The sequence below is a fragment of the Labrus bergylta genome, chromosome 10, assembly GCF_963930695.1.
Source record: "Labrus bergylta chromosome 10, fLabBer1.1, whole genome shotgun sequence".
Taxonomy (NCBI): domain Eukaryota; kingdom Metazoa; phylum Chordata; class Actinopteri; order Labriformes; family Labridae; genus Labrus; species Labrus bergylta.
In genome coordinates, this window is record NC_089204.1 from 10,857,282 (window position 1) to 10,995,690 (window position 138,409).

At 39.4% G+C, this 138,409-nt stretch overlaps 2 protein-coding genes across 8 annotated transcripts in view; both read right to left on the reverse strand.

Moving 5' to 3' along the window:
* Nucleotides 1-343: 343 nt before the first annotated feature.
* On the reverse strand, nt 344-75,536 carry eml6 (EMAP like 6). Of its 4 annotated transcripts, XM_065959596.1 has the most exons (45): nt 73,386-75,536; nt 48,371-48,530; nt 45,108-45,206; nt 44,867-44,935; nt 42,882-43,067; nt 42,365-42,500; nt 38,913-38,986; nt 38,404-38,531; nt 37,201-37,338; nt 36,904-37,045; nt 36,573-36,687; nt 34,292-34,504; nt 34,040-34,207; nt 32,438-32,544; nt 30,011-30,129; nt 28,539-28,725; nt 28,214-28,319; nt 27,864-27,957; nt 27,086-27,186; nt 25,770-25,972; nt 23,495-23,606; nt 22,148-22,275; nt 21,322-21,463; nt 19,959-20,111; nt 19,707-19,838; nt 18,061-18,149; nt 17,298-17,474; nt 16,865-17,099; nt 15,681-15,807; nt 14,764-14,778; nt 11,153-11,231; nt 10,945-11,074; nt 10,558-10,656; nt 8,604-8,624; nt 7,904-8,077; nt 6,405-6,613; nt 6,065-6,222; nt 5,503-5,617; nt 5,223-5,411; nt 4,944-5,116; nt 4,340-4,502; nt 3,849-3,952; nt 3,532-3,685; nt 3,247-3,347; nt 344-2,477 (listed from the first exon to the last, which is right to left on the reverse strand). In XM_065959596.1, the coding sequence occupies exons 1-45, from the start codon at nt 73,580-73,582 to the stop codon at nt 2,453-2,455; spliced, it is 5,946 nt and encodes a 1,981-aa protein (XP_065815668.1). In that variant the 5' UTR covers nt 73,583-75,536; the 3' UTR covers nt 344-2,452. The 4 variants fall into 4 exon arrangements, with proteins under 4 accessions (XP_065815668.1, XP_065815669.1, XP_065815670.1 ...); XM_065959597.1 differs by lacking the exon at nt 14,764-14,778; XM_065959598.1 differs by lacking the exon at nt 8,604-8,624.
* Nucleotides 75,537-80,381: 4,845 nt separating this feature from the next.
* The window catches only part of LOC109976267 (spectrin beta chain, non-erythrocytic 1), a 112,836-nt gene continuing 54,808 nt past the window's right edge, over nt 80,382-138,409 (reverse strand). For 2 of the 4 annotated variants that reach the window (XM_065959416.1, XM_065959414.1), the window contains 43 exons: nt 127,518-127,669; nt 121,914-122,087; nt 119,341-119,432; nt 119,046-119,126; nt 117,566-117,681; nt 117,266-117,378; nt 116,992-117,179; nt 116,018-116,135; nt 115,544-115,702; nt 115,150-115,245; nt 114,661-114,867; nt 113,425-113,578; nt 113,166-113,317; nt 112,667-112,885; nt 111,983-112,063; nt 111,596-111,802; nt 111,278-111,489; nt 109,568-109,705; nt 108,834-108,954; nt 108,288-108,503; nt 107,474-107,893; nt 105,739-105,941; nt 105,005-105,095; nt 104,726-104,872; nt 104,094-104,357; nt 101,477-101,701; nt 100,518-100,607; nt 100,149-100,427; nt 98,453-98,583; nt 97,909-98,113; nt 97,364-97,738; nt 97,156-97,242; nt 96,021-96,035; nt 93,588-93,745; nt 93,021-93,159; nt 92,436-92,520; nt 92,158-92,354; nt 91,217-91,317; nt 90,157-90,214; nt 85,202-85,404; nt 84,697-84,870; nt 84,179-84,221; nt 80,382-83,481 (listed from right to left, as the gene is read on the reverse strand). In XM_065959416.1, coding sequence (XP_065815488.1) covers nt 83,263-83,481; nt 84,179-84,221; nt 84,697-84,870; nt 85,202-85,404; nt 90,157-90,214; nt 91,217-91,317; nt 92,158-92,354; nt 92,436-92,520; nt 93,021-93,159; nt 93,588-93,745; nt 96,021-96,035; nt 97,156-97,242; nt 97,364-97,738; nt 97,909-98,113; nt 98,453-98,583; nt 100,149-100,427; nt 100,518-100,607; nt 101,477-101,701; nt 104,094-104,357; nt 104,726-104,872; nt 105,005-105,095; nt 105,739-105,941; nt 107,474-107,893; nt 108,288-108,503; nt 108,834-108,954; nt 109,568-109,705; nt 111,278-111,489; nt 111,596-111,802; nt 111,983-112,063; nt 112,667-112,885; nt 113,166-113,317; nt 113,425-113,578; nt 114,661-114,867; nt 115,150-115,245; nt 115,544-115,702; nt 116,018-116,135; nt 116,992-117,179; nt 117,266-117,378; nt 117,566-117,681; nt 119,046-119,126; nt 119,341-119,432; nt 121,914-122,087; nt 127,518-127,669 — 6,905 coding nt within the window. In that variant the 3' untranslated portion in view covers nt 80,382-83,262. The remainder of the gene's footprint in view (nt 83,482-84,178; nt 84,222-84,696; nt 84,871-85,201; nt 85,405-90,156; nt 90,215-91,216; nt 91,318-92,157; nt 92,355-92,435; nt 92,521-93,020; nt 93,160-93,587; nt 93,746-96,020; nt 96,036-97,155; nt 97,243-97,363; nt 97,739-97,908; nt 98,114-98,452; nt 98,584-100,148; nt 100,428-100,517; nt 100,608-101,476; nt 101,702-104,093; nt 104,358-104,725; nt 104,873-105,004; nt 105,096-105,738; nt 105,942-107,473; nt 107,894-108,287; nt 108,504-108,833; nt 108,955-109,567; nt 109,706-111,277; nt 111,490-111,595; nt 111,803-111,982; nt 112,064-112,666; nt 112,886-113,165; nt 113,318-113,424; nt 113,579-114,660; nt 114,868-115,149; nt 115,246-115,543; nt 115,703-116,017; nt 116,136-116,991; nt 117,180-117,265; nt 117,379-117,565; nt 117,682-119,045; nt 119,127-119,340; nt 119,433-121,913; nt 122,088-127,517; nt 127,670-138,409) is intronic. The other 2 variants (XM_020626425.3, XM_065959415.1) reach the window with 1 other exon arrangement.

A 138,409-nucleotide genomic window follows, 5' to 3' on the forward strand; every position in this document is an offset into this window, starting at 1 on the left:
TCAGCTTGTTAACTGTCACAAGCAGGAGACAGCTTTACTAAGAGAAAAAAAACTAAACAATTTACTCCTTCCTTTTGTTCTCATTGTTTTTAGTCAGTGATGATTTTACTCTCATGCTCACACTAAAATACCTGAGCGCAATATTATAACATTTCAGCGTGTGTTTAGATAGTCATGTGTGACAATTTAACTTCTGTGTGCACATGTTAAATATTTACATACAACTATTTGCATGTAATGTTTCCACATCATCAACCCCTCATAGTGAGCAAGAAATGTTTTAGTTAAGATTGTCAAGAATGGTGATAAAAACAAAACAACAGAAGACAGAAAAAAAGCCATCTTATTTCCACAAGTCTCATTTAATCTGATAATACACTTTGCTACACACACACATACACACACACACGTGCGCACACATACATACAAACTTTGATCACAATCACCTTGGTATAAAAATCAACTGGTGAATTAACTTGCACCATAAAATCTCATCAACAAAGATATTTTGGTTTAAAAATAAAGTCATGCATCTGAGCATCATATATATTTCCATGTACAGTATGATACAGACGATTAGAAAGGAAAGAAGTTCACAAACTGACAACCTGCTTTAAGAAAAAAACAAACAAACCAAAACTTCAACTTTCAATGCAGCATTTTTCATCTTCAGCAATTGCAAATTGCATTTCTTTATTTGTAGATGCTCCTTGGCTTCTTCTGTTACGTTATAAATCCTTCTGTTGTATTAGATTCTGTTGTGTTTTTATTTTATAGAGAAATAGCCATGTTTGAGAAACACACCGTACATGCACTCTGCACGAACACCCTGCACATCACACTTTAAGCTAGCACAGTCAACACCATGTTTTCTACATCTTTTGGTATCAATACGATGTGTGTTATTGAAAGTGTGTTTTTTCTGTCTAAATTACAAGAACTCAGTCTTTGACACTGATTATGACACAGACCTTATCACATTGACTTTCTTTTTAAACTATGGTGGTCCAGAGGGATCTTTCCTGTCCATAACAAAGACATTTTATTTTTCTGTTAAAGAAATTCTATCATTGGGCTGAAAAACAAGCTGTACCCTTATTAGAATTCACAAAGCTCCAATATTTTGTCAAATATTTTTTCTCATATTAATTTTCCTGATGCAAAAATGTAATTTTACCATTCGACTTCTTTCAGCTGACTCTGTTTTTCTCCTCTCCCACTGTTGCCACTTTCACCCATGGCTTCAACTCTTTCCCCGTTCTCCTCTTCTGTGAATTATTAATGATCTGTTTTTGAATTAAACCTTATTTTCAAGCGAGAGAAAACCAACCTCAGCCTCTGTGATGACTTCAAGGACGTGAAGGATGAGATGGAGACTGAGTGAACTAACAAGGTGCGTGACCTCTGAACTTCTTTTTCTTTTTTTTAATCATCACACGAACAGACTCTTTTGACACTTTTCACAACAGTTAATATTCAACAGTTCAGACACAGAAAACTCATCCACACCGTAGATTAGGCATAAATAACATTTAGATATTTCCATAAATAATTCTAGTAAGTTTCGCTTTTCTTCACATGTCCTGTGTCGTGTAACGATCATGATGCTTTGGATGATTAACGTCTTTGAACAAAAAGCAGCAGCGGAGAAGATGTTTGTGTTTTGAGATGAATGAAAGTTTGAACATTCTCAGTGTAGCACCAGACAGAGTACAAAATAAGTTCAAAGATGCATTAACACAAAGAAATACTTTGTATGAAGTACCCCTCCCGATAAATAAATAAATGAACACAGGTAGAAAGATCCAGAAAGGCACTTAAGTGTGATGAAATCCAACGGCAGATACAGTAAAGGCTCTTTGAAATGAGGAATGGTTTTAAATCAAAAGTCAAGTTTCTGTTCTCGGTAACAGACAAACTTCAGGACATCAGGGTTAAAATGAAACTGCATATGATATTTTCAATGAAGCAACGTTTAGTTTTTTTATCAACCAGTGCAGTGTCATCTCCCTGTCATCCCCGAGACATGATCTGTGTGACTCTGACAGCAGACTGAGCGGTTATAATCACATTATACCTTTAAATGGTCCCATCAGTGTGGTTTCCTCTTGAGGTGTCTTAGAGTTTACCATTTGTTTATCAAAATGAGCCAAAAACAAAAAAAGTCTGCTTCTCTGCTTCATCTCAGCTGAACACCCCCCCCCTCCCCTCCCAGTCTGTTTTTTATGTTGTGATCAGTCACAAAGTGTCTCATGTGTTGGTCTTTAAGCTTTCTGCCTCTTCTGCAAAAAGACAGACTGTAAACATCTGGATTTATCAGTGAAGTCGGTTCCAGCTGAACTCCTACAAAGTGGTGTGAAGTCTTTCAGGTCATTGGTTCGATTCCCCCCCCCTGGATCCACTTGTGGTGCTGTTAAGGCGCTTTGGATGAAAAGCGTCACCGGGCGGTGTTTTACATGCATTTCCACACAAACACACTGCAACACAAAAAACAGATGTTAAACATGGAAGAATGCAAAGGAGAAAGATCTGTCTGGGAAAATATTTAAAAAAGGAAATATTATACACCTTTTCCACATTTTCAAACAGTCCCCTGTGGTCTAAATGAAACATCTGTGCTGTGCTTTGGTTCAAATATAACATGAATCAAGCACCAGAGGAGGTTTGTGACCCTGTTTAAAGCAGATCTCTCAAAACGCTCCATTTTGGTGTGTGTGTCTCTTTAAATGCAATGAGGCCCCCCCCCCCTGAGTTTTTCCAGGTAGACATCACTCCTCTGTGGCGAGAATACATTTTGTTCTAGGCTTGGGATGGAGTCTCTGTGTTGTAAGACTTATGCAAACCACAAACAAAGCACTGGATGGATTTATTTCACATGTTGTGTGTCAGTAGACACTCAGGTTACCCAAATATATGTTCAATAACACGGTCAAAGTGGATTTTTCACACTATATTGCCTTTAAATTATTATTTTTTGTCACACTAGAAATGACACTATAATACTCGTGGCTTTTATCACTTTAAGTGTCCATTTTGGTGCCAGTGTCATTTCTGGCCTAATAAGGGGAAACCATGCATGTAGAGTACATTGATGCAATAATTTACATTTTATAATCACACATTATGTGAAGAAAATAAGGTGGATGAAGGAATCTCTCTCTAAATAAAACTCTAGTTTTTTAAACTGCCATAAAGTTGCTCCTGTGTCGAAGCCAATGGCATGTTATTGATCAGTGTTCAGTTCACCTGCAGTCGTCTCCTCCTGTGCTGATCACGTATTTGTCTTCGAGGGAGAAGCGGATGTTTGTCACGTGAGCTGAGTGGCCGAGGTAGCGCTTGTGTTTGGCCTGGAAAAAAGAGAAAGAAAACTTGTATTCCTTCTCAATAAAACAAAACAATAAAAGCTCTTTTTACAATTGATTCTTCATTCAACAGATCAAACTTTATCACTAACATGAAATTAAAACAAAGGAGTAGTGGTTTTGGTGTTTTATGTCTTCAGTTTAGAGATGAAATGTGATCCGAACTCACAAACTTCTCTGTGCAGGGGAAGTCAAAAAGTTTGATCAATCCAAAGTCGTCACCGGTCACGATGTTCATGCCGGCATGGGACACACACGCACAGTTGACTTCTGCTTTGTCAGCATTTCGTGGCCAAATCCCCAAAACTTCATCTCCCAAAATGCTGAGGTACAAGACGTTGTAATAAGGAACGGGTTAAAAAAAACAGACAGTCACTTGAAAATGTTTTACTTTTACAAAGACATCAGATCAGACATTATAAATCAAGACCCAGAGGGGTGTGAACAATCTTAAGTGTGTGTGCTTGGTGTGTGTTTGTGTGTTACCTTGTCCAGGTTGCCCAGGTGATTCTGTCAATGGTAGTCTGGTCACTCACTAACTTCCCTGAAGGAACCTCAAACACCTGCCGCTTATAAGTTCCTGTGGACACCTGCAAACACACGTAGAAAAAGGTGTGTTTACTGTTTATAAATATGTAAATACACTTGCTTAAACTTGGTGTCAGTGGTATGTGTACAATATGTGTATACTAATCAATATACGAGAGCTAGTGTATATGCAAAAACATGTGTGTTTACCTCTACATAACTGATGTAAGTGGTTTATTGATTTATGTGTGGATACATTAAACTGTAACACCAGCCAGCAGCATTTATGCATGTGTCTACTGTTTGCCTGCATTTAACACCAGTGTGCTATATTTATATACGTGTGTGTTTATGTGTTGGTATATATGAATATATCATAAGTCAGCAGTTTGAGTATGTTTGTACCTGTACATAACAAAGGTCTGCAGTATGTATGCACGAGTATATACCTGTATAAAAGAGCTGTCAGCAGAGAAGTCCAGCTGCAGGATGAAAGCAGGGATGTCGCTGCAGTAAACCAACCGGTTGAGACCCGGCCCTCCGCTGACATCATAAACATCCACTATGTTCTCTGCAGAACCGACTGCCAGCAGCCGCCGGTCTGGACTGAACCTGCGCAGAAACAAACAAACAATATATACACATGTAAAGGTACAAAAAAAGGTACACAAATCCTCCTCATCTGAGTTATTCTATCGCTCTTTTAACCATTCCTCTTCTCTTGTCACTTTATGCTTTTTGACATGTACTCTCCTGTTTCTCTCTTACTTTCTTCACCGCCCTAAAAAGTTTTTCAAAGTCAGGAGTATGAAAAAGATGTTAAGTTATTAAATTACCATTTACTTATATTTCCTCGTTACATCTGTCAGATTGATGGCTTTCTTTTCAAATATTATAAAAACAATATGCTTGTCTTTTGTCAATGGGATTTATCATTGTTTTAATTTGTGTTTATTTTCATATCATTTAATTATTTTGAATCACAAAGCTGCTGTTGTAGTTTCTAAATGGTTGTTTCTTGCTCTTTCTGTCATCTCATCTCCTCTCTCCTACCTGATGTCTTGGATGGCGGCACTGCGGTCTCGTTTCTTCGCCCACATCTTCAGCGAGTTGGCGAGGAGGAGGAGGAACTCTCCGTTCTTCATCCCCACCGCCAGCATCTCTCCGTCTGCACTGTAGCTCACACACCGGGCTGCATGTCCCACACACACTTTGTTTAACAGTTTCTAAAGTAAGAGTGAGAGAGAGAGAGAGAACAGGACAGTTTTACAAATTATTACATTTTTCAGAGGATCATTGAACTCACCAACACATCTTTTTATGTGTGTGTACCTTGTCGGTGAGGTCCCACAGTCGGATGGTTGAGTCGTCGCTGGCAGTGATGCAGAGTTCTTTAGCAGGATGAGCAGCCAGACCCCAGATTCCTCCTCTAGCGTGACTGTCGAGCAGCAGGTTGGAAGCTGCGTTCTTCTCCCCGACCTCGATGATCTCCCCGTCCTTGGTCCCCACCAGAATCTTACCCTGAGGAAGAGAGAGGTTGGGGCTGATGAGACGATCAGAGAGAAGGAGGATACTGACTGAAGGATGAAAATCAGAAGTCTGAAGTTCTTACCTTGCCTCTGCAGACAGATCGGACGCACTCCACCTGCTGACCTGTCTCCAGCTGAAACGCTCGACAGCGTTTCATCTCCTGATCCCAGAGCTTCACCGCACCACCTTCTTTAGTCCTGACACACACACAGCATGCACATCCTCAATCTCTAAGGCTTTTCACAATATATTGAAAGTGATATGTTTGGTCACTAACTTGAAATGCAAATGAAATAAATGAAGTTATAAATGAAAATGTATAACTTTCATAGCAAAAGGATCATTTTGTTTTCAAATTTACATTTAGATTCACTAAACCTGCACATTTACAGGAGCAATATGAAACTCTGACGCATAACGTTTAAAACTGGTACTGCAGTCAAAATTCATTCACTCAAACATTAGATTTTGAAATCCTGTCTTTGTGAATTTACCGCTCAGTGTCTATGCAGGTGAGAGCTAAAATGATGACATTTTTTCAACCAATGTAATGAAAGTTATTCAAGTTTTGTTGAGGCTTTAAAGATTTCTTTGAGGTCAAATGTTGTTGTTTTTTCTTCATTAACAATAGGTGTGTTACTCACGGCCTCTCCTTGCCACCGGTGACGATGAGACCATCTCTCAGCGTGGTGTACATGGTGAACACCGGCCCTGTGTGAGCCTTCGCCACCACCCTCAGAAGGTAGTGATCCCGCCACACGTACACATCCCCGTTAATGGCTCCGGTGAACGTCAAGTTATTCTGCAAGGACACAGGTTTAGGAAGAACAGGTTGCTGGATGCAGCGATTGACTCATCTGAAACCTATAAGTAAAATTTGATGTAGAATTTTCTTTGATTGCCTAAGCGATTGCGAGCAGGGAACTCCAGATGTCAGATTTTTTAGAAAACAATGAAAAAACAGAAAGTGATCAGTGAACTCACAGCACCGAAGGCGACAGACAGCATCGTCTGCATCCTGCCGTCCTCCACTGTACCGACCACACCCTTCTTGTACATCAGAGCGCCGCCGGCCAGCGTCCAGAATTTCACATGTTTGATTCCAACAGACACAAACAGGGAGTCTGAGTCTGGGCGAAACTCCACCACAAAGATCCGGTCTGGATGTCCAGCTCTACTGCACACCTTTGATCCTGTGTTGGCAAAACCGCTGATAATTTAATTCACTATTCTCTCTTACTTTGATGTAAGATGCAGTTCTTTCATTGTTACACACTCAATGTTTGTCTCACGTTCATGTTTTCTGTACTCTCTTTTTCCTTGTGTTTTCATGTGTTTCAGGTGAACCTTCAGCATTAAGTAAGCCTTACACAGACATTTCTGCAGTTATATCTCTGTACCACAAATTTCCCGAGTCTGAAAGAGAGTTTTCCTGGAGCCTCGTCTCTCTGCCAAATTTGTTTTGAGTAAGGTTGTCATAAATCTCAGTAAAAGCTGTCTTAGTTCATTTTTTTTATCATTAGTTTTGATAAAAGCAAAAATCTTACAGAACTTTAGGTGTAGGTATGGAGGTAAGGTCAAGATAGTGATCATTGCCAACAAATAATAGCAGCGCTCTCTACAGCACAAAACAGAAGACAGCAAATGTGCTGTATAGAAACGTGAAGAGGCCTAACTGAATGTGAGTTGGACACACTTTGCTGGTTGGATACTGTGTAGGCTTGGAGGGGCTTAGCTCTGGTTAACAGATGAAAGTCTGAAGTACAGAGGTGAGAATAGGCTTGCTATAGCCGCCTGCTAGCTTGTAATGCTAACCCAGGAATATGTTGAGACACTGTTGGATTAAAGTCATAAACTCAAACAATCTTCTAGTTTGGCAGCTGGCTGTTCAACATGAGTCTGGTTCTGCTTGCGGATTCTGCCTGTTAAGAGTACATTTTTCCTTGACACTGTACCTTTGCTAACATGTTGCTAAGTGCTCATGATGTATTAATGTCAATTCTTTCTGTAACATAATATAACAAAGAGTAAGGTAATTTGACCTGCTCTTTTGTAAAGAGATTGTGTCGTGCTTTTCTAGTTTTCTGATTACTCAAAGTGCTTTTACAACGCAGGTCACACATCGATGGTAGAGGCTGCTATGTAAAGTCTCCATCATCAACTAATCCCATTCATACACATTTACGAAGCAGCATGAGCAACTCTGGGTTAAGTGTCTTGCCCAAGTACACATTGGACATGTGGCTTCAGGAGCTGGTGACCGAACCCCTCGCAGTCCAATTGAGAGACCGACTCTACCTCTGAGTTTGAGATAGCACTTGTTTTGTATTGTTGCTCTACAAATACAGATTGAGTTTGTGGTAGGCATTAGTGAGTTCATCCAGTAATTTACACTTTGTTTGAATGTGACCTTTCACTAAGAATAATCAATGATTGTATCAGTTGCTCATTGTTAGTGGTTATTGATCAGATTTCTGTCTGACCTTCCTGCCAGCGCCACACAGTGATGGTGTGTTCAGGTTCCACTCCGACAGACAGCAGCAGCTTCCCTGTGGCACTGAAGTTAACGTAACCGACGCCTTTAGAGTGAGGACAGCGAAGGATGGACAGAGTCTGTTTACTCATCGCATCCCACACGTGAATGGAAGGCGTGGTCCCTACAGAGAGATCACGAGACAAAGAGGAGAGAAGAAATCAATCACGTTTATTTTGTCCCAGGGGTGAGGAATAAAGGTCTAGTGCCAACAAAACAGAGCAGTCGGAGGGATCAGTGCAGCAAACAGACACCCTGAAAACCAGAAGAATAAGACACTAAAGAGCTCCACTGCATGTTTTAAGAGCATACTAGAGGTTGAATCATCAAATCAGTTTATTTTTATGTTTTCTTTCAACATTAAATCTGCTGGGTTTTTTTTAAGAAAACACAATATGTGGTGTCTGAATTAGTAGCAATGGGATGCTATTTTTATTCAGTACATTTTTTTTCTGATTTATACAGATAACAAATCTACATTTTTCAGTATGACAGGATAAAATCCAAATGTTTTTTCCTGCGTTTGAGAATCCTCTTTAGGGAGGTGTAAAAGTCCAGATGGAATACTTTGTCTTCATCACTACATCTCTGGGTTTCAGGGTGTTTGTCTCGGTGGGATGGGTACGGCGGTGCAGTCTGTTTTTTTTTACCTGGGAGTTCACTGACGTCACCTGAGGTGTTGTGAGAGCGATGGTGACAAATGAGGCCAGCCACAACACACATATAAAAAACACAACAAAACAGATTAAAACTTTGAGTGAGTTGTTACAGACAGGCTAACTTCAGCCATGACAGCATAGAGAGATACTTATGGCTGATTCTTGCTGACTGAAGGAAGAAATAGGCGTAATGTGGTTGACCATAGACTTAAGGGACTGTCTGAACATGATAAGGTTTGGGAAACTGACTGAATTCGAAAATAGATGTAGCCAGCGAGGAATCAGCCATTGGGTTTTGAAGGACATTGTGCAGTCTCAACTTTTCTATCTTGTTAGGGTTTTTTTGCCAGAAGTGACAATATTTGGATAAGAGTGTTGGCTAAGGGGTTAGTCAACGCTAAGCTATCAGCTTAAGCAAGAGCTAGGTTGTTTGTTGAGGTACGTTCAGCTTGCTGCGGTATCAACAATGCTCATTTTTGGAAGCATGTTTTTGCAATAAGTGAAGATGAGCTAAAGGTCACATATCATGCATAATACACTTTACTATGTTTAAGATCAATAATATGTGTTCTATTAGTCTACAAATCCCCCAATTAGGAGAAAGTCAATCCTTTTTATCTTTTCCTTGTGTCACTTTTGAGAAAATTTGTGCTCAAACAGGCCGTTTGGTGATTTTCCATTTGTGACATCACAAAGGGCAGTAACCCCTCCCCCAGGTGGGTGACACTTTGACTGCTAGGTGTTTGTTCTGTCCTCTGAGTCTGCCTTCTTAGTGTAAACAATTTAGCATTGTGCATTAATGCCGCAGCTCACTTGTATTTAAAGGTGCACTATGGAGATTTGGTAGTGCAATTTGAGTGAAACAATTCTATGCTGTATTTTCTGAACTGAATACACAAACTTTATTCAAAGGAAAAAATGGGTCCCCGGAACACTGTTTAGAGCTTAAAAGCAGCAGAGTTACGGTTTCACTGTTACGGGTCCCCCACCATAACTTCTTGCACAGCATTTTATCTTCAAACAGTGTTTCAGGGACAAAATTTCCCCTGAGGACAGTTTGGTATGGAGTTGTGAACTTACACCACATAATCTATACACTTCTCCAACTTTCACATTTCTCTAACAAAACTCCATAGTGCAACTTTAAAGCTAAAGACACAGAAACAGCCTGTTCTGAGCGGAATGAATAGAGGGGTTTATAGGCTTGCTTAAATACATGATCAGAGTGGATTTTTGGCACTAATCTTCACAGACATGTTTTGGGGAGCTCTGAGAACTACAGTATGTGGTACCTTTAAGTTTATAAAGAAAAATGCCATGTAGCACTGGCTTCTCTATTAAGACCTGGAAGCTATGTACTCCTCTTAAATACGGTCTGTGGATTGGATGGGCAGGGGGTCTTAATCTCATATTTAATAAAAAAAAAAAGCTATACCCTTCCCAGAGTTATCTATTTAGTCATCAATAATGGCTTGATGTACCTTAAAGCAAATATCTCATCATCAATATATTGTTCCTAAACATAAAAAATGGTTAAATCACAGCCAACACTTGGCAATAAAAAGGATCTTAATTTAATGAGATAAAGAAGGCCATTAGCACCTTTATTACCTTTAGTGCACATAAAAGTCAAGCCTGTTGATGTTACTTTTTTTTTTAATCCTATATATCTTGTTCTTAAGCAATTCTTAAATTGTTCATACATCTCGTCCTCCAGGTTCCTGTCATCAATCTTATTTTGTTTTCAGAAGAAAAAAGCAAGCAGGTTAAACATGAAGCGGAGGAGAGAAAAGCAGGACTCGTTTGGGCTAGTACACAAGTTAGTAGAAAACACACTGCCATGCAAACACAAACACACACACACACACACACACACACACACACACACACACACACACACTTACACACACACACACACACACACACACACACACACACAGTGTACCGATCTGTCCAGTGGCGATGATATTCTTGTATTTGGGATGCTGGTTAACCGTTAGAGACAGGATGTCATCAGTGTGTTCCAGGTAGAAACTTTGAGTTCCTGCAGAGAAAGAGGACACATAAACACATGACAAAGATCGGAAAAATGTAAATATAGATTTAAGAGACTCCAGTGGAAAAAGTTTTACGTCTTATTTACTTTATTATCTTGCCCTGTACATGTGTGTAAAGCTTATCCTTTTTGATATTGGTGTTGGATGTTGCCATATGACCCCAGCATAAGTGTGGAGTTGTGCTCCCACTATATGAGTTATGTTTTTGTGTTATGTACTTTTTCAATCTATTTTGCTATTTTACAGCCTGTGCTTGGTTTCGTTGCTGTGGTTACCATTGCTGAGACTGTGGACGATGGCGGTGGCAGCAGTGTGGAACACGATGTCGGTGCCGTCGTTGAGGTAGTGCAGGTTGTTTCGACAATCGTAACCCCGAAATCCAAACACATGTTCCAAAACCATGTCCTACAGGGCGAGGAGACAGGAGAGACATAAACAGAAGGACAGACAGGTAGACAGAGACAGACAGGTAGAGGGACATACCTCCACCAGTTTCTTCTTCTTGGAGACGTTATTCTTCTGGAGTTTCTCAGGTTGTGGTGTTGCTCGACTCACTGGAGGTCTGGAGAATCAGTCAGTCTATTAATCATTCAATTAATTAATGTTTTATATACAGACAGACAGGTGGAGGAAGAGTCAGTGAGACAGGAAGGTCAGACACAGACAGCACTGGGATTCAGACGGACAGATAGGACAGACATGAGACAGCAGAAGATAAATTAGAAACAGCAGGGCAGAAGAGGTAACAGTCCTTGTTATTGGAAGTATTTGCACTCATAAAACTGCTGTTTGGATGTTTAAAGTCATTATATACCATATAAGGTAACAGACCTATGTGATGTAAAGTATGGACACAGAAAAATTGAATAAACACCATCCCAGCTAAACAAATTACAAACAACTTTGACCATTAATTATCAAACCCTCTCATTAAACAGTATATGATTAACCTGAGATGAAATGTAATTCTACTTTTGCGCCACTCTGAAAGAGGAATCAATTATTGCTTAACTAATTTTTGTATTGATGTCCATTATAAAATGGACATTAACTCCTGTTTGAAAATTAAAGCCAATGCCAAATGTGTTTTAAAGCTTGATCCTTACTCATGGTCAGCAGAGGTCGACCCCACTGATTGAAAAAAGAATAACAAATGAGCTCATACTTCTCATTTGATTCATTACCTCAGTAAACATATTCATATTAACCTTATATTCTCAATCTTTATTTGAATTCTTCTCCAAAAGAGAAAGATTTTTAATCCATATTTAAGGATCACATTAAGACTAAAATAGACCATAACGCTGGGAATCTGCAAGAGCAGTGGTTCCCAAACTTTTTCCTTGGAGCCCCCCTACTTGTATCTAAGAAAAGCTGAGCCCCCCCCCTGAGGACCCACAAAACAGTAATCCATTGATGTAAAAAATTAACATAAATGTTGAATTGTTCTCATTGATACATCCCTAGAACAGGCCAACAAACACCCCATCAGAGCAGACAAAGCCTGCCCCCCCCCCCCCCCCCCCCCCCCCCGGGATTTGGCACTTTGTTTTTTGTTTGTTTTTCAGTTCAAATTAAAACAATATTAACAAACCCACAAACCAATGTGTGACTGCACTTTATGTAGATATATACAATATATGATATGGAGCGTTCTACGGTTATGTGATGGGGAGGGTTCATAAGAGCTTCTTTAAAAATGGGAAAAGACTGAGAATGAGCACTTTACTAAAACGCTAATGTCACATCTCTGACAAAGCAGGCGTCATGGATGACTTGGAGAATGACCTGGAGGCTTTGAACGGTGTGACGTAATGCCAACAGGTGTGTGATACAAACACACACATAATGCACAATGAAGAGGCTTTGCATATAGACAGGTGGACAGGTGTTACCTGGATCCCCTTGAGAGCAGAGGGACAGAACCAAGGTAAAGAGCTTTAGAAAACCCACAAACACACATACATACACACACACACACTCACAAACACACATACATACACACACACACTCAAACACACACACACACACACACACACACACACACACACACACACACACACACACACACACACACACACACACACACACACACACACACACAAATACATTTGCATCCATCCACTCACGCAAAGATAACAACTTACACACGACATTTTACACACATACAGACCGCATGCCTCAGAATAACTATAATATGACTAGATGTGCTAACAAAATGCTAGCATACTACTGGGATGCACGTATGGGCTGTCAGGCTGACATGCGAGTGTAGCTGACATGTTAGCCGTTTAAAAAAAAAAGAGTAAATTGTATGCCTGCAGATCCCATGATGCATTGAGGCATGTACAGAGGGAAGTGTTACCACAGAGTCAGTGAGTTAGCTGTGGGCTAGCTGGATTCATTTGATCTTGGACTAAAATTAAAAACATGATGATTCACAGGCAAGCTTTGCAGTTTAAATGGGATTTTTTTAATTGATCTTTTCCAGGGATATCAATGGACGTTTATTTGGAATAAGATAAGATACAACTTTATTGATCCCCCCCATTGGGGGAAATTTTGATGTTATAACAGCTCAAAAAACAGGGATACTTCACCTGCATCCTCGTGTTTCCTTGTAATAGCGAAACACTGTTGCTAACTAGCCTCTACCCATCTTTATAAGATCTCCATAAAAATGTATTCATTGTATTCTCTTACTGAAGCTGAATGGAGCCAACCAGCAACAACAGATTTTTTGATGTCTATTAGCAGTAGTGTTTTTACACAGAACCGTTACTCTTCAGATTAAAAACTACGTTTAAGATTTGAAAATGTTCATTGACTGTTTTTGACACGAGCAGAACCAGACTTATAATGAACAACCATCTACCAAAACTGTCTATGCACATTCTCAAGCCCCATTATCCCTAATGTGAGGTGGGGAGGAACTTTACTTTTGCTAGTAATTGATTTTAATCCTGTTGGCAGAATAAGTTGGCCATTTCTCACCCCCAGCAGATAATGGATTTCTGAGTTGTTTTTTTGTGTGATAAGCTCCTCCTTGTCTTAGTTTTGGTTGTTTGGTTTTAGCTTAGTATACATTTTTGGCAGTCTGATGATGGAGAATCAAAATATGTTTGGTCATGATGGAGAACATGTGCAGGACAGAAACCAGGCTGAGGAAGGAGGAGAAATCCAACCAGGAGATCATTTATAACAGAAAACAGCAGAGGAGGAGGAACAAGATAGAAGATGAAGAAGGGTATAAAGGAAGGAAAAGTAGAGAAGAATAAGTAATGATCTGGATTTGTAGAGGGGAAGAAAAAGAAAGGTAGAAGAACATGGGATGAGACATTATTAGAAGCAGTGTATTCAAATGACAGGCAATGATCAAATGGAAAAATACATTATAATCAATGCAAGCTGTTGAAGTTGTTTGAAACATCAGAGTATTCACTGATAAACTACTTATACTACTTAAACTAATACAAGCATATCAAATATACAGATAAAACATCAAATCATGGAAACTTTATATACAAATAAAGCAATAAACATAATAAACTGTTCCAGCCAGACAATCTGCTTTACTTAATAAATCATTCCTTATGTTTTAATGCTGGAACCCAAAAAGCAAAACTGCCAGTTTAGTACAAGCTGTTGTGACTGAGAGATGATAAAGGTATTTGAACATAAATGTAGAAATGGAAAACATGCATAGCTGGTTCATGAGCTGTGTAATTGTAGATTTCAGGGTGACTATAAAGACGTTTTCTATCTTTTGTTAAAAGTTCTTGTAGCTCCAGTTTTAATTTGCGATGCTGAACCCGGTCGTTAAAGAGGCGTAAGTGTTGTTTTGTCTTGCCCCAAAACATCCACCAAACGTTCTCTACAAACACAACTCAGAGAGCGGCTCACAAGTTGTTCTTATAAGGAACCACATTTATTTAATTATTGTCTCATGTTGTAGGAAACTTTCATTGAATTGAATTGCCTAACCAGGCACATTTTTAAAGTCTGATTATATACAGCTCATATAGAATATTTATATCATGTGATGTTTTTACATTTTGTAAATCATTTACAGATAGATATTAGCTCATACTTACTTGACAATGCCCTGCCTCCAAGGGAATGCAAGTTAAAACACAACACAAATATTAAAAGAGTTTCTACAGGCAAAGCCAGAGAGCAGCAGCAGTACTCAGGAACTAAGGATACCACAAAGGGACAAAAACAAGAATCTTAAAGTCAACGCTACAAGACACCTTTAGGCCCTTAAAAAGACATGTGGAGCTTTATACACATAATTATCTGTGGTAATTATCTTAGCTTCAATGTCACTATACTGCAGCATCGAAGGAGTTTATTCAGTCTTGTTTTGTACATTTTAGTATTACTGTCACTAAGACATCATGTTTGACAAAATGGCACTCAGCATAATTACTTCCTAGGTTAGGTTCCTTTAGTTGTTGCACGTTTTGAACACAGAAACTCACTGACACTGAGGCAACAAGTGGGTTAGCATGTGTAATGACTACACACAGCAAACTGAGACAATGAGTTATGAGTTATAGCTAGTCTGATTTTAACATACAAGAGTGAAAACTCTGTCACTGGACTAGTTACACACACACACACACACACACACACACACACACACACACACACACACACACACACACACACACACACATACACACACACACACACACACACACACACACACACTGACAAAACAGTGATCATAAAAAGAGCTCAGTTTTTCGTGCAACAGTCTGCGTCATAAAGTAAACAACTCAAATCTTACAAATCTTAAAGGGATATAACACTCTGTTTCTAAAGCTGTGAATTATTAATGCTCAAGGTTGACAAACTTTAAAGCTGCACCAGAAGCTCAAATGACAAGTTGGGAAAACAAAAACAAACAAATAAACAAACTGTCTGACAAAAACAGAAAAAAGCCTGACAATAGTGTGTGTGTCTATGTGTTTGTGTGTTTGTGTGTGTGTGTGTTTATGCATACCTCTCCTCCACTGACAGCTCCTTCACCTGTTGGTGAGGTTTGGTTCCTCTCATCTCTCTGAGGCTCACAGTGTACATCTTGGTGGTGTACTCCACGGCCTTCTCCCGAGCAACGTCGCTGTCGTAGCCTTTGGACATAAAAACACAAAATAAGTAACAAAATAAAAATACAAAAAGTTACAAAATTACTACTAGAAAATTTCTTCTTTTCTGGGTTTGGGTTTAAATTGGCATGAAGCCCCTTAAGGTTGAAATATTATGTTTGTCCATTCAGTATAATTGGGCTGCTAGCTACCCTGTAATCCTGCTAACAAATTCAACATCAACACCCGTAAAAAGAAGCCTTGGCAAAGGTAATGAAGTAAGTAGGTGTTAGTACGTATTTTCATGGATTTATTCATCTTGATAATTTTGTGGACATATCTTTAAAATGTGTCAACCATCTCAGTAACCCTACTTTTGGGTCTGTGAAGCGTTAACCTTATATGGTGAAACATGTAAATTGTAGCAGATCTATGTTTGGATAGGAGCCAACTATATGTTGTCAACAACTGTTTGCTAGACAGAGAGTCTACATCTGATACGTATACAAATCAGTGTCATGTCATCTTTATTGTTTTATAGGGATGTACCCAAATGGAAAGGAATTTGTGGGCTGTACCTTCTAGCAGAATATAAGCAACACTGTGTGATGAAGACTTTGCCATTTTGCCATTTTGCCATTTTGCCCATGATGGCCACTTTGCCAGTGATTGTCAATGATTGTGTGATCTTGGTCAGCATGGGTCAGCGATGGTCTGCACTTTGTCAGCCATGTGTGTTGTGTTTCTGTGTTGTCTGACCATGGTTGAATAAATCTAAGATGATCCACAGTCTGTTTCACGTTTTATAATTGTCCATCTACTACAGAAATAACCCCCACCTAACAGTAGGTTTTAAAGGTTGAAAGTAGTTTGTGAAGCTCAGATCAGAACATTAACAGCTGAGGGTCTAAGTATGGTGATCATGATAAATGAGAAAAACTGTATTGAGTGGAAGTCAAGAGCAGAAATCATTTCCCTGCTTTAGTAATTCTGATGTAGAGGGCACAAAAACACATCACATTTAAGGGCACTTTCTTAAAGACTTTAACATCAAACGGTTTCTATTACAATCAGGTTCTAATTCAATGTTAGAAAAATTGACCTCCGTCCTCCTCGATGTCGTCGTCTGACTCTTCGCTGTCCACAGGTGGTCTGTTGTCACGAAACAAAGGCCCCTCCCCCTCTCCACAAACCCCGCCTCCTCTCTCCCTTGCCCAGATCATCAGTGCAGTGTCGGCCCCGCCCACCGTCAGCAGGGTGGAGTCGTCATGAGCCCAGCGGACATTGGTCACCTGTGCGCTGTGGCCCACATAACGTTTAAAACGAGCATACTGACCCTGCAGGGAGAAGGACAAGAAGAAATACACCTAAATATACATTTTCACATTGAAGAGAGATTTTATAGCAAGTCATATAGCAATAATACAAATACTGCAGTACAGGGATTGCTTATATGTTAATCATGTGCTTATAATTTAGAAGTGAAACTGAGGTTGAGTCCACACAGTAACCATTGAGTGGTGGTTGTGTCGTACTCTAACAGGGTAGCTGAACAGTTTCAGGAATCCGAAGTCGTCTCCGGTGGCGAGCAGTGTTCTGTCTCTGGTGAGCGACGCAGAGTTGATGTCGGTGATGTCGCTGTACGTCGGCCAGATTCCCTCACAGCTGGAACCCAGGACACACGTCCAGCTCGACCAACTGATCCGCTCCAGCTACACATGTGTACAATAACATAATAAACATTCAACATCTTAAACAGATTTAACACTTTAACCACTGTAGTGTTGAACGATAACACATGCACTGTGTTGTGTTTCAGATACTGTAGAAGCCCCTTATTTTTCTTTGAAAGTTTCACCTTAAACTGCATGAACACCTATCCATATAGGTCTAAAGAAGGAAAGAGTAAAATCTTAACTAATGCAGCAGGCAATGTTTATATAACCTGTAACACTGATGTCTCTCTGAGTAGCTGTGTCCATTTTTTTTATAGAGTCTGTAATGAAGTTTAAATAAGAACTTAATATGAAGAAACATGTTGTTCATGTTATATTCTGCTACCATCACTTTGCTGTTTTTCCTTAATCTTTTAGTTCCGAAGAATACTTGGTACTTGGAGATACTTGAAGATTATTTTCATTTTTGAACCGCAACCAATAACTTAACTCAAAGCACCCGATTAAAAAGTCAAAATTTGTTGTCAATGTTCTTTCCTGGTCAAACGTAACAGTCAAATAGTGACATTACTAGTTGAGGGTTCAGTTTTCCACAAACTTAGCTGTGTTAAATGTATCTCACCTCAGAGTTCCTAATGGTTTGTCTTTTTCCTCTCGGGGCTTCAAAGAACAGTTGCTCTTTCGCTCCTGTATTCACCTGCAGCAGTTTTCCTGCAGCACAGACACAAACAGACTTTAGGAGGAAGAAATCACATAATCATCTTTTTATAAATACATGTCACAAACTTCAAACAGGTAACAAGTTCAGTTTAACACAATCTGCTGCTGAAATGTTATTTCTTCTGACACGAACGTGTCAGTTTATTGTTTAAATTACCTTAAGTAGATTTGTCAGGTTCATAATCACAACTTCATATAAACTATAAGCATCATACTGTGCCCTGATTGGCTCTTGACTTCTGTTTATAAATCTAACCATTGATTGACATGTGCAATCTCAAAACTATTTACACTGTTTAAAGAGTTTGATACTTTGGACATGAAAAGTGCCAGGACTGACAAATCTGGATGCAAGTGTGGACCTGCATAGCATGGTGGGTTAGCTTGAGCTAGCATGGTTAGCAAGGTGCAGCTTTAATCCATGTTATATGGAATAATAATGTGGAAGCAAATTTTGGTTGGCAAAAAACAGGTTTAAGTAATTGAAAAAAGGCACAGGCTCCTGCTCAGATAATCGTTTTAAGGTCATTTTCAGGTTGCTGTGGTAGAGACTTGACAGTCACATGGTAGCCATGCCCAAAAGTGTAAGCTACTTCTTCTTTTTTATTCTTCATTGGACCATAGTTACAAAAGTAAATTAATTATATATCTCAGACGTGATATGCACTGGCATCTTTTTATTTATAAAGCTCTCACAGAAAAATGACCCTCATACCTGACAGAACTCGTACATCTCTCGACTGGGCATTACCAGACACGTTCCTCAAGGCGTTTACTGTTGAATGTTCCTCGAGTCAGATTGGAACTGGGAAAATCTGCTTTCTCTTATTCTGCACCAAACTCTTGGAACAACATACAGCGTCTTCTTGAGGGAAATTAACTTTTACCTTTTGGGCATTTTAGAAACCTGATTTTAAGCCTCCCAACCTCTGTTTGTAACTGTTTTACATAAGCGTATTTATTTATTGCAGTTTTGTACTCGCTTAGTTATCTTAGTACATTTACATTTCATTTTTAGCAGTCTTGTATTATCTGTCTCCTGTTTTTCTTTTTGATTTAATGTCTGTTTTCTAAATTATTTCTGTAATGACTCGATGTCATTGTAAATGAGGGTTGCCCCTCAATGATCTTTCGAGTATAAATAAAGGTTGAATGAATGAGTGAATGAAAGAGTAGACTTGAAACAAGGGAACAAGTCCTTAAACACATAACTAAGATAATGTTTGCAGAGACAGGTAAGCTCTTCTTCTCTTTGACTTCTTTACAATCAGACTTCTTTTTGCAACAACTGGAGCTGCAGCCCAGCTAGCCGTTAAAAAGAACACTTTTGCTCTGGCTCTGCTTTTTAAGAATGGGAGAATAAGTCTGCTCCTCATGTACATTTAACCTGTTGGTGATGTCATAGATCCTGCAAACATGTCCCCAGTGTTACACTGAGATATAAAGTGAGCTCTGAGAAGCTTTAGTTATTCTGCAGATTAAGATGAAAAAAATAAAATAAAAGTGAAGCTCAGAGATGTAATAAAGGAAGAGAGCAGCATTTGTTACCTCGTGCGTCCCAGTCGATATGGGTGATGTAACTGGAAGCGTCTTTACAGATGCCCACTCTCTTACTGCTCAGCACATTGTAGAGGTCCACAAAGCTGTCATGTGACGCCACCGCCAGGAATTTACCTGAGTCTGAGAACAAGTGTGTACAAGAAAATGTGAGATACAAGAGAGGATGAGTGGACTTGTCTTTAGCAGTAATATTTGTATTGATGGGTGCGTGAGAGTGTGTTTTGTTGTTTTTGTTTTCACCAGGGGTGAAGCGAACATCAGAGATGGCGTCACGGCGATGGTGGAAGCTCAAGAGATCTTCCAGCGTGTCAGCATTCACCACCAGCACGCCGCCATCGCTCAGACCGACTGCCAATGCCTTCCCATCAGGAGAGAAGGCACAGCAGCGACCTCCTGGTAAAAGACACTCTTAGTTTAATCTACATGTTTATGAATAATTATTTATAATATTAGTTTATTCAGGAGTCTAAATGATATTACTTGATCTGTCATTAGACATCTCATCGTTTCGTCCTCATATCCTCTCTGTTGTTTACTGTCTAAAGGTGTGTTCAGAACACATGTTTTGGGTGGAACAACAACAAACAAACTCGATGTGGCGACGCAGATAGAGGCAATTATTCTGTTGGGGGGGACATATATGCAAATACATGATTGCAAAATTTAGGTACACATTTAAAAATGTATGTGATTCTGCGTATTTAAAGTGATGAGATTATCCTGAAATTGCGTCAAATGGTAAATTTTATCCAGAGAACGAGTATTTTAAAAGGTTGGAGCTAAAATGAATTTTTATTGGTCGTTATTTCATCTCTGCGTGAAACTGTTGTTAACACTGTGTGATTTTGAGTGTAACTCCGATACTGAACTGTAGGTGGAGTCTTGTGCCAGACATAAAGCCAAGGCTGCATGTGATTAGAGCCAGGTGTGTGAATTGAAGGCATACTGGTACACATTTTGACTGTGTCATAGTCAGAGTTTTGTGTGCTGTAGTTTGATTGTATTCGGTTTGTTGTACATTTTTGTCTATTTATAATATCCTATTATGACGGAACTGTAAATAAATGGATTTCTGCATCCAAACCAGCAAAAAGTGGCTTTGTTTCCCCACCAAGACCACGCATACAAAACCAGCTCCTTATTCACCCTTAAGTAGCTTTTTTTGATAATATTTGGGTTCGTTTAAAACGGTCCCATAAAAAGTTGTCTGCTTGTTATCTTGCATAGAGACCTGATAAACTATTGCAATAATGCAAATCAAAACATTTCTCTTCAAAAAGACAAAATACGCAGCTACCTATGTAAACAACTGCAAAGTCCAAAAATAAATTAAAATCAAAACACTGTGCGGGGGTGGAATGTAACTGAAAACATTTACTCAAATACTGCACAAGTACAAATTTGAGTCACTTTGTGCCTGTCTTCCTAAACTCAACATTAACTCAGGGGGGACAATTTACTTTACTACATTTATAATGTATTGAAGCTAATTAAGAAGCTATGAGGGAAACTGCTATTTAAAAAAATAATCACCAGAGATTTTACATGAACATCATTTCAAGTTAACAGACAGAACCATGTTTAGTCGGATCCTTTATCTGACCTCTCTTCAGCTTGCGGACTGCCACCATGCGGTGATTGGCTGATGTCTCCCACAGTCGCAGGGTTTTATCGTCACTGACAGTGGCACAGACGGGAAGGAGGGGGTGAGGGGCCAGACCCCAAACCTCACCCTCCATGTGACCCTGCAAACACACACACGCACGCACACACACACACACAAACACACACACACACACACACACACACACACACACACACACACACACACACACACAAATTTCAAAACTTCACATTGTCTTTAAATAATAGGTTAAGTCAAGAGATGTTCATCTATGTTAAATAGTTGTGGTGCTTCTGCTGAGGTTGCTAGGTAACAGGGGTGATGCTTGAAGCCAGTAAGCACCACCCTGACCCAAACAGTGAATCCTCCATAGATCACTAGATGGTCTCGTCTCAGTTCAACCTGACTGAACAATTAGACATCTTAAAGCACTCAGACCGTCACACAAAAAACCTCACACACTTCATAAACACACCCACAGGTGTGTACAGACACTGTACACACACACGCACACACACATGCACACAAACACACACACATTTCTGTGTCTTTCTATTATTATCAGACAAACTTCTTGTACCTATCATTCATTTAAACCCCAAAATAAGTAAAAAGGCCAATGATTCAACATACACTTTTAACCCTTAAACACTGAATGAAAGCGCTCCACCTTACCTCACTTGGGTTACATGTAAGTTTATATGCCTGGAGTTTACATGCAAATCAGGTTAAGAGTTCAATTAACTGAACAATGTATGAGGTATCCACAAATACAATTTAAGTTGAAAACTGCAAGCCAACACACCTGCACCAGCAGGGTCATGGGCCCAGTCTTGTCGATCTCCAGGACTTCCCCGTTTTTGGTTCCCACAAGGATATGACCGTGACCCAGAGTGATGGCTCTGATGGACGGGTTGTCCTCCAGAAGCAGGCCTGCACACATGAAGTCATCTGAGTGGTTACTGGGAAGAAAATCCATTCTGTGTAACTTTCCAAAACTGATAAGTTTAGTTTAAAAAATTGAGGTGTATTTCACTATGTGTCCACCAGATGGCAGTGTTGACTTCAGAGTAGTTTCTACAGTATGTGAAAACAGCTTTACTTAAAACTCTAATTTAATATAATTGTGGCTTATAGTCAGGGAAAATCTTATACAATAATTTCTCAATGTATTTTTAATGTGGTAGCATCATAAATAGTATATGAACATTTTGAAAATGCTAAGGGATAAATGCCTAAACTTCTTAATTAAAATTGAATTAAATATTAGTCTTTATTATTTGTATTGATGGATAAATTGATTAATTATTAGATGAATGAATGAATGAATGAAGGAAGGAAGGAAGGAATAGATGGATGAATGAATGGATGGATGGATGGATGGATGGATGGATGGATGAATGAATGGATGGATGGATGGATGGAGGAATGAATGAATAAATGAATGGAAGGATGGATGGATGCTTAGAAGTAGAGCTTGTGTATAAACAGATAATGAAAGACAGTAATGCAATGTACTTCCCTGTTTCCATCATTTAAATGAATCAATATTGTTTTGTAAATAGTTTTTTGTTGTTCTTTCTTTCCCTTGGATTTGTTGTTCTAACAGCTTTCACTTTTTATTGTACAAATATTTTGTCTTGGTGAAGCACATTGGGGTTACCTTTGGGTATAAAATGTGCTTTTAAAATTAATTGGACATTTTCTGATCAGGGACAGCTTTTATGAAAACATGTTTAACATGATTTAATCAACAAAGCAGATATGGATGACTGAAATGGAAAATAATCACCCACAGTTATGCGGGCATGTCTTGTCTATTGAAGTAGAATGAAAACAGAAACCGCAAATAAAAAAAGCACTGTTTTTGTGGTTGCAAAATCATTCAGAGAGGTTTATATCTGAACTCACTCATTCATGAAATAATGATTCCATGCCAGAGAGGCTGAACTTGTAAGCAGGAGATAGACAGGAGATGCAGTACGGTGAGGGGCTGCTGCAATAAGTAATCTGTCTTATCTCAACAGGCAGAGCGTTCCAGAGCTATGTTATAAAGAAGCACTTTAGTTTCAAAGTGTTGATTGATGTTTGATGTTTCAGACGTGGTGGTCTGCAGCTGAGTTTTTCAATTGGTGGATGGGGCTGTGTGTACCTTTGGAGCCCGGGGACAGCGCTGCTCTCTTGATGGCGTACGTCTTCAGACATCGGTCGAACATGTCGTCCCACAGCTCCACCACGCCGTCCTTCCCGCCTGTCACAAAGCCCTGAAAACAAATGGTTTTAACTGAGTTACTGATATTTCAATAAGAGGCAAACGCAGACCCATGCTGTGCTGAAACAAAGCAGAAACATGTCAGATCTACCAGAGACATCTACCTCCCCCTCCTTCAGCTCTGTGGGCTGTCAGCCATCAGTCTTGTCTGCCTCTACTGACAGGTTTCTCTCTCTCCTTCTCCAACTCTGCCTGAGATCTTCAGGCAACTTGTTTAATCTCAAGTCTCTCACTCAGTTGATGTGGTATGAAAGAGTGTGCTTTCTTGTGTTTTAACTCTGCGAGTCATAAAACATTCAGCAACTCCCTGAACGCTGACAATGATAAAGATATCCAAGTTTTTTACAACGCCACATGAGGGCAAAAAGCAGAGGAGGAATATAAAAGTATATCATCATGTTTTTCTTTTATTATTTAAACAATATTTCTTATCAAAAATCATGCATACCTGAACAAAAGTCTGTCCATGATGACAGGAAAACTGAAGGGAAGAGAAACAGCACATGGCCTGCATATGTGTAGCACTTTTTTAGTCTTCTGACCACTCAAGTGCTTCTAGACTACGTGTCACATTCACCCATTTAACAACCATACATTGATGGCAAAGTGTGCTGTATGTTAAGTGCCCATCATCAACATATCCCATTACACACTGCTGGCTATGATTGATTTTTATACTATTATAATGAATGTGGCAACGTTGAAGAGTATCCTGATAATTACAGAAATCTGCAGCAATCAGATGCTTTAGTTAAACATTATAACATTTATTCACACCTGATAAAGTTGTCTTTCAGACATTTTTAAGGCTGTCTGTGAATGAAGATCATTTTAAACCAGAAAATAGTGAATGAAACAGTCATGTAATGTGTAATAATGAAAGCTTTTTCTCAGCTTCTCAGTTGACAGCACATCAGGAGAAGCTTATGCTGAGCGCTAACTCAGTTTTTACTAAGAGACTACTGGACCCCCAGAGCCATATTATCTGCAACATTTCCTCCTCTCAACATCAATGGATTTCATGATTGGATATTTTGGCTTCACTTTTGTTTCCAATGGTCGAGGGCTGAGAGGCACTGTCCATATTGATATACAGTCAATAGGCATGGAATGCACAAAAACTGAGGTGCAAACTAAATTTGGTGCACATGCCTGTGAGAACATTTATATATATATTTTAAAAAAAGTGATTAAAAAAGATGAAAAAAACAACGATTGCCTTCTTTGTCTTATTTCAATGAGATGGGAATTGAGCCAAAAGGCATTAAAAGAAATTAGACATTTACGCTGCTGACCACCAATTTCAAAGCTACTTAAGAAAATATGATGTTGAATAATTTATCTTTTCACTTTGTTTTTATAACTTTATCTACTCTGTAACATTAAAGTGAGCTGCAAGCTTAGATCATCTTCACATTCAGGCACAGTGTAGATACTGATGCTGAGAGGTGGATCGAGTCATTCTGAACATAAAATCCAAAACAAACAGAAATGTGATAACATGAACCAAGAAAGGAATGAGATTTTGTGGATTTAAATTAGTTTCTGGTTAAATAGAGTCTCTCCTGTGAGCCTGTCTATTGGCTTGTCTGTCTTCAAATCCTGTTACATAAAGAGAGCCGTGGAGTGAATGTGAGAGAGGGAGATAAAACAATGAACAGAGAGAAAAATGGAGAAGTGGAAGGGAGGGAGGGAGGAAGGGAGGGAGGGAAAACAGATGGATGCCAGCAAAAAAACATGTAAATAAAGTACACGTCTGCTCACTCCTACATTGAGATATTTGGGTATTTAGCTGACAATCCTGTTCAGCATGACTAACACTGAGTGCAAGTGGGTTCACACACACACACACACACACACACACACACACACACACACACACACACACACACACACACACACACACACACACACACACACACTCACACACACACACACACACACACACACACACACACACAGAATGTAAACAGATCATTAGTAGGAGGATGATCGTCTGGAGAACTGTTCACAGTGTTTAATTGAAACCTCGACCTGGAGGCATTTTCATCGTTCATCTTTCTTGATGTATAAAGCAGATTATGGGGAGCTCCCTCTGTTTCAGTCACTCTCTCTCTTTTTCACACACACACTAACACACTTGTGTCCTCCTCACCTTGTCGAGGGAGAACATTGCGAACACAGGTCCATCATGAGCTTTGATGGTTTTCAGCAGCAGCGGTTCCTTCCAGATGTAAACGTCTCCTGTAGTGGCCCCTGTGAACACCAGCGCCTCGCTGCGTCCGTAACACACAGACATCATTGTTTCCGGCCGGCTGATGCTCCTGAACGCACCACGCCTAAAAGTCAGACCCCCACCTGGAGACAAATGGAGACCATTTCAGAACTTTATCGGTCATCTTGATCACTTGATCATGATCTTGTTTAAGAACAAGTGATCTTTTTTTCTGATCATGATAACTTTCAACAAAAGAATAAACATTTTCAACAGTGTTTAACATAAATGTTGCATTACTGCAAAAAAAGACTCAAACTTGGCTTGACTCGTCTGTTTGTAAAAAATTTGGCTTCCATATTAACAATATGCTAAGGAAGTGATTAACAGTTCTGATTTGAAACATATCCACACTCCAGTTTTAATGGATTATTTACAACCTGAAGAAAACCTTTCATTTTCATAATGCTCTATCACCAGAAGAAGCCATGTTTCTATGATACATAAGCGGATTTATGGATGTTCATGCATGATGAACATAAAATGATGACCCCACATAGTTAGTGCCTTTTTGTGTCTGTTCAAATGGGACTCAGTTTTGACACCTAATATAAGTGCACATTTTATGTGAAATGCAGAAATCAGAAGCTATGATGTTTGAACTTCGGCTGCTTTAAATGCTGACTGTGTTGATAAAGTGCCAAACCAGCAGCCAGACTAAACCTCACTCGGTCTCTGAGGCTCACATGTCTCTTTTCTTGTCACCCCCCTAAACACCCAGCAATAAACCCCCCCTTACAGAGGCACAGCCCAGCCTGAGAAAGTCTAGCATAAAGGTCACAAACTCTCACACAGGAGAGTCTACGTTTGATTCATGAAAGGATTTAATTGTCTCTTTTGGGACTCTGGATGCTGCAGCAGTAAAAGGTCAGGAATGGACTGTAGAGTAGGAACACCATTACAGAGTCATGGTGGGAATAAGACAAAACACACAAGGTTACTACAGCAACAGACAACATTGAGTCAACAAATTAGATATCGGGAAAGAAAAACAACAAATCTGTACTGAAAAAAATCCCCCAAAAAGTGTCAATATAAAACAACTTAAAACTAAAACAAACTACTGAAGACAAACATTACCTCATTATAAAAACACATAAGTACTAGTGTTGTTACAATTGATGTTCTAACCCCTTACACACTCATGTGGATCAACATTGTGTTAGATAATAAAACACCCTATCTGTAGCTTTTACCTGCATGTTGCCAGAAAAGAATGTGTTTGATTCCCACTGTGACAAGTTTGTCCATCAGCATGGGATTACACTTCACCACGAATATCTTCTCCTTGTGACCCCTGCAAAATAAAACAACAACGAAATGCTTTTCAAAGACATACAACTGCCACTCAGACTATACTCTAAGTACCCTAACCCTAAGCTGGCCACACACTGGATCATTTACACCACAGACATAAAGACAGTTTCAACTGATTTTGAATATTATAATCCTCTGAATGCACACACTAGACGACCCGGCTAGACTTGGAGACCACACACCTTAAAAATTGTAGTAACAATTTCACAGACACAGCATGTAAAATTTGGTTGGTGATGCTTCCAAGTCTGCATGCTCTCATTGGCTGCTTCTGGTATTCCCTCGGAGGCAGTACGACCAGGAATTTTAAATATCAAACATTTTGGATTTACAATTCCAGATCTGGGTTTCTCCAACTCGATCTGGAGCAGTAAAATAATTGTAGTGACATCACAGAACTCTTTGGACAAAATATCGGATACGACAAGCCTCTAATCGGGCCACGGCCCCCAGATTGCTGTGGGGGGAAAATCGGGCCTTAAAATCATCTAGTGTGCGTCCAGCTTTAGTAAATTCTACTTATAGTAAGTTTACTGTAGTAAAAGTGATATAAGTAAAACTAGAAACACATTTTGGTTAGTAAATTATGTATGATTGTATTTATTTTTACAGTGTGCCTGCCTTTTTGTGGTAACAGTTGTATTTTTTGTACAGTACCTGGCAGTAGCGAGTTTCTCTCCTCTCTTCCAGTCCCAGACAACAATTGTATGTCCGTCATCGACTCCCACGGACACCAGACTTTTTCCATCAGCTGCATCAGGAAAACACAAACAGCAAAAAAATAAATAAATAAATTTCACCTCTACAGTATAAACAAACAGGAGAGGACATTTCCAGCTGGATGAGAGAAACTTCATTGGTGCAAACACGAGCAGGTCAATGGATGTAAACTCTTCAGTATGGAATTCTGTCCCATTCCAAGCTTCAAGAACTCTCCACAAAATAAGACCTTTTATCTAGATTAGCACATCAGTGTTATTCCAACTGGCTAATTCAAACAAGTTTACCTGAGAAGTCCAGAGCACACACTCCTTTCTGGTGGAATCCTTTGAGTAAAGAGAGACACTTTAGAGTCTGGATGTCCCACACATGGATGGCCGGGTCCCTCCCCACCTGTGAAAACACATTAACATATGTACTTACAGACTAATCAAGTTATCAGGCTCCTCTAAATCTAGACATGCTGGACCTAAAACTCTTAAACCCTACTGATGTTCAGTTTTTCAGACATTGGAAAAGTCTAATTTGCTTTGAAGTTCTTCTCAACAGCTCTTGTCAAAAAGCTTAGGGCAGTGTGTGTGTGTTTGTGTGTGTGTGTGTGTGTCTGTGCACCTGTCCCGTAGCAGCGTAGTCCTTCAGCGGGTGGATGCTGAGACTCAGGATGTCGTCGTCGTGGCCAAGGTAGAAGCGCTGACTGTGCAGCTGCCGGTTGTAGACCACGCCCACCGCCGCCACGTGGTACAACACCTCTCCCCCCTGAGTGTAGAACAAGTTGTTCCTGCAGTCATAACCACGGTATCTGCAAAGAACACAAACACACACACAAAAAAAACATGCGCACAAACAAACACAAATTACCAACCAGCTGGATCTTTACTGGTCTTGTTTGGAGAGCTCACTGGGAGGTATCACAGCATTCATGGCATTCATTTTTTGTCAAAGGTCTTTTGGTTTTTGTGAACACTAATCTAAAGGCAAAGGTGGAACGCCGTCTTACTCTCATCTCTACATGGACACATTATTATTTATAGATTTCATAATAATTCCAATCTATTTGGCCAATAAAATCAAAGAGAATTTGTCACCCTGAAGTTCACTTTGTTTAAACACACTATAGCTAAACATCCTGAGACAGAATGAACATTATAGGTTGCTTCAGGTTTATTACCAAGATGAGAAATTACCAGAAAAGTTATTTTGTGGCATCAGTTTGACTTAATTTCAACATGGCCGACAAAACGTTAAGCAGACAAAGTCTAATTTCATCACAGGGGCACATTTAGTGAGAACTTTGCTGAATGTGACTAACTGACAAGCGATGAAGCACGAGTGGAAGGCCAGCCCTGTGGTAAACATAAAGTATGTATCATTGTTGGCTCAATCAATCTGTCATGTCTCGTTGTTTTTCAGACTAACAATCTACTATGAAGATGTTACTCAGGGCTTAATTCAGACATCAGAGTCTCTCAAGACAAAATGCTTCTCTGCATGTACTGACATGAACAAGAAAAACATAATTCGTCCCAAATTGTCTTCTGTGTTTTGGCCCCTATAAAATCTAAATAACCTTTGAAATCTTTCTCCTAAAGCTCTTAATGGTCACACCATCGTATCTTCAGGAGCTCATAGTGACCTATGAACCCTTCAGAATTTACGCTTTCATACCACACACCTACTTGTGGTGCCTACAGTTTTTAAAAGTTGCATGAAGGAAAAGCCTTTTTTTTATCAGGCCTCTTGTGCACTCATCTACAGGATTTGGGTCAAAATACATTTTTGATAAAACTTAGTACTGGCTTAGTAGTAGCATCCAGAGGCATTTGGTCTGCACCAAATTAAAAATAAACTCGAGACAACTTCAAATTGGATTTGGGGTTCACAGAAAGGTTACTATGTCTGATCCAGTGAGATTACCTTTGGGAATTTTACATTAAAGTCCTTGGCCAGTGTCTAGACGTGAGACCAACATTTACACCTACCTTCATTTGAACATAAAGCACACACACACACACACACACACACACACACACACACACACACACACACACACACACACACACACACACACACACACACACACATACCCGTGCACAAACTGCAGTCGGAGTCCTTGGTTTGGTCCTCTCTGTCTCTTCAGAGATCCGACCTGCTGCTTCTTTTCTCTGCTCTGCTGTCGCAACTGTGGCAGATCTTCTTTATATACCTGCATAAACACACTAAGACATTTTCATTTCCCAAACACACACAAAACACAAGGTCCATTTATCACCTGACAACTTCTTTAAAAGTCATGTTTAAAACTAAAAAAAGTTGAGGAGGTAAAAAATGAAAGGTCTGTTGTGCATGGGTGCATGATTTGACAAACTTGACAGACTTGACCATTTTCTTTTTAATGTTGAAGAATTCTATGTAGTTTCATTAATTCATTAATCATTTCCCGACAATTAACATAAGAAAAATGAACACATTCCTCTGCCGGGTGAGAGAACTCAACTGAACACTGTCTGCTGAGTTTTCACCCTCGGCAGAATATAAACCTGCTCATTTTTCATGCAAATTATTCATGTTGAGGTCGAGATGGTGTGTTTCAGTCGCCTGAGTTTCACAGGGAGAGACTTTGCTCCCTGGAGGTTTGGCACTGGCACGGCTCCATTTTCACAAACTGCATATTACAGAATTGTCATGGTGGATCAGCACTGAGAGTTACAAACCCTTTCACTGTGACAGGGATGTATATTCCATGTTTGTCTGCTCATCTTTTTTTTTAGCAAATCATGAGCAATTATGAAATGTCGTGTGAAAATGATTCTGGGTGACTTTAAGGCAAACATTAATGACTCAAGATTTAGTCTTACTAAACACTTCCTCCGTTTGAAACTTTACTCAATTACATATCGTCATGCGATAAATATGCTTGATTCTTTAGAGTCGGTCTTTGAACACTATAAATTTCCCACATGCCATATTCCCATGAGATTAAGAACTTGGAAGACTTTTGCAATGATTTCAAATAACTAGAGGTCCAAAGGTAATCCTGTTTTTAGAACTTTTTCAAGATGACGTAGATTGTAGATCTACAGTTCATCCTAACAAAAGAACCAAAGGTAAACATAGTCCTGTAAACATGAATGACGCTATGACATTATGGCAAAACAACCAGTGGATGTAATATCAACTCAGTGACAGATGACCATTTGAACTTTGAACAGCAGTTCAGCTTTTAGACATTAAAACATGTCTGTATGTGCCACAAGAGACCAGTGGCCTGTTGCTCCAGCTGTGTGTAAGATCTGTCTGAAGTCATTTTCAATTCCTACCACCAAAGCAGGTTAAGTGCCTTGCCCAAGGACACGTTACCCAGCTGGGGATCGAACCCTTGAACTTCAGGTAGAGAGGTAACAACTCTACCAACTGAGCCGCTGCCGCCTCTCACTGAACAACATTTTTTAACGTAGTGTTTGTCTCTGAACAGGCTAACAGCTGAAAATAACTTCTGTTATCTGCCGTTTATCTAGAAACAGCTACAGAAATATATGTAAAACATGACAAAGCATCATGAATAGGTGATAACAACAGCTACAACCTTAATCTATAGCTAGTGTAAAATAACAACGCTGACAATGATCGTTGAAATCTTCAACATTAGGTAATTTAACAGTACTCTGTTTTTGGACAGATTAAATTATTTCCGCTCATGGACACAACAACATTTACAAGGGATGTAATCTATCTCGAAGAACGCACTGACGACATCAAACAGTCTGCAAAACATGCTGCTCCTCTTCATCCTCCAAGTTCAACCCTTTTAAAACGATACACAGTGACAAGTGCATTCTGTGGAAGACTTTACACCTACTAGGAGCTTTCAAAGTTTTGCTGTATCTGTCAAATTGAATCTTATGGCATGGCTCAAAAAGAAATCCACACAGTGAAGGAGGAGAGAAGTTAGGGAAGAAGGGAAATGCAAGGACAAAATGAGGGGAGGAGGAAACAGAAGAAGAGAAAGTAGGGAGGAATGATGGTAAGAAAGTAGAAGGAAAGAGAGACATAAGAAAGACAGACCAAGCATAAGGAAATATCATTATTATATCCATGTGTCCAATTAAACTTTAGAGCTTCTGATGAAATAAACACACATGCCCGCTCTGATTTAGTTTGTCAAACACACACTCTGACTTCTATCTCCACACAGCACATTGTTGCAGAAACTGGTGGCAAACTGCAAACGGAAGTCACAGGGAAGTCTGCCAGGCAGCGGCTGGCAATGGAGATAAGGCGTTTTTAATGATTTCCATGGCAACCACACAGAACCCTGCTGCGGCTGTGGCTGATGGGAATAAGAATGAGGAGCTGTGACAGTGGCGCCTCTATTAAAACACTCATCAGGAAAAACATTCTTACAGGCACAGATCTGCATAATTTAAACACTTTATAGAAGCTAAGTGTTCAATGCCTTGCTCAGGGGATAAGGGTCACCATGGAAACACCAAAGATTGACATCAGAACTGTACCTGTCTCTCGTAGTTGATCTGAGTTTCCTGCTCAATGTCCGAGTCAAGCTCTGGGACATCTGAGACGTCACTGTCCGACTCCTCACTGTTGGAGTCTCCATGGCTGTCTACAAAGTGGACAGAGACAGACATGTTCTGTTTAGTCCAATTATCTAAAACAATACTTTAGAGGAAAAGCATTTGTGACCAATCAAATTGACTGACTTTGTGGTTTACTTTGAGTCATTTTAGTTGGTTACATCTATAACACTCGGATTTCACCTGGATTTCTGGATAATGGAGGCAGGGATTGATTATACTTCATGTCCACGTTGTGTCCCAGTGCGTGTGCATGAGCACACCTCTTCAAGTCATGCCAGGGCAAAGGAGGTGTACTGTGTTTGATCATGGATCAGAGCACTCACTCCATCAAACCAACTGGATTGCCTAGTGTGAGTGCGGTGCGCCCTTAGAAACTTTCTAAAGAGGACTCGAAACCATCTGCATGACCTTTGAAATACTTTAATGGGGACCCTTAATCCTCTCAATATAACCCCATACACATGAACATCCCATAAGGGTTTTTACACCCAACTCAAGACAAACAGGACCCTGCAGGATTGTTGGAGTTCTCATACTGACTCACAAATACTCCCCTAGTAGACATGGAGCATGTTTGCATGCTCCTAAAGCCCCGGGTAAGCTTTCCACCAGTAATGGAAACATTACATGAAGATCTCTATCCATACCCACTAGAACCAGAAAAACAAACAAGGAAACTCTCACAATTACCTCCAAAGTCAACTCAAGAAATCTATTCAGGGTCCTTTAAACTAGAACCTAGTTTGATGGACAAATCCTACTGAATAGACCATATACACTTGGAAATCTCACAAGGTCTTCTAGAGTCTCTTTGAGAACATCTTAATCTACTTATACCCTCTGAATTGTCAAAGCTGAATTGTCCTTTAAAGCTTATAATATAGACCATTAATCCCTTGATGAGAGCCTTTAAGTATCAAGAAACCCTGAAAAAGTCTTACAGAGTTTTAGTGGTCTCTAAGATCAGAAGATCTAAGATCTAAGATTAAGATTAGAAAAGACCTTGAAAGCCTAAATTAGATTTAAAAGCCTTTAAAAGCCTTGACTCTTTCACAAGGACTTCCAAATATTATCAAATATCATATCCCCACATTATGAACATACAAAGATTCCCCAAGAAAGCCTAAAACTACTAAGCAGGAACCATTTCCAGTACTCTTTGAACTTAAATTAAGATTTCTCAATGCTTTCTAGGAAAGTCAAAACCACTTGAGTGACCCGCACAACTCTGGGAAAGCATCAAAAGCCCGATACCATACTTTAGGGATATCTGCAAATCTCATGAGGACATGTTCATCTATTTAAACAAAGCTTGAATGGAGTTCAAGAAAAATCACAGATTCACAGCCCAGATACTGAACACTAGGACTCTCAAGGACCTCCAGAGCCCTCTGAGGAAACATTTTACCAATTGTAGAGGCATTGTTTCCATCTACTTGTGTTTTCTGAACTCTACTCTTACTTGCAGGCTCTATCTCGTTCTTCATACGATGATATGAGATATCCTCGACTGCACTCTACCTTGTATGTTGATATCCGGTCCTCCGTTCATGACCGACTCTGGTAGAAACCTCCACTGGAAAAGGGCGTGGTCAGCTCCACCCGTGGTCAGCACCCACTGCAGGTCATGTGACCAGCGGACATTGGTCACATGGGCTGAGTGGCCGATGTACTTCTTGAATTTGGCTCCTTGTGGACGAACAGATGACTCAAATTTAACAACAACAACAAAAAAAGAGAGAACAAAGTATAGAAGACTACCAAAAAAAATACCTTTCTTCAGACAGGGGAATCTGTAGAGCTTGACCAAGCCAAGGTCGTCTCCAGTAACAAGAACGGCTGCAGCGTGATTAGCATCCACAGCATTGATCTCCGTCAGATTGGAGTATTTAGGCCAGATGCCGCTGACCTCTGGACCCAGGACACAACTCCAGGATGCCCAGCACAGACCTTTAACCTCCTCCTTACTGACAACCGGCTTTCCCACTGCAGGACAAAGTAAACTGTTAACTCTGAGTGAAATAATAAATAAAACCTTCATTTCCGTAGCTAATACTTTGTGTACTTGCATGCACAAGCTTATCTCTCTGTAGATGTTAGTGATAAAAAACAGCCCATTCACACACTGCACATCATTTGTCACAGAAAGAGGGGAGACAAGGAAATGTGTGGATGGTGCAGATTCTAATCTTCCGAGCTGAAATCATTTCTGAATCAGCTCCCAGAGCTGGATTCTCTATTTGTGTGGAGATAATGAACACTCTCTGACATCAGCAGTGCACATGTAGCCTCCTGCAGGCTTGTCTGTTTTCAGTTTGCTTTCATGCTTTCTGTCATGAACAATTAGATGATATCAAACCCAATTGTCCATGCTTTATATAGTCTGCATTGGTTTTGCAATGTGATTTCAATGTTTTTATTGTTAGTCCTTCCTGCTCTGGACACAAGCTGCATTTACAAAAACAAGGGATGAACAGGAAACAATCCAGAACTAATTCAATTTTGCACTTCTCTTGTACCTTTTGTTTCTGCTCATACAAACAAATGGCAGAGCATTATAAAGGTTAGCTTTAACTAAGAAGCAGCCACAGGGAAGAAAAGTCTGTTGCTGAGGTCAATACACTGCTATCAACAGCAATCGATAATCAAAAATACATAAATAAAAGAGGACATCGGTCGTTTAGTCGATGTTGTCAGTGGATGATTTGTGTCGGAGAGTTCTGGAGGAGTCAGCAGCACCTACAGTGAGCTGTTAGATGCAGAGCTGCAGGCGACAGGCTTCACACCTTCAACTCCTCAGCAACAGAACAAAATCCTTTCCCTTTGTGGAAATCTGGCAACACTCTGTGCAGCACGAATGCAGTTTGAGGTTGCTTATTGCAATACATTATTTTTTTTAAAGTTACTGCATGACTTCTCTATTAAAACAACAACAAAAGTAGCTGCTCAAGAACTTTCTCCTGTCTTCTGCCATGAGAGTAGAGGAATGTGACGTTACCACAGTTACCACAAGTGTCACTGAAACCTTCATGACTTTAACTTTTGCATCAGCAACATCTTCCTCACTCCATCTTGAGATATTTTAAAACCCTGTCAGCCCCTCTGCCCCCCTCCCTCAGTCTCGTTTTTTTCCCCCCACATCACTGTGTTGGGTGTGTGTGTCCTACTTTCTCTGACAGGTACAAAGGAAATATACAAGTTCACTCTATGAATACATGCATGAGTGTCACTGTGTGTGCACTTGTCTAGACGTGTATCTTGGGGAAATACACTCTCTCCCACAGTGGGCTTGGCATCTAAGTGGGAGGATTTTTACAGGTTCACCTGTTAAAGTGAAACTTACAATCCCACCACCTTTTTAATTTTTTATATTTTTTTAGACCAGAACTGAACAATATACTACTTCACTTAAAGTAATTCATGAAATCCTTGTATGGATGTCATTTTGATATCCTAAATAAAATAAAATAAAAACTGTCAAAAGGACTTTGTATTTATGAAAAATTATTCAAGAGATCAACAACCTTTTGACCCAGAGATTATTTTATGGGTATTTAAATCAATATATGGAGAGATTAATCATTTTGGCATTTTTTTTCTGTAATCAGACTTTATGCATATTAAATTACTCTGCTGCTGATGAGTTATTTTCCTTTCTAAACTTGATTACTCGAACCTTTAAGTACATCATTGTCACTTTGACATTCTTAGGTATCATCCTGTACCGTAAGAAAGGACAGAATGATAAAGATTGTTGCTCTTTGGTGTAACAAATCAGTTCTTTATTGTAAAAATCTTTTTCAAATTTGTGTCCTTACATGTTTTATTCAACTATGCTAGATAATTTGTGAATTTGTATTTGATTTCCAGAGGGTGTTATCAAAGGGTGCACAAATTCCTCTGGAAATTTCAACAATTTAGAATAAGAAACGTTTGAAATTTAAGAGGAGGAACAGACACATTTTTTAGGCTTTAACATTAAGTAGGCTTGCAGATATGTTTGGTAGAAAAATCGAAGGAAGATCAGGCTAAATGAGTGACTGAAGAGACTGACTGGGCATTCGGTAGAAGAGGCGCTCCCCGGCTCCATCGTTGGTTTGAAGGACTTTGCTGTCCAGTGACCAGTCTAGGTGTGTGATGAAACTGCTGGAATTACTGCATTCTCCCACCTGCAAACAGACAGATCAATATAATACATGCTTTACAGTATGTTGATACAGCTTAACAAAGTGGTGAGTCATTCAAATTAGCAAAGGAGATTTCTATAGTTGCAGCAGCGATGTTTTCATTTGTAAGACCTCTATATTTAGTGACTGACTATTTTTAGTTGGTTTTAGTTTGAGTTCTTCTTGTTTTCCATGCTGTCAATGTGCCTCGCTCCCTACCTTCTTGAATCTCTGGGCGACAGCATAGATGTCAACAAGCCCGTCGTTGGAGCCAACAGCAAGGTACCCTCCGTCTGGAGAGAACTTCATCTCATGAATCACCTCCTTCCTGTCTTTGATGTGCACGACCTCCGTCATGTCTCTGAGACAGACAGAGAAAAAACAATCTTTTAATGCCACCTTACAGCAAAGCAATAACAGATTCTAATTTCATTCATGTTTGTTTGTCTCAGTACACTGTGGTATTATGTTTGTGTTTGTATTTTGTGTGTATGTGTGTGTGTTTGTGTTTGACACCTGACTCTCAGCACAGTGAAGGATCCATCCTTCATGCCCAGAGCCAGCTGGTATCCGTCCACGCTGAACGCAACGCTCCGCACCGCCTCCTCCATGTTACAGCGAGCGATGAGCGCGTGATCCATGAGACTCCACAACCTGACACACACACACACACACACACACACACCGACACACACACACACACATACACACACACACACACACACACACACACACACCGACACACACCCACACACACCCACACACACACACACACACACACACACACACACACACACACACACAGTTACTGTAAGATGTAACATGTCAATATCTTTTTTCAAACTTATGAGCTTTATGTTCAACTAATTTATAAGCAGGGAGCAGCATCGTCTGACTTGATGGATAATTTGCAACAAAACTGTCCAACTTTTCGGCTGTTTTAGTAAAAAAAAAAAAAAAAAAATCAAATTCATGTAATGGAGGAGGGGAATGACCCTTTAAAGTCATGTACACAAACACACGTTTAAGAATAATCTCTTGAATCAATGCTCAGAAGCTCATACTGTAATTGTCCTGCAGTGATGAAATCAGATGGATTTCTTCTCTGAATTTTAAAGGTTTGTCTGAGAGTAGTTGGTAGTTTAAATAAAAAAAAATTATAATTAAAAATATATAATTTTTGCCATTTAATGGGTAAATGAGTAAATGTGGATTGATTTGAGATGAGATCCTTGATGAATATGGCCCCAGAATCTTTTATGATATGCTATAAAGACAACAATGAGACAAACAACATAATAATAAGTATTATTTTACTTTTCATCATTAAAAAAAGTACTCACTGTACGCTGTAGTACAGATACTAAAGGAATGCAGAAATATAGTTCCATGAGCTCCTCATTAAACTGCATCCTCTTTTTTTCTTACATGCTCTGTTGTTCTGTGACCATCTGTGTTTCCGTGTGTTTAGCTGACTGTGTTTGTTATTATAATCATATAATATGTAATTGGTCTCTGAGGAACCTCCTGCAGCACTGAAAGAAAACATTGAACAGATGCTGCTGATGAGCACAAACCTCTCACTAAAAACAAATATACCTGTAAACCCTCCAGTGGATCGGGTATTTCCAACCTTTATTTCCAACTTTTTAGTGTTTTGAGTAGCTCCCAGTATGTGTGAATGTGCATAAAACACAGACGGGAAGTTCCGGCACCAACCTGACGGAGCGATCATCACTGCCGGTGACTGCCAGAGGTTTTTTAGGGTGAACATCAAGCGCCCAGAGCTCTCCCTCGCTGTGTCCCTGCATGATGAGCAGCGGCTTGTCTCGATCCCTCACCATCACCTGACAGCCAGAGACACATTTTTTAAACTGAGCCAGAACTTTATAGTAAACATTTGAAAGCTTCCTCATTTAGAATCAGAAAGCAGAGTGATGCCAATAACCACAGGTTTGATGGCACCAGTCAAAAAGTTCATGATAAGATCTGGTGCTTTTTAGTTATCCTCTCTCAACATTAAGAAAGAAAGAAGGGGGAAACTGTAAGCCTGGCTTTGACAAAAGTTAAAACCTTAACACCTCTTAAGCTCAATGCTTCATGCAGAGCAAAAAGGCAGTGAGGTTTATTTTATGCGGACCAATGATAAGCCATTGAACCAAAATAAAACCTTTATTCAAGACTTCTCTGCAGGGAGTAACAGCATGAGGCTGGGTTTCCTTTCGCACCTCAAAGATCTCGCTGTCCTGCGTTCCTGCCAGGATCCGGTCAGCTCGCCAGCAGACGCTGCGAATAGACAGACCTAACAGAGGAGGCAGGGGAGGATTGAATCAGGTGTTAAAAAAATAAAATGTTAAATATTTTTGGAATCAACAGAGGAACTGCAACAATGATGAGTGTAATTAAGAGGTGTTTAAAACAAAAGCAAGAAGGAAGCAATGAAAATGTGATACAACCATGAAGACTAAGGAGGGACAGGGGAAGAGAAGAAAGGTTAAATAAAAAAACAGATGTAAATGGAAAGAGGGAAAGAGAAAAAAAAGTATTTGTGGAAGAAAGCAGATCGAGGAAAATAATGGACAAATGAAAGAGGGAGAAAGAAATGACAATAAAAACAGGGAGAGGGAGTGAATATAGAGAGCAGGGTAAAGTGAGAAATCTTGTTGGGAGATTATAGTCTGGCATGTAAATGAACAAAAAAGAACAGCAGGAAACAGGAGAAACAAAGAGATGGAGTGTTGAGCATGGTGTTGAGTCAATAATTACTGATAAGGAGGTGTTTCTGAATTGACTGCTCAGATCGTATTAACTCTGGTTAATGAGCATCAAACTTCAGTGTGCTACAGAGGGGAGGTTGTAAAACAAACAGACCCTCCTCATAAAAAGATGCTAACTATATTTGTTTGGGACAAAAAGTCTTTAACCAGCTTACAATGAGCCACTGAGGTAGAGGGAGATTTTTTAGCCAGCTATAATGTTAGATAGCACACATTATATATATATAACATTTTCTTGGTCATTTATAAAAGCCTTTGACTTCAAGACAGGAAGAAGTTAAACACACACAGACCAGCACACACACACTTTTCTCCTTTGTCAGTATCTTCCACTTGCTCCGTCACACTCTTGTTCACAACCATCTAAAATCTAATTAACGGACCGTTCAGCTCTGCAGCTCCCACCATTAGAGTGCCTGCTGTCGCTGACGGCATGAATCAGAGTGTGATGTTTCCAGTAACTTTGTTAGAAACTCTTACCTGAAGGTTCACAAGTCAAAGTAACCTGATACCATGAGGCGTTATGAGGGAAACTTTGAGGTAATTGGGAAAGAGTTTTTGTACCATTCCAGCGGTGAAGGAAGGATTTCTGATACTTGATTTCAGAAGCAGCAGCCATAGGGAAATAAAGAGGAAAACTTAACAAGCTTCTTATGAATCACACAGAGAACAAATGTGAGAAATTTATTTGAGCAAGGCTCTCATGTTGACATTTTCTTTTGTATAACAATACTCTTGTTATGAGCTTTCTTCTTCTTCTTCTTCTTCTTCTTCTTCTTTTGTGGGAAGCTGCCTTCCCATGCATGAACAAAAACTTTGCGGAAAGCTTTCACATAGACCAGTGGTTCTCAAACTATGGTACGCAGACCACCGGGCTCCCTGTGGTGGTATGCAAAGGAATCTCTACAATATAAAAAAACCCCCGACAATTTTGTTGTAGTTGTCGTACTCTTATCTTATCTGTCTTGTATCTATCTGACGTCAGCCCAACGTTAGGATGCGCTTGTGCTTTTACACAGCAGGTCACACCTACCCATCCACACACTGATGGCAGAGGCTGCTGTGTAAAGTGACCATCAGCAGTAGGTAATTCTATTTATACATAATCGTACGCTGCCTCTGAAGCAGTGGAAGTAGCTCGGGGTTAAGTGTCTTGCCCAAGGACATATTGGACATGTAGCTGCAGGAGCTGGGGCTCAATCCCCCGACTTTCAAGTTGAGAGACGACCGACTCTACCAACTGAACCACAGCCGCTACAGAATTTTGATATCATTTAACATCTTGTGAGGGGAAATTCTATATGTTTCCCCCTAAAACTGAATCTTTCTCAAAATTTGAATTTGATCCTCATATCAATATTTGAAGTCAGTGGAGAAGGAGCATCTTCAGTCATTGTCTTTCTTCCACTTTCTGTAGTAGGAAGTCTTTGTAACGATCAAATAAAGGCATATCTTTGTTTTCCAGTAAAGCCTCTGACTCATTCATTCTTCTTTCACAGTTGGTAAAGAGGAATCTCTTCCCTTTCTGGACTTTCTCTAAAGCTCTCTGAGAGAGGTGATGGAGTTGACCTCCAACCTCCTCTAACTTCTCCAAAAGGAAGCCATTTCTAAATATGCCTGGGAACAGACATGACAAAACTCCTACCTTTATCTTTTAGACTTCCCTGACTTTCTCCTTAAACAACTTCAGAGAGGAGACATTTAAAAAAAGGAGGCCAGGGGCTTAATGGTTCTTCCCCCGCTGCTTTTCCCAAAGAAATACATCACCTCCATCTCAAATATTCAAACATTCGTCACCTCTGGGTTCTCCTGAAATCAGGTCATTTCTGTTCTCCTGCTAAAACTTTTATTCCCCTGCTTTCCCCCTCTTTGTTGCTGTAAAACTTTGAATCAAACACTTTTAGAAAAGCAAAAGAGGGCAAATCTGATCCTTCTATATCCAAATAAAGACAAGAGAGTACAACTAAAAGCATCAAAAGACTGCCTTAAATGTTCAAGAGCATTTTACAGGAAATTACAAGAGTGCATTTAGAAAACAGCCTGAGTGTCTGGTATAGAGGGGAAGAATTCAAGTTCTCCTCTCTTCAGAAATTTTAAAAGGAGCCAAGACTGATGTGTGTTAAACACACTTTATGTGTGGAACCATCTTTTGTGAAGGAGATGTAAACCTTTGTCTGTAAATCTAATGTATGTAGTCGAGAGAGAAGATCCCTGGAGTAGGGAGCTTTTAGTATCTGTTTGCATCTTTCAAACACTGCCTGAACTTCTGAAGAGGTTTGAGGGTTAGTTAAACTGCCTTAAGGAACATCACTTTATGTCACCAGACTTCATTTCCTTAAATGTAAGTTACCTTGAATTATTGTGCCTAAAAATAACAACACAGCTTTATGCTGTTAACATGTGTTTAACACTTTGACTTTTGTCTGTGATTAAATGGTCCTGCACTGTCAGTGCAGCATGAAGCATTATACAAATATTCAGTAATAACATTTGTAAGCATCGATCAAAAGGTCAAAACATTAAACATAGTTTTACTACATATATTTTAGAGAGCAGGGAAGTTTGCTATCCCTATTGCTTACTTCTCTATCATTGATGGACACTAACTTACAGTATATGATATAGTAATTTTTCAATTAATTGATAATAATAGTATATAACATAAAGTCGCCAGGGCAGTCAGTTGCTATACATATTAAATTTGACCTGTGTCCTTATGTTGATTATGTGCATTGTCATCTCTTAAATAATCCAAACATTAGGCCTACTTGTTTTACACATGAAGGTGCTCAAAAATAGCTGCAGTATGGACTCTTCTCGTTTCCTTTCCCCCGAAAGTACAAGTTTAATCTTTTTTGTCTTTCCGATATTCTGCCTGTATTTCGTCGTCCATTGTTTCGTACCTTTGTATCCTTGTTCGGCCTCTCGCAGGTCAATCTTGGTGATCGGTTTGAAGTCGACGTCCCAAAGTCGGACACAGCCATCTCTTCCTCCGGTGGCAAAACCCTCCTCACAGGAATACATGCTGAAGATGCCAGCCTGCACAAGTACAAACATATTTACGCATAGATCTACATGAATGCAGATATAACACTGAAAAAGACATAGTTACAAAAAGCACACATTTACTTTTTGGTACTTTTATACCAACAGCAAATTGTCTCATTGTTTTAAAGAGGTTTTTGTAGTCTGGCTTTTTTACTGAGAAAAGCTGATCATTTACCTCATTTCTGAGAAGCTGAGCGTTGTAGGCCTATACTGGAAATAGCACTTCTTATATACGTACTGTATGTATATATATATAGATATATATATATATAAATAAATATACCAGTAATGGTAGTATCTGTGAGTGCTCTGTCAGATATTTCCCCCCCTCCCTTTATGTTAATTGCACTTATCAGCAGTTATGAGACTCACCCCGTGGGCCGCCTGGACTGTCCGTATCAGGTTGAGTCCCTTCCAGACGTAAATGTCCCCGTTAAGTGCTCCAGAGTACGTGATGTCATCTTTAGCCGATGCTACACACAGGATGGTCTGCAGGTCGCCTGTCTTCCCAAAAATGCCCCGCTTTGGAGTGAGAGCATTCCCACACAGAGACCAGAACTACAGAAAGAGAGATGTTACAACTCTTCTCAAACACAGAGAACATAGCCTGACATGTCTAGTGTTTTTCATTTAGAGATAGTTACCGTATATGTTCACATCGCTTTCATCATGTTATGTTACTGATGATATCCACAATAACCAAGAATTGTTTAAAGTATGTTAATTTGGAATTTCAGGCTGTTAACTTAGTGTTTTTAAATATTCATTCATTTATAAGACCTGATCACCCTTAGGGTTTTCATTATCTGATCTAATATATCAAGATAAATGACCTAAATCAACTTGAAACCAGTTATTTATTAGTGTTTTTATAATGATTGAGTAAGACAAAAAACAAACTACAATCATATCAGAAAGCTTCATTTCTAGCAGATTTGGTTACTCTTTAGACCACAATTCTGAGAAACCCTCCTACATCTAAATAAGTGAGCTGTAAATACTTAACAAAGCTCACAACTTGCTCTACATCTGAGGTATATATGTGGCTCACACATAACATTGAGTTTACCATCATATGATGATCTTTTAGTAATGATACATTGCTAAAGATTAAGATAAAAATATCAGATAGTGAAATACTATCACAGAGGGTTCAACTGTACTGTCAATACTCTAACATTTATACTAAGACTACATTTAACAGAAAACATACATATCTGGTCTTAGGTGAGGTTCACATAACTTCAGTTGTGAATCTGCTCACCTCTCTTACCTCTGCCAACATGCAAGGGAGATACACGGAGCTATATAACAGAGCTACTGACACCATATGAGCCAGCCCGCAGTCTTAGATCCTCAGGTGGGGGGCCTCCTGGTCGTTCCAAAGTCGAGACTTAAAACTAAAGGTGACCAGGCCTTTTCAGTCAGGGCCCCTCAACTTTGGAACGACCTCCCTGAGGAGATAAGACTCACAGATTCCCTCAATTCTTTTAAATCCCTTCTTATAAAATACTTTTACAGACTTGCTTTTATGTGATGTCGTCTTCTTAATGTCTTTTCTTACTGGTTTTACTATTTTTATCTTCTTTTACTTCTTGCTGTCCTTTTATTTATGCTCTTTATTTATGCTCTTATCTTAACTCCTCTTGTGTTTTAACTTGGTAATTTTTTTTTATCTTACTTACTTTGTGTATTTATGTTTTATATTTATATATACTTTTTATTTTTATTAATATTATTGTTTTTTTTAATCATTTAGTCACTTGTTTCTATTTCTTTTACTGCTCTTACCTTCTTATTGCTGTTATCTTTTTATTTGTTTTAGCTCTTAGTTTCTTACATCTTTTTCAATCTCTGGTCCTCTTGGTCTCAGCTCGTGTTGTTGGGTTCTTGTGTTTCCTGGGTTCTTATGATGGTTCTTGTGATGGTTGGGTTATATATGTCTGTTGGGTATCGTGCACTATGGGTTCTTTTCTTTTCTCTTTTCTGTATTTCATTATTTTTAGTATTTTGTATTTCTTATGTTCTTGCTGTTGTTTATGTTCTTCTGTCTTTGGTTTAGTTTGCTTTGTTCTTGTTTTTGCTGTTTGTGAAAGCACTTTGTAAACCTGTGTTTTTAAAAGGTGCTGTATAAATAAAGTTATTATTATTATAATTATTATACTCGGAGCCTCAACCGGTGAATGATCGATAACCCCTGTGTGTTTTTATTACAGGGGTGTAGTAGTTGCAATAAACCATTTCATACAAGGTATGATGAACTGTTCCACCATAGATTCATCATCAGAATCAGTGTTTCCTGCTGTTTGTGTGTGTGTGTGTGTGTGTGTGTGTGTGTGTGTGTGTGTGTGTTTTACCTTGATGTGTTTCACTCCACAGCTCACCAGACGGTTTTGCTGAAACGGATCCCAGCAGATGTCGAATATCTGTAAGGAGGAAAAGATGTAAACACACACACCATTTATGTAACACACACACACACACACACACACACACACACACACACACACACACACACACACACACACACACACACACACACACACACACACACACACACGAACACAGACACAGACACAGACACTCTCTCTCTCTCACCCTGTCTGAGTGTCCGGTGGCTGTGGCCAGGATCTTTCCTCTTTTCCACTCCCAAATACACACTGTGTTCTTGGCATCCAGGCCGACCGAGGCTAACCTCTACAGAGGAAGGAAACAGGGAGAGAGAGTGTTATCCTTTCATATTGAATGAGTGAGAAACATGAATATAAAAAAGGCAGTTTTCTGCAGTCGGCAAGAGCAGACATACATATCCATGAAAAAGTGAATAACCATGTTCTGTCACATTTGTCTAATAATGATCCACTTTGTCAATTCTACATGACTGTGTATTATAAGTTTAAACTTTTCTGAATTTTATCAAGTGCAGGTATGTAGTCTTCAAACAATAGTTTGGCCGGTATGTAAATAGAAAATAATGATTCAGTGCATTTCACTTGCACATCCTTCAAAGCCTTATTACACAGAGAAACTGTAACAGTGGAGAAAACTGTGACCATTTAAAACAATCAAACAATTCTGATACAGTTCAGTATCTTTAGGTTGAGCCTATGGCATTATCAAGAATATATTAGCTTCTGTTAAATTCAAGTAAAAGTTACATTCTACTTTTTACCTTTACTAGAATAAATAACCACAATCCATTTTTGTTCTTAATCAATGTCCCAGTGACTCAACTTGCGTCGTACACACTTAAGAATTTCTAAAATAACTTCCCAAAAGTCTGTTTTAAAATGTTCAATATTTCATTGTGGCGAGTTTTATTCTCCATGACGGCTGCAAATAATGATGCAAATAATTACAACTGATTATCCACTGCAGTAGTGCTAAAACCCGCAAGTCCTCCAATAGCCACTTGAGGCCCGGCTCCAAAACTGAGTCCATAGAGCCACATGTCAATATGAGCAAACATAATCCCTCTAGCTGACTTCTCTTATGACCACTATGACTGGGATATATTTTTAGTGACCTTTTTTAAAAGCTGTGTGGTGTGGTGTTCTTACAGATCATCCAAGAAGTTAATGATAGTAGCATGTATCTGTTACCTGACTCATTAGCTTAGTTCTTTCAGGATCTAATAAGCCAGTTAATTATTTGGGCCTCAGTCTGAATTCTTAGTGTTGCTAAACCCTCACTCCTCTGTATCTCCAGCCCACCCTCTCCTCAAATTCAGACTCCAAGAAAGAGACAGACAGAGAGAGAGAGAGAGCGAGAGAGAGAGAGAGAGAGAGAGAGAGAGCTAAAGTATCAAACTCAAACACAGGGCTTTGAAATGGTGGTCCACAGAACGAGGCATGACTCCAAGCTTCCTCAGATTTCTTTCAACAATGGTTTGTGTTGTTTTAATTTTGATCACAGGGAAGATCTTTGGAAGACATTTAACCTTAATGCAACGGATGCTGCTTCTTAATGTGAAAGGCTAACTGTTTCTAAAAAACAAAATTCAAGTAAAATATCTTTTGGACCTTTCAACTGAACTCCTGACTATACCTTTAAGTAATTAAAACGATGTAAAATACAAACTAGGTATGAAAAGAATGGTGATTTTGATCAAATATACAGTAGTGTAATGTAACAGACTGTGGAATCGGGTTTTATGCAAACACTGTGCTATTGAGCTGGCAGGACCAATATGAGAAAAATTACAAAAAGAAATGTCCTCCTATCTACTACCTTCATGTTACTTGTTCTAATGATGAGAAAACATGTTTTTTATGGAATACAAATAACCAATTTCACATTTTTTTCTGTTCTTCTTTCCCCACATGAAGCAAACGTGTGATGAAACAACTTTCCCAGCTGAAGTTCAGCTCTCTGAGTTTGAATATCTAAACAGCAGCTCTGTAGCATAAATAAAAATGTTGCAGGATCACAAGAATATCCCGACTCTGTGCTCCTGCTCCATAATAAATCAGCTGCACCTAAAGCCTGAGCTCTTGATTTATTATTAAGGAGGATTTATGATTATTTTATTGATTCTGTGTTTACTCTGATTTACTCTGAGATGTGAAGTCATTGTGGCTGAGGTCTCAGTCAGGGGCAAAAACTGCTGAAACAACAGCCCTGGATCATTTACAGCCACTACACTGCTCAGTCTGATATGAAATCATTTGTTTTTGCACAATATTCTTAAGAGCCCCGGTTAAAATAAACTAGATGCTGAATATCAAATGTTTTCTAATCAGCAATGACACAAACTTATTTCTATTTTTTCTGTCTCTGATGGCTGATGAATCTTAAAGTACAGATTTAAAGGTCAGTTCATTGCTTCAACTTAGAAAAAGGAGTGTTTATGCTAACAGCTGACAGATAAGTTGCTGAGGCGAGTAATAACATGCAGACAGATGCAGATTGCTTCTCCTCAAATTTCACTTGCTGGTAGTTTTTACATCAGAACAACTCTAACAGTCTACACGGAGTTTGAGCAGCAGATGTAAAACAAAATGAATGACAGGGCTTCACAGCACAGGCTTTAATAACAGTGCGAAGATTTAGCTGAAAGAGCAAATTACAAAACAATTACGTCAGTATTTTTGTGTGTAGCAATGTCTTTCAAATGCTTTCCCTTTGCAGACTTAATTTAAGACGTATTGTGATTTAAATCAACACAACAATTTGTACAAGTACTGAATAAGTGTTTCAAATCACATTGTTCTGAATAAATACTCAGAACATATACATTAAAGTAAGCATGTCATTTTGAGCTAATTCTCCTTATGACACCAGAAGATATTTGAACTTGAACTCATTTTTATCAGCAGTGTGAATATGTTTTTTAAGAGGTTTTATTTTGTAGTTATATATAAAATATATCATTTTATAAATCTGTGCAACCCAAAGCTCATGTTAATTATTTTAGTTATTAGTTTTAATGGTTTATATTATAGGTCAATTAAATGAGATTATTCAGAATTATTATGGGGTTCACTGTCAATATTTTTAAATGAACTCAATCCATTCTTCTTCATTTAAAGTTCAAAACTGGAGAGTAACAACAACAGCCTAAGTAAATCTATAAAATAGATCCAATTTAACACTCAGGTAAATTACATGAACCTGTAAACAGTATTTCTGATTTCACTTTTTAGTTACTTTCCACCACTGCATGTTGTAATGTAAACATTGAGACATGTCTTTATGGTTTCAGTGATCATCATCATTGTTGTACTTTGTGCTTATTCCTCTCTCTCTCTCTCTCTTACTATATTTTGGTGTTGGTGTGTGTAAATGTGTGTGTGTGTGTGTGTGTGTGTGTGTGTGTGTGTGTGTGTGTGTGTGTGTGTGTGTGTGTGTGTGTGTGTCACCTGTCCATCAGAGCTAAATGTGAGGCAGGCGATGCCGTGTGTGTGTCCGTCACGAAGCAGAGAGACAGTCTGCACAGTGAAGGAGTCCCACACACACACATAGGGCTCCTTCCCCACCTGCCCCGTCGCCACCAGGGAACGCTCGGGGTGCAACGCCAGGCTGAGGGGATTGAAGGGGGGGGGGGGGGGGGGGGGTTGAAAGGAGAATGAGCAAAAATGGAAAATGACATAAACAAATTGAACAGGGTCCACATTTCTTCTTCTGTGCCTGCTTCTGGTTCAAAGTTCAAAACAGTAGACCTCATTCGTTCAGTCAAAAAGGCACTCCAGCATTTGTTGAAGAAGTATTTAAATCCTTAAGGAAAAGTAAAAACCACAAACCTGTCATGCATTCAAAATCCTTGGGTCAGTAAAAGTACAAAAAAATGTTCTCTACTGATCTACTGTTTTTTAGTTTTAACAAAAAAATGAAACTAGTGGCATGTTTTTTTCTGTACCTCCATCTCTCACTGGCTTCCTGTACATTAAATAATTCATTTGAGGATTTTATTGTTTTCCTACATATTATTTAACGGACCAGCTCCCACCTATCAGTCTGATCCTTTTACAACCTCAAAGCCACCTCAGGTGTCCCAGACCAGTTTCTTCTGGTCATCCCACCTGAAGCCTTGAAGCCTAAGAGCTGTTCATCAGACTGGCCTCTAAAATCCGACCATTAGATGCATATTTATCCTTTAGCTCAGTTTGACACACCTTACATTTTCATTTACCTCTTTATCTTATTATTGTTTTGAGTCTTTCAAACTTTTTAGAGTGTTTTTAGTGTTGTTTCAAAGTTTTTAAAAACAGCTGTTGTTGTTTTTCAGAATGCTTTACAAAGTACTTTAAAGGATTTATTTGGGATTACACATTTTATTTAGCTATTTTTTTTAGGTTCACACTTATTTTTTAAGGTAGCCAGTATAAAATGTTTGGATTCTTTTCTCTGTCTCTGCTATATGATTTTTTTTATATCTGTTTACTTGTGGAGGATGACAATGACATGCTTCTATAAAAAAATGAGAGAGAGGGAAAAAGCAACATGCCAACCCTCTTAAAATAAACTTTTTATTAATCTGTCTCCTCTCCCATCTCCATCTCTCAGAGGGTCAGTGTGTGTTCTCCTTTACAAAGAGCCGGCTATAAATACACTCACTAATGGCATCATTATCAACACACACTGAACACACACACACACACACACACACACACACACACACACACACACACAGACACAGACACACACACACACACACACACAGACACACACACACACACACACACACACACACACACACACTCACACACACATCAGGAATCATTACACCATCAACAGAGCGAAGAGGAGGCTGTCTAAAGGTTTTTCTGTGTGTGTGTGTGTGTGTGTGTGTGTGTGTGTGTGTCTGTGTGTGTGTGTGTGTGTGTGTGTGTGTGTGTGTACTCACATGACCTTGCCTCTTCTCTGTCTTTCTTTATAAGAAGTGACTTCAACAGATGTTAATGATCTGCTCTATTGCTGTTTATTTATCAGTCTGGGTTACAGGATAGAAATTCAGAAAAAGTCACAACCACACCTGGTTTGTGTGTGTGTGTGTGTGTGTGTGTGTGTGTGTTTGTGTGTGTGGTGTGGGGAAGGGGGGGTTGTGGTGTCTCTAAAGTCAGGAAAGGTCATTGTTGCTGGCAGCGATTTAAAACATGGAAAGACTGTCTGAAATAAAAGAAGTAATCGAACAGAAATAGATCAGGTGTGTCAGCCACAAAGCAGTCATTGATCTCAGGGATGCTGTCTGGGCTGTAAAACACACACACACACACACACACACACACACACACACACACACACACACACACACACACACACACACACACACACACACACACACACACACACAAGCCCTTCGACATCAACTCTCCTCCTCAACCTGCCAGCCAATGAGCCTGCTAGCTGCTGTGGTTGCCATGACGACCACATTGCCAAGGGCATGGAGCTGAGCATTGAGCATGACAACTGTGGAGTCAAGGTCAAACATCACAACACACACAAACTAACACACACCTGAACACAGATCTTCTCATTTCCCTCTGAATCTTTTATCTGATGCTTCTGTTGCTTTGTCAGCTGGTCATGTTATCAAATAATCTCCAAAACTCAAAGACACGTAACCTTTTACTGTCTTTGTATTACTACCAGGTGTAATATAGTTCCAGTATAGCTCTTAAAACTTAATAAAAAAATGACAAAGGAGAGACAGATGTTCAAAACAACAAAGACACGATTAAAAATATATGTTTCAGTTTTTATTTACCCTCTATGTATTTTTAATATTCAATTATGTATTTGTTTTTTTACTTCTGTGTAATTCAGATTCAAGCCTTTGCTTGTGTTTGTATTTATGAATAGGAGTGTAAGTTTACAGGAACTTTTTTAATATTTCCAAGAACCGTTGGCGAACCCATTCCTTTTAATTAAATGATCATAGTTATTTGGCAATGAACATCTTGGTATATGTCATGAAAAGTTATGCCCAATGTGTCACGCCAAGCAAATGCACAAGCTGTGTAGCTGTGTTAAGGTGTCCTTTAATGTCTGTTTTATGTTTCTTTTTCTTCCTTTCCTTAACCAGTCGTTAATGTGAAAAGGTCTGCAAAGTAAGGTTTTAGCCCCAAAACATTTCAATAATAACACATTATACTCATTTAGACCCAGGGTCCAAACTGGTAATCAATCAATCAATCAATCAATCACTCAATCAATCAACCAACCAACCAACCAACCAACCAATCAATCAATATTTATATCTTGCCAACATTATTTAATCATGTGCACAGCACTTGGAAACATTTATCAAAGTTACAGTGGCAAAGACAAACTTCGTTTAAACTGTCAGAGACCTCGAGCAGAACCAGACTCATGCTGAACATCCATCTGACGAAACTGTTGTGCTTGGAAAGTGGGATGGAGGGAGATGCAGAAAGAAAGAGTGTTATGTAAATGTGAAATAAGCTCTTCTCACATTCGACAGCAACCACAAGAAATGGATTAACACAGATAAGTGGAAGGACAGTGGTGTCTAAATGCAAACATCTCCTATAGGAGGATTGAAACTGGTAACACACTGTGATGTAACATACCAATATGAGCTTTAAAAAAACAACCTGCCTTTACACCCATCTATTCATTTGAACCACTGAAGAAACTTTTGAAGGTCTTCACAAGTCTAACAGTAAAACATATTCAGAAAGAGATTCAGTGTGGAGAAAGAATTATGTCTATGTGGGAGGGAGAGTGAAAAGAGACCAGAATAATGTAGACACTGAATGGAAACCATTAAAGTGGAGGACACACACACACACACACACACACACACACACACACACACACACACACACACACACACACACACACACACACACACACACACACACACATTCTCTTACCTACACTTTTAAATGATATGATATAGGAAAAGTCTTTAGCTTGAATAGTTCCCAGCTTGTCCACACACGCACTTACCATAGGGCAACATATGCCGAGGTGAGTGTATTCAAGTGTGTGTGACTTGTGTGATGGCCTGCTTAACAGTCGACCATTCAATATGCAGTCTATATATGAGTTGAATAGGATCTTCTTCTTTTTTTTGACACAAAATAGTTTTTGGGTAATTTGCGTGGTTTGCAGGTAATTTGAGTTTATGGTGAAGGTCTCATATCTTACAAAATCCCACTAAGCTTATGTCTCTAACAACCTCTATGTCTGTCTTTCTCTATGTCTGTACTAATTGAGATTAGTGATGTGTTTGAGGGTCAGAAAATAATATCACTACATCTAGGTTATACACCCTATTATATTTAAATGTGTGTAATTTTAGTGTTACCAACTTATCTGAAATCAGTGTCTTTTCATGGGTTATGTGTATGTGAGATAGAAAATAAACAAGAAGCTGTATTTAAATGTTTCATAGTGCATAAAGTTTACACTGCATGTTTGGGGTGCATAGGAGCTCTGGTGGCGCAGTGGTTAGTGTGCACGCCCCATGTATGGAGGCTATAGTCTTCCAAGCCGAGCTGAACTGTGGCTATTCGGAAAGGGCCAATGTCTGTAAATAGAGGATGCTAGCTTCAGTGGGAGTGGCCTGCGGTGCTGTGCATTCTGGGAGTTGTTGTCTTTCATGCACATGAGCCAAAAAGACACTTTCTGCTTTTTCTCAGTCAAGAAGGCACCAACATTTCTACTACATATATGACCCAATGTCACTACAGATTCATGTTTCAACGGGTGAAGTATCCTTTTAAGACCAACTCCCCTGGGGGAGCATTCTGAACTTATGAACCACATTTCATCATAACCCATACAACGGTTGAAGAGAGATTTCTCTCAGAAGCACTCGGGAGTCATCCCAGTCATTAAGAAAAAGTGTTTGGGAACAAAGAGTGTCTGTACTAAATTTAGGGACCATCCAGCCATAACTCTCCAGAGGGGGTGTGGAGGCTTGTGAAGGGAGAGGGGAAAGGGGAAGATGGGAGGCAAAGATACTGTGAGATGTAAGAGGAACAAGTGCATGCTGGTTTTCATGTAACAACAGAAAGGTAGTGATTAAGGCTTGGCTGTTGTTTTGGGTAGAAAAGTACAGACCTCTGTGAAGTGTGATTGTAAAGAAGTGAAAGGCGTGTCTTCAGATTTTTACTTCTACTTTCAGAGGATAATATTTTTTAAAGTTTGTAATATAAGTGTGATTCTGCTTTTAAATCATATGACAAACACCAACCTACACCTAAAGAACATTCAAAAGTTTTCAAGTTTCTATAAGTCAGAATAATCCACTGATACTTTTCTGTTAACTCTTTGGTTAACTACAAACATGAGCTACTCAAAATGTGCAAAAATACTGTATAATGTAAATGGCTCAAGTCAATAGATCACTGGCTAACTTTGACCTGTTGCCAGTGTTACAGGGGAAGTTAGGGCATTATCAACTTTATGGGATTCGTCCTTTTGGCATCATGAATATTTGTACCAAATTCCAAATACCGGTAATACCAAATGTATTTTGCACGACATTGCCTCTGTTGGATTCCATTCATACAGCATGTCATTAAATAAAAAGATTAACCTTGACTTTACATTCAGAAGGAACTCATCAAACTCATCAAGCAGCTGCAGAAATGCATGATTTTCACTCAGAGACAAAACACACACTTACAAATAGTGAAAGAGAACACAGAGTTGACCTTTAAAGGAAGATTTCAACTTTTTCCATCTGTCCCTTTTTCTGTTCAAGTTAGATTAATACACCTGCAGTGTCTGTACCACTGTGCAGATGCAAAGTCTGTTGTACTTCAGGCACTTGTGCCACGTTTTGATTGGCCCAGAAAAACAAGAAGCTATTTCAGGTTGGACTTCTGGTGTCTAACTTATCCTGTATTGCAAACTACACAACTATGGAGAAAATGGAGAATATTTAGTGCAGAGGATTTTATGGACATGTGCTTTGGTTTGCAGTGCATACAGGTATATGTAGTCTCTAGAGGCTTGGAGTGCTTGAATCTTGAATACAAATGTTACACAAGGACAACATTTTGTTTCAACATAGATTGAAAATCAACATAAAATGCTGCCAAACTTCCCCATGCAAGGAAGTATTCCAATGTATGAAATAGTGAATAATGTTCAGTGATTTCAATTATTATAGTGAGGATTTTTTAAATTTTATATTTGCGTTGAATCCATATTGTTGCTGATAATTAGCTCCCTGCAGTCCTTTTCATCTTCACCCTGATTCTCCATACTCCTCCTCTGTAATTATTCTAATCTTTTTACCTAAAGTCTAAATTCTCACTCTTCTTTCTTGTCTTCTTCCCCTACATGTCTGTTGCTCCTCTTTTCATTGAAAATATTTTAAATGTTTCATTTTTTAATTCTTCTGGCTGCATTTACTTCCCACACCCCTCCATTGTCTCTGCTCATGACCTTGAGAGAAACTGCCATCTGTCTGTGTGGAAACAACACCAGACAGGCTACACACACACACACACACACACACACACACACACACACACACTGGAGTTCCTCCCAGCTATTTATAGACACTGGGCTTACTTCAACAGCTCCTAATAATGGACTGTCTTTAGTGTTTGTGTGTTTGTGTGTGTAGTGTGATAATGTGATTTATCATCGATTCACCTGAGTGAGAGGGAGACACATCAGCCTCTTGTATCAGTGGTTTCAGATTTCAGATAAAGCAGGTGAAACATGAATTACAGTAAGCTTACAACATTCATAGCATATTTATTTTAAGTATATTTTTATAAAAGAAACCTTACAGAGAATAGAAGTGAATTAAACGCACAGGAATTTAAGTGAACACTGAATTCATTTTCTCTCTTTGCAAAGATTTTAGGGTTAATATAAAGTGTTTGCTTTAAATTAAGAGATGATGACTCTTTCCAATTCTACAGTTCATCTAGCAGGTGTTTTTATCCACAGTGACGAACATCAGAGAGAAAGTACAACACAAGCTGGGGTCTAGATAGGAGGAACCCTAACCCTTACCCTAACCCTTTGAAATAATTCAAGTTAATATATCGCCATCAACAACAACATCAACAGCTGTTCTTAAGCGTTCTAATCAGCATCAAAACCATCCTAAATATCATCAACATTGTCATCATCATCATCGTGGTTTGCTCGCTTTACAACACTCATGCCATGTGTCGCCGAATTTTATAAACCAAGTCACTGTAACATTGCTCTTCTTGGTAACTAACTGGACAAGATCATGATACAGGAAATCAAATGACAATGAACCAAAAACGTTCTTTTTGTTGTAATGAGCTGATCTAAAGTACACCTTGCCACACCTGTATTTGCATTTGAAAGATAAAAAGTCATGATTTTCTGGCCACTAGACAGTGAACAAATGATCAACCTAACAACCAAAGGTACATCTTTGTTTTTGTAGATGAAAGTCAGTTTATAATTAAGGAGATTTTTCAAACTACAAGTGATAAATGGTAAATCGACTTCAGTATATAACGCTTTTCTAGTCTTCTGACTACTCCAAGCACGTTTGCACCGGGTCACACCTACCCATTCACACCCATTAACACACTGACGACAGAGGCTGCTATGTAAAGTCACCATGAGAAGTAACTAATACAATTCACACACATTCATAGGCTGCAGACAAACTGAGTTTTTTATTCTGAAGTAATATTTCATTTTTTCAAGGTGAAATAATTTCCCTAAGTGATGTGTTGGCTATTCTGACACACAGTCAGTTCACAGACAGGACATGTGACTAACTGTCTGAATAAAAACTGTTGAAATCAGCAGCAGCGTTTGTTTGCTGCAGATCAAAGCGTCGTCCTAGACAGACGAAGCAGCAAGAGGCTGCTGCTGCCAGCGGGGAGATCTGACTGAGAGCAGCAATCAGGAAAGAACCACTTGGTAATGAAGAGACACACCACAAAGACCCAGTTAATTTATTTTTCATATGGCATTTACAATATTAATCGGAGGATGTGTGCTCATTTAAATTTAATTGGCACTATTAAAGTGTGTGTGTGTGTGTGTGTGTGTGTGTGTGTGTGTGTGTGTGTGTGTGTGTGTGTGTGTGTGTGTGTGTGTGTGTGTGTGAGTGAGTGTGTTCCATAAGTGCAGAAAATTCCTCCACTGCAATAGCAAAACCTCTTATCCTCCCCCTCTTATCCTTCCCTTGTTTTCAGATGCACTTGACAGACCCATAGATATGTATAAAACATGATTTGGGCTCAGTGATGTCACAGCGGTGTTATGAAGCCTACCGATGGAGGAAATGTTTGGTACAGTGTTTACCAAAAAAATTAATGAGCTTTTGATACCAAATTCTTTTTTTTAAACGAGCTGTAAGCATGTTTACTTCTGCTGTAAAAATGACCATTTTATATGAAATGGGTATTCCTTGACCTTGCAGCCTTCCTCAGGTGGATACTCAAGGAACTGCAGATTTTGCACTTCCCCAGTGGCATGCCTTTTCAACACTGGAGGTTGCCAATTGGTCAGGCTTTCAGAAGCTGTAAATCACTTAACCTTTGACCTGCCCACTACTGGATGCTACTACATTTAAAAAGGATTACGCTCTCATTCTCTGTCTTACAGACAGCATTTCACACACACACACACACAGCTTTTTCAGCACACACACAGCTTTGAATTCATTCATTATAGGTGAGTTTATTTATAGCAGGTGGGGAAATCAGGGCAGCAGCTTTAAATAGTCAAGAGGAAATCTGTGTGTCTGGGTGAGAGTGGTAAGGTGGTGAGGTGTCTGTGTGTGTTTTTGTGTGTATATGTGTGTAAAACAACATCAGGTTGTTTTCTCCCAGTCCTCCTTGTATGGAAAGTTGAGCACACGTCAGAGATTCTTATAATTATATTTTCACATCTATCAACATCGATCCTCAGGTGGACAAAAAAAAAAACACACACACACACACACACACACACACACACACACACACACACACACACACACACACTTGGAAAGCATATTTTCTACATTACTGTCTTGAAATGCTATCACATGCAATTAGAGGCAAGGTTTTTTAAATCAGTACACCAATATCAATAGTTTTTTGTAGCGGAATAGTACAAATAGTGCCACCTATAGGCCACTCCTGCAAAGGAGTTTTTTTTTATGCTTAGTTGTCGTTTCCTGTCTTATTGGGTGGTGGTGCTAGTTTCCCTAGTGTGTATTTGTATTGTATTATTTCCAAGTGTAGTATTTTATGTTTTCCTGTTTTATTTAGCTATTTCACCCTCCTTGTGTTCCTGTTTTCCTCGTGGGTTTCTTTACTGTAATATTCTGAAGTTTAGCATTTCCTATTTTATTTTGTAGTTCTTGCCCCTGTGTATCATGTCTTACTTCCTCCTTTTGTGTGTTTCCCTCCCTTTTTGATTGCCTTCATCAGTTTCACCTGTGTTTGATTACCTTGTCGATTGTCTTCCTTCCCTTCAGTCAAACTTTCCCCGTGTTCCTGTGGTTATTTTCTTCGTGGTTCTTTGTTTTCTTGGTGTTGAACTGAAAGAGCAAGCATCTGTTTTTTTCCCTACTTTTGCCTTTTGTTAAAATTATAATTTTAGTTTGAGTCTGCCCTAGGTTCTACCTTTTATTTTTGACTCTCATGACAAGTTCTACAGCCCGTTTGTTACCAGCTTTTTAATCCTGAAAACTTAAACCATCTGACTCTGGTAAATGTTACTCCTGCTGACCTGCTGGCCGTTTTCACTTTTCATTGCTCTTGGCTGTACTTAATGTTTATTTTCTTAAATTTTGTTAATTTGTGTTCATTTCTTATGAGCTGCTTTAAAGTTTGTAGCATTTTTATTTTGTTCGTATAGTTAAAATAAGTTTTCAATACTTTTACAGTAGACCTGTTGAGAAGTTTTGTAAAGGGAACCAAATGTGCAGGCAAGGAGTGTTTCACTGATTGTTCCATCACTGAACCTTAAAGACTGTCAATGAGAACCATGGCTTCATAGTCTCACCTCCCTATAAATGCATAATTCAACCAATTTTAACATCCAAACATTTGCATGATAGTAGCACAATTGTCAGCACTTGGTACTGTAGGAGCTCTCCATGGTGCTGATCAGGCTTCTGAGAGCAGCTTGGTAGCACCAAGACACATTGCATCTTTACAATAAAGACACAGTCACACCATGTTTACCTAGGTGTATATATTTTATCTCTGTGAGTTAATACCGGTCCAAGGCTCCAAGAGGCCCCAACACTGACACACTTTAAGTTGTATTGGTTGACGATCATTGCTGTTAATGCTGCCCTGTTCTTTGTTATTGTTATGAAAGTACAGTTTTTTTCCGCAGCTACTCTAAAATCTATAATAATATCTTTTTCATCTCCAGTTTAGCAGAAGTAAATCCTATCATGGCTTTGAGGGAAATGTCACAGCAAGCTGTTCATTAGTGCAATCTAAACACAATAATCTGTTCAAACAAATCAATGAAATGTGAAATTGTTATGTTTTCTGGCCCAAAGCAAGAAATACAAAATCAAAGCTGCCGTGCCCGAGAAAATGTGGAAATATTGCATTTCAAATTCCCCTCAAAAGTTGCTGCCGGGTATCAGCTGCCTGCAGAGAGAGAAGAATAATAAGTGGACGGATAAGAAGTCTAATAAGTGCCTCCAAGGAAAGAACATTTTCCTAAAATAAAGTCTACATCTTCCCCTCTTTTAAAGGCGTGATAAGGAGTTCACTCTCTCACACACTTTATATCTCTCTCTCCCCATAATAAGTAGCTTAAATTCAGTTTCCAGACCTTTCAGAATCGCACTGAAGACTGACATAACCCCCCCCCCCCCCCCCCCCCCCCCCCCAAGGCTTTGTGTGTCTTTGAGAAAATCTGTGTGTAGTTAAAAGTGTATATGCCTCAGTGAGTGTTGGAGTGCCAGCAGAACGTGGGAGCAGTGGGGGCTGCAGGGCAGATTGGCAGTGGGATGCTGGACAGATAATTTCTTAGTCATCATCTTAATGAAGACCATTGAGCTGTGAATCCACAGAGCCACCAGGTCCTGTGCCGCACACTGCTGTGGCCATTAACAAACACTGTTAAATACAAAAAAAGCACAAATCTGAAATAAACAAGGCTTCTAGGAATCTCTTCCACTTATCTCCCAGATCTTTGTTAGATATTTAACAGTGCTCTCAAAAGTGGCATATCTTAATTACTAGAGCTTCAACAGTATAGTTAGAGCGGGTTGTGGATAGATGGAGCCCTTTGTCCCAAAATCTATGGTAAGAATTATACTTGTACTTGTGTGCATGGTTTGTCAAAGTGTTCCATATTGAGGCCATTAAAGGAGTAGGTCTAGGTTGATGAACCAACACTTTGACCATGGATATTGCTGTTTGAGTCCTATGTGGAAAACTTATTTACAGATTTTTTTATTGCCCAGATGATTACCTAGAACTAACCAAACTGCAAAGTGCCCTTCATTTTCCGCTTTTTGAGACGCAAGGTCTATTTTAAAATGTGGGTTGTGAGGGTTCTAAGCACTAGATGTTGAGGTTTAAACTTCAACAGCTAGTCTACTATATAATAGGTCAGCACATTGTATCGTAGCAAAGCTCATAAAGTAAAATAAACAAAAGCAAAAAAAGCAAAACATAAGTGCACGTATGAAGTTAACCAAACTTGGTTAAGTGCCAGAAATTTGGTGATTAAAAAAGGCAAATTAATTTATTTCCGTAAACCTGGAAAAGCTTGATGAGAGTAAAAAAATCTCAACATACAGTAATACAAAATACTTGACTGTAATACTGTACATTAAAAAGACACAATTGATTGTCAAAAACAGCCTCAATCATAAATATATCAGGCAGGCAGATAAGCCAGATGTACCTGTCTTCAAGTCATTTAAAATCTTCTATAAACCATCCAATGGGACCAGTTTGTAAAGTTTTAGGTCTTTTGCTGCATTTGTTGATATTTAACCCCTTTTAATAACTTCAAATAAATCATTAAAACGAAACATCTAAAAACAGAGAACACTTAAATCAGCACAATAATAAGAGAGGAACCACATTTTAGAAAAATGTATTTGATTTGTATTTTGGTTTTATAGTTTCTCCCATCTGTTAACATGGAGGAGGCGGATCTTATGACTATTATTTCAGCCAGGCAGTGTAAAAGATTTTCTACCAAAAAGGCTAACTTTTCTGATGACACCAGAAATCAAGTTGTCTAGATTAGTCCAAAGGCAGAAACCATGAATCCTAACTTAACTTATCGCAGACTAACACGATTTGATTTCATGCAGCATCTCTTAGCCTTAAAAGCACAGCCAGCGGAGTCATACGGCTGAAAGTGAACGCATCACTGAATGCTCCACAGCTGTGAGTAGAGCCGCTAACACTCTAATGCTATACTCTTCTTCTGTGTGTCCAGTTAGCATAGACTGTAACCCTGGTGAGAGGGAAATGAGCTATGCTATGCTTCAGAAGAAACACACGAGCAGAGCCTCGAGTGTTCCTGTTGGTTAGCCTTAGCTCAGTATGAACATTTCTGCCTGAATAGGTTGGTTTTATATTTATTGATGATGATAAGCCTGGAGGTCACCCTCACAGCCTGCCAGCTCTCTGTGTTAGAGGATGCATGAAGTCCAGCAACCTAAACCCGCATGACGTCCATAATGTAATTTATATCACAGCCAGGAGGAGATCTGCTGGCAGGATTTTAATTGCAGGACTTTTATTTTTAGCTTACTGTTATACATTGTCGTATCATCAATCTAAGTAAAGCATCTTAACACTTCTTTTCCCACTCTAAAGACCAAGCCGTTGATTGTTTCAGTGTAAAGCCGTTGAGAATCATACCTGAATTTTAATCATGTTTATCATTATTAATCTAAACTGGTTTAAAAAAAACATACCATTCATAAATAGATCATTTTATTTTTCAAATTTTCTTTCATGTTTGTTTTTTCATCTTATTTATTTATATCAAAAAAGAGGAGGAAAACTTGCAGGGTACATTGCACTTTGAAGAAGGCGCAAGCCAATATGCTTTGGTGTATTTTAATGTTTGTAGCCCAATGAATTAAAGACATTTAATATTTTGCCAACCATCCTGAGTGCCTGAACCTGGATTATTTATACCGCTGTTTTTTGGTATTAAATTTTCCTCCACTTTTTTGAAGTTTTCCCTTCCATGAGCACTACTGTTGTCTCTCTTTTTTATTTATTCATATATTTGTGTGTGTGGTGAAAGAACAGTTACTTTTGTACTTGTTGTGTGTGAATACAGAGTTAGGACCTGTTACAGGACAACTTTTAAATACAGCCATTAATGCCAATAGAATTATAACAAATGTCAATATAAAGCGACACATATTCCGATATTAGCGTTGACTGACATCACTTTGGAGAAAACAGACAGAAGGAGGATCAGATATGAACTGTGCTGAAAACTGAATTTAAAAGATTTTATACAAATGGACTGATATTTAACTTGTGTCTGTGTCTTTGGTGGAGAGTTGACACCTACACAAACTGTTTGAAAGATTCTCAAGGCCAAACCTTTACAACTAAAGATTTCACTATATAACTTCTGGATCTGGAAATAATCAATGTTTTGCAAGTGATGTGCCTGTAATTTTAAATCTTAACAGATTGTAAAAAGATCAAACTTTAAATCAAATAGATGTTCTGTGTTGTTTAATAGTAAGATCACACACACACCATTCTTTTCAGTCAAGACACATGACCACACTCATTTCAACCCAGTCAGTAAAAATTGGATCATGTTTGTTTCTGGTTTAAAGCAGGAGGACAGTTTATAACAAATGAAAATGGGTTTCAGCCATGCAGTTGTCTTTTTGCTGGAGCACTTCCGATTAGAGATAAAAGAGGACTTCCTTTCTCTCCTTCAGCTGCTGAGCTTTTAGACGACTGGTTAGTTTAATCTTCTCAAGCAGAAATACCATCCACTACTCAACGAGCATAATGATGTCCTTTGGTTAAGCTCTTGTGGGTGAGTGCGTGCGTGCGTGCGTGTGTGTGTGTGTGTGTATGTGTGTGTGTGTGTGTGTGTGTGTGTGTGTGTGTGTGTGTGTGTGTGTGTGTGTGTGTGTGTGTGTGTGTGTGTGTGTGTGTGTGTGTGTGTGTGTGTGTGTATATGTGTGTGTGTGTCAGTTGATCGGTCAGGTTTTGCCTGCAGGCGACCAACAGGAAGTGGGACAGGAGAGGAAAAGAAAAAAGATTCAGAGGAAGAGAGAGAGCGAGAGAGAAGTGAACACGCGCATCAACCCAGATCTCTCATTCACAGTTCATCCACATTTAAAGCTTTAAATATAAGACCAGTAATAACTTGGGAGTGAGCAAATCTTTGTTTACGTGTACTTCGGTACACGTCAAATGCTGGTCTACATTTAATATTTTAAATGCAAATTTGGGAAAGAACATTAACATTTAAAATGACACCATCCCTTTCCTCTGGCTTGTAACAGTGTGCAGGCTGATGTGCATGTGAAGGTCTCTGTGCTGTTTTTATTCGAAAACCCGAGGATGTGACATTAAAGTGAGAACCAGCCACTCATCTCTCTTCAGCGCCTGAAAACTTAACACTGCAATGTGGTCTGCTTACTGAAGCAAAAGACCAGCACCAACCACATAAACCACAGATTTGAACACAGCAAAACCTAAAAGGATAACTTTCCTCAATCATTCTAGAACGTAACTGGCTGGGAAACTGGCTTGCCTGCCATTTGTCTGAATCACCTAACATGGACCATGCAACCAGGCTAATTATGTCACCAGCTAAAGTAAAGCAGTAACGTATATTTTAATGTCTTAAGCCTAAAATAATTCATGATACAAACACAACACTGTTTAATTATCTAAAACTCTATCATCAGGGTTGTAGTTGGACTACTGTCAAATAGTTCTGAGCAGTTAAAGTGTCGTTTTGCACCAGTTATATGTCTCAAATATTTGGTGATTTAACACTTCATTATCCTACAGAAATCAAATATAAAGCAAGAATTATTGACATTTTAAAAGAAGGAATACAGTCTGAAGTGAGGGTTTTCTAAATATAATTAGATCATCATATCTTAAACACTGATTGTCATTAGGGTTTAGTTTTGACATTTCTGCATGCTCTTGGTATTTCTATATATCTGTAGAGTCAGGATTTGTATTTAATGAAACTTTCCTGAATTCAGAGATCCAAAGTCTTGACATAAAGGACTCTGGTGTGGACTCCAGTAGAAATACCAAACGTGAACTTGAGAGAGATGAACAGACATGAACAGAGCTGGAAATGTGAGCTCCTCACAGCAGCATCCAGTCCTGGGATAATAATTGCTGCTATTCAGCAGCAGGCTGATGCTTCTTTGCAGAGGAGCATAAAGGCTGATCGCCCCCCGGGAGGCCTTGGTCATGAAAGAGCCAATGAAAGAAAAAGAGAGTCCCACTCTCTGTCTTTTAGAAAAACTCAACATGGATTTAATGCGTCAACATCGAGCCTGCAATTACTGAAGCAATCCATCAGGCAGTCAGCGAGAGAGAAACCAGTGCAGTTATGATTCAGAGCTTTCAGCACACAGAGCTGCAGAAAGGATAAAAGAAACAAGTTGACATAATCTTTACTTTTAACTCTAGATATACACATTTCAGAGAAAGCAATCTAGTAGTTTTTAATAAACTATAAATCACCAACCGACTGCTGACAGACAGCAGGTTTTAGATTCTGGTTCATGGAAACTATGTAGTGTTAAGGTTTTGATGATAGAAATAACAAATTAAGTGTTTTATTTTGATTATTTTATTTGATGAATTGATTTATGATCCAAAACCAAAAATATAAACAGAGAGAGAAGATTTTCTGTGGAGTGTTTTTACACAACGTCTGAAACAATATAGCCTCTGGAAGTGATGACAAACTTTTCAAAGTTCAACTAACAACTTGAGAAGTGTAAAAGAAGTGAATTCAAGAGCAAACGTGTAGGAGTGTATTGTTAGCTGCACTTGCATGAGGATATTTGTCAACACTGTTTGATTTTAAGATAATTCTCGACAGTTGGTAGACGATGTTAATGTGTCATTTTTGCTTTCCACAATGCTGAAACACTTGTGAATGATACTTTCTTCATTCTAAAGTAGAATCATTAAATAGAGTTTAAGTTTGTTTACTTTGGTTTCAAATGCCTGTCTTCATAAGCTTGTCAATTAGTTTGTTTTATGATAAATAAATGAACATTGTAATTTAGTTTTCACCTGTTGGTGTAAAGATATCCATCCCCAAATCATATATTAATGAAAAAAATTACCTTTTCAAGCTGTTTTATGACTGTGTGTCTGCGACCTCTAACCTGGTAACCCCTGGTTGTTTTAACCAATTTGCTGATTTAGGAACTGACGTGATTTTTTCCTCTCTTGTCATTCTCGCTGTAAGGCAGCGCTTATCACAGCGCTGCCAAAGGGACTAAAATGCAAATGTAATTACTACCTCAGTCGTCTACAATTTGTCCTCATCAGTTTCAGTTTGCTTTGAAGCAGAGCAGCCGCAGTGCAGCACACACAAAACTTTAACCCTCAAGCCCAAACTGACATCTGTCATCCACCAAATAAAGTTTAAAATCACAACAGGTCTTTAGTCACTTTTGAGTTTAGGTTTGAAGTAAAAGAGGAGTGATGAAGATGACATTAGGAACTTAGACTAATCTTTTGTTTTATGACCTCTATAAATGTATGGTGTAACTATAATGTCACTCATGAATTAGAATTAACGGAGGATTCATCATAATAAGTGGTTTTAGACAAACAATGCAACCTGTTTGACACCAAGGGCTGACTTAAGACTACATTATGTAGAAGAAAAAGACGCTTCTTTGGCTCCTCTCGTGGAGTTTAAAAACTACTTTAAGGAGATGACAGAGGGCCCTTTAACTGCACGCATCGAGGAGATTGATCTCATACCAGCATACCTGTCACCATGACTCTCACCCTGGAGTCAGAAACAGTACACCAAATGAATCCCATCTGTGCATGTGATGTCACAGAGTCTGCAGAGTTGCTCTCTTGCAGACCAAAGGAAACAGAGATGAATTCAGACTTCAGTGATGTCTTGTGAATGCTCGTATTGCAATAGTGGAAATAATTTATGATTAATAGCCCAGTCCTTCTTTACAAGACATTTTCAGATTGCAGAGTTAACAACTTATCTTCAACTCAGAAGCCACATCCTGAAGCTCACACTGCTATTATAATAATTTACCAAATGAACATCATGCTGTCTTTAGAGATTAGACAATATTCTTATTAGGAAAATGTTTATTATTGTAATAGATAAAACAATTATTTTATTTAAAAAAAAACAGACTTCTGTCTGCAACCAGTAAAGTCATCCCCTTCTGCCTTTAAGACAAAATCATTTTGTGAATCAGGCCCACAGTCAACTATAAGACTTTGGAAGACAGTTTGCCTCCTCATGGCTGGATGGATCAAAGGTAAAGTATTGCAGTTACAGAAGTTATTTAGGACTCTATGACAATCATCTGACAATCTTATGTAAAGTATATATTTGTATATATGTTTTTTTTTCCAATGCTGACTTAAATGACAACACTTAAGAATATTTAACAGACTTTAAATGGCTTCCTCAAGTACACGAAAGCTCTACGTCACTTGTAAAATGTATGCAGTAGGGTCCACATTGCTGAGACAGGAGTTTTTATTTTATTTTGTTTTTTTTACAGTTACCAGTCATTTTACTATCTTAAATATCCCATATTCTCTTAATCATAGTAGTAGCTACAGACTGCTTCCAAAAAAAAAACAATAAGGTCTGTGCAAAACCAGAAAAAGTACACTCATATAAACTAGGAGATATTACACTACTAGATCATCTGAAGAAAAAAAGCTTGGGAACCACTGCACAACATGACTACTTGACCTGGATGAGCCCTGTGAGTATTTATGAACCCAAAGTGAAACCAAACCTCCTCTCCATTCATTCAGACTGTAATGGTGTATTGGCAGTTATCCACTGTGACAGCAGTGGGGCCAGTAGTGATGAGAATGCCAGGGCATCAGGCTTGGCCAGTGACAGTGACATTTCCTGCAGCCAGGGTTAACCCATATACTGCTCTCACTGTGTCTGTTCATTCGAATAACCTTTAGTATTTCAAATCTTGAAGTCAGAATTATGTGACGAGAGAATACTTCATCCATGTGAGAAAATAACATCTGACTGGGTGACCATTGTGTTCACGGTTTGTTTCAATTACATTACTAACTTCTACAGCTACTTCTACTTCTACAGCCAGCCTACAATGTTATATCTCTTCTGTGTCGTGTATTTAAAAACAATACTGTACATATAGCAAAGTGGGATTTAGCTATGAGTTACTATTTTGTATTTAAGTGAAGTTTAAAACTGCCTAAAACATTTTAACACATCAGATTTGCATTGAAACAAATTACAAGCTTATTAGCGCCAACTATTCAAAACTCCACCAGTGCTTTGTCCTCAAAATGTTGATTTTCATCTGCAGTAAAGCTTCTTCTTGATTGTCTGAAAGTGTATTGTATTGTTGTCTCAAATTTTAGACATCTGACATTTTGGTAATCAGAAGCATTCACACTTCCATTCGTAGTATAACAAATGTTGACTGATGAACATTTTAGCTCAGTATAATAATGTAGCAATAATGCCGTTCTTCCTTTCTATTGACCTCTATCTGTGGTTTGCCTGGATCTCAGTGACCGTGATGTCATCCAAATTTCCCCTGGCTACATCCAAACCCCTAAAATGTGTCTGTCGCCCCCAGAGGACAAATTACTGTCGGACAATATATCGCTTCTTAGAGTGACAATCTCATTACAACAGGATCAGAAGTCCTATTTTATGGCACAGGATTTTCGGGGAGCAGAAAATGTCCTTAAAGTGCAAAACCATTGCAGAGACCCATGCAGAACATTTAAATGTAGCATCCTCTCACCCAGCTGTGAACCTTCAGTCAGCTGCGAGGGATCACTTGGCACAAACACGAATTTAACACTCAACATCAGAGAGCATGGCCCGGCTGAGACAGCATCCAGCTTTCCAATTAGTTTTACACACACACACACACACACACACACACACACACACACACACAGTACTGCAGGCTGCAGCTGAATGGCCTGCTGTATAAACTGTCCAAACATGTCTGCTGCTCTGATGACTCATAGGCTGTTTAGTGTCGGTGGATACACCAGGTGCCTGCGTGTGTGTGTGTGCGTGTGTGTGTGTGTGTGTGTGTGTGTGTGTGTGTGTGTGTGTGTGTGTGTGTGTGTGTGTGTGTGTGTGTGTGCGTGTGTGTGTGACCACATTGGGATGAATGAGCGACCTCAGTGAATCATCATCCTACTCCTCTCGCTCTAATTTGCTCTCATCACCAGAGAAAATCCCTTCTGCTGCCCTTCTGAACTCAGATTTGTTATATCATTTTTTTCAAAATGAAACCAAGAAACCAAGAAATGCTGCAAAAGAAAAACGATTGTGAAAAACACATGCCAAGATAAGCAGCTCTGTCTGTCCCCAGAAATTAATCTTCTTATACAACTGATTAACAATTACAATGTTTGTTTCAAAGACACCTATAGCCAGTTGGATTTGTTTTTTATTAAAATATAAGAAACTATTTTGTTAAAAAAATAGCCCACTTAAATAACACCCATTTCCTACTCCTGCAGTGGCATCATGGCCAATGTTTACATGGTTACATACATGCAGATCAATGCAATTCTGTGATACAAACAACAACATTTGTCTACTTGATGTATCAAACCAACGCCAGAGATTTTAAACTAACAGCTTCAGTGACACAGGAAATGTACCAGCTGAAATGTTTTATTCACCCCGATAAATGTGTAACGAAAAATGAAGCATCGATTTACAGCTGTCTATCATTAGAAAATAAATAATGTTAACCAAATAATGAGTCACGCTAAGTCCCTAACTTCACTTCATTCCCTGTGTAAGAGGGAGGCGAGCTCAAGGACCGAAAGAATAAGAAACTTACTGGAATGGACACTTGGTATCAGGGAGTTACACGGGACGGCTGATAATAAATAATAATGATCAGTTTGCAAACTTAGCCAACCAACAAATCTACTTGTATTTTGCTAATACCAAAGAGCTGAAAGAAAGCAAGCAAGCTGTCATGCTGCGTGGTTCTTAGCTGATAAAGTCCAATGAAACGTGAACCAATGTATTAGCCAGATCAGCCCTTGGAGTCTGAATGGATTGGCTGTAGTTATTAACTAGTATTTGTAGTATTATTTATTTTGTTCGCTAGAAAACATTTCAACAGCATACGTAAACGTAAGCTTAGAAAACCACATGAAGATTTACCCATGACTCATATGCCTTGTCATTGTCCCACTTCACTTGATAAAAGTTTTTTTTAGACTCTGTGTTGTGATGGCTGATGGCCATTTGTTTAAGTTAGCAGCCTCCATGTCTTGGCTAACGTTACCTCTTGATGCTCACTCTGCACTGTGTGGGAGTTATAAGATAGATAAACAACCGGGAGCATAGAGCAACAAAAGATCATTTACATTTTCTAGATAAAACTGACTCGAGTCCTTTGGGCCGGTAAGGAAGATTGGGAAGGCCTACTTGTTGAAGTTACGTCACAATCCATTTGCACGTTTGTAACATATTGTAATGAAATGTTTCATGTTGCATGGTTTTTGTAAAAGGTGCAACACACAGCCTTTCATCATCTTCCTTCTTGTCCTGCTTTTAAGCTGCAAAGATGGTGCAGAGGACAGCATGCAGTAACCATGACAGCAAGCTTCCTCAGCAAATCATACACAGAGAGGCTAACTTTACTCTAATTTTCTATTTAACTGAAGCGTTTTGTTAAAGACATGAAGACTTTTTTTAGTTTATATCTTCCACTTTTTTAAGCAAATGTTTGCGTATTAGGTTAAATATTTGAGAGAAGTCGTTATGCAGTTTGAGTTTTACCTTCAAATCCAACCAAAAAAAAAACAAAATTTGAAGCTAGAAGAAACCATCAAGCTCCAAAGATCGGCAGGGTTTGAAATAATCTCTGTGGTTAAACATGATGAGTAAGCCCCTTTTACAGTCAGTCCTGACTCCTGACTGGGAAACAGACCCTCCGTTATATAATTGCCGGATGATCCCAGATTAAAGCTTTTGGGCATTTGTGAACTGGTTTGACACGCTGACCAAATGTTTAATTAGTTCACACAGATCCACAGACTTCTCTCAGGGTTTTATAGGGGTTTTCCAAGATTTTAGCCTCTTTGTTTTTACAAATGTCTTCTTCAGTGGAGTTATGGATCAAACGTTGAAAGAAAAACAAGTTTAATCTTTGTAATTTCACTCTGATAAGCCATTTAAAAGACTTGGTGTTTGATTTTTAAGATGATTTCCCCCTCTTATCCATGTTCAGTTTATCATGTTCAGTTGAGAATGATGACATTTATCAATGAAACAATAGTGAAAATGAATCTGGCTCCTCTAACAGGATCACTGTCCTGCAGCTCATTAGGAGTTTGTTCTCAGCTGAACCTCCGGCTCGTCTCCTTTTATTAGATTTGGAAACATCCTGATATTATTCATCAGCTATTACATTATATCTTATTATACAGGCTCTGGTGTTCCATCAGATACAATAAGAAATGCATTTTATCTTTGTTGTATTTACTGTCCTTTACCATCTTACCTCCTTGTTAATGTTGCCTTTAAGTCGTGTAGTAAATAGCAAAATCAGGAGTAGGAAATGAATGAGTCATGGATAGAAACATAACATAAACATTATTCTTATTCATCTATTTATAGCTCATGTGTTTTTTTATACCCATGAGTTAATTTCAAATGAGTACCACTGAAGTTTTATGACTTAATTCAATGGTTATGTAACAAGTTGTATAATAAGCTTCTCTTCCAATGCAGCAGTATTTCTCCCCAAAGACACATTAGAAACACCATTTAATATCATGTGTCTCTGTTTGCTGAATAAGGTTTAGCAGGGTCATTTTGCCTTGTTTTGTCATAACAACAATCAGCAGTCACATACTGTGTCTCTTGTCAGTATTTGTGACTGGTGAGGCCTATTTCTGTTGCTATTCTCAGGCATAATGGATATCTTTGGTTTGATCTTGAGAAATAGCCTACCCAAGGTGTTTTTCAGGTCATTGTTGTAGTCATTGTCAATCACTGATGAGCCATGTCCTGAGAGTTAACCTGCTTAGTATATGTTTCTTTCTAAATGAGATCATAACTTAAATGTACAACTTGCATTAAATTCACTTTTCTTTGTTTTGTTTGCTTTTTTTGCAATGATCCGAGTCATCCACTAGAAAGAGTGCAGGATTTCAGGCACTTCTGCATTGGTTGCCGTTCAGCTCAAAAGGCTTACACAACTCCTTATTTACATTATAGGTTAGAGTTTCTTATCATATTTTACTTCGCCCAATAAACATCTTTCTGGGTTACTTTGTCTGCAGTGTATTTCCATTTCAATAAGTCATCTCATAAGTCATGAGTCACCTCTTCTTCATCTGATGCCCCTTAAACAAAATAAACCTGCCAAATCAGACACACAAAAATATGATCTCTTGGTTTTTGATCTGACACTTCCATAGTCTGAGTTAAGTTTAGGCAATTCATCTTGGTTCTGCAAGGATTTATTTAGGCATCCCACAATGTCAACACCCTTAGTCTGTTTTTCAGTTCCATTCAGATGTCACTTCATATACTTTGATTAGTCTAGCCAAATTAGATTTTTAAGCATCCAAAATATTATTTTTTTACAACTTATTCAACCATCCATCCGTGATTTCAATCAAGAATGTATTAAATAATTAATGTTTTTAAAATGAAGAGTCAAAGTCTAAGAAGGGTCTAAGTTTCTTTTACTATCAATTGGACAAAATAAGCAATTCAGAGCAATCACTTTGTCGAGCAATATATATTAAAGATTAAACAATCAATCCTAAAAATGATCATTAGATCAAACTAAAAGCATTATGGTTTATTGCTGTTCATGTTCAAAGTCTCGCCAAGTTTCCAGAGAGCAGAAACACCATGTGTCATCATGCTGTTAATTAACTGATGTGATGTGTCATATTTGCACACTGGGGAGGACTCACTAATGTTCGTGTTTTACATGTTTGATGACAAGTGAGGATGAGACTCCCTGAGGCTCATGGACCAGCTTCTGTGCGACACATCAGACCTGAGAAACAGACTAATACCCTCCTCTGCTCATAAGCCTTTTAATAATAATCTGCAAGTAGCCACAAGCTCCCCCTGCATGTTGTTAATGTTGAAATTGAAATACTAACATTTCCTCATTTTACCAGAGATTGCAGACTTTAAAAACTCCCACATGAATGCAATCACCTTAAGTCTAAAAGGCTGTGTTCTGGCACAGTATCAACCTCTTTATGTTGAGATTTCAGCTGCTGTCAAACTAGAGGATAAACAGACTGTGTGGGTGAGATAAAACCCCACTAGGGTCTCAGGAAAAGAAAAACCCCCATCGCAACCCAAATGAAAAAGAGATGAAACAGGCGGATGAGTAAGAGAAGTGGAGTCATTGCCTCTAGACAGCATCTACTGCTGATCAGAGTAGGAAGGTAAACTCTTCACTGTCAACTCGCCGAGTTTGTCCCTGCTGTCAAATCAACCACGTCACTGAATAAATCCTTCACTAGTCAGCGTCTTACTGCCCACATACTGCAGACAGAACCACAAGATATAACACTAATCTTCACCCACAAGGCATTTGTTGTCTTGTTCTGTAATGCTGTTCCCATGAAACTGTTGATGCAAAACTCTTTAGGTTTACTCCACTTATACATTTTATGTATTTCAGTATAGCCTTTGTTTTACTTACATTGATTTTTAAACTATTAAAAATGTAACTATTAAAAACAGTCAGCAGGCGATCCATCAGCTGCAGGTTCACCTTACCTCAGCCGTTTGTTGCATGTCTACCCCTGTCTCTCCTCCCCACATTCTCTGTCTCTCTCAACCTGTCCCATCTAATAAAGGAAGAAATGCCCCAAAAATAATCTTTAGAAAACCTTGACTTCACTAAGGTCGCCCTATCTTTTGTCGTTTTTATATGCCAAGCTGGGGAGACAAGGTGGGATATTTATTTTAACACCAAGTTCTAAAATGAAATTTTATTGGCTCTTGGTAATTAAATGAGGAAGTCACTTGATATTTAAACCTATTTTCCAGGAAAGAAATGTGATTCTCATATCTGGAACTCCGCTAAAAGCAACGGACCTCTTGGAAATACAAACACAGAAAAAACGCTGCAAACATTGATACTGACTCAAGCAATGCAAATTTCAAGCCAAACGCATTTTAAAATGTAAGTAATCCAACTGGAAACAAGACTGACCCTTCCTCTCAGGCCTCCCCCTAAAGCAAAACACATCACTGCTACTAAAGACAAGTCGTGAGAGATTCAGCACATTGTTGTCATGTTTACTGTATGAAACTATCTCATATGTGTTTCTTATGTGAAAGACCAACAAGGGCATTTTTGAGCTGGAATTTTTCCCCCTTTTCTGTGACAGTGTAAAGTTAATTGAATGGCTACTTTTTTTTTTTTTTTAACTAATAAGTGTTTTACAAAAATGGTTTAACATTTTCATATGCTGACCAATTCTGGTGCAGACCATTAACTTTCTGCTGGGATGTTCTGCTACGTGTGCTGCAGACAGTGCAGAGAGTATTGTAAACTATGAAGTTGAGTCGCCCTCTGCAGGACAAACATGATAACACAATTTGAAAAAACAACAACAAAAAGAACAAGATTTTTTTACTGAAATTTTTTTACTAAATATTGTTTTAAAAAAAAAGTTTATAGAGCTGCTAAGTCAGCTCATAGCATTTCAATAGTCTGTAATGCGCCACTGGTCAAAAGTCCGGGGCTTGAGGACTAAATAAATTGAGCCTAAATGATCCTCAAGGGGGCACCATGGCACCTGTCAATCCTTTACACTATGGAAGTGTATGGCAGATGATGCTACAGTGCTTGCATTGTGAAATAGCATATTCAGAGATATTGCATGTTCCTGCGTATTTTCTTGAAACCATCCAATTATTTTGTTTGAGCTGAAGGAAGATTGTGGCTGTGCAAGTTTGAAGCTTGTGCGGGACTTCTGTCAGATAAAGCAGTTGCTGTCAGGAAGCGAAGACAATTTTAACAAATTAATAAATGATGCTTCTTTAAAAAAATGTCAAGTCTCAGCTTTAAATAACAAACAAATGATCATAATTCTGTTTTTTGATATTAGGTCTGTAAAGACTGCTGCAGCCTGGGTATAATGAAGATTAGGCTACTTTGATTTCATTCCTGAGTTTATGGCATTCATTTTATTTATTGATATTATACATGCGTGACGTGTGCAGTCTCATGTGCAGCAGGTTTACCTGATGATGTCATCGTTGTGTCCCAGGTAAAACCTTTGGCTGTGCTCCCTTGTGTTGTAGACCACGCCCACCCCGGCCACGAAGTACACCACCTCCTTCCCGGCGGTGTAGTACAGGTTATTCCGGCACTGGTGGCCCCGGTATCCGTACACCCAGTCCAGTCTGAGCCGACAGCCCGGGGCGCTCCGGTCCGACATGCTCACTCATCTGACGGTACACTTTGTCCGCCGCGCGCGCTGCTTCTTCTCTTCCGGTCCAGAACAAATGTATCTATAAGGGATCTGTGTTTTTGTTAGAAATCTGGGGTCTATGATTTAAAATAGTTCTGCTTGAACGCTAGAGTTCATGTCATTTCATTTGAAAGGTTAATACAATTTTGGAACTCTTTGACCAGTTCCCTGTTTCTTTGTCCATTTTGAAAACGTTAAAGACATAATATGGAGGTAAATATCAAGATCAAACTGTGAAACTCCGACCAATCAATATCTACTCTTTCTGATCATTATCGATAAAGAAAAATCCGATCTTATTCTCACCAAACGAGCAAGGAGACTGCATGTTAAGTTCCTCACCGCATGTTTGATGTGCGTCTGATGCTTTAAAATCAGATTAATGTTAATGCTGTTTTATTTAATCAATTTCTCTCTGAAGCTGTGCACTGTGCGCCGTTACAGCGACCCTATATTGAGAATAAAGGCGAATATCATATGAATGTACTTCACCTCCTGTGGCGTTTAAGAGTTGTTCATGACTTATCACTGCAGTGTCCATAGTAGCCTGTGATCATCAACATATGTTTGCTCTCTACCAGCCTTCAGTGTCATCATCACTACCGTGCTCACCCTGCTGAAAGAGACATCCCTGTTCACCCATTCAAATCCTAAAGAGAGTTTCCGTGGACTTGATTCATGGGGTTATCTCCTGTGGTTTGAATGCAATATACTGTAATATTCCTTAAGGGACTAGCAGTGATTTGTTGCACTCATTAGTTAGTCCATAATGATACCATACTTCATTCCTGTTATTTAAAAACTACAATTAAGTAACGGGTGAAACTTTCTGTGGCATTTCTAATCGGGCTATTGTACATTTTAAAGGCGCGCGCTCCAAGTCTCATTCATAATTTCTGACACTGCCTGGAATATTCTCAGTGTCTCTCTCCACCTACACTCCCAGAGCAGATGATTAAAAATAAACGACCAAGATGAAGAAACAGAGTGGGGTAAAAAAAAAAAAAAATTCCGGACGTGTGTTGAAAGTTCTCCCTGCGTCCAAGAAAATTAGAAAGAGACCATAAACGGCAAAGCAACTGATGGAGGATTCCGCTCCTGGAAAATATAATCCCTCCGCACACTAATCCTCGCCCTCGGTACCAGCCATGGTTACTATACAGCCCGGGTGTTATTGTCCCCCCTGTATCCTCTGTCTGTCACATCATCTCTGCATGGCAAAACGCACAGCGCGCAAGGAGAAAGAGCCTGCCAACTCCCCAAAACCCCGTTCACAAATCTGTGCGTGAGTGAAAATCCACCAGAGCCAGCAGGGTGTGTAACAAATTTTTTTTTTTTTTTTTAAATCCACAATCTCTAAAGAAAAGAGGCGGATTATTTCCACTGTTAGATGTTCGGGCTGTTCCGGAGAGATCCGAAGAGGAAGAGGAGGAGAGAGCGACAAAAACAAGTGGTTGATTCCCGCAGATGATCCAACTTCAGAGGGCAAAACAGGGGAGAAGCCCCTGGATCAGACCGCAGCATCCCGGACGGATTACGGGAGAGGAAAGTCCTGATTCCCGGCAAGGGGATAGCATCCTCCCGCAGCAGCTGAGCCCCCACAACCAACAGACAGACAGACCGTCAGTAAGACACACAGATTTACAGCTGGACGGACTCAGCTGACCAGTAAACTGGACTTCAGACGATTAATGGAGACCCTCCCCGGCCGCCGAGTCTCAGCACAGTGATGTTTTCTCGCTCGTTTTCGGACTGAGAAGCAGAAGCGTCAAGGTAACGCACAGCAGACCGTCAGAAAGCGTTTCCGGTGAACATGTTTAAAAATAAATGCCGCTTAGAGTCATGTGGATGTGTTCTTCCCTATCAAGACAGTAGGCTACCTCATCTTCCCACATCCTCCACAGACTGTAGCCTAGAGAAATTGATGAAGCCACTGTCTGAAAAGTAAAACCAAATCTGCTCTGTAATTAAACTTGCAATGTCTCAGATGACCTCCACATTCTTGAGAAAAGAAGTCTAGTGTTGCGATATTTTGGAAACATTACAGTTTTTTTTTTATCTTTGAAAATATATCCACCTTAATACTAATCTAAACTGCATTTTTCTGTTAAACCTGTGCTCAAGTTATTTCAAATATTTTAGAACTTACTAACTTATATTTTCATAGTTGCTTAAGTCCTTTAACTGATGTTTACGTTGGTAGCTCACTTAGTATCAAATGTTTATTTCTATATATCTGCACACCAAGCCAATCATTGTATGATTTATTTAAGTTGAGCTCATTGCAAATATGACTTTGTAAGTCAAACATCTAGATTTTATTTTGAAGGTAAAATATATACACTTCCGGACTCATCATTGTGACTTGCTACGCGCTTATCGCAGCTAGGACTCGGGAGGTAACCATGACGCACGGAGAGAAAACACCCCGGCACCGCTGGAGAGGACGTACGACCGCAAAGGACTATGGGACTTTGTGTACTTCTCCTACTCATCATCATTCATGTGTTTTCATTTGCGAGTTATTCTAATATTTACAGTCTATGGTTATTCTGGATGGAATAAAAAACTACAAATACCAGCAGCTAAAGCAATGGAAGGAGCTGTCCGCGGTGCTGAATGGGGAAACCGCAGGAGAGAGAGTGGCAGTTTTTTATCTATGAAACTTTTTATCTAACGAGATGTGCGAGATAATTAGATAAAAACAACAACAGGAAAGTGCAAAATGTAGCCTATATCTAAAAACACAAGAACACATGACAATTATTTAAAATAGAAGACAACAGAGCACAATGAAAAGAAAAACGACTTAATTAAGAGTGAAACTTTTTTTTTATGAAAGCTGTGTTTATTTCATGTTGTTGATGAATAAAATGTTTATGGTTACAAAACATTTTAACAGATGTAATGGGCATCCCATAGCCACACTGTGAATGAAGGTTTAAAGGCCACGTACTATGCAAAATACACGTTACCATGTTTTTCTAACATCAATAGGTGTCCCTAACTTGTCTACAAACCCACCAATTATGAGAAAAGTCCATCCTTTGCGTCTTTGGCCTGCTCCACTTTTCAGAAAAATGTGTGCTCAAACAGGCCGTTTGGATATTTCCCCTTCATGACATCACAAAAGTGAAGAAACCCCTTCACCAGGTGGGTGACACTCACTCCACTAGGTGTTTGTTCTGCCCTCTGAGCCTGCCTTCTCACCGTAAACAATAAGGGGGGGGGGGGGGGGGGCGTGGTCAGACAGAGCAGGATCAGAGTGGATCAGAGTGCATCAGAGTGGATTTTGAGCAAGAAACCTCAAAGACATGTTTTGGGGTCCTCTGAGACGTATTTAAAGGTGTTGAAAAGGAGTATCATATGTAACATCTAACTACTTCCAAATCTGTTTGATATTGTAAACATCTCTATAACATTGTTTGTTGGAACATTAAATACCTTAACGATTTGGTTTTAAATGGGGTCACACTCATATAATGATTTTCTTTCACTTTATTTTCATGGCTAAAAGGATTGTCATGAAAAAAGATATACTCTGCTGACTGTTTCATGCCCATTAATCATCTATATTTCAGTAAAGAAAAGTGTTGTGATTGTAACACTTTAAATAATCTGGATTTAACCTCAACATGTCTTTCTTCTAGAGCCAACAAAACGTTTGAAATCTCAGGAACGAGGACCATCTGAGGACTGAGGCGAGATGAGTGATGAGCTGATCACCAGACTTACCGGAACACGAACCAGAACTTTCAAATGGGCTTCCACAACAAAACAGTGAAGTGCTAAGTGTGATCCCAGCAGACAGGGATGAGAGTTGCCATAATTTACCACCTGGGAGTGACTCTGTGTGTGCTGGTGCTGGTTCACGTCTGATGTAATAATTGTACCCAACAGAGCTGTAGAGAAACCTACAAGTCTCACAGTGTGGGTGCATTCATTCACAGGAACTCCTGAAGACTGATCAACTTGTAGAAGCGTATTGTTGTTGTGGGCTGTCCCTTTCTGTGTCTGCTACATGCCAGAGTGATGAAATTGAGTTGATGTTTTTGGGCAGGATGAAAATACATTTCCATGTTTGGTGACCTTGTGAGACTAAAATAATATTCTTGATACCAGACATACACTTAACTTACAGTCAGGACATGTTTGAGGTGTATCTTTTTTAGTGTCAATTTGTAAAAGTAATAGAAGACCGTTTAAGAAGTCTATACTTCAGTTTTATGTCGATGTTGTTGTTGTTGTTGAGTGAACCTCCAGTAGGTCTATTATTTTACCTGTTAGTGACTAGCTGACATTAGTACCCTGTGTTTTTAGCTTGCTTTGAGCTAGCGTTTTAGCCAGCTAAAGAATGAGCTTTGTGCACAGATTATTTGATTGTTCGGAGAAAGAGCGCATTTAAGCCCTTGAAGTCATTTACTGTGTTTTGTATGACGGGGCCTCCATGGCTCAATGTTCTGCTGTCAAACTTAAGAAAAATCACCCCAAACATGCATGTGTGTAAGGATGAACTACCAGTGGGTTAAAACAAACAACCAGAACGACACATTTTCTAAACATCTGAAGAGGAAATGTGACACAAGAAAAAAAGTGGGTAGGAAGTGAAGCATCCGCAGGAAGAATTTGAACTTTGTATCCTGAGACTCTGTCAAGACAAACTGTAAAGGTTTAAGTAAAGACCTCATTTAAAGATGATTTATTATCATTAATAATCAAAACTATTTTATTAAACAACCATCTACATATGTATTTATTCATTCTCCTTTACTAGACATAGGGTGCTGAAATAATCCTCTGACAAGGTGGTGTGTTTTGTTTTAGCCATCTTCTGTCCTTTAGTGAGTGAGTGATTCAGTACCTCCATATTGTGTTGTCCGTTTCTTTCCCTATTATTAGCATCGCTTACAGAGAAGATGCTTTGCTCTTTGTCTACATGTCTATAACTATACTTTGTAATCTATTGATCTTCACCAACTTCCACTCTCTCATCACAATGTGGTCATCTTTGGCTCCAGAGAAAGTAGATAGTGACATTGAAAAAGCCACATTTGAAGCTTTAAAACAGTAATCCACTGATTAAGTGATTTTCCCTGCAGCTGCATCCAATCTTTTAGTCTTTGGTCATTGTTTTGCAAGAGTCACACTTGGAGCATCAACACTACATATCCTGAATATAAATATTTCTTAAGTTGATACAACCTTTAAGTGTTCTAAATAAATACTGAAGCTTATTTTTAACTTCTGCCTGATTTACACTTCTCAACACAAAAAACTCTGAAGAAGTATGATGTTTAGGTGGGGTTGTTTTGATAATGTTTGTTTTTGGGTGTTGTGTTTTAAATGTCAAAGCATGTTTGCAGAGTTTTTGGCAGGAAAGGAGGGGTTTCAGAGTAAACCATACTAAAACCCCACCTTACTAACTGCACAGGTCTAATTTTAAACACAGGAGCAGTGTTTACCTCTGAGCTCCATGACAACACACTCCGCAGTCTGCAGACGGAAACAGCTGCAGCAGCAAAACAAACACGGGTAACACCAGCTGCTGCCTGGATGTTGGAGGTGGGGTGTTAAAGAGCCAATAGATGCTGTTGACTTTACACTGTTATAGTGGTGTGGTAGTTAAGTTTGAGTAGTATGTTCAGGTTTAAAGCATTGTGTGAAACACTTGGTAATACTGCTTTGCACAGTTTAAGTGTTGCCACTTGTTTGTTCATCGGCTGGTCCTCTTGCACCATCTAGTGGTAAAAATACAAAAATCAATCAACTGAAACTGCAGATTCAGCAATTCTCTAATGCACCTGTTAAAGTTGTTTAAACAAACATTGAAAGCTGAAAGATTGAAAGCTGAAGAAGAGTCATGTGTGTGTGTGTTGGTTGGTCTGTGTGTGGTTGTTGCTGGTTTTATGATTCAGTAAAAAAAAAACACTTATGCAAACATATTATGCGCTAATATAAGTCTGTCAATGTAAATAATTTTGCCATGAACACAAATGAAAAGAAACATGGCAGTGTCTCTTGTTAAAATGTGTAAACCCTACAGCAGAAATAAAACTAAAGTACAGTATATATACATGTTAGGTAATTGAAAGTCAATTCTTGCATGTACCTTTTTAAAGTCTCAGGTATTTGAATTGAATTATCTTAAATTAGGTTTTACAGTGGAAATGTAATTATTTTTCTAAACCTCGTGTATCTTTTTGAGTTCAGTATCTCGTGTGAAAAACACCAGCAGTTGTTTACCATGTTTCTCTTTGTCTCTGGGATGAACTGCTAAATCTTTTATTCCACACTATATCTAAGTTTGCCCTGGGCTTTTCCACATTTGAAACAGTTTGGTAATCTGTTGATTTGTGATGGAGCATTTTTTTTTGTGTAAGCAAAGTGCAAGGTCATTTATTATTTAACCTGTAGAATACCGCTTTGAGTTTGGCTTTTTACCATTTTGGTCATTTCCAGCCAGAAGTGACAACAACTAAATAAAAAGGTGGATACTGAATGAGCACAATTAAGCCAAGCCCACATGAGAGGGGATAAAGAAATGTTCTCAATGACTAATAAATGGTTATATAAAATGAGATCAAAGGCTGCTCCATGAAATCAAAACTGATGTTTGAAGTAGCTGTGAGTAAGTTAGTCTTTTGACAAAACTCTAACATACATATTATAGAAAGTCTATCAGTCGTTTTTTGTCAGTTTAGCAAAAGAAGATCATCTATTATCATAGGTTTCACACACATAAGTAAACAGGCGGAGTCTGTTTGGCTCATTTTAAAAGCATTTTAATGGCTTTTTGCACATATGTAACAGAGATGGGGAGAAGTCTACGGGTGCAGATCCAACTAGCAGTGACCCCTGGGTCCACATCACACTTGACTACCTCACCGACAAAAGCCCCTGCCCTGCCCACTCCCACCCAACCTACCCCACCCACAACCCCATCGTGGCATTGTTGATTGTGCAATATGAAGAAATATCTTGTTACTATGGTTACAGTGACAGAAGAATGCACACTATATTTATCAAATCGCCAGAGAATGTAGCAAAAAGAAAAAACTCAACAGGAAACATTTCAGGACCTTTGCCCCAGTGAAGAGGGTTTTCAGTTCCTCGAGGTGTTTCACCAACGTGCAGCCTGAGTCCCATCCAAACCAAACCCCCCCCCCCCTCCAGCTGTGGAAAACAAACACACATCTCTTTATACACATTGGGGTTAATTCCCGATGTTTTGTTCCCACTTTTCCTGGCCGGCATGGAAGTCCATTAATGACATAACAAATTCAAGCCTTAACCCAGCAGCCCCTTTTTTTAAGAGGAGTTTTTGGATTTGTAGGTCAGTTTGAAACCTAAGCTCACCTTTTCTGATGGCTATGCATGTAATAATCCAATCCAGATATTTAAAAAAAAAACCTGAAAGGCCCTGAAAGTTTGGGGTTAGGCATCTTCTTAGCTTCCCAGTGCACTTAAATAAACTCATTTTTTTTGTTTTAGACTGAGACTTGGTCTTTAGAACATGTGTTTTAAAATGTCGGACCAAAGGTTAAACTAGCAGAGTAAGCATGCAAATTCTACATACCATGCGACAGGAAGTATGTTCTCATGACTAGTAATCAAAACTTTGATAAAAGTCCACACTCTGCCTTTATCATGCAGACAAATGACGTTCTGCAAACTTCTGTAGATCACAGTGCCAAGTGATTCTATTTATTTTGTCATTAAAGAACTTCCATACAGGATGAGCAACTCATCACATTTCACTGCAAGATCTTCGCCGGCAAGCGTCTGAAATCTCAAAATATGGAAATGCTGAAGCCAACAAGCAAGCGACCATTATTCTGCAACATTACTCACTTTCAGTAAATGCTTTTGAAGAACTGACTCGTCCACTTAACAGCGATGCTTAAAGTAGTTTTTGATTTTATAGTACATCTACATCTCCATACTTGTCAGACTAAATTAACTTTAGACATAGCTTAACTGTGGAACAGAAAATACATACTGGAGGAAACTAAACATATTCCAAAGGACTAAACGTAAAGAGAGTCAAAACTAAAACTTATTGGATGCTCTTACGTTTGAGTTCTCCAACATTCTTACTGGTCTTATTTATTTATTTATTTATCACCCCATCAATAGCTCCTTCATTCAGATTTGTTAAGTGTACACATTGTTAGGTTTTCAGGTAAAGAAAATGATACTCAAGTGAAGCTTATAACTGTCGGTAGGTCTTATTAGTAGTAATAATAATAAGTGAAATTAAACACAGGTTTATTTTTAACAGTTTGTTATACACAAGTTATACATACAGTTCAAAGCACCGCAGGGTAACACTCCAAATTACAGCCGTTGTGTGTAATGCTGCAGGGATTACACAGCACTGGGAAGAAAAAGAATTTAATGAGGATAATCTGCTTTTCACAGGGTTATTGCAACAGTTTTAACCATCAGAAAAGCAGAATTAGTCAGTGCACAAAAAGCTGTTCAGTTTTGTAATTTGATTTTCATTTTTTTTTCCCCGCTCTCGACAAATTCAATGTCTTTGAACGTTTAGCACTTTCACAACGCATTTCTCTACATTTGGATTTACTCTTACAAAACTCCGAGGAGGTGTAATTTCAGAGGTTTACCCCGCCGTGGTCTCAGTTTTCCCCACTACAGAGGGATACACGTCATCTTGCAAAGACAAGGCCTCGCAAAAACTGAGGATGGACTCTAACGGGAACTACCTACAACTTCCCCAAAAAACAAAACAAAAACCAACAAAACAACTCAAAAACGGTGACAACTGGGGAGCGTAAACACAACCCACGAAAGGCAGTAGTCGACGAAAAAGCTGGGACAATGAGAAGCAGAGAAAGGAAACCAAAAAATAGGATATAGAAAACACAAATAATAGCATTAAGAATAATAATAATAATAAGGAATAATCTGGGAATTCTCCTCTACTTGGTGTTGTTGTTCAGCGGCAAACTCTGGATTTTATTTCGATGACAGCAGCTGCCAGAAGCGTTTGCAAACCCCGTTTAAATTATTTTTGCCCTTCCATTGATCTCTATTTTTTTCTTTTTTTTTTTTTCCTGCTCCTTATCTTACAAAAACTGAACAGAGGATACAGGTGGTGTGTTGTAGCTGTACTGTAACTCTGAGCCAGACCGGACAGTTGATAGGCACAGAGTGGAGAGTTTTGGCTCGGAGCTTGCATGCTGGAGTCACGCTTTGAGAGGAAGAAGAGGAAGAAGAAGAAGAGGAAGAAGAAGAAGAAGAAGAAGAGGAAGAAGAAGAAGAAGAGGAAGAGGAGGAAAGTAGAGAAGGAAGAGAACGAGGGGCTGTTTGGGAATTATTTTTGACATAGCAACTGCGAATATAATCTTCTGATAAAGTCTGTTATCCTCTTTCTATTACATCATCATTTCATTGTATTACACAGACAATGTAAAGTTTTGAAGACATTTATATTCATTTACAAGTTAATGGTTAGTTTTTTATGATTCCAGTATAAGTTGCTAGGCGCTGACTCTAGATTGATTGACACGGACATCTTCAACAAATATTTGATCAAAGATGGTTTGATATTGAGGAGCGGCCCCAAACAGCACCAGAGGGAAGAGGAAGAGGAGGAGGAGAAGGTGAGAGGGAAGGAGGAGCGTCTATTTCTTCTTGCTGAACAGACTGAAGCGCTTCTCCTTGTCTTTCTCTCGTTTGCCCGGGCTGGACTCGGCCGCTGATGCCGCCACCGCGGCGACAGACGCCGGCAGCGTCTGGGCACGTGCGGCGGGGGCGGGCGTGCTATGGCTGCTGGGTGTGATCTCCATCTTGTCGCCCGAGACGGCGGCTGAGATGGCCGAGATCCACACGTTCATCTCCTCCTGGAAATCAGAAAGAAGGGGAGCCGGGGTGGAGTTAGCTAGAGGAGTAGTGGCTACCTATCACTAATACAGATACAAGGATTATTAAGGGACACTTCATACTGTGCAGTATTCGGCTCAACGTAGGAGTCCCCACATGGGCAGTTATAGGTATGGAGGAAAGCTTAATTAACGTTCCTGTGAGGAACTTTCAATTTGTGTTGATTTTGGCGCCCCCTGTGGACAAAGCTATACTTTTCATGTCTTAGCCTATTTTGACCCTTAACATGCGTAAGTTTATAAGTATATGTTGATAAAATGCAAAAGAGCTTGTCATTAACTTGTGGCTAATCTATTCATTTTCAAATCTTAATAAGTAATTCTTAGGAGGGTTAAAAGTTGAATGTTGTTGAAATCTAAACATAAAAACAGATCTATTCATATATAATTGACATGATAAGTGAAGTTCAAACTAAATTCCATAATCTATAAAAGAAGTTAAAGAACTGAATAAGAAAAAGATGTGAAACAAAAGTAGCACAACAAAAAGGTTAGGTCAAGTAATGGATAATCATTACTTAAGCCATATTAACAATATCATTGTCAAACAGAGAAATACCTGGATGGTTGTTACCACAGTAAATATTTGATGAGAAGGATTAAGAATGAAATAATACTGGTGAAAGTGTGAAATTATGTATTTTTTGTTTTTACTTACATCATCTTTGGCTTGGAAGAGATACTCATTCCCATCAGTAATCCTGTGGAAGTGAGACATCATAATTAATAATCATGAAATGGTTAAATGAACGATGGATGGTTAATGACAGAAAATATTGATTTATAGATTCAACAATTTGTTTTCAAGTCAGTCAAATCTGCTCTCATGAGCTGTTCAAACTACTGATCTCTGAGCAGATTTATGGAAGTTCATTTGCTGCGTAATTGAGAGCTATCAACATCCGCTGAGATTGTAAATCTCTAAAATATAGCTGCCAACATTTGACTGAGTTATGAGTGTGATTTTGGAGTTCAAAAAGTGCTGATTCACTCAAGGCAGCCTTTGCACCTAAAGTCTCTCACTTTGTTTTTCCTACTACTGTGCAATTCTCCATCTCCTGTTTTCTTTTTTTGCAGTCACGTCTCATTTGCTTCAGGTATTTAATATCTCTAAAACATCAGATTGCGGTACATCTACAAACATAAAGTTGCAGTTTTTCTCATCAGGATACTCACTTGAGCTTAAAGACATGTTTCTTCTTCTTGTAATCCAGCGCCACCTCGCAGACGGCGTCCTTCAGGCTGATGGGAATCTCGCTGTGGTAGGGAATGCCCTGACTGGCGCTCTTCTGATCCTTATAGAAACCCATCTCCTGCTGATTGATCACACAGTACACGTTGTGCCACGACCTGCAGAGAGGCACAAAGAAAGTGTTAAATCCTCTTTCATAATATTTATGATAACATATTACCTTGATGTGATGGAAGAGCTGAAGAGAGAACAACATTTACACCATTATGTCACTGAATTTTATGTCTTCATAACAGATGGGAGAGAATTTTTCCCAAAAGTCTAAAAATGGAAATCTTTACATGGACCGTTGCACCATCAAATGTTTTTTTCTGTCCTTCACGGAGAACAGGTGAGGACAAAAGAGTAACCTCACAAAAATATGTTGTTGTGATAGTAATCAACTTGCAACTTTTCTTTGCTGTATAAAAATCAGAACCTGATTCCTACCTGCTAGAAGCCTTCTTGTTATGTCCCTCCCACTCATGTTTGCGGTGCAGGAAGCCCTCCAGCTGGGACGTGGGAGCATCCTGCTGGGTCTTAGCAGGCAGGGTCGCTGCCTGGCTGGCCTTGCCCTTGCGAGACGCCCCGGGAGACCCCGCGGGGCTGGGCTCTGACACTCCGTTCACCACCTCACCCCCTTCAACATTATCCTGGAACCAGAAGAGAGAGCAGAGTAAGAGGATGATAGATCTCTCTTAACACCACACTTTAAAAAATGTTTCACACGGATGCTGTAAATCAGAGCTGCAGCATGCAGAGCAAAGCATGGTAACAGGCTGTGTAGACACTAAGATACATTAAACTTATGAAATCCAATAATTCTACCAAAAATCTGACCCTAAATAGCTAGAACATATTATGGGTTCTAGGGCAGTTTACTCGCCAAAGGTCTTCCTTAACCTTCTGAACTAACTACAACATATCTAAAAACCAATGCCAGCCAACCTTGGACACTCAACTGAACTAAACTTCAAACAGCCTTTAAAGCACTTTAAAAAAAAAAAGAAAAAAAAAAAAAGGCTTAATTGTTTGTGCTCAGCGCTGGATTCCATTAGCCATTAGAAAGAACATCTGCATTGTACATCAAAAGCACAGAAAGATAATGCTGTCGGATCAAGCACTGATTGCAGTTTTAGGACATGCATTGATCAATCACAACGACACTTCACACAACACACAACACAGTGTGGACAATATGATGAAAGAAAGGAGAAAGAGATGGGAAGCACAAAAAACAACAAACAAACAAACACAAAATCTCAAACAATCAGCAAAGAAATTGCTTGGAAGTCATTACTGGGCATTATTATTGGTGAGGGGAGAATGCGATTGGCCTAGTGTCAAGACAGATTTTATTTTCTCACACCACACCCACTCCAACCGGATGCTTATTACCCTGTTACTGCTCTGGGGTCTTCGAAGGCATGATGAATGGAGGGCACTTTTTGAGAACAGTTCAGAAGCTGGACCGATCCCATGAGCTTTAACTGCAGGGTTGCATGAGCTGGACCAATCCTGGGAACTTTTATTTAAGGTATGGCAAGAGCTGGACAGATTGTGTGAGCATTCGTTGGGAGCCTTATAAATTAAACTGATCGAGCTAAATTAAGGGTTGGACGAAATTGAAGAACGGTAAGCGACAGCTAATCGAAGACTGAACCCATTCAGAGATTACTTTCAGTAAAACACTCTTAACCAGTTTTTTAAGAGTTCTTTGTTATTGCTTGTTAAGTAAATCCTGGGACCAGGTCTAAGAACTCAAAGGTTATAAGTGGTCATTGAGAACCTCCTGACCCATTTGAGTACTTGAACAGAAATATCGATTAGACATCCTGACAGCAGTCACAGAATGACAATCAAGAACTGGACCAATCCTAACATTTCACCTCTTCTAAAATATAACTCTTTTGTAAAACTGTACCAATCAATGTAGCGTATGTGTCGCACTATTCATTTTACAACAGTGGGAAAAAAAGACAGTGGGTTTTGGATTGAGGTGGTTGGGCATGTTGAAGAAACATGGTGTTTGTGGGTTATTTGAAATGCCTATCTTTTATCTTTACCAAAGACTGCTAATATGAAACGTGCTAGTCTTACTCTTACCTATGAAAGTTGTGTTTTATAGCATTATCTTCAACTACGTTTCTCCAAGAATAGTATAGGAGGTAGAGCTTTTAATGGATGATTCCTATTTTTCTTTAAAATCATATACCAGTCAGGGTCGGAGAGGCCAACACTCTATACTTTAAAGAGTAGGATTCCAACTTTTCTTTTTGATAAAGCTTATAGGTAGGTTTGGCTCAGGCTTGGACCGGCCCCTAGTTATGCTACTATAGGCTTACAGCTGTGGGACGTGTTACACCAAGCTCCTGTCTTCTCCTCTCTAACTTCATCTGTGTGCTTTAATCTCCCATTGATACATGTTAAACATTTAAATCTTCCTGGTAGTAATTAATCTTTCCTGTGGATCGTTGTTGTGAACACTTGCTGCCATGGACCTGCTTGACTTCAACTTTCATAATTATATCTGGTCATACTTGCATTTTCATTAAATTAGAAATTTGCTGTATTTCCTGTTAATAGATGTTCATCATGAGTCTAGTTTTCTGCCTGATACATGGAAGTTTTTCTTGTCATTGTTGCAAAATGCTGATTTATGGGAGAGTAATGTTGTAAATAATAGCGGGGACAGTCTTGACCTGCTCTTTTTGAATACAATTAAAGCCAGGAAGTGTCAAAATGGATTTACTCTGATTTTAGAACCAATTTTGGTCAGCTCGGCTAAATGTGAGAATGACTGTGAATGCTGTAATTGGAAAATTACTATTATTTAATTGAATTGACCATAAAAAATGCAGAATCAAGCGCTGCAGAAAGGTCATTGATATTTGACTGCTCTTAGGTCTAGTCAGAGATGTATTGGTGAAATTATGGAAATATGTTGTAGATTCACTAACAAGTCTGGCAAGCAAAATGTGCGGTATAAAGCCAACCCCTTTTCTACTCAGAAAACAAAGAGATAGTTACGCGACTAAGTTTATAGCTATTTGAGATATTTACAGTTGTGGCTAGCCCCAGGCTGAAAAGGGATAAAGAACATGAGATGAAGAAAAACAACATTGACAGAAAACTGAACTGAAATGCTTATGATGGTAACAGCATGCAACAGAAAAACACACTAACAATAAAACTGTTTATGGAGACAACAAGTCAGAACTAAACATGGATAACACATACACAGACAAACCACAGAGGGTCTGAGTGCACTGACAAGGTTTATTGTGGAATGTGTGTTAGTCAGGAAACAACAGAGGGTGATGAACTGGCATGCAAATAAATCCAGGAAGAGAAAAAAATAATATAACCATGAAAAATGGAGACAATGGGTAATAATGATAATACAGAAGAGGGTCGAACTGACAAAGGTGACTAAGTAAATGTTGTGAGTATGATGGAACACACACACGCACACAGACACACTCAGACACACACGTCCTACATTGTATAATTTCATGTTGACTCTCTTTTACATGAAATGGTGGAATGATTTGATGATCAGTATGTCACATTGGAATGAGTTATGATTTAATTTTTTGGTCATCACATACGGGTTTGCTTTAAATGAAGAAATTATTGTTGTTTACAGAAAAGATGTGGTAACTCGAGTGTTTGTTAAATGTGTCATGAAAAAACAATATGAAAATGTTTAATTTGGGGGTTAGGATGTAGACACATTTGGGGCTGCTGGATAAAGTTAACATTTTTGAACTACCCTATATTTTGACAGTGATTTTAAGAATGTATTATTGCCTTTAAGGTGAAATATTTCTGTAAAATGATTACCTTCACATAAACAATAAAGACGAGCATTTTAAAAGTGAAATCGTTTGTAAATCTTAGAATCATAAAATCTTGAGGATTTCATGAATTGTTTATGTAAAGTGCTAATGATCAAGCTAGACTTAAGAAGCATTAGATTCTTTATTTTAAGACAATAAGAGTAAGACATTTATTTTAAAATTATCTCAATATATTTGAGAGAATATGCTACAGGCTCGATAAGTTTTCTACTTTCTATGTTATCAGTAATGAATGCTTGCGATACATTTGGGGTATTCTTCTAGCTTGAATTTTACAACCTGATATCCCGTTACGCTGATGACAGTACAATCTACTTTTGGAAATCTTATCAGAAAATATTCCCAAAAATTTACAGCTGACTAAAAGGATCAGAGATTACCGTTTGTGGCTTTAAAACATGATTTTGGCATGAGGGCAAAGAGTTTTGTTGAAGTTCTTCTCAGGAGTTCACATTCCAGAGTGTGAGTTTGTAAATGATGACGTATAATAGGAGAAGAATTAACAGCTGAGGGGAGAGGATAGCAGGAGTGTCAAGCTGAGGGACAGAGGAAGAAAGGAGGAGGGAAAAGGAAAATAAGGAAAAGAATGGAAAGAAAAATAGCTGTGTGTGCGTGTGTGTGTATGTGTGTTTAGTGGTCCCATACTCAACTTGTGCGGTCACACTTACAGTCACACTCATTAGAAAAAAATACAGATGTTTAAATTCAGAACTACCCATGAGCCACGGCTAAATTTGGTCAGGTTTGAAAGTTGGAAGAATATGGAGCACCATTTTCTAGAATGATTCTATTTTTGTTCGTGGTCCATCACATATTTTTTTGAATGTTCTAACTTTAAATAACTACTTTCAAAAAGGAATGTTAGATAGATAGTTAAAGGGAAAAAAATACTATGCATGTTATAACAAAATAACGTTTTTCACCACATAATTTCATCAACAGGATTTTCTGAACAATGATGGAATATTCGTTTGTGCTAACTTTAAACAAATGAGACCTTCATGATGATAGTTGGCCCTCTTAATTCAGTGGTACCCTTTGAGTTTTAGAGTCTCCAGAGACTACATTTCCCATCAGTCTTTTTGCACCCTGACCCTTGTTGCTCTCACTGAAGAGCTTAGTAGAAGTGCTGTTAAGTCCTCTGAAAGATAATTAACGTATACCACAAAGCAATGTTCAAAGATCAAATTAAGCATCTGACACTTTTAAAGAACAACCTATTCCACCTACACACTAGCAAGAAATGAATCAGTTATGAGGAGAAACGAACAATAAATGCTGAAAACAACTGATACATGAAGGAATAATGTGGTTTTTTTACAACCCTGTTTAACATTACTTTAACATTAACATAATGTCATGATGTGCACGTGGTTATGTTTCAGTATCTAAGATGTACACATCGTTAATATGTGTTGGTATGTGCGTGTGTGTGTGTGTGTGTGTGTGTGTGTGTGTGTGTGTGTGTCAGGGTGCAGCATTGCCCCTGCGGCTCTGCAGGGTGTTGCTGTATTTCTGGTAGGCAGGAGAGCGATAACTAACCCTGGGAGACTCCTGGTCGGATGGCAGCCCATTCTGAGACACCTGCTCACCTCCCTCCCTGCAAACACACGAGGTAAACAAGGTGTTATACATATTCATCATCTATTTCACACACATACACAAACTGGTTAACAGAGGTCTCAGCTTATCTCTTTCCAAGTTGCCAATCAAATGTTAAAAAACTCCTCCAGTTGTAGTTTGTGTCTTTTGAGTGCAGGCGAGCTCTGCAAAAATCTATAATATATCTATAAAAATATAATAATAATTTATCCTTCATTGATCCTGCAAGGGGAAATTCAGTTTTACACTCTGTTTAATGAACATGCTACACAAACATAGGCCAAAATACACACACATGCACAAACAGGATCCTATGAACATGCATTAATGGAGCGAGCGCTCCTGAACTGTTTTGGGGATCGGTGCCTTGCTCAAAGGCACCTCGGCAGTGCTCAGGAAGTGGACTGGACACATATATGACACTATAAGAACCCCGATAATGACTTCCCAAAATACAAATTGCTGGGAATGCCATGGAGGAGAATACATCTCACTGTGTTTTGGCTTAAGGGATATTCAGCTGTATAGTCAGATTATGAAGCTAAAGAAATGCAGTGAGCAAGGCGGAAGCAGGACAACAACCTGTGCTTAAGACCTGCAGGATAGTAGCTCTGTGGGATGGTGTCTAAAAGAACTTGGAAATATGCTCGACATTGATCAGCGTGATCTTGTACTAAATTTAACTGTTTGGTGGTATTGGTGAAAACAAAGAGTTCTTAACTGGTGTCATCTGGCCTGATGAGGGCAAGACATTTCTTACATGAATCCATTTCCTCATTCTCTGATTGTGTTTCGTTTCACTTGAACTGCCAAGAAAAGTGAACTTAAATAAATGGAGAAGCGACTTCTTGATAATGAAACTCAAAGCACAAACCCCTGCTGCATGGACACCAGTCATCAAAATCTTCTATTCTTTCCATATCAACTCATCCGAATCTCAAAAGAGTGTGTTTAATATCTAGTATAAATCACTGTGCTGTACACAAACAGGCTGTCTCACCTCTGCTGTGCTGCAGCAGTATCAGGCTGACCCTCAGTGGGCGGGGGTTGTCTTCTCTTCTCTTCTTCCTCTTGCGCTCTTCTCACTTCCAATAACTCCATCTGGACACACAGACACATCGGGATGAGATGAAGCAATCATACTTTATAGAATTGTACTTGGCACAAGATTGGGTTCAGACACTTTGTTGTACTGCCTTAAACAGACTCCTTAACCCTCTCCACCAATATGAACTAAGAATCCACACAGCTTAGTCTGAAGTCATTGTTGAAACACCATAATTAACTTCAAGAAAGTCTATACCTTTCATAAACCTTATCCTTAATTTACTGCTCAGGCCCATTAGCATCACCTACATGTAGATCCAATCAAGTGAGAGATTTTTTGCAAATACTCATTTATTCTTCTATTTTATTGCAAAGTAACATCTAGATTTTAGAAGTTGTTTATGTTATTCCACCTCAGAGTGAAATGTCCTCCTACTGGAAGCTGTAAAAAAAAGTCCTCTCGTATGAGTCATACTTGTTTTTATCATCAAACTTCAGGTCAGACCGTAACTCTATTTCCTTTACAGTGCAGCTCTGCTCTGAAAACAGGGGTTTGGAAGCTGTATCGTAATTTATATCAATTGTTTCAGTTGAAATAATACTGTATAATGAAATATCTTTTTTAATGACTGATAATCAGAACGTTTGATAAATGTGCACTGCTTCATAAACAGGTGACTTTTATCAGCCATTTATAGGAAGTTTGTAAAGTCATGAAAGATTCAACTTCAGTGGATCTGGATTTAATCATTGTACAAAAAAACCTCAAAAAGTCAGTGACAATGGGAATTTTTGGATATAAAATTACAATATTCCTGCAACAGTGTTTTTTCTTTTTTGTCTTGTCTTAATTGTTATTGTGTCTTCACTGAATGAAACTGCTCTGCGTCTCACCGTAGTCAATCTCTCCAGAGCGGCAAAGCGTTCCTCCCAGGTGGCGGCTGACTTCTCAAAGGCCTCGTGGCGTTTGATGAGTTTCTCCACCTCGTCGACGCTCTGACCGATCTCCCTGCTGGACAGGTACGGGTCCTGACCCAGCAGCCATGCCTCGGCCACACCTGCATCCCTTGAAAACTGGTGCACCTCCAGGACTGAACAAACATATACAGTCATGTTTCTGTGGATACATAACTAAATGAAAAATCTTGTGTTATTGTACGACAACATCTTACCAAGTCTAAGCCACTCCCATCTGTCCTCCCATTTGTCAATCATGTCTTTCCTCTTGTCCGTCAACTGTAACAACTTTTCTTTAATCTGGGGGGAAAAAAATTTCATTAAATGTCTTGAAATTAAAAAACTGATGACCAGGTGGTTTGATTGTGCCCCATTTACGGAGGCTACAGACCTCCAAAGAGGGCAGTTCGTTTCATGCATGTCGTCTGTCTGTCTGTGTCTCTATCTCTCTCTCTCTTTCGATTTGCTACTCTTTCCACTCTTCTGTCACATAAAGGCAAAAAGCCCCAAAACAAATCTAAAGACAATGGACTGTCACTGAATTCATCTGCTGATAAAATAACTGACTGAAGTCTGAAAACGAACGGAAGAGCAGCAATGACAGCCGTGATGTTAATTATAAATATTTTTGATGGTTGATTGGAGATTCACTCTAACCTCTGGCTTTACTATAAAATGAGTCTATTAAGAATGCTCTTTGTATTGTTTAAGGCTCTAAATCCATCTGTGGTAAAACTTCTCAGACACATAAATATTCAGAATGATTATCTTGTTCTTGAGCTTCATGAAAGAGCCTCCACCTCCTCTGAAGAGTAGTGCTTCCTTGCCAGCAGAGCTTTGCCGAGCTCAATGCAGGCGGTGAAGCTGTCATTGCGGGCGTCGATCTCCGCCTTGATGCCCTGATGGTTGTTCATTAACAGCTCCACTGATGACACGTCCCTAAAAACAAGAGAGAAAACAAACAAACACTAATCTATTAACATTGACAGGAAACACCGACTGACTCATCCGTGTTCAATAGATTGTCATGTCATGTGCCATTATGCAGAAATTTGAGGCAAATTGGCCAATTTCTATGCTAGTGCCTCATTGTATGCACGTCATGTTTAAAACACCAGTAATAATAGCAAAATGGAGTTATGAGCGTCATAAGAGAGTTACTGGTGACTGAAGCGTCATATTTAAAAGGGGCAAATTAATTCACAACTTCCTGTGACTGTGAAAACAATTCAATTTCTGTGCAACCATGAAAATAAAAGTGACTTCAAATGCTTAAGTTTGATGAATCTTTACTTGGAACAGTTGCAGATAGCAGCGACAAGTGATAGTAGAAACTGCAATCCACTTTGCCTTCTCAGTGTCTGTACCTGGGGTTCTCCTGGGCCTCGATCAGGCGGATGACGTCCTCCATCCACAGCATCAGGTCTCGCACCATGCTGAAAAAGCGGAACTTGTCTCCGGTGTCGAGCAGCTTCACTCTGCGGCCTTCAGCCGCCTCCAGAAGGTTCTTCCAGGCCTCAAGGACCTGAAGAGGGGGGGCGAGATAAAAGAAAACAGCAGAGTTCAGAACAGAAAAAAACAAACAGAGGCTGGGCTCCTCTCAAAGGGTTCAACTTTAAACCCTGGAGGAAGAATTTTTTTTTTTTTATCTACCACATAAATACGTTAAGTTTGTTTAATCAGTCTATAAACAGCTGGCTTCTTCACAGAAAGAGCTTACTCTGATCAGTCGAGACCACCAATATGCTGTATGACATGAAATTATTATTTACCATGATGCAAGTTCATTACTGGGGACATACAGTATAGCTTGTTTACAACAACTAAAAATACAACATTACATCTATGAATATAACGCAGTCTGTTGCAGGGTGTTGCACAGGTCCAGCGGTAGAGTTCTGTGGGGGAGCAAAGCAGCCCAGAGGAATAAATAAATGGGATAAAAGCAAATCAGATACAACGCATTCAAATGGAGGCAAAAGCACCCGCTGTGTGTCTCCAGGCAACGTGATAATATATTAAACAAGCTAAGATTTGAAATGCTAATGCTTTCTCTCTTATATCTGGTCTTTTTACAATTTGTCATTGTAGGTGAAGGCTGGGTCGAAAAATCAATCACGACTCACTTCATGGTGATTTGGTTTTTTTTTGCTTTTAAAATGTTAAGTGAGGAAGAATCAACCCCACACTGCTCAGTGGAACAGAATGTAAAAACTAAAAGCAGCGTACCCACACACTAAGCACAATATGCCATAATGCACGGCAATGTTGAATTTGTATTCCATTCATACATTAATGTGATAAGTCACTGGATTGTCTGTTATTTTTAACATCACCTTGATGTTTCTATGAATTATTTTTCTCAATGTATTACATCACACTATACATTGATACAACATGTTAAATAAAAGGTAGATATTTCTTAACGACATCCTCATCCTCCATGCTGTTGCAGATTTCTTTCAGGGCTTTAATCTTTTCATGGCATATTCCATTTAAGTCAGTAAATCTGACATCATAGATACTACTCACTTACATAAATAACTAAACAAACTATTTATAGTTCAGCGTGTTGGAGGCATCGTAGCACCACAGCTAAAAGAAATGGCCGACCCACCAGCTGAAGCCACCTGCTGTTCAAAACGTGCAGAACAACACAGTCATGATATTAGAGTTATCTTCTCTAACCCGAGTTAACTGTTAGCAAGCTAAATACCCATTAGCTATCTTAATATGTTAGCATACTAATGCTAGTCCGATTATGTTGATAAAGACAGCAGTGATTATTGCACAGATACTGTGGTTGGCGTGCTATAACCTGCTGTCTAACAATTCAATAAAAAAAGAAAATGCTCTTGGCTCAAAAAACAAAACTGTTTTTTTTTTGCAACAACGAAAACAAACCAGTGTCCCCTCTAGAGGGTGTATTACACTAAGCTTAATCCCTCAAGAAAAAAAAAGCTTGACGCTTTGTAAAATATAAATAAAGTATAGAGGTTCAAATAACAAGAATAAAGTGATCTAAATGTTTTTTCTTTCTTTTGGGTTATGTTACTCTACAAGAGAAATAAGAGCAGATAATCAAGAAGTATGGTATACAACATATCCTTCATAGAAACTGAATCCATAAAATGAGTAAATTAACAAATAAATAAAAAGTGCCAGTCGCTCCAAATATTTCAAAGTAGCATAAACTTCACACATGCTAAGAGCAGAGTGCAATGAATGAGTTAGTTGTCAAATTGAAACTCATGGTACATTAACACCGAATCCTTTCACTCCATGTCGTCACATTTTATGTTCATCACACACTTTTACATTATTGATGGAAACATGGCTGCCGAGGAGCGATATTTAGCCGGCTAATATAATAAGCAACTATGTTTCAGCAAAGGTGAACAGTAACATTAGCATTGCACCACTGTGTGCAGCAATGAACTATTAAAATGCATCGTAAGTTGTTTGGAGAAAAGCTACTAGCGAGAGGCCTGACTGACCAGACCCAAACTGAGTTTGCAAAGGATTTGTATCATTTGTTTTAACCTCTTCAGAGGCCCAGGTGGGTGGAGTTTGCAGCTGACAGGTACTCATGCCCACACAGATTTAAAAATGATATGAAACAAACAACAAAATAATTTGCAAATCCCAAGGTCTGTGACTAAGATTTAGGCCAGAACTAAAATCACTAAAATGTTGCTATATTCATCAACATTTTAGTCTGAATTTGAAATGAAAGTCTAAAACTGCAGCCAAAATGAACACTGATGCAAAGCCAATGTTTTTGGTAAACGGAGTCTCACCTCTCCCTTTCTCTTCTGGGTGGACAGTGAGGATATGCAGGGAAATGGACATACAGGGAATGGTCAAAACACAACGCAAACAAAAACATTTAAGAGCTTCAAATCATTAACAGTCCACTCTGACTGTCAGGAGACAGGAAGGTTTAGCATGTCACTGGGGAACTCAAGTGACATTTGAGATGGGAACTGTTCACAAACAGGTATTTTATTATGCAAATCTGAGATTTCCAAAATAAAATACCTGTTTCTTTAGACTTCTTCTAAAAAGTGGAGATTAAGACCAATGTTTGTTTGGAGAGAATTGCAGTTCAAGACCTGTTTTCATAGAGGAAGGGTTCTTTGTTTTCCACGCTCTGGTACTGATGTCTGAAGCTGTGTCGTCACTGAGGCGTACCACAGGCTCCTTGACAGGTAAATGCCATGACTGGGATTTGCTGTGTTTGTCTCTCACAGATTATTGATCATATGGAGCTAAAACATTAACGGGTTATCTATTGTTTTCATCCTTGGTCCCTATTTTGACATTTTAGTGTCTCAATGACTAAACAGCTCAATCTTCACTTCTTCTAACTTAATCTTTAAAGGTGAAGACAAACATTTGGTTGACATTGTTTCGAAGACATAAACAATTGTTGTTTTTAAATAATATATGTGGGCATTTAATCCATAGCATGAGCGTGTGCTCGCAATGAAGAGAGGAGACTTAAATAATGTGTCTTTCATTTTGACCATGCCCTGTAAGATCTTACATGTTTTTGTTTTATATACAGCTTGTTGTTTTATGGTGAATAAAATCACTTTAGATGATTAGAGTAGCAGATTTATTAAATGTCTTCTATTTAAAGAAAGTCTTTTTTAAATACCGGATTCATTGGACTCCTTGTTCGCCACCTACAGATAATATTGATTTGTTATTTTCAGGGGCCGAGGAGCAAAGTTAGTGCAGCAGCAGTGAAGCATGCATGAGGAACAGAGACTTTCACACTGATTTTCATTTACACCAGTGTTGGGTCCAGTTCACTTCTAAACTACACCAGTACTGCATGCATGCATGCATGTCTGCAGCAGGTTCAACAAGAGTCAACATGTAAACTGAGCCCAGTCCTGATATGGTTTCTGTTTCCTTGAGTCTCACCTCTCCTTCTCTCTTCTGAATGTCGTCAGCTTTATCTCCAGCGTAAGCAGACTGCAGGCGAACGGCATCCTCCTGAAGCTGCCGCACCTGAAAACAGAACAAAAGAGGATGAGTTTTTTGTTAATACTGTAAGACCACTCTAAACCTTTTTAACATCAGACGGTATAAGCTTCAAGCCACAAAAGACACAGTAAGTTTGAGCCTGTACCTGTGTTCCCAGTGCCTGAATGTCGTGTTCGAAGGTGGTGTGCATCCTTTGCAGGGTCTCCACCGTGTTCTGGTCCCGACCGAGCTCCTCTGGAAGCTTCTTGTGTTTGTCCAGGATGCGGTTCAGGATCTCCTTGGCGTCATGGTAGAACTTGTGCAGTTCGAAGGAGGCGGCGAGGATCTGCGTTCGGGTGTCAATGAGCTCCAGCAGGTCGGCCCACGCCTCGTTCAGGCCGTCCTTCCACTCCGCGATGGTGGCGGCGTCTCCGTGACCAGTGTTGATCAGCTCATCCGCCTGCCGGTTGACAGTGTCCACGCGCTCCTGGCCGATGGTCCCGGTGTCACGGGCAAATTCTCTGAAGCGCTCCTGTAGCATCTGAAGGAAGATGTAAATCAAGTTTAAGAACAAGGCGCCTGTTTGGTAAAGATTGCTAGAGACATAATAATACAAAGATCTTTCATCATAATGCAATGAATTCAGCTTCAAAGTCCAACAACACTCTTGCTGCATCATCACTACGTATTAAACTTGTGTGTTGTACTTACAGTGACGTGCTCGTAGTCCTGTCCCAGCTCATGGGATCCGGCCACCACCTCCCTCTCGGCGATCCACTGCTCCAGGTCGTCCACCTCGCGGTTCAGCTGGAAGAGACGCAAACGCTCGTCTAGCTTCCCCCGACGCTCCTCCGACAAATCCTTCAGCCCGGCGTACAGCTTATCCACCTGAGACTGACGCATCCCGATACGCTCGCTGCATGAAGAGGAGTAAGACAGAAATAAGGAATCATTACTACTTTTGCTTTTATTCATTAATATTCTGTTTTCCATTTGTGCATTCTTCATATGCTCCCTCGATTCTATTTTTATTCCCTTCTCCTTGGACAAATGTAACAATTTATGTATCCTGCCAACAACGAATGACAGTTTTTTTGTAAATTTCCCCATTGAGGGATAAATAAAGGATTATCTTATCTTATCTTAACAAGTTTTCTACTAAAAGAAAAAACAAAAAACTAGAAATGAGAGAGAAAGCAGAAAAGTTGTCCTTTTCCTCGTCTCCTAAACCATTGACACCCTCCCTACACTTCACCTGTCAGGATGTCCAGCAGCCACCAGACCCCGACTGGTGCTAGACAGTTGGTGGACGGTGTCAGCATAATCCTCCACCGCCTGCTCCAGGATCTGGTGCTTCTTCAACATGGCAACCGAACTCTGCTCGTCCTGAGAGACACACAGAGACATTTATTTAGTTATTTCTACGTTGGACCAATTGAAGGAGTATACAGCAGGTGAGTTACATTTGACCCAAAATAGAAAATACAGAAATACAGAAAAGATGACAAGTTCAAGGAATTTAACAAAAAAAACCTCCAAAACACAAACTAATGAAAGGATATAAACATTAGTATTAGATTAGTATAAAGAAGTCCCAGAGTTAAGGAAGACCTGATTCATAAAATTCACAAGTGAATTAGCAGAACTAGAGTTTCTCCAGAGTAGAGTTCCTAAAAAGTTTTGACATAAAGTCTCAGACAAACAGCCAAATACCAACAAGAACCCAAGACTCTCAACCAGAGAACCTAATGGAAAACATAGTATTCAGAGAATCATTACCCCTACCACTATTACCGTTGTAAGTATTTTGCAGAGCATTGAATTTGTACTGACCAGCAGAGTTAAGAGCGGAAACAGCAGAAAGTCCAACAACAAACACCCTTCTGTTAAACAAACTCTCCACACAAACTGAGGAACTGGTAGGTGAACCAAAACCGAAGTCAAGAAAGAGGAAGCTTTTCAACCTAACGGGGAACCTGTTCCTGAACTCATCTCTCTCACATGTATGATGAATGTTTCACTTGTTGTTGAACTCCTATAAAAACACTTGAGTCAAATTTCGCTTGATGGTAAATTTCTAAAGTGTAAAAATAAGTGTAGCGACCGGGTAAACAATTTTTTGCCAATATGTGCATGTCCCAAAATTGGAAGAAAAAGTTTTTCACTCTTTACATCCTGCAGACAGTTTGTACTGTCAGTTAATGTGATGTTAAAAGCACAACATCCAGAGTCCAAGATCTGCCCGCACACTTACTCAAACGCCACAATTTTTTTTTATTCACAAAATTTCGTCATCTTAAGAGGACCTCTGAAGACCATCTTCTTGATGCCCAACAACAATAACATTAGCTTGTCAATAACAATAACATTGCCATGTCACGACACAAAAATATTAGCATGTCAATGCATTAAAACAACTACATTAGCATGTCACTGTACAACAACACACACTATCAACATGCTGTTTCGCATTTAGCACATTTACATGCTAACATGCTCTTAGGTCTGCTCTGAGCTTGATGCTAATAAACCAGTCATCTCAACATTGCTTTACCAAAAAAGTGCAGCAAGTTATGTTAGGAAGAGAGTGCCAGGATTCTTGTTCGTGCAGCCTCCTCACTCTGACATGTCTCTATTAATGCATGTCCATAGGATCCTGTTTCTACATGCATATGTATTCCTGACCGTTACTGAGTATCATGTTAGATTAAGAAAATGTACAAAGGACCAGATCAACAATACTAAAAGACATTTTGACAAAGATGTCCTTAAGTTCTCCAGGTTTGTGAATTCAACCGGGAAATTCTCACATTCTGAAAACTGATTTGATTGTCATTAAGAGCTAAAAGTTGGATGCAAAACTTCTAGGGAATCCCTGTATCCCTGGATGGTGATAGCTGTCTTTAGCCCCATAGTGAGTACTGGGTTGTTAGATTCACATCTGCCCTCACCTTGGCCTTCTCCTCCGACATCATGTAGAGCTCCTGTTCGCTCATCCAAGCCTCGGCCTCAGCAGCGTCAAAGTAATACTGCTGAGCCTTATGGGCCTCACTGAGACGGGCGTGACGGTTCTCAGTCTCCTTCCTGATCTGTTCCCATAGCGACTGGAGCTCGCTTAGACGCTGACGGATCAGCTCGGCCGTCGGGCTGTCCTCCCTAAGGACGTGCTGGCTGCGCTCAAAGATGTCGTCGAAGCGCGGCTGATGACCCTGGATCTCCTTCTGTAAGGTCTGTGTGGGAGTCAAGGTGACAGAGAGTTCAGGCAGGGGAACTTTTCAGAAGTTGATGTAATCAGCGGGTAGATGTGCGTGGTTGTGTACCTGGTTCTTCTTGATAAGCATCTGGACGGTCTGCAGGTTGTGTCCATGGTCTGTTGATGTGGCCAGGGCCATCCTCTCCTCCACCCAGAGCTGCAGACACACACACAAACACACACATTATAGAGATACTTTGTGGTGCAGTGCAGTATTTATACAGTTACGCATTTTTCATCACTGTCGGTTCAGAACAGAAAATAAATCACATTCACACAAATATTTACTACTATGACTGATGAAGCTGCCAGCACTACTGCTAATGCTACTGTCATGACCGCTACTACCACTTCTACTGATACTTCTACTACTACTAATGCTACTATCATTAGTGCTACTACCACTTCTACTGATACTTCTACTGCTGCTGATGGTTCTACTACTACTACTGCTAATGCTACAGCTGATGCTACTGACAACTCTCCTTCTGTAGCACTACTGCTAATGCTACTGTCATTACTGCTACTATAGTACCACTTCTGACGACACCTCTACCACATACCGCCCCTGCTACTATACCACTACTTCTAAGGGTACTGCTGATGCCACTACCACTTCTAATACTACCACCATTACTGATGATAAACACATCATTAATGATGATTCCACTAGAACTACTGATGATACCATTGATACTGTTGTTACTACATATGCGTATGCTGTAAGGCAATTGTTTCATCTACCACTACTGTCACGGAGTACATTACTACCACAACTGTTGATGCTTTTACAATTATTTCTACTTCTGTTCCCCCTATTACCATAGTTGCTAATACCAGTATACCTGGTTGGCTACTTCACATACCAACACATATTAGGTCATTTTCAGTCCTATTATTTGATAATTAAAAGTTCTGTCTGTGAATCCTGCAGATACTCTTAGTCATTTGCTCACCATAACACATCACATTGGCATCTTTAGAAAGATACAGTTCACTTGTATCAGAGGGGTCAGAAGTACTCACGATTTCATCCTCCACGTCCCTGTTGAACTGGTGGATCTCGCGTGAGGCCATGAGGTTGTCCCGTCTCTTCTTCAGTGGTGCCTGGAGGGAATCGAACTTCTTCTCCACACTGATCCTCTGTCCGTCAACTTCCTCAGAGCCTTTCCCCTCTTGACTGAGAGCCTGTGACTGGCCTTGCAGCTCCCCGACCTCCTTCTGACGCACCTCCACCTGGCTCTCCAGGATCTGCAATAGGACAGGTAAAAGGTCAGATTGGAAATATGCTGCAACAGCAGTTCAGAAGCATTAAAAACAGAGAATAATGATCTGAATGATGTTGATCAAGTAATTAAAGGTGGTGACAACATACAAAGAAACCACAACTTCTACAACAAACACAGGAATTTACTGATCAATGTGAAATACAAGTGAAACCAAAAACACATTAGTAGCTTTTTTGGGGCTTTCCACCAAACTTTCACTCTTCCTCAGAAGATGAAGTTTGCTCAGTTGTCACATACTGTATATTAGATTATAGCATTGCTTGTGAAAACTAAGCAGACTCCATCTCCTGGAGGAGATTCTGAGATATATTTAAAAACCCCAGAGAAGTCATAGAGAGGACCTCAAGTTTTCTTTTTTTCTGCAAAAATGTAAAAAGGGAGGAAAAAAAGCCTCAAAATAACTACAAAAATGTTTTTTTAAAGAAGAAAATGAAGAGAAAAATCTCCAGTTATGAAGTTTAAATTAACTCAACTATTTCAGGGAAGTCACACGTTTGGTCCTCATGAAAATATCAAACAAGGAGGAAAAACCCTCAATGGCCCCGTCTCATCATCTCCAGGAAAAAATCTGTTACGCTCCAGAGAGTGACCCAAAAATCTTCTAAAGAATGATCTGATATGAAATATGAAGAGACCTAAAAATAAATCTGAAAGTAAAGATCCTCTCCTGCAGCCAGACGGTTTAATAACAGTGTGCAACACCCTCACAGGAGAGTAGAAAAACAAAAATACAGGTAGAGTCTGGTTTAAAACGAGAGCAGTGAGGAAGATGAGGAGGAGGAGGAGAGATGCTGTTTCTATCCTCCCGCTCTGCGTAACAGATCACACGCTCCGCTAACGATCTCACTCCAACACTTCAGCACTCACTCTCTCCCTCCTTCACAATCACACACACATACACACACTGTGAGAAAATGGCAGCAAAGATCTGAAGGGAAAACAGATGATAGGAGAAATGAAGCAGCTCTAATAGACTGAAAATACCCCAAATCATCCTTTAGACGGCTCGGTTACTGCTAGAGACACACAAACACACACACACACACACACACACACACACACGTAAGTCTCACTGCTGCCCCGTAACACATCAAATGAAAGATTACATAACTGCTCTGCGAGAGAAGGGTTGAGGGATGAGACTTTTGGATGTGAGATTATGGGTTTGTGTGTGTGTAGCAGTGGGTGATTACATAAAGGATTGATAGACGACACTTTCCAAAAATAAAAATAAATACTGAAGAGGTTCCCTTCAGGAATTCAAGAGCTTTGGATAAATGGGCTTGAGCTTTTAAAGTCTTCTGGCTACTCAAAGCACTTTTACACCCATTTCACACCTACACATTCTCACCCATTTACACACTGATTGTTACTATGTAGTGAGACCATCAGAAGTAACTAATGAATATGATGATGAATGATGAAGCAGTGGGAGCAATTCGGGGTTAAGTGTCTAGCCCAAGGACACATTAGACATGTGGCTGCAGGAGCTGGGCAGAATGAACCCTCAACCTTCCGGCTGAGAGACTTCGACTACCACCTGAGCCACAGCCGCCTAAATACAGTTTCATTTCACATCAGCCTGAACTGTGAAACTGTTTTAAATGAAATAATTCAGTTTAGAGTCACACCTTGGTCTGTAAACTAGAACCCCAGACTATATCTGAAGCTTGTTTGCTTTTATCTTAGTGCCCTTTATAAGAACAGTGGTCAGAAAAACGGGTCTATTTCATGACTGTCTCTATTACTTTTATATATTTGAAACATACAAATAAGGAAGTGCTTACTGTTACCAGCATTTGTTTCCACCAACAAAACCTCTTTATTACCTGCATAAAGCCATGACTTTTTAGTGGCTCATATTGTTTCTGTAATGTTTTTTCTCCTATAATTGAACAGATGTTGCTATTTGAGTTCATCCTGGAAAAATCTCACACTGGTTTCATGTAGTGTCGGAGTATTCTGAAAAATGAGCGTGGGACTGGGAAAATTCACTGTATCCCAGTAGAGCTGCACCAGATACTGGGAAAGCAGAAAATGTAGTTCCCATTTGCCGAGTTGACAGACTTAAAGATGTTTGTACAGTGACCAAGAAAAGACCAATTAAGCAATTCCATCTTCCAGCTTCTCCCATGTAGAGTCCATGTTGTTCTTCATCATGACTTACAGCTTTTAAACACACAGAAATATGAAGATCGACTGCCAGTTTTGGGATTAGTAATCATCCTGGTTCAACAAAGGTTATAGACTCCCCCCCCCCCCCAGAAGAGAACTGAGCCCTCATACTGAAAGGCTTTACAGGAAGTTCAGGAACACATACTGTATACGGGGAAAGTCTAAAAGAGATCACTCACCTGTTGTTTCTTGAGCATGATGTTGACAGAGGTGAGGTCTTTGCCGTAGTCGTCGGACTGCAGCTGTCCCTCCAGGCTGGCAAGCCACTTGTCGAGGTCAGCGCAACTCTGGGTGAACAGCTCGGCCTTGTTGGCATCAAACAGACACTTGGCTTTGGTCTGGGTGGTGGACTCGAGGTCCTGCCACATTGTCTTCAGAGACGCCAGCTTCTCATTAACCATGGCCTCTGTCTCTGGCTTCTCTGCCATCAGCGCCTTCCCATCCTGAGGACCAGATTTTAAATCTCAACATTAAGTCTGCCTCATCAAATTAGATCGACAAAGTGAATTTTTGAACAAAAGTTTCCAAAATGATGAAGTCATATGAGAGAAAACTCTGCAGAAATTGTTGGTAAATTATATAAGTGATACATTTTAGATGGTGGTGCAACCATAATGAAACTGTGTCCTTGATAACCATGCAATAACTTGTTATAACATGTTACTGCGAATGTTCAGAGCTCAGTTTTTGAAGGAGCACATTCAGCATAATTGTACTGTATAAACTCAAGTCTTGGAAGTACATGCTGCTACTCTTGATTTAGAATTAGCTAATTGAATGCACATGTTTTCCTGCACTCCTTGACACCCACCTTATCGATCTTGTCAAGCCACTCCTTGTTGGACTGCAGCTCGGCCATGAAGGCCTGGTGTTTGAGCCACTTGCTGTGAAGGTTCCTGGCCTCGTCGTACGACATGTCCTGAGCCGTCAGCATCTTCTCATTGATCCACAGGGACAGCTGAGGACACACAAGCAGCACAATTAGCTCAACAACGAACCAGACACATTATTAAAGGCTACATTGAAAACTTTATAATAAGTCCCTGCAGGTGTTCTGAATCCTTTATTTAATATTTAATATGTGTTTTACCTCCTGGCAGTCCTGAAGGAATTTCTGCAGATCCCTGTTGTCTTTCAGCCTCGCCAGCAGGTCACTGGCAGCTGCTCGATTCTTCTTGTGTCTGAAAAACAAACATCAACATGCTCTTATTTAAACTCTTGATATAATCTTAAAAAGACACACAGATGGTATGAACATTGTCTTAATCCCAGAACAAATTCAATTTTTTTTAACACCAGAGCCCCTAAGCAGATATTTTGGTGCTGGAAGGATGGAATTGTGTGGCCCGGACAGTCATTATTTTCCCTCTACTTTACGTCTTATTATTTGCCTAACACTTTGGTAATACTGGTTCTAATTCATTCATACCAACAAATCATAATAACTTCAATAGAATCAACTACTGTACATGATTTAGTTGTCCTCGAGGGACTCCAGTCTTCTCTACGGTCTTAAAGGCTGCTGCCCTAAACTGAAATAATCTTTTAAATATCCCATGCATAACTGGAAGCAGAATTTATTCTCATTGTGAATCCTCTGTGATGTTTAATACACAAATGTACATCTTCAAACTCTAACTCTTTCTGAAAAGGACACAAGAAAAAAACGTTTGCCACTTTAAATGTATAAAAACAAGCAAATCTTTACATTTAAGAAGGTTTCACTGAAAAAATCCTTAATTGATGAAAAAACAAATGAAGGATTATTTCATGCTCTCTGACTCTCACTAAGGAACAAATAACTTTGTCGGTATCTTAGGTCACCTCTGGTCGATTGAGTCCACCTTCTCCTGAATGCGCTCAGCGTTGATGTTGCCGTCGGTTACCAGGCGCCGGCCGGCATCGACCACGCCGCTGATCTTCTCCTCGTTTGCGTCCATGGTGGTCATGAAGTCCTCCTGCTTCTTGATGGCCGCCTCGGCCCCCTCCAGAGTGGTGGGCATCTCAGTGTGAGCGAGGACGTACTCCTGACAGACAAACAAAACACACACACACAAAAACACACAGAAGAGATGTTACTGAGTATCAACAATGTTTGTGTAAAAGAAAAGAACATTCTACTGAACTGTTCTACTGTTGTTTCTATCTGATATTATTACTTACAGAATAAACATACAGAAAAACAGTCTCAAATAGTTACTGTAATGACAGACTTCTACCACTTGAGGGCAGACTCTATCCTAGTCATAGTGAAAACGCATGTAAGTAGTCCTGGTCGTTTTAATGTCTTGTTTTGTCCCAGACTAAGTCTGAACCCCAGATTCATTACATTTACACAGGGTTACTGTAGGTAGGGTTAGCTTAGAGCCTTTCCCAACATGCACTGGGTGACGGGTGGCATACACACCATGGTCAGTCTCGCACAGGAATAGGATGTGTGTGTGAGTGTGTACATGTGTAAGAGATCCGGAAGAACCCACATGATACTAGTTTGGACAAACGCCCAGTGAGAGATTTATCTGACTGTGTGTATTTGTGTGTCTGCGTGTGTGTGAGTGTGTGTGTGTTTGTGCGTGTATGTTTGTGTGGTGTGTGTTTGTGCGGTGTGTGTGTGTGTGTTTGTGTGTGTGTCAGTATCCAAACACTTATGAGGGAAGAGTTCACTCTGTGGTCAAACCACATCACAAAAAAGCATGAAATCCCAACTGACAGTCCTCTCCACATTTAAATGAAGCACTGTCTAAAACTCTTAATGCCTTTACAATCACTTTAATTTTGTTTAAAAATAAATATACTACATCGTTAATAGAAATATATTTCAGTTTAAATGAAGGGCATATTAGGGCCTCTGGGTTTTTTGTGCCTCGCTGTGGAGGCTGTCGTTCACCTCTTTTTAATTATATACAAATAACTGACAGACTAAATGCAGGATTTTCCAAAAGGGATAATAAAGAGACAAATCCATCCTCACACTGGGAATCCTGTATTAGTTTGCCGTATCCTGCCTTATCTCAGGTCCTTACCACGCACTCCTTTTTATCAAACCTTCTTACACTCTTCTCAAAAGCTTGTAGCGTCAGCTGACTCAGTTACGCTGTCCAGTAAATGTTGGCCATATGTCTCTTAGTAAAGGCATTCGATCAGATATTTAAATGGTTCTGTATTAAGAGCTTCATTATAGATTTAACAAGTTTGCTTCACTAACGGGGAGAAAGACGAATTAGGACAAAATAGTGGTTATTCTGACTGAAGGAGAATTAAAATGCGGGTTTAATACACTTCTCATATCCTATGAAAGGATGAGAACAATGATATACAAGGATATATGAATGTTTGAAAGCTTTCTTCCTAAATCAGGTCCTAACCCTTATCACTATGGTTACCAAAGGTACAATAAGGATTTGTAAGTCTTGGAGTTTCTGTTAAACTGCCCTAGGGGCTCAATGTACTCTAGAATACAGCAGGTGACTCGTCAGACACGAGTACTAGAACAGTAGTACTACAGTCCAGACAAAAGGCCGAAGCTAAGAGTGAAGGTGTGATGACATCATCAGCGTACCTGGTTGTTGAGGAAGGCCTCAGACTGCTTTGTGTCCCTGAGGAAGAGCTGGTATGCGTGGGACTGGGACAGCAGGTTCTGACGGTTCTCCCACATCTTGTGCAGCTCGTTCCAGCCGGTGTCGAGAGCCTGCAGCCGCTGCCGCAGGAACATGTACTGCGCGTCTGTCTGGCCCTGCGTCACCATCTCGCCCATGTCCCGCATCTTCTGATAATCCTCCTCGTAGTTGCGGATCTCGTTCTTGATGCCCTCGTGCTGGGCCAGCAGCTTCTCGGCCTCGGCCAGAGTGTTGGGCATGTCCTCTGAGGCGATGGCGGTCTGAGTCCGAGACAGCCATGACTGGAAGTCGTCCAGTTCACGCAGGAACTGCTGCAGCTTGCTGGCCTCGCCCAAGGACTCCTCCCTGTTCTTCATGGTGTCCTGTAGACGGAAAAGAATACCGAGAGGAATGTATTACACAAGAATGGAGTTCATGGTTCTCTTTCATATTATAAGATAAGTCTGAAAAGAGTGCAGACACGTTTTCTGTTTCTAACTCAGGAAGTTTAACCTGGTTATTGTGAATCTTTAGCCCCATGATATGCCCAAGCTATGAAAACTGACCTCTCATCACATTACAACTCTATGAACAGACAAATGACTACACTGGTTGTATTTTTCATTTTTAATGTCTAGATCAGCTGATTTCTTTTTTTTTTTTTATCAATGCTGTAAACACTTTGATAGTAAGACAGGTTCATGTCACACGCTGACATCTTAATTTCACACTGCTGAGACGTTTTCCTTAACACCCACGACAAAAATCTTGCCCTACCTTCATCTCGTCCCACACGCCGGTGATCTCAGCCAGTCGCCCCTTGATAGCCTCAGACTGCTCTGGGTGTTCGGAGGCCAAGCGGTCTGCCTCTTTTCCCAAGTCTCCCAGCTTGTCTTCGATGGCGGCCAGGTCTCGCTCCATCCCAGTTAGCTTCCTCTGCAGTGCCATCACTCCGGCCAGGTCGTTCCCCAGCTCCTGGGTCGACTCGATCACCTGAAGGAGACGCAAGTTTAGCCATGATTTGAATTGATTTGGCAAGTGTAGTGGTGGCACCCCATTGCTTTTTAGTCTTTGCAATGTCAAAGATATTTATATGTTTGTTATATTTATTGAATGTGTGTACAAAGTTGCCACCAGCCGGCCACGTCGCATTTTAAACGAGTTTTAGCCCAGATGTTTTTATATTTAGCCAAAACGGTGCTTTCATCTGGCACTACTTCTTTAGTAAAAAAGGAAATTCTATCGTCTCAGATTTCCGACCACGTTTAAATAAATCCTAATGTGAGTCATGTCTGTGAGTTCAGATTGGATCTCAGTCATTACCTTGGTCTTCTCTTTGATCCAGGACTTGGTCTCGTTGCACTCCAGGTGATAATTCTGGACACCCAAAGCTGAGCTGAGGCTGTCTTTCTTCTGGTCCACCAGATCTCTAAACTGACTCCACCTGTACAAATAGACAGACAGACGGATGGAGACACAATCAGTACCAACATCAACTGATTCTTAATTCAAACCAAGTACATGCCAGGTGAGTTACCAGCTCAATCATTTTCTGATTATTTACAGGACTCAGTTTGTATCTTGTTCACCTTGTTTCATCACGGTATGTTAACCTGTTTATTTTCTCCCATTCTTAAAAACTCATTCAGTTAATTGTGTTTCTTTTCTATTTGTTATTAGCCCTCATAATCCTGATAAATGACCTAAGTATGCTTCCTCACAGTCAAATTCTCTGCTTTACTCTAAGCACAACCATCGGCCGATAATCTGTTCATTCTAACTGGTGATCCTTTAAATCTTGGTTTATTGCACTCTTAATCTTTTAAAGTTTAGTTTCCCATTGATCTTTGATTGAATTAAGTATGGAGCTTTTAACCTTAAAGTATCCACCACCAGTAGAATCTGAATTTAATGGTGAAAAACAGTCTCCAAGATACCTTGTATACCAGGCCCTGCTGAAAATACCATCAACAGTTTTGTCTCCTGCAGCATTTTCTCTCTTCTGTGTGCTCTTTTTTATAGTGTATTTCAAAATGTTTTATTCCCAGTCAGATTACCTGGTGTTGAGTTTGTCCTGTTTAGATTTGATCTCCTTCTCGCTAGGATGTTCACTGTGGAGCAGTTGCCTGGCAACCTGGTTGACCACTGCAACTCTTGACGCCTGGTTGTTCATCTCCGGCTCCAAACTCTCGAACCTGTAAAAAAATGGAGCATTAAAAAACACAAGTGAAAAGTTACATCAACAGCACTTCTTTACTAGAACTCAATCTTATACGGCCTGACTTTAATTAGACGTGTTTTTTATGATGCGAGTATACAAACTTTTATTATATTTTTGCATCCTGCTGTTTAATGAATGTATGTAGTATGATTTACAGAGCAGAGAAGAATTATGGGATTAGACGGATAAAAGCAAGTCATCGCTATTAAAAAATATGTTGTAATAGATTACAGTCAACATGTTCAGTGAAGCTTTTGACAGGAAACAAATGTTACTAAAGCATGAATGATGTCAGCTTATGCACACACACACACACACACACACACACACACACACACACACACACACACACACACACACACACACACACACACACACACACACACACACACACACACACACACACACACACACACACACACACACACACAGTGGGACATGCAGTGTGTTGTAAACAACTGTTTACTGCTCTGGTTCCCACAGTCTGACTGAATCCTTTCAGGTACAAAACAACTCTGTGCAGCTTCAAAACAACAACCTGACAAACTGAGGCTGGATTAGATTTAAAGTCCTAAACCGCGTCTGCTTCTATTTCTACATTTAACTGCAAAAACAACACACTGGTGATTCATATTCCTTCTCATGTTTGTGCATTCATCATTGGGCTTCAAATTCATTTTCTTTGAAAGTTCAATGAATAACTACCTCGCAACAAGGCGCGCTTAATCAATTAAATAAGTCAATCAAAAGAAACATAACTAGTGTCTATTTTGAGATTTGGTTAAACTCAACAAGCTCGTTGTCTTTTGTGACCGTTAACTGATTTGGAAAAGGTTTGAGGGCTGAATGTTGATTTGATGACAAAAAAAGAGACTTTTAAGAAATTAGGGAGATGATGAGTTTGCCTACTTTCTGACATTAACTAAACTAAACACTATGCTTTGAATAAAAAGATAAACTTATTGGGAACCGTACAATTCCATTAACAAGCCAAAAAACTAATTTGTGTAATCCATTTAATGTGTTTTTGTGTGTTGTTGTTTGTCCTCTCAGATTTATTTTCCTTAATTGTGGGGGGTCCTTAGTGACTTTTCAGTCATTTAATAAAAAGTTAAAAAACTTTATTTTATTTTACTTGACAGTACTGCAGGTAAAAGTGCGTATTGCTAAAGTAGAAATCTGACCTCCCTCCCTCACAAAGACATTGGCTCAATGAATAACATCATACTGTGCTCCAGAGAAGATCCTCTGCAGTGTAAGAAACTAAAGTTCACATGTTCATAAATGCAGCAAGGAGAGAAGTAAATCAACAGGCAAATGCTACAATTTCATTGGATGTTAAGTTATTGTTTTAGGGGTATTTGCTTGATTGACAGTTGTCTAAGCTTATAAATTGATGCCTTGGTGGTTTCTACTACCTGATGTTTTTCCAGCCTCCAAACTGTTTTTATTGTTTGTGTGCATGCAATTTCTTTTAATTATTTAATCTTTGGAGCATTTCAAATGATTATTATGCTGATTATAAAAATATTGGTTGTTTCCTCACCGGTGCTGGACCACCTCCAGGTCCTCCAGTTTCTCGGGGATCTCCATGCTGTTGAGCCACTGCTCCTTTTCATCGATCCACACCTCGCAGGCGCTTGCTTCACTCAGCATCTTGTACAGAGCCAGAGCATCCTGCAGCGCCTGCTTCCTGAGCCGCGTCAGCTCCACCACCTCTTTGTAACGCTCCTCGATGCCCGCCAGCCTGTTCTGGACCTGCAAACGCACCAAGCACACCAGCAACACACACCGCAGGGCGTCAGTGACTGCAGGGGAACTAAAACAAATGATGGGTGTTCAATTTTGACAGCCAGATTTTCACCTCCTCAGAGTTGGCCTTCTCTGGCGGCAGCGTGCGGGACTGTTCATGCAAAGCGTCAATGACCGGTCGGTAGCTGTTGATCTCCTCGGCCACATCCTTGTGTTTCTTCACGAGAGCCTGAGTGGAGAACTCGTCATGACCCACGTCCACGCTGGAGACTATCCTCAGCACGTCCAGCATCCACGTGTCGATGTCGTCAGCATCAGCCTGCAGGGAGGAGATGACGTCTTATCATTATCAAAATATTTAAAAAAAACAAGGAATAATCGTGAGGCAAGATGATAATGAGGTACTGAATTGAAGAAATTGGAAAGTGTGGCTTTGTGTTTTCAAATCCAACAACTAAAGTCTAAAAGAAACATTGAGAATCAGTGTGTATGTTTTTACCTGGAACTGGTGCTGGTTGCAGGCTTCCTGCAGACGAGCTTTACGTACAGCAGAGAGACGCTCCAGAGCCGCCCACTGCTCCTGCAGCACAGAGAGAGGAGGAGCAAGGAAAGGAGGGGAGGTGTTAGGAAATTATTCAAAGGTAACATCAAACATTGAATGTTGGGAGATGATCGGCAAGAAAAATTCACTTTTTTTATTTTATTTTTTTTGTTGCATATTTGTTCTGCATCTCATACATGTTTTAGAGCAGAAATTATGGAAACACTCATGTCCCAACATGCAGGTAATGTGAGAATAAGAGTATTTTTTATTTAATTTAAGCTCATTTATGATTATGAAGCAATACGATTTTAGTCGTAAACATTACCAGACACAAATTACACGCTACATTTCCACATAAAAACTCAGTTCCTTGTTGATGAAATGTAAAGATTGCAAAAAAAAAATTTGAATTTGCACTGCAGTAACAACATGAAACTTTTAATATGTTCAGAAACCGTCACATTTCCAAAAACATAAAGAGAAGAATGTCAGCTCCAGCTTGTTATCAGAGCTTGTTATTTGCAAGAACTTGATTTTGCACGACTGTCCTTGAGAATTTGACATTGTGACTTGTTTTAAAGTGTTCTAACTTGAAGATTAAAGGCAGATTTTACATTTCTTCAGACACCCGCAGTGTACCTGGATGTCCTGGATGCGTTCTTTGATCTTGTCAGCTCCAAAGTGGTTGTTTGCCACCAGCTCCTCGCCCTGTTTGATGGTCTGCTGCAGGTGGGCGGCTCGCCCAGTCATCTCATCTTCGAAGGCTTTGTGCTGACTCAGCAGGCGCAATGCCCCCGTGAGATCTTTCCCATAATCCTCGAGGGACAGAATCTGCTCCTTCTCCCGGATCCAGCCCTCCTACAAAAAACAGAAACATCCAGGCCTCAGTTACATCACATCGGGGCAAACTCAGGTTTTTATTCTGTTAAAGCCGACTGTGCTGTGGCTCGAGATCTGTAAAAGGATTGTGGTAACGTTTTGTAATTTGGGTGCCGCAATAAAACACAGAGTGAGGGAGTTATAACAAGTAGGGCCTGACAGCCAGGAAGAGAGAACAATGAACTAACTAAGACTGAGATTTTTTATTCAACTGCCAAATAATGTCCTATAAATTTTTAATAAAGCATGGATAAAAAACCTCTTCAGCCATCTCCCAGAAGAACTTCCAGAGACGACGGGACTCCTCCAGACGAGCTCGGCGCTCAGCTGCCAGCTGACTCAGCTCCTGGTAGCAGAACTCCATGTGAGCGACACGATCCCTGATGATCTGAGGATCACAGGGCTTATACCCTGCGGAAGAAAAGAATCACTATTGACAAGCTCTTTGTTCCCCCCTGAATGAACAAATCACAAAGGGTACAAAGTGAGATTTGAAGAACTGAATCGGTCTCTCTCACCCTCCATCTCATCTGCAAACTTCTGAGCATTGTTGTTGACGGTTCGGACTCGGTCGGACTGAATGCTGATGTCGGCCTCCACCAGAGCGTGTTTCTGCAGCAGGTCCTCCACACCCAGCAAGTGTTTCCCATAATCCTGAGAGAGAAGCAGCATCTGCAGAGGGAGAGAGGTCAAAACAGTGAGTCATGACAGAGACTTAACTGCTGATAAGTAAGTCGCACTATGAGGTGTTTATACAGTTTCTTTGCTGCTACATCATATTTTCAGGAAATCTTCTGAATTCATTATAACAAGAAACAGACAGAGGGCGCTGTTTAAAAAAAAAAAAAAACAGCGTTTAAAGTTATTGTTGTACAAGGAAATCAGAGCATAGACGTTGTAAAAAAAAAAAAGCTGCGAGAGTAGAGCGCAAAATAACTTTTCTTTGTAATGTTCAGAAGGAGGTTACACCTGATTTAAAGAAGTCAATGTAAAAAGAACCAACTTCTCACTTGATTTATAATCCCAGTTAACCTTTTCCTAATGAGTGTATGCACTCAGTGCCTAGTTTAACTACTTCAACACAGCATGATGTTCATTTTTCTATATAATGCTTTTATTTACAGTAAAACAGACGAAAAGCAAAGTTTAAAGTAACAACCACAGTAACCTGTACATTTTTTTTTGTTCACAGTTCAGATTAATTTATATAGTTGGCTTTTCATTTTTCGACATGTATTTTTTCTGAAGCAGTTTGGTCAAGCTAGCCTAGAAAGTACCCAAATTAGCATCACAATGAATAGCATATTCACTTTGCTAACAAGCTAGCACAGTTAAAGGCTGATATCTTTCTTTTCTCCCTCTTTTCTAAATATTATCACTTTTGGCGAGAGTGAACAAAGACGGTGATGACTCGAAGCCAAATCAATAACTGTCTGTCAAAAAAGACAATAAAAAAAAAAGTATTTTAGACTTTCTACATGTACTATTTGATGATGAGTATTTTATCTGCTCTCTTTTTGTAAAAATGTATTCACTACCATAGTCAAGTCCCCCAAAAAAAGATTTCTTAGAATGCGCAATAGTTTGTGTTGTCTGAAATAAGATGCCCTTAAGATGAACAAGACCTCTTTCTGAATATAACAGAACAAAAAGAAGAGATTTCAGTATGAAAAATGTCGCTCACTTGGCTACACAGACACATTTTTACAGGTTAAAGCCCCCCACCCTGATTTGCCCCGCCCCCTCCTCTGTACCTTCATCTCATCCATCCAGTCCATGATGTAGAGCATCTCCTGGAAGACTCTCTGCAGGCCCAGGGTCATCTCCAGTCTCATCCTGCGGGCCTTCAACAGCTCCAGCAGGTACTCCCACAGCCGGATCACGTTGTCCTTCCTGGCCGTGATGCGTTTGATGTCATGGTAACTCTCCGCCTCCAGCTCCTTTGCCACGGCAACCACCGCCTGCAGGAACGGAGAGAGGGAGGAACAGAAAGGATGAATGGACAACAAAAGACCAAGTGGGCCTTGTTTTAGGATAGTAGACTAAGAAATTGCAAAATGATTATTCTATTAAACTACAAATTCACATTTTCATCAATGTTTGAACCTAATCGATGGTCCTGTGTGATCAAGGCTTTGTTCTGCCTGATACAAGCTTATTTCAGGCTAATTCTACATCTAATCTCCAGCTGACAATCTGAGAGAAATCAATGTTACAAATGAGGATCCGGGAGATGAACCAACCTGAACTCGCTCCTCATACGCTGAAATGTCCGTCTCTATGGCTTCATGTTTCTTTGTTGCTGCTTCTACGGCCTGGAGGTCAAATCCAAAGTTATCCTGTAGCAGGACAAGGAGAGGAAACAAGTGGAGTAGGGAGGGCAGGAGGTAAGTGGAGGAAAAAACAAGGAAAATAGAAAAAAAAGTTAAAGACAAGGAAAGGAGAACAAGACATTTTTTTTATTTTTGCACGATCTTAAGAAGTGCGTGATTATACCCTCACAGTGCAAAAACTTTATATTCCAAAATATGAGAAAATGCCCAAATAAAGAGGTGTGTGTGTGTGTGTGTGTGTGTGTGTGTGTGTGTGTGTGTGTGTGTGTGTGTGTGTGTGTGTGTGTGTGTGTGTGTGTGTTACCTGAGAGACGAGCCGCTGGTTCTCACTCAACCATGTCTCCCTCATGGCGGCTTTGCGGTCGAAGCGGCGGGCGAGCTGCTCCAGTTTCTCCTGACGAATCAGCTCCGTCCTCAGAGCCAGCTCACGCTCGTGCTCCGCCTTCTCCAGACGCTCCCATGCCTAAAACACACACATGGACAGAAGATATCAGTCAAATGGCTGTGAACATCAAGAGACAAAGACAATCACTTAACATTGACAGGTTTTTGGTTTTTGGTTGGATGTAATATGACAGAATTAATGTCGCATGTTTTGCAGTTTTTTTTTCTTCAATTTACCTATTAAGATGTTCAACTGACTGTTTAAATACTAAATCATATTTTATTTTCTTGCCCACATTGTTGTCTTCATGCTGCATAAATATTTATATGGCATGTAAGATACACAGGACTCATGAGACATACTAAATGATGACATCACAGCAGAGTAAGTTACCTTGTTGATGTCAGAGATGAGTTTTCCCTCTCGGGGTGTGTACACTTTCTGGTTGTTTGCTCTCATCTTACTCTGGATGGTGAACAGAAGAACCTCCAGGTTTCCCTTTTCTGTGAACCTGCACACAAAACACGACAACAAACACAAAACGTTATATGATGCACAATGTAGCAAGGTATCTCTGTTTGTGTCAACCTCCTCCACGCACTCGCGCACAAACTGACATGTTTAATTTGATCGAAATGGCCAACAGGGTACCCCGAGCACAGCCTCTATGTTCTCAGGTGCACATGGTTACAGAAAAAACCAAAAACTCTATGGCACACTGAAAATAACTTGTAATAACTGTATTTTATTGCGAGCGTACAGCACAAAGGCTGGGCGTACCTGAGGAAGCTACAGGAAATGCTCACAATAAAATACAGTGAAGTTATTTTCAGTGTGCCACAGAGTTTTGATTTATTTGTCTTGTTTAATTTTATGTTAAAGTGGTTTAAACTAAGAGTTTTTCTTGAACTGAAAACCCATTTTTGTAACAAAATGGCAGGGTGGTGGTTATTGGCTATGTGTATCTGGGAGATGTAACCACAGTGTCAAGAAAACAAACAGACAAATAAACAGAAAAAGTCTCCCAAATCTGATTATTAAAAAGAAAAAGAAAAAACATTTTATCTGCAAAACTCCCCTGCACTTGTGTCAGACTCAGTTGAGTCTGTGGTTGTGTTGGTCTGTGTTGGAGAACAGTTGTGTTTGAATCACAAACTGTTCAATATGTTGTATACTGTGAGAGGTGCAGAGGGTGGAAGTGTGTGTTGGATATGACCACAAAAGTTTTAGGCATTTTCAGTTAAAATAAATGAAAAATGTTACTTTTATTGAGTCAGTAAAACCATTGTTAAAAGTAAAGCTAAAGTTATCTTAGAGTACACAGTGCCTTGTTTCCAGTACGTGTATTGAGACGTGTTTTCACTGACTTTGGTGGTTTCTCCACAGTGCGGTACGTGTTGAAGGCCTGAAGCTGCTGCTGGACTCCCACCAGAGAGTTTGCAAACTTCCTGTTGTTGAGGATGATGATGGTCTGTTCGATCCACTCCAGCAGGTCTGAGGCCAGAGACTCGTACTTATCCACCATCTTCTCTGTCTCGATGGCGTTGTCCAAAACCTACACATGAAACGTGTTCAAGTAAACTATATGACAGCGTAGAGTCTTACAGTCTGCAGAGGTGAGAATATATCTGAGCTGGCTACCTTTCCGATTCTCTTCCCCTCCACCTTCAGCGCCTTCATCTTGGAGAAGTAGTGATAGTAGGTGACCACGTAGGTGATGATGGACTTCTCATCAGGGTGGTCCACGCTGATGTCTGCTCCCACACACAAAACAAAGATCAGAGTGTAAAGTACATCAAAATGCAGGTGTTTGTCTGTTTGTCTGTTAGTGTGTGTGTGTGTGTGTGTGTGTGTGTGTGTGTGTGTGTGTGTGTGTGTGTGTGTGTGTGTGTGTGTGTGTGTGTGTGTGTGTGTGTGTGTGTGTGTGTGTGTGTCCCTTACCCTCGGGGTCCAGCAGCTTGGTGAGACCCAGGTGTTGCTCGGCCAGGTTGAAGGCATTCTGCAGGTTGTAGTGAGCGTTTGATTTCTTCAGCTTATCAAAGTCAATCAGGTCTGGTCTGAGGAGAAGAATAAAACACAAAAAAACAATAAATCTATATATATTTTTTGGGCTTACATGTTTGCAAAAGTAATTTGTAACACTGGTTATGATACTTGTTTTTCAAAATAAACTTGATTATTGCGCATAAGGCAACTAAAAACAAGATTGGAGATAGGCTGGAATCAGAACCAATGGAGAGTTTTAAAAATCCTTCAGAACTTTTTCAACTAATTCGATTTATTTATTCATTTTTGGTTCTCTTAAAAATTCCACTTTGTGAGCGAGTGTGAGGGTTTGTTTCACAACAGCCTTCTTCACACTGCTGGTTTTTAAATATTGGTTTTAGATTCTGGTGAAATGTTCAAAACCATCCAATGAAATGATTTGTTTACATTTCTAATGGAGGGAGACAAATTTATTGATTTTGAAATTTCAACGAACAAAATAATTTTGTGGTGTTTCCGAGCTGTGACTTCTGTGTTAAAATGTAAACATTGTTGATTATCTGTGACTAAAAGCCTTGAAAAGATATGATCTGGAGGAATGGCTTTAAACAGTTGTACTTTTCTTTTATGTTTTTTTCTCACATGTTCAAACTGTGCAGCTAGAACAGAAATAACATATCCATGGTTTTACATTGGAACATAAAACCACATATGTTGGACAAGCGCTGAACAGAAGAGGAGTGTGGACACAAATGAAACGATATGTTTCTGTGTATCTGCCGCATGACTCTCCTAAGTATGCTCTTCATAAAGCTATAACACAGTTTTCTTTATGTTTTGCATAAAGAAATGTTGTAAGCCTGAATGTGGTTTGGAGAGAACAGTCTGCTGACCGATCAGCTGAGACTCTCTGCAGTCATTACAAAGGAGATTGTCTGCAGCGGTGCAGCAGTGCAGAGCAAATAGCTTCACGAGGACTAGAGGGATGTTTGCTTGTGTCTGTGTATTTCGCTTAACCACTACTTTTCAGAGGATGTTTTTCTCATCATGTGATCATTAGAGCTTTCCAATGACATCAGCAGAAAAAAAGTCTGAATATTCACATTTATTTTTTTTACAAAACTTTCACTGCAAACAAGTTGCTATCTTCTAACAAATGAAAGGAAAGCTTGTTTTACTCACTAGTATCACTGCATTAATAGTTCTAAATAGAAGAACATGTTTAAAATTTCAAATACATGGCATCACCCACCACTCTTCTTCGTTGCAGCCCTTGTATGTGAGTATGTGAGTATGTGAGTGTGTGTGTGTGTGTGTGTGTGTGTGTGTGTGTGTGTGTGTGTGTGTGTGTGTGTGTGTGATCATGCTGTTCGATGAACATCATCCTGATGTCCTACCTGTGTGTGTTTATCAGTGTTATAGTCTTTGTTCTTACCTGTGTTTGTGGATGAGAGCGTTGAAGGCCATCCCGTCTCTCCAGCTGGTGGTGAAGTTGTGGATGTTGACGTTTGGATACCTGGACAGGAAGAGGAAATCACAGCATGTCAGGCTCTCATGTAAGACAAAATTACTTTCTGTCTGACAGGCTTTAGGTAATAATAGATTTAGAGGTTTTGGTTTATATCTTTCAGGGCGATGGACAGGTGATAGATGGGAGTCTAAACTTTCAGTCCTGATCAGAGAAATGTAAATTAAATGTAATCTTTAAAGCATGTGGAGGTGTCTCTCACCCTGCCGACTTCATCTGACACCAGAGCAGCAGAGCATCTTTGGCAGACTTCTTCTCCTTGTTGTCCTCCGTCTCCACACTGATGTCCTGGATCTGAGACACACACACATACAAACAGACTTTTAATGACAAAATGCATTTATTGAAAATCTTATCAAAAGATTGCTAGAAAACTTGCTTGAAAACTTTAAAGTTTCAAGTCTGTTATTATTTCTCGAGACTAACGCTTTTAAAAAACTAAATCATAGTATCTGCAGATTTAGCAGATTGAAAGCCTTCAGCTAGTACCTTCAGTGTTTTTGTTAAAATTGATAAATGATTACATTATGAATTTTGAAAGTTCAGATTGATATTGAAGATCTTTTTTTTTGTTGAAATGTTGAAAAGAATTCTGAAATGTTTCCTCACTCAGAGATCATGGCATCTCTAAAAGTAATGACTGTGAGAATTGGGATTCATTTTTTACCCAGGGCCTTGAATGCAACATTCAATATTCTAACAAACATTTGAAAAAACATGAGCCTGAACACAACAAAATCTAGAACAATCAGAGCATTATTTTTTACACGTGTTTATGTTTCCTGTCTCTGTCAAACTGCATGAACTCCAAACACATTGAGGTCTATATATTATTCACCCTGAGCCTGAGTCCAAGCCTTTGAACACTCATAGAAAAAAAGCAAGGACCAATCAGAACAGCCCTACATTTGCACAATCACACTCCCTGTCACTCTCAGTCCCAGCATCAACGTCAATTTCTGGATCTTTCCAAATACTTTAATTTCCCAAATGTCTTAATTTTCTGTGTCAATTTAAATACTGTATGTCCTTACACATATAGTATAAAAAGCACATGCGCGCACACACACACACACACACACACACACAAACTCCATTATCTCACCTTCATGGATAGACATCCATCAGTTTCAGTCTGACAGAAGCGTCAGCCACATCTGAGCCTCAAATCAGCTGCATCACCGCAGCCAAAGCAAATACTACATCAGCACACTCACACGTACACACAAACTGTAGTCCTTCTGTCAATCTGCACTCGGCTCCATTTCACCCTCATTCCTCCGCTGCAGGATTTAAAACCACTAAAAAAGGAGTTTTTTGCTTTTAATCCTCACGGCTTATAAAAACTAAGCTTTTTCACCCATTTCCCCAACTGTTCACTGTCCCTAATGATGACATCATCACCCTAGTGACACACCAAACCCTGTCCACGTACAGTTCATAGACACAACTGGTCATTTAATATGCTCTGATTCGTTGAGATCAGTGTGTTTGATGCCGTACTTAAACCTGCCTATTGATTGTTAAGGGAAAAGAGGAGGTGAAGGAGAAGTTTAACGGCCATCTCACTCAAAAAGTGAGTGGGAAAAGTCAAAATAACTATACAGTATAAAGTCATTACTCTGACAAATCCTTATTAAAGATTTGGTGATGTCATATTGTCAGGATTATAGAGAACATCTGCTCTGCTTTCATATCTGCAGTTATAAAGTGGAAACTTTTAAAGAGGAAAATAATCCTGCTTTCATCTTAATTTGATGATTAACACCTTGAGTTTTTCTCTCTTGACAGAAAGTGATGTTTTTTTTATTAGGTTGACTTGATGCAACTAACCAGGCATTTGGAAGCTGCAATTTCTGATATTTTTTGCAACCCCATTAATGTTCAATAAAGATAAAACTGATGGCAAACTTTAATTTTAATAATCGGGATGCAAAATGAGGAAAATTGCCAAGCTATATGGTACGTATTTCATTTATAATGGAATCCATCTTAAACTGTGTTGGTGTATGATGATCCAGATGACACCCATCAGACAACTTAGTTTCCACAAATACCTTACAAAGCCTGGGAAATTTATTTAGCTTTTTGGGGATGCAAAATAAAACTGTGATTAATCTACTACCAGCCTCTGGTTAAATGGGTTTAAACTTGTTAGTAGCCTTCTTTCATTTTTTTGGGTGATATTCTGTTTTTCATTCACTGCTAAACTTAAGGCCCCACATTTGATGGGACTGGGATTCTAAATGGTAAGAGAACCCTCCTTACAACAGGTGAGGGGTAGAGGCCAAGAAAAGGACCACATTTAAGTAAACATCATGCTTAATATGACTAAAACTAACCCAGTGTCTTCTTCACAGTTAGATAAACAGATTAAGAATACAATTTTACAACTCAATGTAACACGTTATTATCAATGGAGAGGCAGTGTTTGATTTGCATTTAACCTTCTGAGATTCAAAATGGTAAAAGGGAATGTTTGGGCCTCTTGTTTGCGCTTTTTGTGTCCAACCTTAGATGCAGATTTGAAATAATACCACGTAATTGTTTTTCTGTTTCTAGGTTACAACAATATAACAGCAGATGGTTTACTATAAACAGATGATGGCCTAAATGGGGACTAGAAATGAGCAGATCAAATCCATGTAAACTCATTTGGGGATGCAAAATTGCACAAACTCCTTTCACCTGTTAATGGAAGGTTCCCTACATAACTAGTGCCACTGCAAGAGTTCAGCTCTTTTTGCGGTACAAACTGGTGCCGCTGTCTCTTACCTGGAAGCGGAGAATGATGGTCCAGATGAGCCCGAGGGTGAGGCGGTGGTTTCCGTCTACGATGTCGTGGGAGCCCATGTTCTCCAGGTGAACCCTCTGCTCCTTGAGAAACTGCAGAGCCTTGTCCACGTTTTCCAGGCAGTGAATCCTCATCCGGCCCTTGGTGGGTTTGGGCTAAAACAAAAACACATCTAAGTTTATTTACAGCCTTCAAAAACCAGGAACCGTGAAGTGCTTCAAGCTGCCAAATGAACACGAAGAAAGAGAAGAGAACAGCTGCAGACACAGCTGAGTGGTTTCAAAACCAACACTTTTGTTTTGATAATGTTCTTTTCTGAGAGATAAGGCATTTCAGTTAGCTAAAGGAAACTCTCTCCTACACTACACTATAAAATCACATTCTTCATGGAAATACAATCAAAATGGACAAATGTTAATTACACTCTCTGCTATACATATTTTTGTAATAAGCACAACTCTGCCCATGAACTAGGGACCAGTAGTCTTTAGATGCACATCAGAACTGGATTGAGGATGGATAAGTGTTCAGGAGAAAATAAATTCATTTCTATGAATTGAAGAACTAAAATACAATTTTTATTCTTTAAAGTAAGTAATTTAAGGACTTCAGATTTCTAAGTTGTCTGCAATATTTGGGTAAACAAATGATAAACTGCAATGATATTACCATGAACTGTAACACAAGCTTGTAAATGAGGCTGAATCTATAAATTGAATCTGTTGTAGTCTGTAGTAGTAGTTTCATTTTGGATAAATCTCATCGTACATTTTTTTGATTGCACTGTGTTTTTTCATTGTACAGTTTAATACAACTGTAATCTGTAGTTTTTGGGAAAATAATCTCTCACATGCTGAAGTTCAATGGAACTGTCATTCAAGTCACAAACTGATGAAAGTTGAGGAAGATCCATTGAGCCACAGCTTACAGACATATAGACCTGATGTCACAGCAATATGGTTTTAGAAAGTGTGTGAGATGTGCTGGAACAACTTTGGAAGTTTTCATTTCCACACTTCTCATCTGTTGTTTTGCTAGTTAAAAGTCTTTGAGTCTATTGTGGTAAAAGTCGTATCTGTTAAATCAGCTGCTGTAGTGATGTACGTAAAGTTGTGTTCAGTTCAGTTCAGAGACTTACAATAAAAACATTCATTTCTGTAGGCGGCCTTCTTTTCCCAAGCAGATGTTTTGGGACACATGGAGATTAGGTAGTTAGGAATGCTGACCCCAACTTTAAACTTCTGACTGTGAATAGGTTGCAGTGGAAATCCCTGATATTTAAACTTTATAATTTATGGATTCATGTAGGAGTCTTTCTTAGTCTTATCTAGGACAGATTTAGTTTTGTTCTTACAGATGATATTCAAAGACAGGACATGGGAAACCAAAAATGAAGCTGTGAAGGTGAGATAACGGTGTGTACAAACAAACGAAGAAGAGTCCCTGTGAGGCTTCTTTGAATACAAACAGGTAGTATTGGCAGCGAGGTTTTTACACCGTTCACAGACTGAATGAGAGACGATGAACGAGTCTGATGAAATGATGTTGGAGGGATTTAAAGCTGTGATAACCTACTTTACTATGGAGCTTCAGCCCTGCACTAGACAGATGTCTGACATCTGCAGTTACACAACAAAACAGCAACAGTCACTGAAGGTCAAAGTGACAGTAGAGTTCAAAACAATATGAGAGATAGAGGGAGTTTTATTGGGTTTCCAGTAAAGATACACGATAGATAGTGAGTCTGGCAGAGGTAAAGACGGTACTTAAGTACAGAAGTTCAATTAGAAGCAGTGTTTAAAGTGAATTGAGCTATTATATATTAGTGTTGGGGTGTGTAATCTCTTGGTCTGGCCACTCCAAAGCATTACCAGATTAATCTATGTGATCATCAGATGATTAATGGGAGACGAAAGAAAAGATCACTTCTGACTTTTCTCGGATTGTGACTTACTGACCCATTGAGCCTCAAACAGATCTCAATTAAACAAAACGTCCCTTTGAATGTTTCAGGTGTCTCTGGGTTTTTTTGGGAACAGGTAGATATGACCTTTATCTTGAAAGGATTCACAGGTTAAAAGAAAAAAAAAAACAAAGCCAATACACTATACTTCAAAACTGCATATTTCTTGTTTTTTTTTTAATTGTACGATCTTGGTGAATTAATTATTGTGTACTAAAGAAGGCCAAGCAATTCATACAAGAATATATTTTCACCTCTGACCTTATGAGACACATTATGTTTTTGTTTCAGGTTAGGCTTCATTATTAAAGTCAGGGGGAAAAAAAGACTTAGTGCATCTTTTCATTGTTTTAATCTTCCTGTTTATACTGACTTGACATGATGCTGATGGTGGAAATGTCCTTTGGATAACACCGACATGTTCAGGGTGGAGTTGAATCTCGAATATATAAATAAAACAGAATGTAGTAATAATAAATAAGGGGAACAAAATAAATGTCTGAGGTGACAGAGCAGCGATGTTACATCCTGCAGGCCGTCCACACCACATGTTCTTCCTCCAACACTGACCACCAAAACTACAACCTGGAGTTCCGTCCAACAATAACACTGCTGGCTTTGCTTTTTCCTCACACAGACACACAAACACCGCACGGCTGCGAGTCACTCAAGTGATTCAGGATCTGGACTCAAACCAGAGATGTTCTGCTGTCAGCTGGAGGCTCAAATCCAAATAACTTCACAGGGATCCAGTGTGGGTCGGTTCTTAAAGCTTAAGATCAGAACTTAAGTCCACTTTAATGGTGTTGGTCTGGACCAGAGCGGGAGTTTCCACCATCAGATTGAGTTTTCAGCTAATTATAGACTGAACTATTATGCTGCATCATGTTTTTCATGGGATGGAAGTTTGTGTGGTTTTGCCCCTTTGTGTTGTGCATGATTTTGTGCCTTTGTCAGGAAACCTTCACTCAGTCTGAATTCCAACAACAGCTCCTTATTTGATTATTTTACAATGAAACAGCTTTTATTCCCCTTTCGTTAGTCAGTTAATTACGCAATTTTGCAAGAGCCCTTTTGAAACCCTTAGGATTGTTCCCATTTTTTTTTATTTTCGTGGATTTTTGAGGCTCTAAACATGCTCGAAAAGTCATGAATCATGGCACATGCATCAGGCCTGGTGAAAATGTTTATATTTCATTGGTCTCAGACATGGGTGTGGAAAACTGGCTTGAAGGCGCCCTCTAAACCTACTTTAAAGTACAGCCACCGATGTCAGTTGCACCTAGATAAATGAAAATTGATACATATATTGGGATTGCCAAGACCGTTTAATTCCCAAGAGGAAGTACGACAAAAAACAACAACATGTAAAATATTGTGCTTTTTGGCCATTTCCTGGGATCCTTCTAGGATGAATTGCTCTTCAGGTGTTTGTCCAATCCATTTTAAACTTAGTTTACTAGAAGAGAACTGAACCAAGAAAATGTATTCGGCTTCTGTACAAAAGTCAAAGGGCGTAGCCAAGGCGAGCCTTCAAATTTTCACGATTGCAACAAAAAGAGCGAAACATGTAAATTTGAGGCATTACGATTCCATTTTCAAATATGAAGCATGGTTTAACATTGTTTTGTCTGTGTATTAGCCATCGCCATCCTTTATAGTCTGCCTCTGCAGTGGAAACAGCCGCTTGATTTCAGATTCTTTTGCTGCTTCTGGAGGCGTTTTGGCTCCTTGTAAACCCAGAAAGTTACTCAATAACTCCTTTCACAACTCTCACACCCCCCACACTGCCCCCCCCCCCCCCCCCCCCCACTGTTATTCCCTCCATCCATCCTGCTCTCCACTGCACTATCACTTTTCTTTTTTTTTTTACATAACTTTATTTTTACACTCGTTCTTCTGCTGTTTTTCCATTGCATTGTCATTTTTCCTCTCTTCTCTTCCACCTTCATTAGAATAAAACATGCCAGAGATTCTCTGACAAAGAAACATAAAAATTTACTGTAAAAATAAAGAACTAAATCTGGGGAAAGGAGTAATGTTTGATTGAATTCCTGGCCGACTGTGTGGCTGTTTTATCTCTGTGCGTTTGACAGGTTGTGAAAAGGCCGGAAAACAGCCGATAGAAGAGTTCAGAGCTCCAGAGGCTGCGGAGACGGCCAAGAAGACGGATAGAGAGAAGAAAGACGCAGAAGAAGAAAAAGAAGAGGAAGAGAGGCTTGTGGTCCTGGAAGTCACAAGCTGGGTGAGGGTGACTTTGGGATTTTATTTACAGCCTGATTGTGTGTGTGGCAGGAGAGGATTTCTACAGAGTTCACTCATTTTTATTTAGAGCTGTTCATGACATTTGAAATCCCAGATATATTACTTTTCCGAAGTTCATAATCTTACTGGCCAAAGTTAGAAGGTATGATTAATATTTCTGAACTCCCTGACAGTGTATAACAATCATTTCTCATAAATAATGTAACAATCAACTTGAACAAGAAGCAGAAAATATATGCTGGTATCTTAAAAATGGTAAACGATTAAAAACACTCCATTTATTTTCATTAGAGGGAGTTTAAAATTCAAATAGGCTACATTTTAATCAATATCACATATCTATTTAATAAATAGTGCATTTATTCGCGATGAACTAGGTGAGCAACTGCTTGCCTAAGCAAATAATATAGTTTTCAAAATATATCACAGTTACAGAGAGTTACCGAGACTCCTCGTGCTAACCAAGCTACCGCTAGCTGATAACTTGGCTTACTTGCTAACCACTAAATTGTTTCCAACTTCAACATCTTTTAAGATCACTTCTGGCTCCACGTTCAAGAAAAAAGAGAGAAAAAGGAAAGGCCAAGGTCAACGTGTCAAACTGGAGACTTTAAATGATCATCCTCAAACCAGTTGGTAGAGACATAGTGGCTACATCCAATGATCTGTCTTTCCTATTCATGAAAGTGCTGCTTCATTTATGTTCATTCATATACTTACAGTATACCTGTGATTTGCAGAGGTTTATTCAGGCTTTTTTTTTTTAACAATGTATAAATAACTAAATGAACGATTGAAAAAGTGACACACAGAGTGTTTGTGGTTAATGGTTGTAGAACCATAAATGTCATTGCTCAATTCTCAAACAACCAGATAAGAGAAGCTAAGAGACACCCAGCAGGTCTATGTGAGGAACAGATAGATGGTTAGAAAATCATATTAAAGATAAAGGTATTTTGCAGTTAAAGCCGTGATTAAAAACAAACTGTGACCGCTTATGAGGAAATAAAAAGTACACTGTAAAATGATTTACTTTTGGCTGGAACTCCAACTAATTTTCTCAACAATTTAAAGAGAGTGAACAGGAAATCAATTGTAGATCTAGAAATGCAGTGTGTCATATGTACTTTTTTGAATTGTTGTACTAAAAGTGTTTTACAGATTGATTTGGAATTAGAAGAATCGTGTCGACAATTCAGAAATTGGCCCATGTACAGTGTTTTCTTTTCAATTCAAACTCTCTTGTGTGGAAGGGTTTGTCTAGAAAATAAAACACAAGAATGTACATGGTTAACCCGGTCTGGACACTCCCCCCTTATCTCCTCTTTCAAAATAAAAGCCCTGACTGTAAACTCACCAGTCTTTCTCCTGACAGGACCTCCAGCAGTTTGATGAGCATGCGTCCGTCCCTCAGGTCCATGTAGAGGTCAGTGATCCGACAGGACACTCTGGACAGGTGAGAGTTCACCCACTTAGTGAAGGTCTTCTTCTGCACCGCCTCACGTTCATCTATACCACAGACACACACATAGACAGAAAGATTAATCACATGAAGCCTCTGTTGATTTTCCCCCCCCACCATTTTGGTTAAATTGACTTTCATACAGTTTGTGACAGTTTGCAGGTTCACCTCCTGCTGCTCTCTGCAGGTGTGTTTGGACGTACGTGTTTCCTCTCTGTGGAGTGTTTGTGTCTTCTCAGCATGACAGAGACTTATTGTTCCTGGAAAGCTGTTGTGTGTTTGTCAGTGTGTGTGTGTGTGTGTGTGTGTGTGTGTGTGTGTGTGTGTGTGTGTGTGTGTGTGTGTGTGTGTGTGTGTGTGTGTGTGTGTGTTAGTGGATGGGAGAGGTTTCCTGTGTCTGACAAAGCAGACTAAATCTAAATCACGGCTGTTAATATTCACCCACCCACAAACACACACAGCAGTTTGACAGCAAACACCTGCCTGCAACACAACTTAGTTTATTTCCCCCGGGACAACACACACACAAAAGACACTGTTATAACACACTGTTTCAGTGACTTTTCTGTGTGTGTGTGTGTGTGTACAGTACATCAGAATGTTTCCTCGGCTGAACTCCAGCTCAGTTGCCATAGAAACTGAGTTGAAGGAGGATGTTACACAACCAGTCACTAGAGCAGGAGGCGAGGGCGTGACCCCACCACACGCACGCACGCACGCACGCACGCACGCACGCACGCACGCACGCACGCACGCACACACACACAGTTTTTACACTCCAGTGACTTCTATACCTCGTTTTTTGGTTAACAGATTTACAAACAAAGTTCAGTAGGCTACCTTCTGTTTCTTCTCTGTAATTATTTCAGGCATCAGTCAAAGGTCAAAGCAGGCTTATGACACATGTGCTTACTGTACACCCCAAACCCGTTTCATTCTTTAAGAATTCAAATCTGAAGACATGTAGATTAGGGATGTTCAGAGTGACTAATGTCCTGGTTGGTTGAACACGCATTTAGACTGAGAGTAGTCGAAATCTAAGAAAACAGTCAAAAATTGAGCACAATTTAAGTAGCACGGCAAAATCCTGGAACACACAGGGCCTACAGCTTAAAAATGTCTCATTTCTTTGCTAAGTGTGGCTAACGTTAACAGTTCTAACATCGCCAGAGCCTTCGGTCCTCCTTGCATGTTGAGGTCATGCACATCGGTTACACACGACTCTTGAAATGTATTTGTTTCCTGAGAGTGATTCTGATACGTTTGCAAAAAATATCTTGTGGTATTAATCTGAAACCACTTTTGATCAAAATTTAAAATCTGTAGATCAGTGAAACTTAATGGGATAGCTGTTGTGTTGCGGAACAGGAGGAAACAAGTTCAAGCTCAGCTGGTGGCCACCAATTTCTGAATTTCTTTATTTTTATTTAAGTATCAATTAGAAAGATAATCTTATGGGGACAGAGGATTTCATTCTGGTAAAGAAAGAAGCAGAACAAACATATTGTTATTCAGACTGGACAAAGAGACAGTAAAATAAAAAAAAAGGATAAAATGACTGACGCAAATAGGCGAGCATACTGGATCTGTGGATCTCTGATGACAACAAAACAAATGTTAGGAGCCTCTTGGCTGCTCTTGTTAATACTCTTGCTTGTTCTGAATGTGTAATAAAGAGCTTTGTTTTGGAACTGTCTCATTTTGCTTTCACATCATTTCAGCATGGCATCAATGGAAAAATGGAAATGTTGCATAAGAGGTAGAAGACTTTGATTTTGATGCTGTTCACAAGCAAGAGACTGTAAATGATGGTTAAACTCAGAGGACAGGAACAATGCACCAATAGAAAGGCTTTTTAACATCATCTTATCTTTCATGTTATGAGGCTTTTTAAGCCATTTTGTTGCCATCAAACACAAACACAGCAAATAAAAACAATAACAAAAGTTATTATTGGGGAAAAAACACAAACACCAGACGGACATTTTCTGTAACAATTGGGTCAGAGAGTTCATGAACTGAGAGCAGAAAATTGATAAACATTTGACTTCTGGAAGAGGAAACTGGACTGAGTGACTGATGAAAAACACACACGCACAAGCACACAAGAACACACACCATACAAATTGATAAGACTGCATTTCACATGCAAACATTCAAACAAATTCATGACCTTCATGGTGTGTGTTAGCTTTCAGCAAGACAAAAGCTTCAGTGTTTATCACTTGGCACTCACACGCACACACAAGCACACACACACGCACGCATACACACACACACTAGCAATATGTGCACAAGACATCATGACGTCTGTTAATGATCCTCAGACCTCAGAAAGACATGGACAACTGATTGGAGCAGAAACACTGCAACAGTTAATGTTCTGCACTCTAAAAACTTTCACATTGACTTAACCTCCATACTATGTTTGTGCAAAGTATGTACTGGTTTGTATACATCATCCTCAACACACCAGATTGGTCATTTGCTTAAAGTGATTAAACAAAATGTTTACAATTGATTTACATGTGACTTGAAAATTTGCAAAGAGTAAGTTCAATAAGCACTCGTGTCATTTTCAGCTGCAAGGGGATACTTCTTTATTTCTTTGTGGATTAAAAAAAATAATCCCTCATCATCGGAGGTACATATAACAGTAAGGATCAGTGTCCACGTGTGAAAATAGTAATTTTTCTGATAAATGTTTTCACAGTTGTAATCAAATTTAAGTTAACATATCATAAAGTTCCAAATGACTTTTATGTTGGAAAAGTTGAATGAAGACTAGTTGGAAAGTGATGAAACACAAACGAAAGTATGATGTGATCATGTTTCTGCTGCAGGTTGAAGGCTCCAGGATACATTAGCTGCAAGTAGCATCCAAATCTCCAACACAACTGACTGTTAACAAGTAGCAATTTAGTAATTTTAGCAAGATGTAGGACTTTTTGAAAGGAATGACATCCTGTGGTTTTTTGTGTGTGTTCTATATTTTGGGCCTTCCTGGAGGACTGAACTACTCCCCGTATGCATTACATTATTTTATTTTGTGCAGCATGAATGATGGAGGGAGCTGAAATGTTTCAGTAAACATATAGCTGGTTCATATTAATGTTTAAATTGGGTAATTAATGTACGAAATCTCTCTGGATTTTTTATTGAACAAATACATTTGGGTTGTTTGATTATTACTGCTTTAAGTTATGGAATAAACACAACATCTCAACGCAGAGAGATGCAGTGATTTCTTATTACTAGTGTGTGTGGGTGTGTGTGTGTGTGTGGGGGGGTGTGCGCGTGCATGTGTGTTAACACTCCTCCATGGCAAGTCTAAGAAGCTTTGTGTTGTGATAAGCAGTGTATGTGTGTTATCTCCATCTCCAAGCTTCCTCCTGAATTTTCTGCAAACAGGGGAGTGTCCACTTCATGCAATTTGGCCTCACTGTGTATGTGTGTGTGTGTGTGTGTATGTGTGTGTGTGTGTGTGTGTGTGTGTGTGTGTGCGCGTGCGCATGTTGGGGCTTCCCCTTCCTGTGCTGAAAAAGAAGCAGATGCTTGACCCAGCACGGCAGCATGTTCATACTCACACACAGACACACAAGAATGCTCAACAGACACATTTGGTGCTAATAGGGTGTATGTGTGTCTTTCTCCAGTCTGTTATTTTCTAATAATTTTATTGACCATCATTAATTACACAACTGTTACTGCACTCATTTATTTGGCCACATGAAATTCATATATGTAAATTATATTTTTATACATATTCTAAATTGATATGCAGACCTAATAAAGACAATACTTAATTTGTAGTTTTGGTTCATATATTTCTGTAGTACAGGTAAGGAGAGAGAGATATATATATATATATATATATATATATATATATATATATATAAATAATATTCTTTTTTTCTCTTATCTCATTTACCAGAATGATAAATAATAAATTGATAGTAATGTTTAATGAAAATACTTAATTTAACCTTTTACATTTTCAATGGAAGTCATTTAAGGTGAAGCAAAATAAAGAGGTTTGACCTGCTAACGTATGGAAACCGCACACACACACACACACGCACACACACACACACACACACACACACACACACACACACACACACAGACAAACAGCTAAGCAAAACTCAATGTCAACGGCTTCAATTACCATTTCTAGCTATATAGATATTCTGCTGAATGCGCAGGACACAGCTGTGTGTGTGTGTGTGTGTGTGTGTGTGTGTGTGTGTGTGTGTGTGTGTGTGTGTGTGTGTGTGTGTGTGTGTGTGTGTGTGTGTTGGTTTCGTTAGAGCAGGAGGAGGCAGTAATGTATTGATGGATGCACTCTCTCTCTCTCTGGGTCAAAAACAGTCACACACACGCATGCACACATATTAGATGTAGGGGTTGACCTTAACCTGAGCCCACACACACACACACTCTAAGGCCAGACGGGGTGTGGCTTTTTTCTTCTCCACTGGGACAGAATTTTTTTTTTTTTTTTAAATCAATACCCCCCACCCATCACACAAACACGCAGACACACACACACACAGACAGTGTAGGGCTTTAACATCATGTGAGGAGCATCACTCCTCGGATCACCGTGTGAATGTATCACTCTCATTAATCACAAACACAGAGAACAATTGTAATGTATCATGGGAAGTCAAGGATGTGATATGACAAGAATTCATAACAGAGTTCATGGAGAGTTACACACACACACACACACACACACACACACACACACACACACACACACACACACACACACACACACACACACACACACACACACACACTTCTTTCGTGAATACACATATTGTGAATGTACACAAATAAACAGACACACAATAAAAATAATTCAAATAACAAGTCAAAAAGCTGAAAGCTAGATCTAAAAAACAAAATAGGAACGGTAAGATGAAGTGAGAAATGGATAAGAACAGGCTAAATAATAAAGACCAACAAAGTGAGGAAAAGGAAGAAGAGGGCAAGAAAGAAACTACAACATAGGAAAGGAAGCGAGTAAGCTTAGAGAAAAACACTAGGAAAAGGAAAGACAACAAAAATAAGTATTTCAAAAGAAAGGAAATGACAAATGTTGAAGGAAATTGATGCAAGAAAGGAGGAGTAAAAATGAAACAAGGAAAGAGAAGAATGGAAATAGAAGAAAAACACAGAAGAAGAAAAGTGGGGGAAAAGGAGTCCAAGGAGAAGTTGTAATTAAGGAGGAAAAGACAGGAAACTAAATAATTAGCTGTAATTTTGCTTTTCTGTCATTTAAGATACAAAAGAAAACATGGAAATATTCATTCACAAAGGTGAACATGATAAAGAGGACGAACAATTTATTTTGTTTTCACTTCAGCAAATGAGAAAATGTATTTATTGTCCCAAACCAAAAGCCTGCAGGCAGAGCCACAACACAGCTGTGTCCAAATCAAACCAGCTCGACCAATCAGCTTCTTTCCTGTATAGATTAGGGCTAAGGTCAGAGTCAGGGTCATCAATGGGGGTGCAGTCAAACCCATCAGCAGGAGGCGGGACTCATATGCAGCCCAGAAGGTATGACAGCCTGAGAGCTTTAACTCAGGGTAAATAACCCATGCAAACCATAACACTAAAAACACATGTATCATGCCCCAGCTGTGTTCATACAGTATGTGTGATGACTGACATACACAAGGATACATTACAGACTATAATTTGATTTAGATCAGTAATTAATCTTTGAAAAGTTGTCATGAAGAGTAGGTTGACACCTCCAGTTCCATCCTGTATTTATTAATGTGTGTGTGTGTGTGTGTGTGTGTGTGTGTGTGTGTGTGTGTGTGTGTGTGTGTGTGTGTGTGTGTGTGTGTGTGTGTGTGTGTGTGTGTGTGTGTGTGTGTGTGTGTGTAAAGAAGCTGCTTGTTATAAGAAACTGTTTTTTGGCTAGAGTCGCAAATAAACAGGTAACAGAAAACCTGTGTGGTTTCTCATCTACCGCTGTATATTGAATTTAAAACAATGTAAATGAGGGGAAGATGATCCCTGAGGAAATAGTTTGCAGTGCGTTAGTTACACTGCTGGACACCACCTACTCTAAATGGTAAAATGGACTTGAGTTTGGGAAGGGCTTTTCCAGTACTTCTGACTACTCAAAGCACAGGTCACACCCACCCATTCACAGCCATCCACACTAGGTTGCTGTGTAAATTGTCCATCAATATAAACTAATTCCATTCATACACATGTATACCCCGCAACCCGAGCAGCGGGAGAAACCCACACGGACACATCAAACATGTGGCTGCAGGAGCTGGGGATTGAACCTTCCAGCCAAAGACGGCCAACTCTGCCAACTAAACCACAGCCGCCCCCCTCTAGGTAAAAAAAACTGACTATGACGTATCTCATACTATACCTCACTTCAAAAACTGGAAAAGTCCTTGCTGTAATAACCAGTAGAGTACACTTAAGTGGAGGATGTCAAACCAGTACATAGGTAAAGCTGAGCCAAGCCTTTTACCCAAAAGGGTGCACCTTCCAGGTCTGAGTATGTTTAGGGACTACAAGAAAGATCTCTATTGGTCTGTTGCAAAATAAAATCTACATTAATCTGCAGAGGTGACGAGGTTTATTCCGTCAGTTTTGCTGATTACCAAAAGAATTTTCTACAGCTGACATCATCTGTAACAAGTGGTGTTCATGTGTGGAGTGAGTTACTGTCCAAAGTGAAGAGTGAAAGAATCTTAGGGTCTTGGAGAGGGCGTTGTGCTGGGAGGGAAACATTTGTGATTTAGCAGCAGATGTGTGTTTAAACCCTCATCTGAGGTTACACGCTTTGGGTACTGACCAAAGAATGAGTTCACAGATACAAGCAGCCAAAATGACTTTCCTCAGCGTCACTGTGGAGGATAGAAGGAGTGTGAGGAGCTCAGTGAAGACACACTCCCCCTTCTAAACGAACCCGCTAATGTGTTTTTTTGGGCATCTGATTAATACACCCAGGGCTTCTTCATCCTTTGGAGAGTTGTAGGTTAGTCCAAAAGGGAGGAGACGCTTGGGCAAACGAAGAACACGCCTAAGATATAATGTGAACTGTCATTATATGATTGTCTTGCAATGTATCATTTTTCACAGAATTGCTTAATGAAGATATTAGTGTTATCTTGGACAGGTATCACATATCATATATTGTATTGAGTTATCCTGTGATTGCAACCCCTACTATACAATACTGTTACAAAAATTAGAACAACTATCGCAGCCCAACCCTTGTTTCCACTTAGCTTTGAGGATAATGTGAGAGGATACCTTCAGGTCGGACACAGAGTGACACACTGACACAAAAAAATGCCCTGTGTCCAACAGGGGAGTCAGAGGGATGGGGGGAGTAGGAGAACGAGAGCCAAGACTGTAGACTCTGTGTGTCTGTTAGTAGAAACAGATGTTTGATATGTTCGGCCTGTCTAAACCCCCCCCCCCCACCCCCCACCCCCCCACACACACGGGGCTCTGTTCAGTCTCCCATGTCTGTGGTGTGTTTCCACATCCAAACCCAGTTGGGTCCATACACGGTGGATCGCATGACATCTCACACACACACACACACACACACACACACACACACACACACACACACACGATCATATAACCTTATCAAAATACACAATTCCAGTTTTGCAATTCCAGGATTCCAGCATTCCTGATCTCTCACAGGACGAGCAGGGAGGCCAAATTATTACCATTATTGTGTATGCTTGTGTGTGTGTGTGTGTGTGTGTGTGAGAGAGAGTTGGGGGGGGTCATATTTTTTGCTTCATTGTTTACTCAGCTATTAATCATTATTTTATGTTTTGAATGTACTTTTTTCCTTCAGTAAATTTCCAGTCAGTGCCTGAGACACAGACCGTATTGTGAGAGTCTCTGTGATTTTATGTAAAAGTTTTTATACAGCATTGCTTCACTAGTGTCTAAATGAGCTAAAGAAATATGTATTTGCTATTAGTGCATGAACCCTGCCCTCTTTTTTATAAATGTAATTTTATTGTTATCCTGAATTTAACTCGGAGTATGTAATATCGATATTCTAGCTGTATTTTTGTATCTGTTTATCTTGGCTGTAGACCCACAGATTTGTAAGTACCCCTTACTTACACAGCAGGCTGCGGCACAAGAATCTTTTTATTTCAAATAAAGTTATACATGGACCTCTTGTTACACAAAACAAGATCAGGTGATATCTCATAGACTTAAAGAAGTGTTGATATTGGCAAAGAGTTGACGATTTGATATGTATTATTTAAATTTCCAGAATGGATAAAAAAACTGACACAATACTGAAAACAAAGGTTAGCTGAAGCTTTATGTTCAACATGGTGGGGTGAGTTCCTTTAAAGGTTCTGATTGACAAGTTTATCCAAAGTTCATGAAAAAGCACTGATTTAAGATTAAAGTGAATGCTCCATATTGAGTCTGATATACATTTTGATCAAATAATTGAAATTATGTTTAGTCAAAATGTCATGCATATAGCAGCAGCACATATAACCTGAAGCTGACCGACATAAACTGACTGATTGAGGGGATTTTTGTTGTTGTTGTTGCATAAAGTAAGAATAAGCTGCATTCTTGGTTCCTTTGATGGTTAAAATAGAAGTATGTCCAATTTTAGTATAATATCTGTGGAGAGGGCTGTCAGAGTGGACCTTCTGTGGCTGAAAGGTTTGGAGAGGATTTAGAGATCTATTTTCAGCCTCATCAAAACAACTTCAGTCAACAACAGAACCCTATAATTTAGGCAAACCCTTAAAAAGATGTGCTAAATGACTGAAAATGGGCTGAAATTGCTCCTAATGAGCAGGATGCTGAACAGAACCTCAAACAACTCCGAGCCGCATCATGTTTCTGCTGCTAAGCAGAGAAATTCTACATCCTGCAGACAGACAGCAGGAGACTGACATCCCCCTACAACCAATCACAGGCCACAATACTGAGTCTGTCAGACCATCACCCAATCACACTGACCTCTGTCATCGTGTGAAATATGAGAGCAGAGTGTAAATGAATGGATGTGAATGAGACACACACACACACACACACATACACACACAAACTGCTGCAGGGTGTTCCCATTGGAAACAAGAGCCAGAATCAGAAACAGAGGACTATTGAGAACACACTGACTGGCTGACTGATTATCAGCCTGTTTAACTGACTCAGGCCGTATGTTTGCTCAGACAGGAAGGTTTCAGAATTTATTTACACAGTCAGGTCTCAGGTCTTCGGTAGTATTCAGTTTAATTGCTCCAATAAGAGTGTGTGAGGTCCCTGAATGCTAAACTTTCATTTCCATCCCCTGGCCCAGAACTTTTCAGGCAGCAGCTCTCAGACAGGGAGACGAGATACATTTCCATGACCAAGAGAGGAAAAGCTGAGAAAAGCTAAAGCCCCAGCTCTTTCATGAACACATCTGATGCTGATGATGTTGACGAGGATGATACTGACGATGTTGTTGATGCTGATAAGGATATTACTGAGTGTAGTGATGATGACGCTGTTGATGTTGTTGTTGACAGCAATAGAAGAATATTTTCTTCAATACACCCTGTGCATTGCCTGTTCTTGTGTTTTACTTGTTCACAGATGTACGTTGCTTTGGACAAAAGTTCCTGCTAAATGAAAATGTAACACTGACGTAAATATATATGAATCTGAAGATGGGACAGACCTTCGAGGGAGTTTGACTCGACATTACAAACCATCTGAGGACAGTGAAATGTTTGAAAGCAAAAAAAAATCCAACCTTTATGTGTTGACATTTTGGGGCACATTAAAAGTATCTAAAGTTAGCTAGCAATGTCCTTCAAAGTTATTACATGAAGCAGAAATAATACAAGACAAAACCTCCACTTATTTTACCCAATAAATACAGAGACCGATATAGAGTAGAGTCTGGGGCTGTGGCCTTAGCCTTCATAAATAATTATACTGAAAAAGTAAATTCACTTGATATTCGATGACTTTGAGTATTAGGTGAAAAATATAAAATTGGTCCAATAAACATGACTTCACTTATAAAAATAACACTCCTTTCTGCTTGGATTCAACTAAAGACACAGAGTCAGATAATGACACTTAGTATGTCTCTGCTACACAGTTTTCTCTTGATAATACTGCTACTGAGATAAACTTAAAGAACTGACAGTTCGGAGGTAATGTCTGCAGTAACAAGAAGAGTGAATATGTGATTTTAAAGATTTATGGATGTTTATTTCCAATGAGAAAGTGAAATGAAATGAAAAGTGCGAATCAATTCATCTTCTGTTCATTCACTTTGTCAGCATGAAATGAATCCCTGAGTCATATGTGCTTGTGAGTGAATTGATTTCCTTCTCCTCATGATGTCAAATAAACGTAGAATAACCAAGATTCTCTCAAAAGGACTCTGCAGTTTGGGATTAAACTTGATCCAAGGTCCTTTTTTAAAGACAGTCTTCCTGACGTGCCATGACACTGAAACTGTTGCAGTTTGTTGTCTCATTCTTCACTGATTACAACATAGCATGTTCATGTCCTTGAGAAGAAGACACTTAAAAAGATTATTCTCTCCGAACAACTGGATACATGCACACACGACACACACACTCCTGTTTCCTGAACAGTCGCTCAAATGTAAACGTCACACCTGCTCAGGCCAGACGTTTCAGATCATCTCACTTTAAAATCATAATACTTGAAGTAAATTCAATCACAAAGGACGAAACACATAACTTGTAAATGTGTGTGTGTGTGTG

Coding starts and splice junctions, on each gene's coding strand:
- eml6 (XM_065959596.1), bottom strand. CDS start 73,582: ATGTCGGACCGGAGCGCCCCGGGCTGTCGGCTCAGACTGGACTGGGTG. Junction 32,545..34,039: donor ACCGGATATCAACATACAAG/GTAGAGTGCAGT, acceptor TCCACTTTGTAG/ACAGCCATGGAGACTCCAAC. Junction 6,614..7,903: donor TGTGTGGCGCTGGCAGGAAG/GTCAGACAGAAA, acceptor TTGCCAACACAG/GATCAAAGGTGTGCAGTAGA.